This window comes from Primulina eburnea, chromosome 6 (genome assembly GCF_022965805.1).
Source record: "Primulina eburnea isolate SZY01 chromosome 6, ASM2296580v1, whole genome shotgun sequence".
NCBI classification, from domain to species: domain Eukaryota; kingdom Viridiplantae; phylum Streptophyta; class Magnoliopsida; order Lamiales; family Gesneriaceae; genus Primulina; species Primulina eburnea.
Window position 1 is genome coordinate 38,506,079 of NC_133106.1, and position 132,347 is coordinate 38,638,425.

The following is a 132,347-nucleotide window of genomic DNA, read 5'->3' on the forward strand; positions in this document are numbered from 1 at the left end:
TTTTTTTTTTTTTTACAATTTTGGTCCGTGTCTAGTTGTGACGGCTACCAAATAATATTTAGGACAATATGTTCACCATCTCAACATCACATCAGCTAAAAAAACTAAAATTATCAAAAACTGAAAATATATAACTAACACCGAAATTAAAAATGAACAAACAAACATACAGATGATATAATTTGATATAGTATGTAAATTTAAATAAAAAGCGAGTATTTGTTGTCGAAAATCTTGGCTGCTTTAAAACTAAGAGTGAGTCTTATGTGAGACCATTTCGCGGATCATAATATGTGAGACAAGTCAACTCTACCTATATTCACAATAAAAAGTAATACTCTTAGTATAAAAAGTAATATTTTTTCATGGGTGACCCAAATAAGATATCCGTCTCACAAATACAATTCCTGAGACCGTCTCACACAAATTTTTGTCTAAAATTAATATATTGTATGTAAATTTATTTATTTGGAACAATCCGTACAGTTATAGATGATGTAATTTGATATAGTTTTTAGATTGTTGACACTTATGCTACATCTAGTTAATGTTTTAAAACGTTCATGTAAAGTGAGAAATGTTGATTTTAGTGAAAATGGCATTTTATCATATATGTTTGTGAATTTGTGATTTAAATTATTATATGATCTAATTTTTGTTTACGTTGGGTATCTTTGTGTTTTGTTTGTAATTTTTAATATTTTTTGACATGACACTGATGTGTATGATAATAACGTGTGTTGTATCATATCTAACGTTCAAAAAAAAAAATACTAAGATTGTCAAAATAGAAAAAATATAAGATTAAAACTTAAATTTGATGATACAGATAACTAAAATCGAAAAAGAACAAATATACAAGACAAAAATTGTAATTTTGCCTATTGGACTTTTATGTATTCCGATATCGAAAGCCATGCATTTAGCTTAAGACCATTTTATGCCAAAAATAAATTAATTCATAATTTCCAAACTAGAGATTTTTAAAAAGGATTTAAGGGGAGTGAAAAATTCGTGAATATACAACACATAAAAATTGATGAATCAATATAAATATTTAAATCTTAACTAATAAAAATGTAGCTGGAGCATATAAATTTTCTTGGCTCGGCAGTTTCACAATCCCTTAATTGCGAATGCATATTTGACTGACTACATTAAATAAGATCACACCAAATCAAATTGATAAAACAAAAACATAGCAATTAATGATCAGAACAAAATCCACGAAACATTTTTGCAAATCCATTCCGTGCATGGATATATAATAAATACAATACGATCGTACGTCCAATAAAATAAGATAATTTAATGGAAAAGTGTATTGAACAAAGATTGACAGAGACGAAGAAGACAAGTCTATCAATATGTTTGGTAAAATGGTGAAGTAGTAATATTCAAAATTCAAATTACCAGTGTGATCATTTAATTCTTAATTTATATATGCATATCATTGTTTCTTGATAGATTTAGTTTATTTATTGTTTGATTTATTTCACATTATATTCTCTGCATGCTTTTACATGAAATTTTGTATTTTATAATTGTTAATAGAGACAAGTAAAGAGTAGTTGTTTATCTACTATAGGAAAAATAAACAAAATACTCAATAAAATATGGATCACGAGCAACGTAATTTTTATGTTGCTATACGTAGTAGATCTCGGTAGATGAGATCCTATCTATCTGGGTATTACTCTCACTTCATTTCAACTAGTAAGATCTTGCTACACATACAATTTCAAAAAAAAAAAAGTGGTCTTATATATGTATGAACAAATCTTGGCCATCCATCTTATCACGGAGACAATACCCACATGGATATGATGAAATAAACCATAGATCTCTTGCATTTTTTTCAGGATACAACGGGTAAAGATATGATCTAACTAATTAAACATCTCATATGGCCGGTGAGATATAAACGTAAACTTTTGATTTGCAAAGCTACGATCTATAGGTCGGATAAACATCCAAGGAAGAAAAAAAGTGTCGAAAAACGTCACTTATGCTGCATATTTAGTGTTTTGGCTTGAGAAGATGGAAATAATCAAACACCATAGTAAGATCAGTCGATCGAACGGGGAATGAGCAAAACATATCTCGAGAAAACGGGAAGATGGCGAAGATTAGAGATGATGGATGGCTGGAGATGGAGATGGAGATGAAGAGAAAGAGGTGTGGTTGATTGAGATTAATAATCCCATGGAAATTTTGGAGTTACGGTTGAAGGCATTGAGTTTAGGGCCATGGGAAAATGGTTTAATATTTTTTTTCCTTTCTTACGATTTGGATTAAATATATATTGTAATGATAGTTGTAAACTTTAATTAATATGCACTATATATCTTGGATTCTCAAGGCTAATCAAAGCGTAACATTTTGATCGTTTTCAATACTTTATACGAAATAGGAGCTATACCCATTTTCTAACCTAATTGAGTTTGCCTACTCGTGTTGTGATCAAGCTCAAATATATTCAAGTTACATTCAATTTTGATGATATCAATATTTTATTTTGGGTTTGTTTTAGAGAATGAGCCTTCAAATCTTCGCAGTTGAGTGGATTCGGTCGGCGTTATGAGGTCGGCACATACATAAATATGGTTAGGGAGCGTCAGAGAGTTTTTCGACTTGACATCTCTTGTACTTAAGCTAGTTTGGAGAGCAAAATTAAGAGTTATGATATTAGTAAGTGAGCAAAGATAATTTGAGTGAATAAAATCGTAAGATAATACCTGATATTTATAGAGACAAGATGAGTTAAATACTTATGGAAGTAGAATTCTTGTTAAGATAAAACTTTCATCTTAGAAAAGAGTCATCATGCAATGAGATTCAGTAACACTTTGTGACCACAACAACTATGACTCCTGATGATGACTGTCACTCTTGTCTTATCTCGAAAAGATTTGATTGATCCCATATTTATCGGAGTTTCTCATTTATCGACGAAGACGTCTCCATATTTTCTAACTATGTTAGAGCTCGGACTTCTCAGCCCCATTACTGGTCTCAGACCTCTAGTAAACGGTGCTAAGAAGATCGACGTTATTAGATATTCATGAGCTCGAACTTCTAGGCTAGCGTTACTATATTGTTGGGTTCGATAGCAAGATCCTTGATCAACAATGAAACATGAGCCAATTTTAAAATGAATTTGGATATGTCCAGATTTGTCAATTTTAAAGATATCAAATTATATATTATTTGATTAATTAATTCTAATAAGATAGCATTAAATAAATAAATAAATAAATAATAAATAAATAAATAAATATAGTTCAATTACGAACACAAATGCTCCATGATAATCAACCTTATATATAATGTTGCATGTTTAAATTACAAGTTACAGCGGAATTAATATTTAATGGCCACCACCAAAACCTCCACCACCACCGAAGCCGCCTCCACCTCCTACTCCTCCGCCACCACCAAAGCCGCCGCCACCTCCTAAACCTCCGCCGCCTCCACCACCGAAACCACCCCCACCTCCTAGACCTCCACCCCCACCGGCACCACCTCCGAATCCACCGCCACCGCCTAAACCACCCCCTCCACCCAAACCGCCACCTGATCCACCTCCTAGTCCACCACCAGCACTGCCACCGAGACCTCCACCACCACCAGTACCACCACCGAGACCTCCACCTAATCCACCTCCAGCGCCACCACCAAGTCCACCGCCTTGACCCATCCCACCACCTAAACCTCCACCACCACCTAGTCCACCACCGTGACCGATTCCACCACCGGCACCTCCACCTAACCCGCCGCCATGGCCAATCCCACCACCAGCTCCACCTCCTAGACCAGCACCTCCACCTAGCCCACCGCCATGACCAATTCCACCACCTATACCGCCGCCATGTCCTAGTCCACCTCCTAAACCAGCACCACCACCTAGCCCCCCTCCGTGACCAATTCCACCACCTAGACCACCACCGTGTCCTAGTCCACCACCAGCTCCTCCTCCTAGACCAGCACCTCCACCCAGTCCCCCTCCATGACCCATTCCACCACCTAGGCCACCGCCTTGTCCTAGTCCACCACCAGCTCCTCCTCCTAGACCAGCACCTCCACCCAGTCCCCCTCCATGACCAATTCCACCACCGTGTCCTAGTCCACCACCAGCTCCTCCTCCTAGACCAGCACCTCCACCCAGTCCCCCTCCATGACCAATTCCACCACCTAGGCCACCGCCATGTCCTAGTCCACCACCAGCTCCTCCGCCTAGACCAGCACCTCCACCCAGTCCCCCTCCATGACCAATTCCACCACCTAGGCCACCGCCGTGTCCTAGTCCACCACCAGCTCCTCCTCCTAGACCAGCACCTCCACCCAGTCCCCCTCCATTACCAATTCCACCACCCAGGCCACTGCCCCCACCCAGACCACCACCGCCACCGAACCCTCCACCGCCACCGAACCCACCACCACCACCTAGACCACCCCCAACCCCTATAGGAATAGGTTTTCGCAACAATGGCGGCTTTAAGAAAGGCCTGGGCAGAAAAGGCCTTGGCAAGAAAGGCATAGGCAACAACTTTTCATCATCATAACCTCCATTGACATCACCAAAAACAACACTATCAGAAACCAAAACCAGCAAACAGAAACCCACAAATGTACGAGAAAATCCACTCATCATTTGTTACCAACCGAAACCTGATCTCCACACAAATACACGATCATCCATTTAAGGGGGAGTTTTTATACTGAAAATACATGCATCAAACCACATGGTAGGTCCTCTGCAACTCCACTGCCCAACTTTAATGCAGTAAATGTATGCTGCTATGTGATCGGGCAAGAGACTTAATATTTTCCAACCGTCACCTGTTCAGACTCGCGAATATTGGCACAAGTATAATTACTTTTAGCATTATTAACTATGCATTCTTGATCTCCGTAATTAATTAGTCGCCTTCATTAATTAACTACTCATCGTTATCCACATTTTTATTCTCGTTATTTATTTTTCAAAAGCTGATCATTTTCAGTGAAATTAAATGCTCACAAATAATCGTATTCCGCCAATCATAAATACTTGAACCAAATGATGTCATTTGAACTGCGAGGCATTTATTTCCTTCAGCTTCTTTCAGTGGCTCACAGATCAGACGCGTGATCAATAAATAACACTTGACTTTCTGTGCTCAAGATTACATGAAAATCGTTCTGTTCTTGGGGGAACTTGTAAAATAATCTTTGTTAATCAAGGTTAAAAAAAATACGGTGATGTTATTCCTATCAGCTTCCAACTCCTCTCTTTCTTCTTTTTTTAAAGCTTTATGGGTACTGCACTCACCGATCTTGCATTGTATTGTTTGATATTATTTTTTATTTCTGTAGTTTTTTTATAGGATGTTTACTAAAATCTCTATAATCTTGGTGCCATTAAATTTTATTAATTTAAAGAGGATTAATTGAGAAATTAATAATGTATTATTTTAAAGAATATTTTATCTATTCAGCAAACATAAATTTGATAATGTAAAAAATTCACAGTGTTTCACTAATGCATGCATGATATTCCTTGAATTAATATTAAAATGAAGTTCATTGAACACATATATTTATACAAGGAAGTGATATTTATTGTTTTTAATCATTGATTAACTAAATAACATTGATGATTTAACATATAAATACATTTGGAATCTTTTATAGGAAAGAAAGCTCTATAGCTACAACTAATCTTCATAATTTCTTGTTGTAATTCGATAACACAACACCAAATCTTTCGGATGCAGTGCAAAATGTTGGAGATGAAATCTAAATAAATTTAAAATTATAAGAAAAATAAACAATAATGAAACCATATTTTGGTAAATTGTACTTGTTATCTATATAATTTTAGATAATTATTAATGAGTGAGTCTTATGTGAGACCGTCTTGAGGTTGATCAACTCTACCGATATTAACAATAAAAAATAATGATTTTAACATAAAAAGTAATATTTTTTTATGGATGACCCAAATAAAGACCTGTCTCACAAAAACGACCCGTAAGACCGTCTCATACAAATTTTTATCATTATTAATTTATGATAATGACATGACGATAACTTGATATAAGAATCAAAATTATCATCTTATTAATTTATTGAAATTATTAATTTAATATAGAAAAAATATCATTTTAGAGACTTTTAATTAACTCTATTTAATTTGTACTCTTTTCGTAAAATTGTTTACTTTATCTCATAAAGATACGCACTCTTTTGGAATCTATACATCCCTATACTTATCATAAATGGCCTACGCAGCATATTTTTTCTTTTCCACAAAAACTACATAAATGAAATTAAAACTGAGAAATACCATCCTCCTATAGCAAAGATTTCCTCCAAAAATATAACATTTCTGCATAGCTTCAAGTACTTTATTAATCATTAGATTAACAAAAAATATATAATTAATGAGATTAGGTACACAAAATCAAATCTTATTATATTTATAATTATTAATGTCCGAGTCCAGTTTCTTCGACCTTATCGACAGCTCTAGCTTGATGGGCGGAAGACATTGACCCCCATACCCAGAATTATGATCGCAAAAGCCACAACAAAATACAGAAGACGATTATTAGTCGATTCCAGTGGCTTGTCCTTGGTAGCTGTAACAGAGCCTGAGGATGCAGCACCCGTCGCTTTCGACTTTGTTTCATGGTTTGATGGATCGACCTCTCCAACGTAGAATTCGTCTAACATCAACCTAGCCGCGCTGCCGTGGCCTACATCCTCGAATTCTTCACTCGCATCCTTACCTGAAAAATTATATGATCTTCATATTATATTTCATATCCAAAAGTTGAGATATTAATTAAGAAAAAATAAATATGTATTTGAAATTAATAATATGATTTCCAATATATCGTTGCATATATATATATATATATATATATATATATATATATATATATATATATATATATATATATATATATATATATATATATATATATACACCTGCTGATTCCAATAAGACTTCATCGCCACCAGGATGCTCGCTCAGGAAGTTCGTTACGTTGTAAACCTGTATCCACAGTAATTACGAAAGAATTTTCAAACAAATCATTTATGAATCCAATAAATTGGTTGATCAAAGAAGGTCAACGGTGGTAGAAGATCGTAGGACGAATTCTTTGACTGCTAAATCTTTTTAATCATACAACTGCTAAAACGTCACAATTATGCCCCAACATTACCTTAGAACAATTTTTACAAAATATGTTTATAAACGAAAAAAATTGTTCCACTCAACTCAATAATAGTTGACGACGATTCAATGAGAATTGTTGCGGAAGCAAGACTGAACGAAATAAATAAATTAAAATCATAAACTTCAGCCATCCATCACATAAAAAATGGGTCCAAGAATCGAAAATTCAACAAAAAATTATTGGAAAAGCGAAATAATTTATAAAGTACCTTAGAATTAATGATGACCCAGCAATCTTCAGAAGTGTTGTGAACAGAAACGTCAGAATAGCTAAGTAGTTTGCTTGCAGAAGCCATTGTCTTCCTTCTTACAATCTTATATAAATGATAGCCTCTCAATAGAAATAAAAAATTCCCGAAATTATTTGATCTTCTGAATTAGAAATCTATACTTATATATATTAAACAAATCCTTGAATGCTACAAATCTTGGAATTATTATTCGATTTATAAGTTAAACAATATTTTATATATTGTCACATAAATTATACATGGGGTGGACTCTCCAAGAAAGGGACTAATATGTAAATAACGATTTCCTTTTATTTACGAAAATACCCGTTCGAGAACTTTTGTGATGATTTTGTACAGTAGATGCTGCGTTTGATTAGGTCATGATTCACGAGACATAACATATCATGTAGACATTAATTATATTATTATAAGTACAATAATTATATGAATTTAAGATTTGAAATATATAATTTGTTGTAATCTAGATGCCTTGAGTTGTACATGTTCAGGGGATACTCTATATATATATATATATATATATATATATATATATATATATTCTGTTTGGCGGCATTTTCTTATTCAATTAGCAGTTATGGAAAACATAGAAAAATGGCATAAGGTCGGTAATATATTTTTGAGTAGGTCTCTTGTGAGACGACCTCACGAATCTTTATCTATGAGACATGTCAATTCTACTGATATTCAGAATAAAAAGTAATATTTTTAGCATAAAAAGCAATATTTTTCCATAGATGACCCAGATAAGAGATCAGTCTCACAAAATATGACCCGTGAGATCGTCTCATATAAGTTTTTACCTATATTTTTTGTACTAGCAGCTATAGTAAAATCTTTATGTTCTATAATGAATTTACTGAGAGGCTAGAAGATGATGTCATCTCCCATGATATTAAATTTTTTCTACTAATATCCAATAAATTTCTTTTACGTAAATGAATAAAGTTCACACACTAATCGAGCCACCAGTAGAAATTTGATATTTTAATTCGTTCGCTAATTTGAAATTACGAAGTAACCTAGAGTAATTACTAAGAATTATAAATATTACAGCAATGAAATAAGCAATTAAAGCCATGGCCACCACACCACATAACTGGTTTAGCTCGAAATATTCTCCAAACCCATTGAAATTTCATAGGAGTCGTTAATATTCAGCTAGCCCATATGAATGAAAGTATCATATTGAAACCCGTACGTCGAAAATAATTATATGCAGCCTATAAAATTTGGGACTAGACTTTATTTCGGTCCACTCTTGTGCCAAGCCATTCTTATGGTTCTTTCCAAATTGGTTGGCCCAAGCACAAATTATTATTAGGAACTCGAGCTCGATATTTTTCTCAACTAAAATTGAATAGATTCAGAATATAATTAAATTTAAAATATTTACACTTAAAAATTCTAATACCAAAAATTTAACACATCAAATGACCCATTTCACGGAAAACACACTATGAACATTGATTCTAAATTTGCAAACACGTGTAGACACATTATATATGATTTAAATTTTCTATGCATATAATATTTCCAATAAATGTTAAATAAAAATAATAAGCATAAAAACACCCGTATTTATAATAATAATTAATAATGTTGTCATAAAAAATAATACTTTTTCATTAGTGAATCAAATAAGATGTTCGTCTTACAAGATGACTCGTGAGACCCTCTCACAAAATTTTGTATGTTATCTTATTTATATAACTATTTTATTTAGCAAATTCACAATTGATATTTAATTTAATACATGTTTAGTAGTGGTTTTATTTTAACATTATTATGATAATTTAGTTAATTAAGATAATTTTATTTGACAATATTTTGTCTATTTTTACTCCCTTTAAGTACATCGTGATTTTGGTTTTGATAAAATTCACTATTATGTTATTTTTATTATTTTCTCATTGTGAATTATATTTAGAAGAAATTTATATTTTCTAATTTGAGAGAGTTGTCATTATGTAATAATCACGTGGATTGAAAGTGTCATATGAATAAGTGAATATATATGATTTATTTTCATAATATATTTTCATTTTTGTGTTTTATATATATTTAGATTGATAAATACTCGTAAACAATATGTTATTCGATTGTAAACATTATCTAAATCTCATTATTATATGTTTCATTATTAGTTATTTACGTGCATCGCACGTATACATTCCTAGTATATATATATATGTGTGTGTGTGTGTGTGTTTCCAGATTCAAAGTTTTTAAAGTAGAGTTCAATCTTGAGCGTTCAATTAATTAAAAATAGTCATGAAAAAGAAGGTGGCGGTAACCTGTGATACACATTAATGGAAAGAGGTGAGGTGATTTTTTCTGCGAGGTTGAAATTAATCCAAAGGCTCCTCGCCTCTCCACATGTATGTATCTTGGGAAACTGTACATGTATAAAGTCAGAACGCAAGTACTTCATTTTCAAGATAATGTAAGCTTCCTTCTTCATATATTTTCAGACAGTAGTACACAAAATATCAGTCATTTTCACACAGAAAACAAAACCCTTTTATTCATTTTTCACTTCTCTGATTTTTCCTAGTGTTTCTATGGAGGTTAATTAAGGTGTGGTTCACTCAGTTTTGTCTTTACTTCTCTTTCATATATGTGCTTGTGTAATTAATTATTTTTGTCACTATGCGCGTGGATATGTCCAAGTACCAATTATTTGATTTAAATTTCATGTTTTGTTTCTTGATCAATTGTTTTTTTACATGATTCAGGATGGTGGACCATGTCTGTAAAAAATTTGTCGAGGACTGTCTTTTTTCATGATTTGAGTTCACTAGGGTTTCGTGGGTAAAGCAAGTGGAGTTGAATATATTAATGGAGAAAGATGGAAGCTACCTGGTATGCTATATATATCTTGTTTGGTATGCTCTTACAGTATGTATGTATATTGACAAAATTAACGTATTTCATCAAATAAAAGTTGTGTTAGATTTTTGCTAACCTATTTTACTGATCTGTTTGAATATTTTGTCGCTGTTAAAGGGTGTATTTTCTGAGGTAATTAATTATATGGTCATTTGTTTTACTTTGAAGCAAATATTTGCAGGGAAACCTGCCTGGACTTGACTATTCTCTTGAAGCTCACACTCATGATCAAGAATTAATGAAGCAACAAATTGGAGAAACATCCACTAATCAAAATACGAACCAAATGGTGGATTACATGATAAATACGACACAATCGCTGCCACCACAGCCTTCTTTAGCGTCCAATTTCTGTGGTTCATCTTCATTCGACAAGTTGAGTTTTGCAGATGTGATGCAGTTCTCTGATTTTGGCCGTAAGTTGGCCTTAAATCAAGCCAAAACCTGCGAGGAAGAGAGCGGGATGGATCCTGTTTACTTCCTCAAGTTCCCTGTTCTCAACGACAAGTTGCAGGAGGATCATCATCTCTCTTTAGTGGCTCCTCAAAATTTTGGAGAAAATCAAGTAAGTTACAGAGGGTTGAGTGAAGAAAGAATAGGTCATGATCAAACTAGGGTTGATATCGAAAATAATGCTTCAGCTCAATTGAGGTTTCTGGGAGAAAATCTCGAAAAAAGACCATTAACAGAAGGCGGAAGTAAGAGCAGGAAAAAAAGGCCAAGAACTTCGAAGACAAGTGATCAAGTTGAGAGTCAAAGGATGACACATATCGCAGTTGAAAGAAACCGAAGGAAGCAAATGAACGAGCACCTTCACGTCTTAAGGTCTCTGATGCCTAGTTCTTACGTCCAAAGGGTAATAAAAACTTCACGTAATCTCCACATAAAAGCTTTATTACTTTCGTGTTAGTTGCCTTAAACACGAAGTCCAATGTAAACTTTAACCCATGTACGTATATCATGTTATTATTTCAGGGTGATCAAGCTTCGATAATTGGTGGAGCCATTGAATTTGTGAGGGAATTAGAACAACTCCTCCAATGCCTGGAATCACAGAAAAGAAGGCGACTCTATGGCGATGGCCAGAGGCCAGGAGAGACGTCTCTCGGTGTCCAAACGCCTCAACCGCCATTGATCTTTCCTCCCCTGGGTGGTCCAAATGATCATCAAGGGAAGCTTCTTGAATATGAATCTGGATTACAAGAGGAAACAGGTCAGAGTAAGTCATGCTTGGCAGATGTGGAAGTGAAAGTTTTAGGGTTTGACGCTTTAATCAAGATTTTATCAAGGAGAAGAGTTGGCCAGCTGGTAAAATTGATCGCTGCACTTGAAGATTTGCAGCTCAGTATTCTTCATACCAATATCACAACTATTGAGCAGACTGTTCTCTATTCTTACAGTGTCAAGGTACGTACTTCATCTCAACTTTTAGACACATAATCTTAGTTAAAAATCTGACGTGGCTTATGCAAAAATTTGTAGAGTCATTCTAAAAAGTTGAAATATTATATAACTATTACAGCAATTTTTCTAAACAACAGCTAGCATACATGTATTTTCAATTTACAAATAATTAATTAGTGATGTTTTGTGCATGCAGATTGGTGGAGAAGCAAGGGTTACAGCGGAAGATATAGCGAACTCGGTCCAGCAAATATTTAGTTTTATCCATGCAAATAGTGGCATATAATCATGTCATATATATTAATTATTTATTAACGATATTATTTAAACTTCATGTACTTTTATTTTAAAGGAATAATCTTTAATATTTACTGTCATTTCCTGTTTGAAACTTCTACGCGCTTAATTGGCTTCTATTTTAGATCACTATGCATGCATGATTTTAGGGCTATCCAGCGATGATAAGGAATTTGGTTAATCTGTAAGTTATCTCGCATGATGTAAATAAAACTACTGTTTTTTTTTTTCCGTAAAAAAAAATAAAATATCATAAGATTTTTTTATTAAATCATTAATTGTCTTTTTTTATATTTTAAGTCACATCATATATGGCATTAATTTACATAAATTTTATATTATACTTTTTCAAAGACAAAATTTCAAAAAATACCCTGGTTTATTATAAATCAAACATATAAAAATGTTAAACCTAAAATTTAAAAATAAATTTATACAATAACCCAAATAGTCAAAGACCATAGACATAAGTTGGCATGATATAAAACAAAGGATTGATTAATCCTCGTTTCCCATTTTCATGTACCTTTTTTAAAAAGCCTACGATAATATCATGGGCCCTTGATAAATAATTTTTTAGAAGAATAAAATATTCCTTATATTAGGTGTGATAAATTTAATTTAATGATAAAATACACTACAAATGACTTAATTGCCCTCAATTTATAAATGATTTTTACAAAACTATGTTAGTAGGTAGAAATTAAAATAAAATAAATATTTTTATTTATTTTTATATATTATATAATATGATAATTATATAAATGAATTCGAGATAATTATATAAATAATTTTTATAAATATCAATATAATCATTAGTATCACTCGATTAACCTTAAAAATTGATATTTGACTTGACTTACAAAATCGAGGGCTCGATTATCAGATTATATAATATATAAAATTAGGTAAAAATAAATAAATAATGCAAGCACTATCTGCGCATGAACAAATAAAAAATATGAACTCAAGTAACAACTTTGAAATTATAAAATTTATTATGATAAGGTTACTTTTGTCATTACAATCTAATATATAAATTTAATCACTCTTATTAAAATCATACCAAACATTAAATATAATATCCTACATCTTATTTATCCTTAACTTATTCTTATATTATATATCACGTGTTTATCCTATCATATGTACCAAACTATACCTAAATATACTAACTATGCAATTTTGATGTGATTAGTTGACTTTATAGTCACTGTCAACTTTTCTACGTCCAAACAACATATGATCGAGGTAATACATAATTACATACTTATGCCTTCATTTACGCATAAATAAGTAGATGATTTAATTTTTTTTATAATTACAAACAATTTAATGCGTAAACCCTACCATTTTTATTCTTCATATTTTTTTTTCTCTTTAAAGCTCTTCTTTTATATCTAATTTTTCAATCAATCAATCAAATCATACAAATTATTTAATTTTTAGCATAATTAAAAATATTTCTGTATTTATACTTTTTTCTTTATCATTTTTATATTTACCTGTCTTTTTTTATAATGACTTTTAAAAGGCACCTTCGTGATATGTCATATAGGCTTGGTCCTGAAATTTTTTTTAGCTAAGCCCAATCCCATGGGCTTATGTCTACAAATTTAAAATATTCAAATATAAAGCCCGTAACATAAGGGTATCCATAGCCCATTACGAAACAGGCTTTGTCCACCAACCCATATAAATCTACCGAAACCCCCCTTCTTCTCCGAGGAAGCAGAAATGGTGTCGGGTTCCGGGATTTGCGCGAAGAGGGTGGTTGTTGACGCCAGGCATCATGCTCGGCCGCCTGGCCTCCATTTTAGCCAAAGAGCTTCTCAATGGCCAGAAAGTTGTAGTTGTTCGATGCGAGGAAATATGTCTCTCTGGCGGTCCCGTGCGCCAAAAAATGAAGTACTTGCGGTTTCTGCGTAAGCGCATGAACACCAAGCCTTCTCATGGGCCTATCCATTTTCAGGCTCCGTCGAAGATTCTGTGGAGAACTATTCGTGGGTACGATGTGATGATTTATTAACATTTTATCCTTATTTTTATGTTTTTAGGATACCTCGGGTACCCGTTAAGGCGCTTTGAGCGGATTTTCTGATAGTTTATACTTTTAGCTGAAGATAATCTAAGTTGATTTATTTCTGTAAAAAAAAAAAAATCGTCTTGATGTCATTGTAAATTTAAGCATGGTTTGTGTTGAATTGTTGACCTGTTTTTGCTTGGAGTGTCATTCGAATTTCCTGTTTTGTGTTGTATATTATTCAATACAGTTTCCAATTAATTTTATGCTGAGAGGTTGGAGTATGCATTTCTATAGTTGGCTTCTAATCTGTGAAGGATATAAGCAACCTTTGGTATTTGTGCAAGTGAAGGCATTTTATGATGGTTATTTTGTATTGCTTCATATCGCAGTTTTATATTGATTTTTTATCTTGTATTTAGATAAATGTATATGTATCTTGGTTATATATTTTGCACTTCAGATGGATATATTTGTCCGGTTTTATGCAGTGGAGCTGAATGCTGATTATGCATGTGTCCTGTCCTTGATTCACATTTGTTGATATGAAGATATTTTTGTTGTGAGTTCTTTGAGCAACCATGACTTTTCTCCTTGTTATGTGTTGATTATTTGGACAGATATAATCAACAGGGGCTTATGCCATATGTCTTATCCTTGTAGGATGATCCCTCATAAGACTAAGAGAGGTGCCGCCGCACTTGCTCGTTTGAAGGTTTACGAGGGTGTACGCTCAATCTATGTACGAGAGAAAGAAACAGTTGACGAAACTGAGAGTATAAGCGGAGAAGGTTGCTGAGGGGAAGCTCGGAGCTCAACTTGATGTTCTTGTTCCCGTGACAATGATTTGATTTGGAAAATAGTTGTCGGATTGTCTGTTTCAGAGGGTTTACTCTACTCTAGTAGTTTCTTGTTAAGTTAATAACCCAAGCTTTTTAGAATCAAAATATGTGGGCGTGGGAATACATTTTGAGGGTTGTATTTAGAAACTTGTATAGGTTAACATATTGGAAAAGTAAATTTTTTCGAGATTTTTTTTCATTTTATCATGATTTAATGTTAATTTAATAAAATAAAATATTCGTTGGAAGTGGTCAATAGTAGATTGGTAATTTGGTAATACAACAAAATAGCAATAATAGCATCCATGTAGATGACATCTACTCCGAAGAGTCCATTTCTGCGGTGTAAACAATATGTATAGCGATCGGTGGTGGTTCTTTTCTTCTAAAGAAAGGCATGCAGATATAAATAGTCCCAGCCGGTATATACTAATGAATGCAATTTTAGATTTCATGGTTCAAACACTATTACCATTTTTATAGTTAAAACTGATTTTGTTGAACTTATAGTTTATTATTTTTCTTTATATAAATAATAGATAAAATACACCCCAAAGTCGTACCTCAACATGGTCCATCTTTTCTAAGAGTCATAAACCCAAAGTCGTACCTCAACTATCACGATTATGTGCATAGAAAAGAATTTATTTCCCTGTCATTTATCGGGTAGGCTTGGAATGGAGTACGCTAATATCAACAAGAATGAATAAATAAAATCCGGCCCTTGATTCCCTCTTCTTCCCCCGACTTTTTATTCAAAGAGAATCCAAGAAAAGCACGCACTATTCTTGAAAGAAATTTACGCCTATATTAGCAAGTACAGTGGAATACAGCGTTGCCAAAGCACCGCGCCTTGTTCGCCATCTTTCTTACACCGGGTTCGTTATTAGAAGGATCTACAGTTACAGATGTGTGTGTCCTATCCATGAAATTGATTTCAGGAGTTTCAAGGATGGTCTTAGACGGGGACAATGCTCGTTGCATCCCCCATATCGCAAGTGGTCTCATGTATATGAGAGATCGGAAATGCCCTCCAGTGGTCCAGCCTTCCGGAGTCTGAAATGCGTATCTGAAGCACAGAGAATGTGAATATGATCTTAAGACGGGATTGTGAATGATACTTAAATTTAAAGAAACTCAAAATTCTTGAAAACTTGAGATGTTGGAACTTACCCGAACCCTTCCTCAGACCAGCCAGCAAGGAATATACCTTCTGCAGTTGTGAAGGCCTGCTCCTCCATTCCAGCATGAATCATTGTAGCCGCCACGCCATAAGTCACACCAGTCCATATTTCACGAGATTGCATACACGTGGTGTCTATCTTACCGGTTGGATACATCCCATTTACGGCACCCATTCGGCCTCCTTTAATTTTCATAACATTAAAATCATAAATTTTCTGGAGGGTACTTCGAATCTTGAAATCTTCAAAGAGATCCGGCAAGCCAGAAGATGCTGTGTACCACTGCCCGGCGAGTTGATCGGTCTGGATAGACTTGCTGTTACTGCTAGACCCACTGTCATAGTTAAAATACGAGCCATTCCACAATTTTTCTTCAAAACTAGCTTTAGCCTCAACGAATTTCCCTTTGCATTTCTCAGCAAAGGCAACATCCCCTAGCTGTAAGGCCATTGCTGCTGCAGCTTGGAGGGAAGCTAGCCATAAGGAACCACAGTAGGCACTTATACCATGAACAGTCCAGGTGTCATAAGTTTGATCTGGGAACCCGTCGTTTTCTATCAGACCATCTCTATCTCGATCGAACTGATCCATGTATTCGACTGCGGCACATACAGCCGGCCAAACATCAGCCCCGAAAGAGAAATCTCCTGTCGCAGCAAAGTCTCGATAAACCTGAAGAATGAACTTTGGATTCAGATCTTTCCACCTACTTGTGTCGTGTATGTTATATGCGTTCATTTCATGCCAGGGATCATGGGTTCCAAGATCGTGAGGAACAGCTCCTTTCACCTTACGAATTCCCCAGTTCCCCTCTGCAAGATATTTCACTTTTCTTGTATCCTCGGCTAATACCGCTCTAGCAAATTCACGCTGAATTCCAAGCTCAATTTTTGGAAACAGCTCAAGAAGTGCAAAAGAAGCATAGAAATGCACGTCATAAGTACACCACATTATATATTCAACACCTTCCAGATATAAAAACCGTCCCACATCATGACTGCAGTTCATTGATTCCATGAACTTGCTAGAGGGCGATTGAAAGCACTTGTCTTCCATATGAGCGCTTGAATCTTGTTGATCTGCATATCTTCTAGAAGCTATATCACCTTCTATTGGATCAACTTTTAAAGAAGTTTCGTAACCGTTTTCGGTCGTGTCTTTAAGAATTTCAGCCGACCTGGGTATTACCCTTGATTCGGCTGTTTCTGCTTGCTTACTATCTGTGAGTATGGACGTGATACCAGTTGACTTGTCGTTTTGTGAGGAAGAGTCTGCATGAAAAATAATCACCGAAATGCTTAGGCAAAAAAAAAAAGAAATAGCAAAAGAGAGAACACAAAAACTAGAACTTCCAGAAAACAATGCGGTTCCCTCAAGCTTTAAGTCATAATATGTAGCAATGAAATATAGTCTAAAACAGGTTCTTGAAGGAAGAAAATAATTTTAACTACCATTTGTGATAGGCCAAAAGCAAGATGATGAACTTAAGTGGATAATAAAGAAAAAAAGAAGAATAAATATCAATTAATACCAATCCAGACTGTTCCCCCAGAAACCAGAAAATATAGCTCGTTGAACAGAGTAAACCTATACCTGCATAGCAAAGATCAATAAATATCGATTAATAGACTCAGATCAAATATGAAGTCCAGTGCTCCAAGGAAACTGAAAAGTGCTTATTTTCCACTCCTACAGAAACTAATCATATGTCGGTCAAATGATCATATGCGTAAAGAAATTCCAAAAGCAGGACTTTAATAACGAATGACAAAAAGAAGAATCGGAAAATATACCATATACGATCTTCTCATAAAAAGAATGTGTTGGAGAATAATTAGAACAGATAACTTCTTTGTCGACGAAAACATTATTGTGAGAGAAACTGTGATTGATGAAAAACAATTATATGAATTTTACCATTCAGGAAGACGGTCGTCTTTAAGAATAGGGTTCTGCCACTTTTCGATCTCTTCTTCCCATAGTTTATAATCTGATACATTTTTAGCACACGAGTAATTAAAAGTAATAAGCAAAGATTTGTTAACCATGGTAAAAAAAAGAACATCTCAAAGTCGTTATGAATGAAGAAAACTCACTTGTAAGTGCATCATGCACCAAATCTTTAGCAGCCATTTCAGAAGTGCCATAATATTTAGTGTACCTCCTGGATACCAAGAAAAGGAAAATAACAAGTTAAAATAAACAAATCATCATCAAACTCTCAAAAACCACAACCCAAATGTTACGGCGTCGACAAAATAAGTGAGAGAAGCCAAAGGAGGCTAACAGGGACGATGACAGCAATACCCTCGTGAAGATTTCTAGACCACATACATAACTAAAAGATGCACATATACACACATATCTGTGTGTATATATTTATAAACGATTTTGTTGCCCCCTAAATTTTCTTAGTTTTAGTTTTACCACCCCTGTAAGGAACCTCAAAGCTTCGCCATTGGACTTAGTAGTGAGTCGTACATTACTAAAGCCAATCTCATAAAAACAAAGTTATAGATTTACCTAGGATAGGACTTCCCCTTGCAGAATTTAACTTTAGGAGACGACCAAGAAACAGCAAATGCAACAGTGCATTTCCCATGAGGTTCGACCCATGTAGAAGCCGCAACGGCAGCACAGTACGTCTCTCCAGGTGATGATGGCATGGTGGGCCCTCTGCTGTAGTTCTCTCGATCGAAATGGCCATCCTACAGATTGTATGTGTAAGCCAATATAAGTGAAACTACCAAAAAACGAAATATTCTAAGTAACACTTCTTAGGTCAATAGAGGTGGGAATCTTCACCTGAACCATTTTAGCCCACATATCCTTTGCAGTTACACAGCTCCCTTCCGTCAGACCAAAACAAGGCAAAACTGACACACTCACATTCTGAGTTTCACATGCCGCAATGGCAAAGGTCACAGGAGGGTTATCTTTTGCTGTTCTGCAAGAAATTAATGTTGTATTACGAAATAGCACATTTGGAGCATATCTATTATGTAGCAAGAAAAAATCTCCTTTATTAGTCTATACTTTGAATTATTTCTATCCTGTAGACATGTGGTTGTGGCATTACAAGGTCAGACACGTCTTATCCGGAGATTCAACTAAAAATTTCTGTTTCTCATCTCTAGTTTGTTTTAACAGCTTAGGGCATCTCCAACCCAACTCCAAAATGGAGGATTCCTTCATTATAGAGAATGGATTCTCCTCCAACCTATCTTTATTTGTCTACTCTATTTTAGAGGAAGGAATAGTAATCCTCTAAAAATGGAGGACAACTATTCAAATGGAGGATGGATAAGAGATACAAATAATTACAGAATTGTCATTATGAAAATTGCAATATAACCCTTGTAGTTTTATCAATTTTTTTGGCCATTTTTTTAATAATTTCGAATTTTTTAATTATTTTTAATGTTAAATAATTTTTTGGCCACTTTTTTTTAATTTCGAATTTTTTAAATGTTTTAATTTTAAATATTTTTTTGTCCATTTTATATTTTATATTTTGAATTATATAATTTTGAATAATTTATTTTAATTGTTTTATTTTTTTTGTATGAATTAATTATAATTTACAATTTATAATAGCCCAAAATAGAATTAATGAACAATGTAATGACAAAAAAAATACATAACATAATTTACTAGAAACATTTATTATCGATTTAACTTAACTTGATAAACATGCGATATTTATAGACATAATAAAGTAGACAATAAAGAAACACATACAACAATAAAGATAAACATATCACAAAAAAAAAACACACACACACACACACAACAATAAAGATAAACACATTCTTATTTCATTGCAATCATGAGATAACACTAGTATGGTGGAAGGTCGGACCCGAGATAAATCGGCTCACTATGCACTCTGAGATGCTCTTATTGACCATTTGTGGGAGGAGTACAGTAATTCGGAATATTAGTATTTTTAATGGTCAATTTGTGTGTTGTTCTTTAAATCATGTGTCGTTTATGTTTGTCTTGATTTATATTTTATGTCTGTTTGATTAATGTTGTCTTTTGTTTGCAATTTGATGACAAAATAAATGTATTGTTTTAAATAAACGAGTCGAATACACATGTAGTTGTGTTATGTTTAGCGAGTTAATTAAGTTTAGTTAAATAATACATTATGAAATTAATTAATTATATATATGTTTATTTGAAAATGAAATAAATTAGAGAAATATAGTATTTCCTGTGAGGTACCAAAAGAAGTGTTTAAAGATAAGTTGATATAGAGAAGTTTATATTTTGTTTTGGCTGCATAAACATGAAAAATAGAAAAAGAAAAGGGGGGAAAATAGGGAAAAAAAAGACAAACAAAAAATGACCAGGTTTAAATAAGAATGGTACAAAAATTACAAAAGATGGATGGAAACTCTTGTATCAATATCATGTAACTACTAGTGAAATGCATAAAGAAATAAAAGCACACGTCTGATGGGAATTGATTGAAGGCCGATAACAAATAAAATATAGATTCCCACTGAAAAGAAGATTAGTCCTTGATGATCACTAATGCTATTAGAGAACCAACTTAAGAAGAAAAGTGATTTCGGAATATGTTTCACAGCCAGAATTTTAGAAACAGCAAGTCATCCTTAATAATAATAAACTTGAAAATGAAGCTAATTTTTGTATGCGACACTATTTGACGCAGTCATTGTGTCACCTATAATAGGCATGCATTTTGGTTTCGACCAGCCAAAAAACCATCTAAGGCATGTATCCCAGAGTTGACCTGTTCTGCTTCATCAGAGTACCAGGGATGGTCTACTTCTCAACAATTTTGAAGAAAATAGCCTAGTCTAGGATGGGATCTGATTTTCTTTGGTATGAGAGGAACATATCAATTAATTTTACTTTTACTAAAGTGAACCGCGGCACCTAAACTAAAATTCACAAACCAACAGTCATATTACTAAGTGTAAAGTTTGATGACTTACTTGTGATGTAACAGCACGCCTGAAACTCCATCTTCACCTCTGAAAAGTTTGAGAAAAAACAACATAAACAGAAAGTGTGAAAATTTCATCAACATACAATAAAAGAACAAACTTGGAATAGATTCTCACATAAATGGTTCATTAACATGATCTCCCGACATATGTGAGATACCTCCAATGGAATTCTGCATTAATCAAAAGGTAATAACTGAAAAAACAAGAAATTTTTCCCCGTGGGAACAGCCATATTACTTCCATCAATCAGAAACAAAAAAATGGGAAAAAACTCACTGCCCATGTAAAAAGAAGGTTGACCTTTGCTCTGTCCTTTCCAGTATTTGCCAACTAAAAAATGAAAAAAAGAAATGATGTTGTGTAAGCAAAGAACAGCATCAGTACTTCCTCAACAATAATAAGGCAGTTTAAACTTAAATCCTAAGGCACAAAAATATCCTTTTACCATAACACGTGAATACTATTCACACTAAACCCTTTCATGGCATTTGTCACTCATGGAAATAGAAGACTTTGTTTTGTTATTATAGGATAAATACTAAATAAGATCATAAGAAAATAATCCAACATTTTTACATGCATATTTTCATAGTTCTATGGAGAAATTTTTATATTCCACGGGACCACATCCAAGAATGGAGAGATTTGCAAAAAACATAGCATGAGACAGAAACTTTACATACAGTGTAAATGAACACGGCTGTAGGAAGGCTGCTTTCCCGATAATTATGTGGTATAAATGGTGATATTTGCCGACAAGAAATTTTTAACTCAGGATCTGGTTCACCTATGGGCACGAAATTGTTACATAGAGATGTAATCCATATAAAAATAATAATAACAATAATAATTTAGCAAATTACCATCATATATAGTCCACGCTCTTGGAAATAACGCATGATATGTGGAGTGCTGGCCTGTCAAGTTCCATCCCCATGATGATATACCTTGATCACGAGACTTCCTGAGATGCAAATGATATATAGTTCTATAAATAGTTTCTTGTCAAGGTTTTTAAGGCAGAGAATCGATTCAAAAAAGAGGTCAGTTATGAGAAACGATGACATAAATGCAAGATGAATTATGACATGGTGTGCCTTCCCTCACAAACTAATGATAGAAGTAACCTCTAGTATTTGCATATTTTGTAAAGAAACCACATCGAATCTGATGTGACAAAAAGAAAAGTTTTTATTCAGATAGGCAGGAATTAACCGTAACACTGCATCAACCATGTGATAGCACACAGCCTCTCAATTGATAAATACGACACACAATGCATCTTGATTTTTCCCTGGAAAAAGCAATATCATTCCACTCTCCAAAATTATGTGAAGCTGAACTTTTTCTATAATGATAAAGAAAACAACACGACCACAGGAGTGAGATGTCAGGGCTGAATGTAGCCCAACAAAAAGAGATTCAATAGGCTATAACTTAACGATGGATAAGAACCTATTAGGCGAAAGGATGTTAGAAATCATTTATTTAGCCAAAAAGCACCGGAGCATCAAGAAATCACAAATTTAAGATTTTTTCATCAAGCAAATATTAAACAAAAGTTCAAGCAAAAATGAAACTTCTTATTATCCTTACCCTAAACCTTCGTGCTGGCCAGGAGCTAGAACAGATGCATACTTTTTATTTCCTCCGCCTCGAGATATGAAAATCTGTGGATTCGTAAATTGTTAGGCAGTCTTGAATTGATAGCATATGAAAAATAAAGGCAGATTCACAATCAAACTATCTTATTAACAATAACACCCAATTTCTCACTCATAACATGTATGGTACGGATTATCGAAATGGAACACCTGAATTGTCTAGAAAACATAAAAAAAGGTGTCACTATTGTTCTATATTAACTATTTTCTTTACCCACTTCCACCAACAACTAAGCGAAGCCAGATCCAAGCAGCTTAATAAAGAACAGATGAATGGTTTCAATTAGACGATCTTACAGAAAACTGGTTGACCAACATGGGAGATGTCTCACATATGCCAGGAAGTATTTGAAAATGCCTGAATTCCCCTCTGAAGCCTCTAGATATGCTACCACTTCTGCGATAACATAAGACTGACCAGTAATTAGTTCAGGTAGAAAGAAAATAAAATTTGGAAGAGCACCAATGCTGTGTACTACTTACCCCATCCCACCAAGCGGAACTCCTTGTGAAGCAGAAGGTTTGCAACTTTCTCGAGTGAAAGGATCTATCGGTGCTTTCTGTACAAAGAGCAAATTTTAAAAGGATACAACAACAATAAGATATGTGTTTGCTTTCTTTTGTAAATTAACGAGCTCTTTTTCTAATGGTGGAAAAGGGAAGAACTTTACTCTTCCATGCGACGCTTCTTCCTGTACATAATTCCACAAACGTATTCCGAGTCGAACCTATAGACATTGTTGCAAATTTCAATTAAAATTAAATCAGGAAGTGAGCGCTTCATATAATTTTTTGCTGGCGAGTTACATCGATAATGTTCATTACCATTTTCACGGCTTCCGTGAACGTGACACTGAATTCTTTGAGAATACTAGCTTGGCCATTCAATTTCCTTCTCCATGCTTGTTCGGGAGGGGAAGCACTATCAAAATCCAGCTGCACGCAATAAACTCACAGAATCAAAATGGAGTATATAATTAACTATTATTATAAATAAATGTTCCAGATATGCACTTTAGTATTTACATATAATAATGATGATGGTGATGAAAAATGGACACAAATATACGGATTCATCGGCTAACATGCATGACGTGCAGATTCCATGGTCAGGATACCAACAAAACTTACTCATGACACCTTGTCTATAAAATAACAATACTATCTTGTAGCATAAACTTAAATCGTATTAACATCAAGAAGGGAAAAAAAGAAAGAAACGGTTGAAATTCAAAGAGAGAGGCACACATGGTGAATATAAAGTATGCGCTTTTCATATTCCTTTAATTTCTCCTAAATGATAGCGTTCTCAATAAAAGAAAGAGTGCAGGCACCACAAAGAGGTTTGCACTATACAATTGCATAGTTTGCAACATAATCTCATGTTCGACTGAAAACATGACAAAAACGAAGAAGAAAACTAAATCAAATATTCCTCTTTCTGCAGAAACGATTTGCTAATGGTTCAGCAAGTTTCAAGTAAAAAAGGTAGGACGATGATTTACCTCAGACCATTAAAATTACACTTGTCAGTCCTATGCTCTACGCAAGCAAAAGAACACGCTACAATTCACCAGCAAATTTAACAGTATAGACACATCTCCAAACAGGAAATACAGAATGCACAATCCAATATTCTTCGTACAGTCAACTCAAGTTCAAGTACAAAGACAAAAAAAAAAAAAAACACACACACACACACGAAACGAAATCAAAATTTTCAGCCAAACACAGATTTCTAAAGAAAAACACAAGATATCCCGATGAAGAAGAGCTTACCAAATGCAAAGTTGTTCGATTTATATATTCTTCTGGAGGCCATGAATTCTTTCCGAAATGAAACAAGTTGCCACTCACCATCTCTTTTATGTACTAAATCTGTACATATATCTACCACCTTCAGTCGCTCAAGAATCGATTTTTATACAGACATCGAAATCCAAATCACTCAAAAAGTTCAAAACCTCTTAATACAAAAAAAAAAAAAAAGAATCCCAAAACTTAGCTTCAAACCTTCCCAAAAACCCATATTTAAATAACCCACTTTTTGGATAAATGATTAAAATTTTACTCAAAGTATCAAAGCTTCACAGCACAACCTCAAGACAAAAGGTAAAAAGGGACGAAGAAGATGAGGTCGGGTTGAAAGTAGGATCGACATTCTTCGGATTCGGATTATGTCAGGGACTTTTTTATTTTATTGAATTTTTCCTTCATTTCTTTATTTCCGTAGCTTCTTCACAGGACAGAGGATCCTCCACCTGGAAATGTTGAGTTCTGAAGAGTCGCCAGGTGGGGTTAAATGAACCAGTATATTATTATGTAATACTTGTGCCTAAAAACTAATGATAATAAAGCTATGATACCACACTTTGTCCCTCTCCACCTCCTCCAACACGATGGTTGGCACGAGCATTCATGCAATGTAAAATTTGGAAAAGTCTATATATATATTTTTTCCCCAAAATATTGTAATTGTTAAGTTAATGTTTCATGGGTTTCACATATCCTTGGATAAAACATTTTTAATGAAAACTATTTATTCTGCATACACGATGTGTGTACAATCTTTTTTATCATTATCGATAGACTAAAGTGAAATTTGATAATTATGAAGGGACTAAATTGATATTTAAATGATTGAAATAAAAAAATAAAATAAAAATATGTATTGAAATTTAAAACAAAAAACAAAAATGTAATATTAGTACTATAATGGTAAAATTGGGAAAAAAGTTGATGTCTATCTAAGTAGTTATTATCATGTTCTCACACTTAATAATACAGTATAGATAGTATAGATTAAAAAAGGATATTTTAAAAAACATATGATTTTTACCTTCTATATTATGTTAATTATCTTTGAATTAGAGCTCTTATTTTCTATTAATATAATACATATTCGAGTAAAAGACGGTCTCACAAATCAATTTTGTGATACTCATATTTTATTTGAATCATCATAAAAAATTATTGCTTTTTATGTCAAAAATTAATTATTATTATAAATATAGATAAAATATGAGATTGTTTCACAATATACCTGTTAATATTATATAGGTTATAAAATGTGGACTAGTAACTAGGATGGCCAAAGGGTACAATAATTAAGCATTATTCTTAGGCTTTTCACGATTGGTTGGCTCACCAATTTTAAGTAACATATTAATTTTTTTTTTATTGGTATTCATATCACAGAGATCAAGGGTGTCAAAATACGACACGATCCGTCAACCCGACACGACCCAACACGAAAAAAATCAGGTATGGGTTGGGGTTTTTCGGGTTGGAGTTGGATTCGGGTTGGGTGGATTCGGGTTAGTGTCATGTTAGGCGGGTTTCGGGTTGCGTCGCGGGTTGACCCGTGAACTTTTTTTTTAAATATTAGCTGTATTTTTATATATTGTATGTTTGAACAAAATTTATTATATATTTATATGATAAATTTTCATCATTTAATATTTATTTTGCATATTTTTATTTTTTTAATAATTTTTTATTTGATTTAGTAAATATACTTTTAATTTTCTACGATTAAACTTTCAAATTTAAATCGAAAATTTTGTTATTACGTGTTTGAATTAAAATATTATGAGTATTTTTTTATTTTTTTGAATTTTTTTAAAAATTTTAAAAAAAATTAATGAAATTCGGGTTAGACGGGTTGAGTCGGGTTATACGGGTTCGTGTTCGAGTTGAAGGTTTTCGGGTTGCTTCGGGTTGGGTTCGGGTTGAAAAAAAAAAAAAAAAAAAATTTTGCGGGGTGACCTGAAACCCGACCCGACCCACCCGATTGACACCCCTAAGAGAGAGTATATCTCAGAGTCATGTAAGCAAAATACTCACGACCCTTCTCTAAGTCATTCATGTGCAGGCAAGCACACAAGATGCCTACAAAAGAGATGCCATTCGCAAGAGCATTAATGGCTTCATGATCACGTCCATGAACACCAAGACTAGTGATAATCGCATTCCATGTAGCTAACACTCATATCCTCCATACTTTCAAAGACTGGTTTAGCATGCTCCAAACTACCTACCACATTTGCCATACATGTCAACCAATGCCGTCCCAAGAAAAAAAAGCCCGATCTCAAATCCATTCTTGATCGCAAAGTCGTGCACCCAACAACCCAATTCAAGGCTCCCTATTTCGGTGCTAGCCGCGAGAAGACCAACAAGTGTGTGCTCATTCGGGCTCGCATTATCACCCTGTGACAATAGTAGTCCAGGATACTAGATTTTTTCCACACATTTTATGAAACACCTTGATCCCATAATCCAAAACCCCGCACTTGAAAAACAAATCAATCAAACGTTATCCAAATACACATCTCCATAAAACCCGGTTTTAATCGCAAGCCCTTGAACCTCCTTCGCCTTTTCAACACAGGCAAAATCCGAACAAGCTTTCATTAATTACAAATGTGATCCGGAACTTGTCCAATCTCACCCCGTCACAAACCATCAAATTATACAAAAGAATAGCTCGACGTTAGTTGTCTCACATCCATCCGATAAAATATCTGAAAGTTGCATATATTAGCTGGACTATTTTTTTTAGAGTGACATAAGAATGTGTTATTGTTTCAATTCGGTTGGATAAAATCCCCGGCCTCCTAGCTTTTGAAATCTCTAATCCAACTTCCCATAAGAGGAACAAAGCCGAAGCAATCTCGTTGCAATCAATTCACAACCATAAAACCCATTTCTGATCATTCTACCATGTATCCGCCTCAGCTGTCCGAAGCTGCTGCATTTCTGCAGAAAAATAAAGGCATCTTGAGAAGTGAAACTGGGTTTGGAACTTGACTGCAAGTTTCTTGATCAGGGCAAAACATGGGGATAGCTTACTGAAAGGCATCCGACCATCATAGAGCGGTAGATGCTTGAATTGACGTCTGCTAGAGCACAAAAATGGATTTTTTGAAAGGAAGGAGAATGAGACTTAAGATCGTTAAGCTATTGTGTCGTGTGGCCCTTTACATGCTCATCTTTCTCCAATCTTAAATAGAATCATTTTGTAAAATGAACTCGATTCGGGTCCCCAACATTGGCCCATTTACCAAACCCATATCTATGTCGGGTCTCAATCATTTGACAGTAGTGAAAAATATTGTACATCAATTAAAATTTAAATTAAAACTTCATAATAAGTGTTGTCCTTACCCTGAACAAACTTTGCTAATGCTGCTTGTATTAGGATAGAAGAATTTGATTTGCAAACAGGAGTGATTGACCAAAGAAATCAACTAAATCTATATCCTTATTGTTTGAAAATACTCCAGCTTTCTGACTAGAGTTGGTAGTTACATTCCGTCTTCAAGACCCCATAAGAGTTGAAAATAGTTTCGTTTAGTACGAGATCGCTTCACACCTCGCGGCGATGCTTACACCTCTCGCTTATCGAAGTTTAGTTTAAAAACCTCGTCCAAGAACTTGCATAGAGAAGGGTTTCCCGGATTTCCCGCAACACAGTAGTTCTTCCAAACTAACTTAGATGTCTGACGCTGCTATTGGCATAACAACTGATAGACCATAAATTGGTCCAACCCAATCCTCTTGTACTAGAGTTGGCTCCTCGCAATACTCCCTTTAACATCATAAGAACTGAACTGTCTCACGGCGTTCTAAAATTAAATTCGAATCTGTCTACAAAAAATTAATTTACAACATTTTGAGAATGAAGTATAACAGGGAAATGTATTTTCTTAGTCTACTTCAGCTATCAAATACGATTTTTAGGCTCATCTTTTGACTCTACTGAATTTCTTTGGTTGGAGAGCAGTGGACATAGCACGAAGTCTGTTTGTTATTTCTGTAAAAGAAGGCCTGATAGCAGGATCATGTGTCCAGCATTCTTCCATCAAATTTCTCCATTCTTCGTCGCACCGTTCCGGGATCGGTGGCCGAAGTGTATTATTTACAATCCCACCTTCATATGTAGACCAAGATAAATACATCAGGGAAAAGATGATGATTCATTATCAAGAAACTAGATTGATGTTTTTATAAGATCTTCTCAACTGCATTGCTTGATGTAATCTGATCAGGCACATCCCAAAAATCATATTCAGAGATCAAGAAGAATACACATCAAGCTTACCAATAATAGCTCCACAATGCATGTTTGCATACGGTTCTTCGCCAGTCAAGATTTCCCACATAGCAATTCCGAACGAGAAAACATCAACCTGTGACATGTCATGAACCTTGAATCATTCCAAGTCTTTTAACGGAATCAGAAATATGTTAACTATGTTTCTTATGTTTTACTGTTTCATCACAAAAGCTTAAAGTATTTGTAACTTCGTCACTAAATCGTGCAATTCAGTTCAGATTTTTGGTTAGTTTTACATACTTTTTCAGAAACTCGACTACTACTTCCATTTAGTAGCTCGGGAGCCATCCACGGAAGCGTTCCGCGCACACCACCTGACACAAGGGTGTTCTGCTTGATTCTTGATAGTCCAAAATCGCCAACCTAATAATCAAATGTCTCTATCTGAGCTTCATTTCTCCACAAGAATGATTTCTAAAGTTATAAATTATACACAAAGATCAAGGACTCACTTTGCACACGGGTCGATGTGGATCTCCTAAGTTTACCAGCAAATTATCACATTTTAAATCAAAATGAACAATGCTTTTCAAATGCAAGTACTCCATGCCAAAGGCAGCATCCAATGCAATTATCATTTTTTACGCCGATCAAGTGCCCTATCAGTAGAATTTGAACTCTCAAAAACAAATCTTGGGAAAAGAAAGTTCGATAGCATAGCCAAAAAAACTCACCTTTCTTTCTTTAATAGGACACGCCTTAACGATCCATTAGCCATGTACTCAGTTACAGTAGCTAACGTGGTTTCAGGTCCATCAGGAACAACTCCATAGAACGCTACTACATTTGGATGGTGAAGTTTGGAAAGAATTTGAGCCTCCCTCCAAAAATCTTTAGTCTGTGAAAAGTGGAAACAATAATTAGGACAGGATTTTAGTGTGTGCTTTCCATGTCGAAGTACAAGTAAAAAGGTTACAATTTACTGTGATTGAAGGGGGACAAACCAGTCTTTCTTGTTCTGAGGATCTCCCTGCAAAACAACTCTTCTTTATTCTCTTGATGGCAACATCTGTTCCCCTCCACTTTCCATGATAAACAGTTCCAAATGTACCAGATCCCAACTCGTGTAGGTCTTCAAGATCAGCATTTTTAATGATCTGCAATATTGTACAAGACATTCATTCAAAATATCATAATGAACTGATATTCATGAGAGGAAGTTCCATTGAATTAATTACATGGAAAGTAGCTTACGCTACAACTATAAAATAAATTTAGGCGTGAACCTGCAAACCATATATGCCAGCTTCCATTTCTATTATTGCAGCATCACTTATCGATTCATCCTTATTATCTTCATCAGCACTAAAAACCTACAAGAAACCGCACAAGTAAATTTTCTGATAAAACCAATTCTTGAATGTAGAAAATATGAGTGGCTAAGAAACTAATATATACATCATAGTCAGATTCGGGGATGACACTTCCAGTTTCAGTTTCTTGTCCGGGTGATTCTATCTCATCAATCGGTTCGTCCTGTACATGAGGAATAGCCTTAGAGGAGAACGGGACATCCAGTGGCACATGATCCGTCACATCTTCAACTATTACTGGAATTTCTGGTGTGCCGATTTTGTGAGGGTTCTGTAAAGGTTGAGAATGGATTTCTGATGGATTTTCCATATAATTAGACAATGAGGCAGGATTCTCGGGCCCTTGCATTTGTGGGATAGGGGTATGTGAACCAAGGTTTGAGTCTGGGAGACATATTATTTTTGGCAAATTCCATTTGTGCTCCACAAATTTGGCATCTGGAGCATAATCGGTGGTGGTGCCGCTTTGTTTCATACCTGTAACGAAAGAAGTGTCCTTGTTTTCAACCGAAACGGTTGTATCTAGACACCATTCAATATAATCCTCATTACCATTCACATTTTCTTGAGAGAGACAATTCTTATGCGAGAAAACTTGATAATTCTCATCTGCCATCCGTTGTTGTTGTGATACTACCCTTAGTTGATATGAGCTGGAAACTTCTGAAGGCCTCTCTTCATACTGTCGCACAGTATTTTTCGAACCTCTCCTATTAAAGTTACTTGGATCACATGATGGAAGATTCTCAAATTCTTTACTTGACTTCCGAAGGTGAGAGCCCATTGTAGGACTACCTATCACTGGCACACGATAACCTGTGGCATCAGCCCATGAGGGGTGGTCGAAACCTGGGGCATCCATCACATTTGGATGAGAATATTCACAGTCATCATGATACAAAACGTCTTCATAACGTTTTATGTAAGAATTCTTTGGCTCTTTAAACCGAACGGGAGACAGAGGAGGAGACAGAATATAAGATGCGTTAAGAAATTGTGAAACAGGACTTGAAGGCCTAAATTTCAGATTTGTGGAGCTTCCTTCGCTTCTTTTCTCTTTACGATGATGTGATGATGGGGAGTCCCTCTGAATGGTAGGACTTCCATCCAGATTACTTCCCCTCTGGCTTGCCAAACTCTCCCGACTTGAGCTCCTTTGATGGCTTGGATCAAACATGCCATTTACCGCAACAACATACCGATCGGCATCACCTTTCTGTGTGGTCTTCGGGTCCAAAGAACACGAGCCTTCACCATCACTCGAAGAAACAAGAAATATTCTTAGTCTTTGAGAACTTCTCTCTAAATCATGGTACTCTTCTATCATATGATGAAGATCCTCATCTGAAGAGACGGATATAAGTGCATCCAAGTCTTCACCAGGAAGCTGGTACTTAATTGTGTGAGCTTGATTACAAATTCCACAGGTCTTTCTCATAAGCTCGACATAAGTTACGTTTTTCCGAATAGATAAAATTTTCGTCTCTCCACCGACATATCTAAGCTTCCCATCATTCGGTCTCGGAAATATTCTTCCACTGAAGCTGCACAGAAATTTCATTTTTCCCGAGAACGAACCATCTGATGTTCTTGATCCAGGATGACCTGTTAGATCCTCATACGCAAGATGGTGCTGATTCTGGGAAACATCCGAACATTGCTTATTCTTTGTATTACAATCTACCTCATTCACAAAAGGATTTCTTCTAGACATAACACGATCCCTCAAAAACTCAGGTGAAAATTCTTCACCAGTCTGAACAGAAACATTACGCTGGTATTCATTTCCATAGTTTAGATCACTTGGAGTGGCATTGGCTGAATCAGAACCTGTGTTTCGGCCATTCTCATTATAAAATTCGCTCTTCATTTTATCAATCAATGACGAATTTCACTTGGCAGAAGCATTTTTTAGTATTTCCGGCTCATCCCTTGACCTAGTCTCCATTCAAATCCGTGCATCTTGGATTTTTCCCAGCATCACACGAAAACAATTAGCAGTCCACAGCTTCTCATACGATCAAACTTCCTCTTTATCCTATCCGCTGAATAATTAGTAATTCCTTAAAGGGTGACACCTGGTTCAAACCGAGTTCTTTGAATATTCAAAAAACCATAAAGCTCCAATCAATCTGTTTCAACGAGGAAACATGAATGGAAATGTCAGATACAAGCATTTACAATCCAAAATTCGTTTGCACCGAAAAGAACATCTCAAGATGAAGAATTCATGGAAAGATTGTTTCAGTTTCTGACAGAAATTCTTTTCTTTTGGCAACTCCCTCCATTAAACCAACAAAATAACAGAAGGTTGATGAAAAATCGAATACCTGTGTGTGTCTGGAAACACCAATTTCTTGCCCTTTTCCAAGTGCCTTTCTGGCTAAAATCAGGGTGGGAATCCAAAACACAAAAGAAAGACTTTGGGTATGGTGTCCGGTTTGTGGGGCAAAGATCGATCAAGAGAAAAGGGGGCATTGCATTGATTTCGGAGGAAAAAACCAAAAGTTATACATTTCTGCAAATAAATACCAATACAAAATAACGCGCCATTCTCGCGGCTTTTAACTGAAAAACTAATTTATGAACTCAAAAAGAGAAGAGACCCGTTTTTTTTAAAGTTTATAGTTATAATATTTTGTTCTACAGTTATTACCAAAATACTACATTTAATCATTAATATTAATATATGTGACAAGTTCTAAAGTTTCTTAAGAATAATAATTCATCTTTCACATTTTTGGACCCTAATTTATATTTCGAAAGAAAGTTGAGCAAAGTGGCGTCAAAGTTGCTTCAAGAATTATTTGATACTACAAAATATCGGCTTACATGTTACTTTGGTTCCATATTTATGACAATGTCATTTTTTTAAAAAAAAATTACTAAATCTTTTTCACAATAGTAGATAAATAAATGAGTAGGCCTTTTTAAAGAGTCTCACGTATCTATATCTATGAAACGATTCGTTCCGATCTATATTTAAAGTCAAAAGTAATACCTTTTTTTATAAAACCAGCTGAGATCTATATCATAAAATTGGTGGTCTCATATGAGTTCTTATATAAAAATAAAATTTTAAAATATAGTTTAAAATGCTATTTTTTCATTTGATATATTTTATCCAAATATTTGTGGATTAAATCAAAATATTTATAATTAAAATTCACGACCTAAATATCAGAGACATTAATTAAAATACCGTTTAAAAAGATGTACATTGATCTTAATTATTTTACGTAGCAAAGCCATTTTTCTATTAAATATATTTGGCTTCCCAATATTTGGTAAATTTTGGGGAGAAAAAATATTTGATTTTATTAAGGATCAACATTGCTTGCATCAGTGATTTTATTGCATCAATCCACGCGCAACTTCATTGCATTTGAAGCTATTCATGAACTCAAAACTCACGAGCATGAATATCATCTCCGATCAAGCTCGAGCATCATTATTTTAAACTAAAACATCTAAAATTTTACTTGGAAATACTGCGCTGCACATCGCCATCGTATTGTGGTGATAAAAAAAAGAATCAGACAAAAACAAACCAAAAACAGTAGAAACACAATCAGAACATATATTTTTCTGTCTGCGGAGATGAGAGATGATAAATAGCGAAAGGCGAAGATAAATATGAAAGATTTGGTGTGTGCATAGCGTCTACGGGTATGAATCTGGGCGCTTAGGCTTGGTTTAATTTGAACAATAGCCTCGATCTTCTCCACTACCGCTGGTGTGAGCAAAGGTATGGCATTAATAGCCTTCATGTTCTCTTGAATCTGCATTGATAAGAGATTAGCGTAAGAAACAAACGACAATTGATTTTGCATGTAGAAAAATAAATTAGTTCTCCAACTGTAATGATTTTAACCAAGTAGACATGATGACCATCAATGTTAATTTTAATCAGTGTAAATATCACGAAATCAACCGCAATATTGATTTAACTGTGGTAAGAAGTACTAAAATTAATTGCCCTAAGGAGACTAAGAATAAAATGTTCCCTATCTAAAAATGCTAAAATCCTTGTTTAGAGGAAACAGGGGTGGCATTTTCTCAAGAAGCTAGTAAACCACTTTTGGCATTAAGCTGACCTGAGCCTCTTTGGTGGCACCGGTGATGACAGAAGAGATGTTGGGATTTGAAGCACACCAAGCGATTGCGAGTTGAGATATAGGTACTCCTAGTTCATCTGCAATGGGCTTCAATCCATTCACTTTTCTCAGAACATCATCTACCAATGATCTGCTGGCAAGATTCTGCAAAACATAATTTTACAGTTAGGCCTGGGTGTATAAAACACTAGACAAAAGCAAGAGAAAGGGTACGACGATGCCTCTATCGCCTCTATACCTGTAGTGACCCGTTCCAGAATCACCTACTAATCAAGAACTAAGCATGCAATTAACTTAATTAATAATAATCAGAGATAACAGCGGAAATATGGCCGACGACAATAGTTATACAACCCAATCGAAATCAGAACAACTCAAAATATATTCGATACAACCATATCGAATAGAATAGTACTGAAAACTAAACCAACCAGCTACTCACTGTCCTCCTCCTGCTCTTCCTGAGCCATCCAACCTGAGGCCTGCCCCATGGGAATGGGGTGTCCAAGATAAACAAAACCGAGGACGTGAGCGATAAGAACGCCCAGTACAAAAGCATGAGTATACAAGCCTATATGAAATGCACATGCTATGATATGATACCAGGGTAGTCAAGAAACAGGAGTAACAAAGGATCTCAAAATGCTCAGTCTAGAGGCGCCAAGTGGATAGTGCCGCGCGGTACTCCTCTGGGTCACTGCATCCACTACAAGAACAGACGTGGACCTAAAATGTCCCGGATCACCGAAGCCCTCCGGACCCGTCGGCCACTGTGTACTCTCGGTGTCCATGCGTCCACAAGACAAGACAGGGCTGAGCGGCCCCACAAGATATAGCTTATCTCGAAAGAGATACAGCTCAACAGTAAAGGCTATCTCGAAGGAGATACGGCTCAACATGAAATGCAACATGCATCATAAAACGTGACATAATAGCATGCATCATATGACATATATCAATGCACCACATAATCATGCAACACATATAAGGATGTATACTCGACCAGGATATCTCGGATAGTACTTTCGTACCTCTATCACAGCAAGCCTAGCCTTACGCAACACCGCTAATCAGGTCTAGAACAAGCCTACGCATCAAAAGCATACCCAATGAACAATACTACCATGCTCGACTAGCAAAACCAGTACTACCAAAGGTTTAGGGTTTACCTTCGTCCGTCGACAGCCCTTTGATGTCGATTGCCTCGTAACTCAGGCGTCACTACGCTACTAATCCTGGCAGCTCTTGGCTAACGCTCGACCGACAAACTAACCCTAGAAACCTTCCAAACCTCTCAAAATGAGACACAACTTCAAGAATTGACAATACAAAATGAGGAAATCCGAGCACTATTTATAGGCTATGTTCGGATCCACCGAACCCACTTCGGAACGTCCGAACTCCCACGTGTCCATCGGCTCTTGACACCTCATGATCGGATCCACCGAACCTACACTTCGGATCATCCGAACTTGCATGCAAACTGACGTGTCGATCAACTCTTGACACCTCATGATCGGATCCACCGAACCCACTTCGGATCGTCCGAACTCTTCGGTGCTACCGAACCATCTTCGGTCCGTCCGATCATGACCATGGTCAAAATTACACATTAAACCTTCTTAATCACCATTAATCCGTTAATTACCCAATTTGGAATTCGGGCTACTACATTCTCCCCCCCTTAAAAAGATTTCGTCCTCGAAATCAAGTTTATAGGATGAACAAAAACTGAAATAACAACATTGTTATTATAACTCAATTTGTTGTTGAACACAACTGATATTTGGATTACAACGGAAAAACACACACACCTCCATATTACAACCATAGTACAACTCAAAAGAGCTCTGGATGCTCCGAACGCATACGACTTTCTAACTCCCAAGTGGCTTCTTCAGTGCCTCTGCGCTGCCACTGAACTAAGACAAGAGGAATGATCTTATTCCGCAATACCTTGTCTTTGCGATCGAGAATCCGCACTGGTCGTTCCACGTAAGACAAATCCGAATTTAGTTGAACTTCAGAGGGATGCAAGATGTGAGACTCATCTGCTATGTATCGTCTCAACAAAGATACGTGGAACACATCGTGAATACTTGATAGGTACGGCGGCAATGCAAGTCTGTAAGCCAAATCTCCCACGCTTTCCAATATTTCAAATGGACCAATAAATCTCGGAGACAGCTTACCCTTGAGACCAAATCTCAAAATCCTGCGAAAAGGCGAAACTCGGAGAAACACTTTCTCACCTGGCTGAAAATAAAGAGGTCGCCGCTTGGTGTTCGCATAACTAGCCTGTCGATCCTGAGCGATCTTAATCCGTTTCTTGATTATTGCAACCTTATCAATAGCCTGCTGGACTAACTTCGGTCCCTCAACATGTCGTTCCCCAACTTCATCCCAAAATAATGGAGTACGACAACGTCGCCCATACAACGCCTCAAATGGTGCCATACCAATACTACGATGATAGCTGTTGTTGTACGCGAACTCAATCAAAGGCAAATGATCCTGCCAAGCGGTTCCGAAATCCATCACACAAGCTCGCATCATATCCTCAAGTGTACGGATAGTCCTCTCCGTCTGACCGTCGGTCTCTGGATGATAAGCTGTACTTAAACTTAGGGACGTACCCAATACCGCCTGGAAACTACCCCAAAATCGTGAGGTAAAACGAGGATCTCTGTCACTGACAATACTAACTGGCACCCCATGCAAACGTACAATCTCTTGAATGTACAATCGAGCCATACGATCGAAAGTGAAATCACGGTTATATGGCAGAAAATGAGCAGACTTGGTGAGTCGATCCACCACTACCCAAATAGCATCACTATTCCTTGAAGACAATGGTAAGTGAGTAATGAAGTCCATCGCGATATGCTCCCACTTCCATTCGGGAATAGGTAAGCTCAACAATAATCCTCCCGGTCGACGGTGCTCTGCCTTAACCTGCTGACAAACAAGACACTTGGAAACAAACTGATAAACGCTGCGCTTCATCCCTTTCCACCAAAATCGTGTCCTCAAATCTTTATACATCTTGTTGCTTCCCGGATGGACACTCAACTTGCTTCGATGAGCCTGAGCCAAGATCTCTTCCCTCAAAGTATCATCCTCTGGTACCACAACCCGATTAGACAAACACAGAAGACCATTAGACTGATAATGGAAATTGCTATCTCCACCAACCAATCGGGCTAATCTCTGAGTCTTGAGATCAGACATCTGAGCATCTCGAATCCGAGCGAACAAAGCTGGCTCAGATAAAATGGTAGCAACACGAATGCTCTCCATACCTTTCCGATGTTTGAAATTAAATCCCAACGAACAACAATCCTGGATAGTACTAATCATAGCACTGGTCTGAAGTGCAGAGACTCTCACCTTGCGACTAAGAGCATCGGCTGTGAGATTCGCAGAGCCTGGATGGTATTTGATCTCGCAGTCATAATCTTTAAGTAGATCCATCCAACGACGTTGTCTCATGTTCAACTCAGCCTGAGTGAACAGATATTTCAGACTTTTATGATCAATAAAAATTTCAAACTTAACCCCGTACAAGTAATGACGCCAGATCTTTAGCGCAAACACAATAGCAGCTAATTCTAGATCATGAATAGGGTACTTCTCCTCGTGAGGTTTTAACTGCCTGGATGCGTAAGCGATCACATGACCAAGAAATACTACACGATCAATCCAGAACTCGCACTTACTCAGCTTAGCATACAATTGCTTTTCGCGAAGAATCTGCAACACAATCCTCAAGTGCTGGATATGCTCTTCCACACTGTGAGAATAAATCAAGATATCGTCGATGAAAACCACAACAAACTGATCTAGAAAATCCCGAAAGACTCGATTCATCAGATCCATGAACACCGCTGGCGCATTCGTCAATCCAAATGGCATAACTAGAAACTCGTAATGCCCATATCGAGTACGAAATGCAGTCTTGGAAATATCATCATCTCTAACTCTCATCTGATGATAACCCGATCGCAAGTCAATCTTGGAGTAAACAGAGGTACCCTGAAGCTGATCGAACAAATCATCGATACGAGGTAATGGATACTTGTTTTTGATCGTCACACGATTCAGCTGGCGATAATCAATGCACAATCGCATAGATCCATCTTTCTTCTTGACAAACAAGACTGGAGCTCCCCAAGGTGAAACACTCGGGCGAATATAACCTTTATCAAGAAGATCCTGCAATTGCTGCTTCAATTCTCTCATCTCTGACGGAGCAAGACGATAGGGTGCACGAGAAATCGGTGCAGTCCCTGGCATTAACTCAATGCCAAATTCCACCTCTCTAACCGGAGGAAAACCAGGAATCTCATCTGGGAAAACATCAGGAAATTCACAAACCACTGGAATATCCTCTATACCAACACTACCTGTGGATGAATCAATCGCATAGATGAGGTAGCCTTCCCCGCCCGACTCTAAAGCACGACAGGCTTTCAGAGCAGATACCACTGGCATCGGAGGTCGCGCTCCCTCACCATAGAAAAACCAACTAGAGCTCTCAGTCGTACGAAACTGAACAAGCTTCTGGTAACAATCCACAGTAGCTCGGTAAGTAGTCAATAGGTCTATACCTAGAATACAATCAAAATCTTCCATCTCCAGGATTATAAGATTCGCAATCAATTCGTTACCCTCAAAATCTAAGGGACAACCCATCACTAGACGCTTTGCTAACACCGAATGACCCATCGGGGTAGAAACGGAAAGAATGACGTCTAGAGAAACATACGGTAACTTATGACGCTTAACAAATCGTCCTGGTCACCCCAACGACCTACACTTCCCTGACTACTCTCATCACCAAAGTGGTCAGCCATCGCTACAAGATAGAATGGGGAAAATGGTAAAATGGTCAACGAAAATCCCAAAACATAATCTATATCCCAAAATCGTAAGCATGCTCTGATACCATAAATGTAGTGACCCGTTCCAGAATCACCTACTAATCAAGAACTAAGCATGCAATTAACTTAATTAATAATAATCAGAGATAACAGCGGAAATATGGCCGACGACAATAGTTATACAACCCAATCGAAATCAGAACAACTCAAAATATATTCGGTACAACCATATCGAATAGAATAGTACTGAAAACTAAACCAACCAGCTACTCACTGTCCTCCTCCTGCTCTTCCTGAGCCATCCAACCTGAGGCCTGCCCCATGGGAATGGGGTGTCCAAGATAAACAAAACCGAGGACGTGAGCGATAAGAACGCCCAGTACAAAAGCATGAGTATACAAGCCTATATGAAATGCACATGCTATGATATGATACCAGGGTAGTCAAGAAACAGGAGTAACAAAGGATCTCAAAATGCTCAGTCTAGAGGCGCCAAGTGGATAGTGCCGCGCGGTACTCCTCTGGGTCACTGCATCCACTACAAGAACAGACGTGGACCTAAAATGTCCCGGATCACCGAAGCCCTCCGGACCCGTCGGCCACTGTGTACTCTCGGTGTCCATGCGTCCACAAGACAAGACAGAGCTGAGCGGCCCCACAAGATATAGCTTATCTCGAAAGAGATACAACTCAACAGTAAAGGCTATCTCGAAGGAGATACGGCTCAACATGAAATGCAACATGCATCATAAAACGTGACATAATAGCATGCATCATATGACATATATCAATGCACCACATAATCATGCAACACATATAAGGATGTATACTCGACCAGGATATCTCGGATAGTACTTTCGTACCTCTATCACAGCAAGCCTAGCCTTACGCAACACCGCTAATCAGGTCTAGAACAAGCCTACGCATCAAAAGCATACCCAATGAACAATACTACCATGCTCGACTAGCAAAACCAGTACTACCAAAGGTTTAGGGTTTACCTTCGTCCGTCGACAGCCCTTTGATGTCGATTGCCTCGTAACTCAGGCGTCACTACGCTACTAATCCTGGCAGCTCTTGGCTAACGCTCGACCGACAAACTAACCCTAGAAACCTTCCAAACCTCTCAAAATGAGACACAACTTCAAGAATTGACAATACAAAATGAGGAAATCCGAGCACTATTTATAGGCTATGTTCGGATCCACCGAACCCACTTCGGAACGTCCGAACTCCCACGTGTCCATCGGCTCTTGACACCTCATGATCGGATCCACCGAACCTACACTTCGGATCATCCGAACTTGCATGCAAACTGACGTGTCGATCAACTCTTGACACCTCATGATCGGATCCACCGAACCCACTTCGGATCGTCCGAACTCTTCGGTGCTACCGAACCATCTTCGGTCCGTCCGATCATGACCATGGTCAAAATTACACATTAAACCTTCTTAATCACCATTAATCCGTTAATTACCCAATTTGGAATTCGGGCTACTACAATACCGCACCTAAAAGATGATGTTAAACAAATCCTCAAAGTAGAGAGGTGAATTAAAGTTCATTACATCATATTGATTGGGTTTAGTACGAGTGGCACATGACTTCCAAATTATTAGAAGTAGAAATTGCAAGACCTTACAAGAAAAGCCAGGACATCGCAAGGATCAATGAAGCATATACACCAAAGGAAAAAAAATTGATAAATAGTAAATACTCAGAACTGGATGTTCTATTTCGTTTTCCCACCTTATAATTGTCCAGGGCGAACCTACTATCAGGTGGAACGTCTCCAGAGTTGTACTTTCCAGTCAGAACTCCAGATGCAAGTGGGCTCCATGTGGTAAGACCAAGACCATAGTTTGCGTACAAAGGTAGATACTCAGACTCGATCTAGAGCAGTTAAATGCATCAGGAAATCATATTTAATACAAGAAAAATGAGTAAATACATCAAAAGAAGTGACTGAAACATAAATCTCTCACGGTAAAAACCCTGCTAGGGAATCCGAGTAGAGACATCCAATTATGAAATCATGAGAGTCTTATTCCCTGTAGTCAACTATTACCAAAAACTGTCATCAAAGTAGTTTAACCACGAGAAGCAGCTTGTGATTCAATGAGGTCGAGTTTGCATTGATAAATTTAATTTGGAGTGAGTGTTTGGTCCATTTGAAATGCACCAGAATTACAATTGATATTCAAAATCAATGGTCCTCTCATGTTCATCAATCCAATCACAACCTGAGTGGATTACAATTACACTAAAAAATTGTCCCGACAAAAATTGTCGTTAAAAGAGTGACATTTGCTTCATAAGCCAACAGGCTCCAAACGGCAAACCCTGTTTCATTAAAGCTTTAGATCCACCAAGATCACTCGAGGAGCAAACTTATACTTCCTTCAACCACAACGGAGATAATCTACAAAAGATTTCGCCGAAGGAGAAAAAATTAAACAAATGATTTAAGCTCGAATCTTTCCTATCTACAACTCCCAAAAATCCCAACAAAACAAAAAAAAAAAAGACACTCCATTTGTTTTTACCTTGTGCCTGGATAAAAGATTATACTCCGGCTGCTCCACAATAGGACCCACAAGATCCAGCCGCTCAGCCACACCCCAAGCTTCTGTAATCTGCTGAGCGGGACCATTCACTGGTTCCCCAATAATACGTTATACGCCCACCCCTTGTCAATGACATGATTCATGGCCCTCACATTCTCCTCAATGGGCGTCCCGATATCTGGCCGATGGCAATAAAGCACATCGACATACTCCATATCCACTCTCTTCAAACTGTTCTTGGTCCCCTCTACTATATGCTTCCTCGACAAGCCCTTGTCATTAGGTCCGGGCCCACCCCAGAAAATCTTGGTAGATATAACGAGGTCGGTTCGCTTCCATCCAAGCTCCTTAATAGCCTGACCCATGATCTCTTCCGCGCGGCGTTGGCATAAACCTCGGCGTTGTCGAAGAAATTCACTCCATGATCGCGGCAGCATTGGAGTATAGATTTAGCTTCCTTTACATCGAGTTGATTGCCGAATGTGACCCAAGCGCCATAAGAGAGCTGGGAAACCTTCAGGCCCGATTTGCCAAGTTTATTGTACTGCATCGCCTGGTCAGGAATTTTCATCGGCGGGCAATCTCTTTTATCTCCTTATATGTAGGTTTTTATAGGATTTGAGGTGAAGGGATCGGTGAAGCAAACGTGACCACGGAGAAATGCGCGAAAAATCAGTGAGGAGCCGAGGCCGGGTGGCAACGTAAATGAGGTTCTCTCTACTCTCGATAGATAGAAATTGATATGTTTATTATCATTTTAGTTGCTTGTGCTCTTTTGAAGAAAATGACAAGATGAGATTTTTTGGAAGTCGACTCCATTGTTCAACACAAGCTACAATCTATTTATTATTCGTCAATCATTTTCATGGTCCATATATGATTGCTTTCCGCAAATAAAAAAAAATTGTTTTTACATGGAAGACAGGGTCATTGAATTATATACAACAAAAAAATATATATGAAACATAAAAAGATTATCGAATTCGAGCGACGATGAAGCAAGAAATGTGGCCGTGGAGTTGGAATGACTCGGTTGCCCTGTCACATGAACCAAATAACATTATCTAGATTTATCAAAACATATCCAATCTCTCGTGGAATGAAAAAAATTCAGAATTACGTACACAAGATCACTTGGTATTTAAAACAAACAAATAAAAGTTGGTTTTTTTTAATGCTTTTAGGGAGGAGGAAACGGATGTGAGCTTACATTCGATGTATTAAAACATAAGTGAGGCTGTCGAACGATGTAAATTTGGTCTCCATGTTTGTTTTCTTTGTAAATATCTTGGTTTCTATGCCATGTCCATAGTGCATATGTCGAGTTCACCACCTGCATAATTCATTGACACCTTCGATAGAATGCGTAGGCTAAAAGGGACATCTTAAGCAAACCTTCTGTATATACATATTTCTCATTGATTACCTCAAGAATCCCATGCCCAAAACTACTCTCTCTGTATGCACTCCACTCTGGCTGCGTATCCCAGCAAAATTGACCCTTTGCTGGGCCAGATGAGAAGTTCATATGGCATAGACCTCCAATTTCGGGTATATTGTCCTGAGCAGACGGACATTTGCCCAGTTCATCCGCATGATCAACGTCGACTTTTTCGATATTACCACCATCTCCAATCGTTATGTACACAGGCCCACAGGAATCCAATGTGTAGTTGTACACTCTATTCATTCGTTCATATGCATGCACCTGCAAGCACAACCATGAGTCACAATTCTGGTTCCGTTTCAAACCAAACTATTATATATCACTCGAGAGATTTTCAAACAAATTAAACTTGGAGTACACTTATACTTAAAAAATTCAACCATTCGTGGACTTACATGACCAGAGAAGACAATATCGACTCCATTCTGGTAGAGAAGACCTTCCATTTGAAGCCTCATGCATTCAAATTCTTGATAATGTGAGGAATAGCTATTATACCATGGCGGATGCCAGGCCGCCACCAGCCATGGAGTTTTGCTTCGGTCGACTTTCTTGAGGTCGTTTTCAAGCCAAACATACTGCGAACCTTACACACCATATATAAAATATACAGTGATGTGACGACGTAACATTAATCTGACATATCTAGTCTAATGAAGGGTATTCTTAACTTACTTCTTTGGTTGTAGTCTACATAGGCTCCCAACATGATAAAATGTATGCCAGAGGCATCAAATGAGTAGTAAAAGTTGGTGCCAGAACCAGACTCGTTTGAAGGAACAGAGAATCTAGTCAAATATGCTTGGAATGTAATGTTGGAGATTTGAGGCTCTATTTCATGATTTCCTTCTATAACCATCATTGGAATTCTTGATGTCATGGGTTGCATGAACCTGCACTTAGACCAACAGTTTGAATCATGTGAGCTGAATAAATTCAACAATTGGACACGAGAAGATTATGAAATCTGAAGAATTCATACTAAAATTTGGAATTTTGTTTTATTTAAGTGGATGGGGCCACTTTTATAGTGTCCATCCATGGTAAACTGCAATTCAGTAGTAATACTAGTTTTATAAAAATAAAAAAGAAAGAAAGAAACCAAGAAGTTTCAAGATAAGGGAGGAGTGCACTAAAAAAAAGTGATAACCTTCCCCATGCATCCCAACGAGGTTGATATGTTTCTCTAATAGGTGCATTGGGGAATGCACAGGAGTAGCAAGAAGTACCATTTCCTCCAGTTGTAAGATACTGATTTGCATAAGTTAGGTCGCCAACCATCAAAATAACCGTAGGATCGTTGGTGATGAGATGATCAATGGTGGTCGTAGAATTCATCGTAAGGCCTAAATCTCCTACTACAGCTATTCGAGGAGGATACTTGCCAGAGCCGGGCAATGGTAATGTTTCAAACACGAACTCCTCACTCATAGCTCCTAAAGAACTATCCCCACACTTGTAATGGTATTGCGTTTCAGGTTCAAGACCTACGACGAATTTTCAAAGCTCGACAACATCAGGGTAGATTCATGATATTCATTCAGGATCAAGCAAGCTTTTGTAGATTTATAAATATTTCCGGAAGTCATGCCTCATAGCACAATTCAAGAATCAAAATTTACCCTCAATTTTTACATGATGTATAATCCCAGAGGTGTAATTCCATAGCCCTTGAAATGGATATAGTTGACTATAAACCACTGAAACTCCACTTGCCTTCCGGATATCGTTGCTACTTTCTTTCCAATACTGCACCTCACTAGCCACACCTGATGGATCAATTGGAGTAACATTCACTCCAATCTGAGCATCCCCTTTTTCCATCAACATGCACAAGAACAAATCAATAAACTCATAAAAAATCAACCATACAAAATAACTAAAAGACAATTGTCACGCCCCTCAACTGCTTCAAATCATTCCTCGTTTTTTTATCAATGTTACTCAACAGATAAAGTCCATTATATCAGACTTTATAAACACTTCATACAAATTTCCTCAAACCGACTTGGTCAAAGCCTTAACACAGCCCTCTGATATGCAAGTGCTTCAAGTCTATCTTATAAATACACCTAAAAATTCTGCGTCGTCCCGCACATCATCTTTGGATTCCTTAATACTCAATTTTCGAAATTTACACACATAATCACTATAAAAGGTGTAGAAATCAAAAGACGTGTATTTAAACGGTTAGCTTTTGATATGAGACTTCATTTAACAAACTGCTAAAACTCCATCATCCCACGTACAGGAGGGATTAAACAAAAAAACCAAGAAATTATACCGGTGACCCAAGAAATCCACATTGAAGTTGGAGTCGACAAGGCGATAGCAATCTGCTCTGGGAAATTTGATGTCACGTTTCTCTTGAGCCTTGGATGATCCATCGGCAAGTCATCACTGCCACGGCGTAGCGATGGATCAAAACTCCGAGTTGTGGGCTGAAAAGGGCCTTCTATTGTTGTGGGTATACTGCTGTGACGATGAAGTAATCACCATTTCTGCAATCATCACAACTGAAATTGATAACATTTTACGGAGTTCCATTGGAATGATTTTTTTTTCTTCGTGGTACTATCCGGTAGAGGAATTGAAGCGATGAAGTACAAACAACGGAATATTCGTAGGAGATGCCGTGAATTCCTAGTGCGATTGTGGGATCAATTCTTGTCAGAATGACAAAAGGCCATGATACTTTGTTGCATCTTTCTTTCTTAAGTTTAAGATGCAATTCGTTTCTCCTTCTTGGTCACTTTGCACAAAGCACATAATTTGTTAAATAAATTTATGCAGGACATGCATGCACGTTGGCAGCCATTTTTTCTTTAAAAAAAATTATACATTAATTTTTTGACATTAGTGTGGATGATTCAGTTTGGAAAAATTAAATAATTTCAGTGTAAGCAAGCACACATTGTTATTTGTACCCCTAAAGGCCTAAACTCTTCACTTTTTTTGTTTTTGTTTTTGTTTTTGTTTTGAATGGCTTTTGGATCAAAAAGCCCAATATGACTGCCTTACTCGGATCCAGTTTAGTATGGCAGTCTGGGTGCGCTTTCTTTTAAAACCCCAAATCGGAGGCCCAAATTAGCAGAAGTTTGCTTTGGGCTTTACTTCAAAAACAGGCCCATATAACGATTTATTTGGGACAATACTAGCGTATTGGGCCTTATATTTACACACATGTGACTCACATGTTTACGTTCTTTTTAAGTTAATATTTTTCAATTTCGATGGTCAATCAATTAATTCATGGATTCTTTCGGAAATTTCTAAAAAACTAATGGAAGTCGGAAGAGAAGCAAGCGGGGGAAAAGACATATAGGGTTAATTTTTCTGGTAAACATGACTGGAGTTTAGACATCAAAGATCAACTTCCAATACTTCATGAGAATAATATTCTACAGATTGTTTCACTTCCAATCAACAACTAAGCGGAAACCAAGTCATCGGCGACTTTAAGAACTTGGATCAGTCTGAAAAATATATCCTGCTTCTGCGAAGTGTGATTTCACCAGTGCAAGAGCCCTGGAACGGTGAGAAATCTTGTTTTTCTCTTCCTTCGGCATTTCAGCATACCTATAACACACATGGGTTACCTAGATTTCACGACAGAATACAAACAACGGCATTAAGAGGGGAAATAAATCTACGTCTGATCATATCCATCGGGTTGAAAGATTGGATCCCATCCAAAGTCATTCGGTCCTCTCTGAGGAACTATCTTTCCCTGAAATTTCATTAATGTACAACTTAGAAAAGTGACACTAATATATAATTTAATCACAAGGACATTGAACTCTAAGTTAGACAACAGGATTATGGCAGAATAATACCCAAGTTTCCCCTGAAAAAGTAATTGGATCTGCATATGGTCCAAGAGCTAGAGAGAATACACAAAGAGCATATGCTGATTTATCATCATATGCCATCAATAAATTATTTAGACCTGTAAAGAGAACATAACATGATCGACTTCAATAAAGTTGGAGACAAGAGACAAGAATAAAGATGAATTTAACATTGGGAGTACAAAGAGGGAATCAAACTGGAACACCTTCATGACCAGTCTTCTGCAGAAACCACTTGCTGCAAAAATTTTCGTTTCAAACTCAGTTGAGGCCATAAAAACATGTTAAAATCAGTGACAATAATAGGGTACTGACAATATATTGAAAATTAATGCAAAATTAAGAGTTTTGGAATATTCCATAAAGAAAGTAAACAAAATTAATCACTTGAATAAAACATATCATAAAGCATGAATTCCATTATATGTTAGAAATCTGCTAAGAATCAATGAAATAACAACATCGAAGTCAAACATGAGCTGCACCTGCACTAAAGCTCAAGATCCTAGTCAAAACTCGATCATCAAAAAAGAAAGGAAAACTTTGGATTTTGTTTATATTTTCTCATGAGTATGCAATAAGTGAAAAAGTGATATAGAAACTTTGTGCATGGGGAATTGTGAAAAACGTTTTGGAGAGTACATGCAAAGAAAGAAACATAAAACAGGAAACGAGAATTAGATATAATCCAAGGGAAATCGTAAAAGTATAAATAATATACGGAATTCTTGTGATACCAAAAATGCTCCCCCGAACGCAAAAAATATATATTGTTTTATTCTGTCGCATCAGTTTCCTTACTTTCAGAGGAAAATGGGGTAGTTGAAAATGGTTGGTGTACTTGAATAAGATGGCGATCATAAGTGAGTGAGTGATGGATGATTAGCATTTTCAGAAATTTTCAAATGAAAAATTTCAACAAGTCTCTTAATTTCTTAGCTTCCAATGTTCAACTTTCTTCTGATTCTTGAGGTTTCATCTATAAAAGATCCAAGACTGGGGACTTTTCTTGTGATCTAATAATATTATCAGCAACTGATCCCTTCAGCAGAAAATATGGGTGGTCATATCCAAGTCAGAATGTCTCTTCACAATAAATAATCAAATTGATATTTTATAGATAACTGAACTCTCACAAGGGATAGCCTCTGCATTACAAGCAGAAGTATTGATAAGAACATGAAGAGCATAACCAAGCATATCTAAGCGAGCAAATAAGCTCAAACCCGTAAAGGCTCAGGAGGAAAACTGTGTGAGGTAGAGTTTTAATTTCAGTCAAGTCTGAGTTGAGATTGAGCCTGAATTTAAATAATTTTAGTTAGCTTCTTGATGAGAGTGACAATCCATTAGAAAAAAGAGTGGCAACTGTGATACAGCTATTTGTCGGTGAAAGAGTCACACTCTTATTCATTGCAGAGAGGGTGAGAAATTTGATTCTATTTCCAAGGAAACTTCACTTTGTCATTTTCACATAAACAAACTCAGCACAATTACAAAATTATACCCAGCTCTAAGAAAAGCAAGGAACAGCAGACAAAAATAAACATCTTCCATATACAAATTTCCACATTAACTTACAGCACTAGCATTGTTTCTGTATTCGTGAAGCATGATCAAAGTGCTATGTTCAGATATCAAAATTCAGTAAAGCTTTCGTAGTTTTAGGAGAGGACCACCTTCCGGAAAGAAAAGTATGAACTCGACAAACTTACATGTATGGCCCTGCAAAATTGTTAAAAGATTCCATCAATTATACACAGACAAAAAAAAAAGAATCAATAACTCAAAAAATCAATATTGGTGATTGAATCATCCAAGGAGAGGGATTTGTAGTATTGTATTTGATAAAAGGGCTAGTCAAACTTATCGTAACCATTTCTATTTCTGATCATCAACTCCTTGACACCAAACATTATCCAAATCATTTTCCGCCATAAATCAAATCTCTATCATTCATTTAAATTACCTGGTAATCCCTTGAGCGCATTGAAACAAAGACATGTGTCCTCCACCAGCACAGGTCCATTTACCTTCCATTTTTTTTTTTGAAAAAAAAATGACATTATCAAACGCATTACACACACATATAAGTAGATTTTCCTCACAAACGTTTTCACAAACAGGTCGCATGCACATCAATATGAAATGGTCACCTCTTTAGCGGCTAATCGAGCCTTCTCTTTTGAAATCTCTTCAGGTTCACCTTGCAGTTCTGGCACTGTCCAAAACAACAACAAAAAAATAAAATAGAAACAGCAGAAAATTAACACAAAACACACATTCGAGGAAAGATGTTGCTGTTAATTAACAGACATTCGAGTCTGAGGGAACGAAACGGAATAGAGTTGCCGAGGATTTCACGGACTTCTTCAAGCTTTTTCAAGTTTCCCGTCACAAAAGTCACCGGCTGTGACAGCACAACGGCCCTCCCAGCACCCGCCGCCGCCATTTTCCCGCGAATATTGCACTTGGAAGTAATAGTACGTCTGGATTACGACCTTAAAATCAATAATAATTACAATTAGTTCTAATTAAATAGCATGAATCATAAATATTAAGCAATCGTTCTTTTTTTAATTTGGAAAAAGAAAGCGAAAAAGATATTATCTAGACGTAATTTCTTTCATTTTATCTGGAAAAAAATATTAGAAAAAAATACGAGACAACGTTAATTTTTTTTAATGTAATTTTGGTTATGTATTTATCATATTATTTTACTTGTTATAAACCACCAAAATTGGCATGGCGGGAATAGAAATTGCCATTACATATAGACGATAACGTCGATGCTAGCTGTGAGGGTAGTGTTATCACAAGATATCAGTTATTAATTTTACACGGTGATTAAATTTAGACCTTTGATCACTTCATAAGGTATACGTGTTTGTAAATCTGGATATTTGATCACGACAGTGCCTCACAAAGTAAGGGTGAAATGAACCGATATAGACAGATGAATGAACCGCAAATTTTGGGCGAAAATGAAGAGTTGGTGTTTAGGTGGAGATTTGCTGAAGCTACTCGAAACCATTAAAACTTCTGAGGCAAGCTTTTTTACTACCTCTCGTCTGAATTGAATGGCAATTTTTAATATTTTGATTGCTCCTTCTGCTGTTTTTTCAAGGATTTATTGTTATTTTCTGTTAACTTTGGAGGTTTAGCTTCATACTACAGGGATTTATCGGTTAGATTTTGCTACGATCGATAAATGTGTACATTTCGAACCTAGATTGGTTCTACTCTTCCAGCTTTACGAATGTGGAAACTGAGGTGAGGCATTGTTAAAGAGTATAAGCAGCGGCTTCAATCCTAATTACTCGCAATTAATAACTGAATCCATCTTCAATATACATTTCATGGATATTCAATTCCGTTCTTTGAAGCTAGCCGCCACAGAAAGAAGATGGAACGTAGAGAATTTAGAAAACTGAGTCATTTACTGACTAATGAATCAGAAATACAATTTTGTATTCATCTACAAGTTCTAACTGTTTTTAAATGGGCATGTGTTTTTGAGCCTATTATGTAACAGACACCTGTTTTATTACCATTGTTTTAGAAAGATTATTTCATTGGAACTGTTGAATCGCACACCGAAAAGATTTTGGATTAATTTAAGTTTGTTCTCCACTTTCTGCCGTTTTTTTTTATTGGGCTATCACATGTGGAATTTTAATTTTTCAGATTGTTGAGAATCGAGTTCAACTGCTCAAGGAATTGGAGGAAGTAGATTTAAGCGAGAATACAACAGTGAATTCTGTTGTTGAGTATTTAATAGTATCCTAAACTGACAACATTATTTTATTCTGCACCATCATCTTGTAAACAAAAATTGTTTTGATGTCATGATGGGTGTGGTTATATATAGTTTTGTTTAGTACCATGGATTCTCAAAATCATTGTGAGTTTTTTTGTTTTTGTTTTCCAGTGGATTTCAGAATGTGAGTGTGCTGTTTTTCCTTCTTAAAGAAGATATTTATAGTGACTTGACACTATCCTTTTTCCCTATTAAAATCTTTAACATGTCAGGTTATGTTCCTGAAGCACGAAAGCATCATCTGCTCTCACTTTCTTACCTTAACAATTTAGCTATTTTGGGAAGACCTCACTTGTTTGGACATATCTCAGTGCACATTGAACAAAATGGTTTTACACGTGGCGGCTAAATGCTTAGAGCTGGATATATCAGGATGCCTAGAACAATTTCTTGTCCTAGGGATAAAAGTAAGTTTTTTGTCTCCCATTGCTAATATTTGGACTGGCAGATATTTTTCATTGCATACAACTTGATTCTATTAAACCGTTCTTAGGCCAACATGTGGTGCAGCAAGCATTTGAAAATGACACTAATGTCGACTGAGGATTCCCCAGCAGAAGACCACCATAATTTCTTTTTTCAGGTGTAATTTCTAGTATGTTCTGCACAACTGTCAAGTTGCCAATCATGTATTTCAATAACATCTGTCAACTCTTCTTCAGTTGCTTCTGGATTTGCTCAGCTACTCTACTGGCTGTTATTTGGCTTTGGCTAGATATCATGTTTCCCTTAGTAAGGAGCGGACAGTCAGCATCGAGAACTTCATTTCAGAACAGTTATCTCTGACCAAGGATTTGGCGTCTGAAATAAAGGTTATGTCCACGTGCATTATTCAGTCATTAGATTTCAGGTGCTCGTATGTGAGACTTATCTAACATCAATGGAGCTTCACAATCATTTATTTTTTTCACTCATTTTCCATTTTTAATATATGTACTTTATTCATCCTTTTAGTTTATTCGACATTTTCCTTAAGTTGTTGGTTCTTCCAGACAACTTACTTCTTGTTAATGCATATGTTGCTATCTTTTTCAGTTTTTCTTTGGGTCTGGTATAGGCTGGTCACTCAGTTGACGTGAAGAATTTTCTGAATCTTAATGCTCATTAGATATTTCTGTCCCATTATTCATATTCAGAGAATTCACACTCTAGGGTCAGAATTACTGAAGGCAACACTGGTGGCCATTGATGAGGCGACTCGATTATGCAGGGTATACTGCGATGGTGTAAACTGGGATATCTTCCTTGCACAAACAGAGGATGATAATGTAAGAGATTGCAAAGAGGCTGAAAAAGGAGATCATATAATCCAAATAACGAATTGCACAATTGAAAAACTATGTGAACTTGGCGTTGTTGCAGCTAATGATGCTGGCAGTCTAGTGAGCCTGCTAAATATCTCGTGGAAAGGAGTAGTTACACTCCTTCAGTTTGGCAAGGGTGCTTTAGCAGTCAAGGTGAATGTAACAAGTGTCATCGTGACCTTAATTTCACTGGCTAGGGAGTCGTTAAGATGTGCTGCTCAGACTTTGTCAGTTTTGGAGGAGGACAAAGACTCCGAAGCTGAAGCCAAAAGGATCTTCCGTCTGGCCAAGTTTTACTTAATCAATGCTGTAAGAATTAGCTCACACTACCCAATGCAAGCCCTTCCTGCTTACAAAGAGATCACACTTTGTGTTGTCGTGATATTAACCATCAGAATCTCACTCAGCCTGGTGCAACATTTAAAATCTGCAAGTGAAATATTATCAAAAATTGTGGAGCCAACATCATTTCACTTGATCAGCTCTCTACTGAATTCAACTCAACTGAAACAAGAAGACAAGTTCGAAATTTTGGACTGGCTGTTTAGTTGTGGCAGTAATGTGAGTTTGGTGGATGAAGTTGTAAGCAGTGATAACGGTCACATTTCAGTAGATGAAATATTTTCAGTGAGTTCTGATGCTATGAACTAGGATAAAATGCTTTCTCTTGGTCGGGTGTCCTTATTTCTTAATCTATTGAAAGCTGATCTAAAAGAAGATGTCCGGCTTGGTCTCTCCAGAAAGCTAGGATGGCTTTTGGATATACTCGTAGATGAAGATGTTTATTCTTTAATTCTTGTTATCCGATTTCCTGTTGTTTGTGGTTCTAGTGAAAAGCATGAACTGACTTACCGGCCTATGTTTTGTGCTGTCGTTCATGACTTGAAGACTTTCCTGATCATGGCGATCGATTCTAGTGTGACATGGAATGAAGTAGAATCATTCCTGACAGAAAATCTTTTCCACCCTCACTTTTTATGTTGGGAAATTGTTGCTGAACTTTGGTGTTTTGTCTTACGTCATGTGGGGTCTGATACGATGAGTGACATTGTTGACAAGCTTTGCTCATTATTATGGATGACGTCTCGAGAATCAGTACTATTTTCTGAAAGCGCTCTTCGAAAAACTGCAAGATTAATCTGTGTTCTTGTAGCTGATGGGCCGCAACTGATGGTTGATCGAGTTTATAGTTTAATATTTGAGAGCAACCGAACTCAGTATTCATCTAGTGTGCATACAGCACTACTCAAGGAAGGGTTCCCCTTAAATTCCCTTTCAGAAAAGAATAGAAGTACAGCCGAACAAAGAATTGTAACTCAGTATTTTGACCTCTTGGAGAGCTTTGAAGGCAAGTCTCCTGGACAGTGTGATTTTGGAGTTTATGGCGGTCCTGTTTTTGCTCTTTGTGCTGCGTTACAGTCTCTGTAAGTATATAGACTACTATGATTATCATTTTATTAAATTCTAAAAGATTTGCTTGGCAAAGGATTGAATAAAGTTTGATGTTATTAAAGCCTTTCTACGCATCTTTAGACAGGTCAGCCTATCTGATACTGAAATGAAGACTTTGAAATTCCTTGTCACTATTATTCGCACGTACAAAACTTCCACAGATGATACAAGCAGAGAGAATTATGTTCAGCTCATTGGCGAATTGCTAGGGATCATTTCTAGCATGAAACATCTATACTCGTTCGAAGAAATGGACGGAGTCATTTCAGAGCTTCAGAATCTCTTTATCTCAAAGCCAGCAGTATCAGATAGACAACTTTTTCTATGCAAACCAAATCTAGCTTGTTTCATAGCCGGTCTTGGCCATATGGAATTGGCAGATAGTGAAGATTGCTCCAGAAGTTTAGCCACTTGGGAGCTTTTCCACGTGATATTGAGGGAACGTCACTGGGCGTTTGTTCATCTTGCAATCACGGCATTTGGGTATTTTGCAGCTTGTACTTCTTGCAATCAATTATGGAGATTCGTGCCTCAAGATGCTGCCTTGTCCTTTGATGTGGAGTCTGGGAATGAAGCAGACGAGGAAAGGTTCATGTCCAAGTTAAAAGAATTCCTGGAGAAGGAAATGGCATGTCAGACGATACATCCAAGTCCTCAACGTTTAGCTATGTTTGTCAAAGAAGGTCGAATCCTGAAACAGATTGTACAAAAAAATGTGCAGAAACTTGATTCAGCCGTTATTTCATGTGACATGATGGAAATTGATAAAGAGAGACAACCCCATAAGAAGAGAAAATTTCCTGATGGTATTTGCAGAGGAGTAGAATTGCTGCAGACTGGTTTAAAGATTATGGTTGACGGTATTTCTCATTGGAAGCGGGATGGAGACGAACCGAGTGAAGCTCGTGAGTTGTTTTTGCAACATTTTTCTCGACTTGAAGATGTGATTGCGCATTTGCTCAGCATATCTGGCAGTGAATGAGTGAGTTAATGTACGTCCATACTAAACAACAATGGCTTTGAAGATGTGGAAGCTTCGACTCTCAAGCAAGGTACATAGAAATGGCATACTTGCATGTGAAAATTGTGAATGAAGGCAAAGGTTCAAAGACTTGTTGTGGAGCCGCGTCCTGAATCCATTTTTGAGAAATTGTGCGCCTATAATATTGGTCTTTTGTGTTGCTATTTCAACAATGAGTAAATCTAACAATTTCTTATACTAAGACTATTATTCCATTTTCATCAGTTTTGTTATTTAACGAAGATATGATATACAAGAAGTATGGTCTGATTTAGCATAGATTAAATTTATACTATCAACAGTGAGTTTAGATTGAACCATGCAGCCACAGGCTTGTCAAGCTTAAGTGGTACCGAACTCCCGTCGATGCGAGAGGTTTGGGTTCAAGACCTTAATAGAGCCATTGCAAGACCCATCAAAGGAGTCGTTCCCCATCCCGGAGCTACTTTACCGTATTCCGAATTCAATGGTTTTAAAATGAAACTTCTTTTCCGACTCTCATTAAATTTTGATCTCCACACGAAAAACGCTTATTTTGATTATTCTTTAATAATCCTATCTTAATCATGCTACGCCTTTCGTGCGGGTCGGAACTTACCTGACAAGGAATTTCGCTACCTTAGGACCGTTATAGTTACGGCGGCCGTTCACCGGGGCTTCGGCCCGAACCGAGGAATCCCTTAGATATGATGCAAAATGGATCTTGTTCTATCTTTGATCAGAGATTTCTCTATGAAAAATACGAATCGGAGTTTGAAGAAGGGGAGGGAGAAGGAGCCCTTGACCCGCAACAGATATATAAAAAAAATTAAATATGTAGTCGGTGATTTGTATTTCATCGAATTCTTAAATTTAGACTAGATTATTAAGAGAGTAAAAAAAAAATTGAAACATGTAGTCGATGACTTGTATTTAATCAAATTATTAAATTTGGACCAGAATAATAAGAGTGTTCAGAATTCCAAAACTTCTGTCCATATGATATGCTCTGAAAAGAGGGCTTCGGTCAATATCTGATTGACGATCAATTATCTTGAGTTTGAGACGTAATTTTAACAAAATATTTCATCTCCCAACTAATTAATTAAAAAAGAAAATAAATATTAGACTTGGACTGATATGTATTCCCAAATGAAATTATACTCTATTAATACTCATCAATTTATTGTACAAATATTTTGATAACTGTTCTTATATATCAATCCAAGAAATTTCAAAATTGACACAATTGGTACATGTTCTATAAAAATCGATCGGATTACTCGTGAAATATCATGTTTACCTCCATGTACCTTACTTACTAATCATGCTAGAAAATTGACATAATTTATGTTTAATATTCATGAGTGAATTATACTTCATTTCTTCCAACTAATTTTGGACTTGGCTGATCTCAATAGTATGAAGTACTTTATTTGCACTCTTTATGTAGTTCATTGCGTATCTTATAGATTGCAATTAAGAGTAGGTATCTTGTGAGACGGTCTCATGAATTTTTATATATGAGACGGATCAACCCTACCGATATTCACGATAAAAAGTAATACTCTTAGCATAAAAAAAATAATTTTTCATTGATGACCCAAATAAGAGACATGTCTAACAAAATACGACTTGTGAGACCGTCTCACACAAATTTTTTCCTACCATTAATATATTAAATTTAATTTATTGTGTAGCTATAAGCGTAAAAAGTAAAACTAAGGTCTCAAGATAATCTTATCATGTAATTTATTTAAATATTTGTTTTCCTCATCAGTCGATATTAATATATTTTATCCTGAACGTATACCGATTGATAAAACAAATTTTGTAAAAAATTTCAAGATTTATTTTCAAATTAATTTAAATTTGGGCATCACTTTTTAAACACCAAGAATCCAAGCAAGAGATTTCCATTATTATCCATAAATAACTCCCCTCTTAACTATCAATTTATCTATTTCATTTATTCGATGATATTTCGATCACATAAATTCCTATTTATACAGTATACTTCTTACATCGTGTTCCCTAGTCAAAATTTCCACTTAAGCTCAAACCGATCACATAAATTCCTATTTATACGTCTTTCCCTCTAAAATAAAGGATCTTAATTGTATTTCCATGTCCACAAAAAAATGAAGGAAAAAAAAAACCTTGAAAATCCTAATTAAATTATGAGAACCCACAATCTTTTACTACTCGTTATCCTTTTTCTTACATTATGCAAAACATTAACCTCAGTCAAAGAAATCACATCCTACTTGAGCACCAAAACCTATGATGTTCGTATAATCAATGGCTTCACTAGTAACTCTTCAATGCCGTTAGTCGTGTGGTGTGCGTCTCAAGAAGGGGATGACATGGGGGGCCGAGCACTCCAAGAACGCGAAGACTACGGTTGGAGCATCGACGCGGGATTATTTTCACGACCGTCTCGATTCGTTTGCACCGCAAAATGGGGTTGGAGAAGAAAGAAATTTGAGGCATTTTGGCTAAGCCGAGACAAATATAGATGTGGTGTTCGTAGAAGATGTTTTTGGCTTGTGAAAGAGGATGGGATTTATTTTGTGAAGAACAATGATAATGAAGGGAACTGGACAAGAGATTTCTCATGGATGTGAGCCGGAATTTTACAAATAAATAATAAAAAAAAAGCATATGGAATTGATGTATGAAAAAGATTGTATACACAAGTTTCTTTCATGTATATTAATGTTACGTTCCTCTATGTTATAATATGAAAAATATTGTTTAATTAACATTAATAATTAATTGCATGCACTTAAATTCAAGCGAAAGATATCCACACCCGACCATTATAGATGCTTAAAAATGTCATATAGTTTTTAAATTCTTTATTAAAAGTTTCACTTAAACCTGGAAAAAATAATGCAAAGGGAAGCACCACACCTTCAACTTGTCGTATCCTACTTTTATTGCCACTTGGGAACATGATACTATTTGGGATAACTTAGTTGTCAGTTGTTTGGGCCGTATACGTGTCTTGTGCTTTGTTCCTTTCGACACCGAATGACAAGACTGGCACACTCTCGTGCGCTACATATGAAAAGTATTAATTCCATTTCCAAAACATCTTGATTTGTAAAATATTAAAACAATTTAATCATATTTGTCGCATATGGCAAATTTCATATATACATAACACTTTTGTAAGATTATATTACAAATTTATATTCGTGACATCTTCGATTATGTTTACACTCAAAATAAAAAGTAATTTTTTTGTCATAAAATAATATTTTTGATGGATCGAGTCGAATATGATACTCATGATATCACAAAATTGACACATAAGACGATCTCGTGAGAGTTTTCGCGTGCGTGTATAGTTTTGTAAGACAGATGTCCTACTTGATCTGACTCATAAAAAATATTATCATTCATTCTAAGTATAGACCGAGTCAACCCATTTAATAGATATAAATACATAAAACCGTCTCATATGATACTTACCCTATATTGACATATAGTACACGAACTTTTGATCAAATTCATATTTGACCTAATATGACAAATAATGAACTAATATTGAACAATGAGAAAAATATGATTAATGATATATTAGCTTGACGGTATAATAATGGTGTATGTATCCGATCCCGAATTTGGCCAATGCTAGTTGCTTCATATAATTTGTAAATAATTATCAGAGAAAGTTCATTAATTTTTAAGACTCACGCCTATTTAGAGGGAAATTTCGTGTGATTCCAAACGTTAAATAGTTGAAACATTTTACCAAATTGACAGCGATGTGACAAAAAAAATGCGACGCACATTCTCGACATTGGGGCTAGATTTACTGCTTCCTTTTCCAATATTAGACCATCTCCAACCCATTACGCTATCTTAGTGTCGCACTAACTTTAAAATAGTGTAATTCTTACACCAAATATAAAATTCATCTCCAACCCATCAACTCTAAACTTTACATTAAAAGGAATATTCTCGAAATATTCTCTATTATTTTATTAACAACAAATATTAGTTTTCACAAAATATTTATAAACACAATAATTAAAATATCACTAATATCTAAAATCATTTCTATATTAAAATTCATTATATATAATAATGAATTAAAATATTAATTAAATATATTTTTATAATTACTTTAAAAAATTATAATATTTAATATTAATTTTACATACTTAAACTTATTACTTAATTAACTTTAATAAATATTACTTAATTCTAATTATATAATATTTAGAGTAGGTAAAACTACAATAAAAAAATTAAAAAATTTTAAAAAAAAAGTAAAAATACAACGCTATTGCTATAGTGTTGCACCAAATTGTAGCAATACTCTATTTTGGTGTCAAATATAGTGCTAGTTGGAGCAATTAACTTTGCACCAAAATGGTTTTTTACACCATTTTGGTGTAGGGTTGGAGTTGCTCTTATTTTACCTCTAACTTACTACTGTATGAGCGTTGACATTTTTGCTTATTAGTGAAAATCAAATCATCAATTTTCTATTCAACAAAATTTCATGTTTGCATCATTGGATAATGCGCGATCATCCAATAGTGACTAAAATCAATGCAAAAGTGACAAAGCCATTAAAATTAACCCATGACATTAGAATTAGGCAAAAATTTGTGTAAGACGGTCTCATGGGTCGTATTTGTGAGATCTCTTATTTGGATCACCCATGAAAAATTATTACTTTTTATTGTGCATATGAGTAGGATTGACCCGTCTCGCGGATTATGACCCGTGAGACGGTTTCACATGAGACTCACTCAATGAATTAAATGAAAAAATCACCTTAAATTAACATTAACCAAGAAAAGAAATTACAATTTCATTTGGACTATAATACGCAATATTCCGTGCGAAGTACAATATCATTACAATTATTGTCATGGCCTTACCTTTTGTATTTAGTCCAATATTTATTATGTTCGTGTTTGTCTCTTCTCAGGGGCAACAAATCTTCAGGAAAAATGAAGCACAATTCGGCGAAAATAAAGGTCTTTTCCCACACAAAACCCGTGTTCGCGTGTACGATAATCTTGGCGAAAATCTAGACCTAACGTTTCATTGTAAATCCAAGAACCACTGAATTTGGCATTCATTTGCTAAGAAATGGCGAGTGTTTAAATCACCTTGAAAACTAACCATCAAGTCCAGTTAGTTACACATAAACCCTAACACATGTTTCATTTAAAATAAACAAATCCTAAAACCCTATACTAAAAAAATGTAACTAAAACTACCCAAAATCTCCATCAGTCCCCCCCGCTTCTTCATCCTCATCTCCAGCACCTTCTTATGAGAATTAGAATGCACAAGACTCGAAAATGTAGGGCTACAAGCAGGTCGATACTCGGGGTGCAATCGACCCGACTTGTACCGAACGCCACAGGCATTGCACAATGTCTTTGCTCCCATCGGGACCTGTCCGCCACTGTGGTGTCTTGTCGACTAAGCAATGTTGGCACCTCCTTCCCAAAAGCCCCGAATCCTGACTGACCGGGCCACTTGAGTGGTTCGACGACAGGCAATGCCTGGCTTGGCAGAGCACCATAGCCCGCGGTTCGTCTACGTCTTTTGTTGCTCCGGATGCCCTTTGGATGGTTAATGGGCACGTTGAGATTGTCACAGCCGTCACCATTGGTTTTGATGGTGTCGAGCACGGATACAGGGCTTAAGTGGTTTGGCATTGGCATGAAGTCTGAGTCGTCGGATAACACCCCGAAGCAACTCTCCAACGTCGGGAAGGCGTCTTTGTCCATCAACCATTCCAAATCCTCAACAGGATCCTGAAAAACATATAAGCCATAAGTTGATGAAAGAGAACTTCTTGGAACTTCATTTTTCAAAACATGAACATGCGTCGAGCCGTCTCGTTATTTTTATTTTTTTTTTATCACGTACAATTTTATATTTAAACTTATGTTTTCTAAAAAATAATTTAATAATAAATTTTGATGCCTTTTGAGTAAAACAACGCTATCTCGAAAAAAGAACAAAATAATAAAAATTTGGGCAGCACCTAAATTTATAAATTTTCAAAAAGTATATCAAAACTGTTAATTGTCCCACATCGGTTGAATAAATAACTTTTGAGTGGTATATGGGATTGGACAATCCTCCCTCCTTGAGCTAGCTTTTGGGGTTGAGTTAGGTCCAAGTTCCAATCTTAACATGGTATCAGAGCCCGGGTTCCACAGTTATGTGTTGGACTACTTATAATTAGGCCACATGTTCTGCCCATAATTGGGTCATTTGTAAACTCCACGCTCCAGATGTTCATTCCTGGGTGTGAGAGGAGTGTGTTAATTGTCACACATCGGTTGGATAAATAACCTGGTAGTTGTATATATGAGCTTGGACAATCCTCCCCCTTGAGCTAGCTTTTGGGGTTGAGTTAGGTCCAAGTTCCAATCTTAAAATGGTATCAGAGCCCGGGTTTCACCGTTATGTGTTGGACTGTCTATAATTAGGCCACTCGTTCTGCCCATAATTGGGTCATTTGTAAACTCCACGCTCCAGATGTTCATTCCTGAGCGTGAGAGGGGTGTGTTAATTGTCCCACATCGGTTGAATAAATAACCTTTGAGTGGTATATATGGGATTGGACAATCCTCCCCCCTTGAGCTAGCTTTTGGGGTTGAGTTAGGTCCAAGTTCCAATCTTAAAATGGTATCAGAGCCCAGGTTTCACCGTTATGTGTTGGACTGTCTATAATTAGGCCACCCGTTCTGTCCATAATTGGGTCATTTGTAAACTCCACGCTCCAGATGTTCATTCTTGGGCGTGAGAGAGGTGTGTTAATTGTTCCACATCGGTTGAATAAATAACCTTTGAGTGGTATATATGGGATTGGACAATCCTCCCCTTTGAGCTAGCTTTTGGGGTTGAGTTAGGTCCAAGTTCCAATCTTAACAAAAACAAATAAAGAAAATTCGATATCGAACATAAAAAAATTCTTATTTATAAAATTTCCCACATATTTATTATTATTTGGAGTTATTTTTATTTTTCAGTTGAGAGCTATTTTTTGTGGTGAAGAAGACTGTTTGAGTAGATGTGGCATATTGGATTTTAAAAAGAAGAAAATAAATTTTATTTATTTATCGTTTGAATATTATTATATCAATTGAACAGCTAATTTATGTGGTGACGCACGATATACCAATAATAGTAGAGAATTGTGTTGACTTGTCCAACCAATTGCGATTCCCAATAATACCCCGCCAAATAAATATATCCCAAAGACTTGAATCCCTATCTAGGTTTCCCATGGTCAGATTCGTCAACCTAATTACAGGAACATGCGCCGGCAACTCCGACTCCAATCATTCGTCCGGTTCACAACAAAACCACTGCAGGGAAGTTATCGGACTCGGAGTAATTCCTCCGGTTTCATGCCTCGATTTCAAGCACGCGGGTTGTGAAAAAAAGTTTCCAGTTTTATTTTCAACTCTAAGCGAGAGAAACCCTAGCTAGTTCCCGAACATAACATTAATATAGGTAAGGAACTTACAGGAAATGAATCGTTCTGAGTTGCAGGTCCAAACGCCGTCGACGAAGAATCAGAAACCCCATAGTTGAAGGTAGAGCTGCTGTCAGTAAAATTAAAAAGAAAGTTGTCGTCAATCATTAAAGCCTCTTCGAATCCGTTCAAAAGCTCCATTTCTTCAGTATTTCTTTCTTTTTGGCGTGGTTTCCCTATATAATAATAAACCAATGGATAAAAATAATAATAAATGTTAAATATATTTATATTTCCAGTAGTTTCCTACGCATTTATTATTGCCTGATTTGATTCCTGTGCGGCTGATTTATTTTGCAACAACCATTCCATGCACACATAATTTATTAATAGTCGAAAGAATTAAAAATAATAATATAATTATGGCGGATTTTTTATTAAAAAAAATTATAGATCATTATCAAATCAGATAAATAGATAATAACGCAGGGTTTATTTGTCCCGTGGAATAAGTATCATTGATCATAAACGTAAAAATCCTTGAGATGAATTATTTGTGGAAAAAAAATATTAAAAGATACACTCCACATGGTATGAGATTTTGATTTTCTTTTTCTTTTTCTTTTCTTTTTGGATAAGATATGTTTTGAGATTGTTGGAAAGATAAAGGAAGGGCATAGATTCGTGAAATTGAAATAGCATAGCAGTAAAAAAATATTCAATTATTTATTTATTGGTAAAAACTTGTGTGAGACGGTCTCACATGTCGCATTTGTGAGACAGATCTCTTATTTGGGTAATCAACAAAAAAATATTATTTTTTATGCTAAGAGTATTATTTTTATTGTGAATATAAGTAAGGTTGACTCGTCTCACAGATTATGATCCGTGAGACGATATCACATGAGACTCACTCTTGTTTATTTTCTCAGTGGAAGAAATGTGATTGTTACTTTCGAACCCGATGTCTCACTTTTTGGGATCAGATGAACTACCAAACAAATAGTCGAAGTGTTTTTAACTTGTACGGAGATTCATTTTTTTATACAATTATGAAATTATCGACAGAGTAGTTTGATAAAATAAAATTACAAAATATTAGTATGAAACTATTGGGGCCATTCACGAATTAATGAAATCGTAGAGGGCCAGACAGCAAATAACATGGTTGAATTGTGTCGGTCAAATTTGGACATCCCTTGTACACCATACAGACAGAGACATTGTCGTGTTATCTTCTTTCTCTCGCATCCAATTCAGATTTTCGATATTACATAGATACTGTGACATCACAACAATGGCTGACAAAATCGAAGAAGATCCAAAAAATATCGGGGATAATTGGGCCCCACAAGCATGGGCCCACCTGAAATCCGTACGCGAAACATCTCCGCTAATCCAGTGTATCACCAACTTCGTCTCCGTGGATTTCGTCGCAAACCTTCTCATCTCCGCCGGGGCTTCTCCGGCGATGATACACTCTATCGAAGAGATCCCAGACTTCGCCCCGAAGACCCACGCGCTTTACATTAACGTCGGAACGCTCACGCCGGGTTGGCTTCCGGCGATGAAGCTTGCGGCCACGCTGGCGCATGACAGCGGTAGGCCTTGGGTGTTGGACCCAGTGGCTGCCGGAGCTTCTGGTTTCCGGTTAAGTACTTGTTTGGAGCTGTTGAAGATGAGGCCTACTGTGATCCGGGGGAATGGATCTGAGATTATGTCTCTTTTTAAAGGCTCCCTGGATGATACTTCTAAGGTATGATCAAAGTTTTTGTTTTTCAAGTCTTTGGTTTTAGATTTTGTTATTTATTTTTGCGCTAAAATAATTGTCCATTCGATCGATTTACATGAGTTCAAGCCTAAATGCATCTATACTGATCACTGAATCAAAAACAGCAAGCGGGTGCAAGAAATTTCAACTTGTAATCGAGCTTGATTTTCATGTCATTTGAGGACTAGTAGTATATAAGAGAAATAATTCAAAATTTGTAGCTTGATTGTTGCTGTTCCAGTGCTTGATACTTCTTGATTTTTTATGAACGATTGGAATTTTCATATACAAATAGGAGAAACACGTGATTTTCTACACTTCGTATGTTATATATATTTTTTTTTTTACTTTTAGTTTGATCCCGCTCCCTTAGGCTAACTGCCTAACCAACCTTTCATTTTTCTTGTTTTTTCGTAGGGCGTGGACAGCTCGCACGAATCATTAGATGCTGTGGAGGCAGCAAAATCCCTGGCTAAAAGTAGTGGAAGTATAGTTGCCATATCAGGGGTGGTTGACTTCATTACAGATGGTCATCGGGTAGTTGGTGCTAAAAACGGGGTTTCAATGTTGCAAAAGATTACGGGAACAGGGTGTTCTGTCACTGCGCTAATAGCTGCTTTTGTAGCAATCGACCCATCACGGCCATTTGAAGCCACGGCATCTGCACTTTCTGTATTTGGGGTTGCCAGTGAGATAGGCATGAATCTGGCTAAAGGTCCAGCTTCTTTACGAATGCACTTGATCGATGCATTGTATTGGCTTGACCAAGCTACATTGCTTCAACGAGTAAACATTGAAAGTATGTGAAAATCGCATATTTGGTATGTTTTTGTTCTCAAATATATCAATTGGGCATGTGTAAAATTTTCTTGACCATGGAGTTGGTTTATAGAAAAATATTATCTTCACTTTCAATGTTGAAAATATGGAAATTGATATCTGGATCACCTAAAGGATACAAGAAATAAAGAATAGGCTATGTATTTAATCGTTTCAAATCTATTACAACAGTTTGTGCATCATCCTCTGTCGTATTGTTCTCTCTATTGATCAAAAGCTCAATTCTAACAAAGTGTCGTAAAAGATTTGCATGATACATGGTAACAACACAAGAACAAAATCATGCTGTGATAGACTTGTCCGCTTCCTCCATAGCATCTTCACGACTCATGACTTTAGGTTGTCTCAAGACAGGGAAAATCAACTTCCACACTGTATGATGGTAATGATTAGTTGTAAAACCAGAGATTTCATGATCAATATATAAATGCTGAGCTGCTGGGGTGAACTGTAAATAGTGCTTAGTTTAATATGGTTTTTCATAGAAAAGCTTGAGAATATATTTTTTTATGATAAATCAAAAGTCATGGTAATAATGTCTCTTTGTCTATAGTCTTAGTAAAGTCATTTTTCATGTGTAACACTATCTTTGCTTGCTAAAATGAGAGCAAGCCCAAAGGTTTCTTCAGTTCTGTATCAGACTTTTCTAATTCCATCACCCGATGATCTTAGTACTTTTGGGTGTTTCATGGGTGCTTACAGCGTGGGTATCATGGTTTGATGAAGGAAACAAAAACTCGATTCCTGTGGCTATCATTTTGTTGTGAGTTCGATTTACATGTAAAAGGATTCGATCCCTTTTCCTTATGTTTTCTTTATAATTAAAAGAAACCCTCTGGAAATAGGCATAGCTACTCACTGTATATTGTGGCTGCAAACCATTCATTTACAATCTTCACCCATGTACTAGCCCATCCCACATCGATGCTCCATCTGAAATTACAATGAAAAATAGCAAATATTAGGTATGAAATGAGCAGAATCAGTGAGAAGTGAGTCGATTTGTCCACCTTTTTCTTTTCTTTTTTAAATCTTTAATCTATGCAAAAATACACCAATTTGTGAGCGGCTTACTTTCTTGTTAAGCTGCTTAAGTTCCAACTGATGAATAGCATCGCAAAGTACATCGCGCCCAAAGAAAATACAAGGTGAAAGAATCCGTAGTGATATCGGATATCATCTTCTTGTAACTGTACTTCATCTCTACGAAACTGAAAAAAAAGGGAACAAACTCCATAACGACGTTAAAAGAGGAAAATTTATGCATAATCTTTCAAATTTCTTCCAAACACTCATTCCCCCCCAACTTTTGTGGTAAACTACATGGTAAGGAATTTTAGTTAGTAATGTTTAGGCAATTAGACGTCACTACTTGTGAGAATATTTAGTAATGCTTTATAGAAATCACGGAGAACCAAAAAAAAAACATAAAAATATTTTCCCTCTCCTGTCTCCGTATTCTCGCTCAATTTCCTTCTCAATCTTTTCTTTCTTCCCTTCAGCTTCTGGAAGCAAATCAGTCGCTCGAGAAGGAAAGTAATCGATCCAACTATCGGATGAGAAGGAAGATCGTATCTCTATAGTAAATGTAGATGTCAACACTTGGACATGACTCAACATTTATGAGAAACTAGGTAGGATTTCGCTCATATATTTTCTTGTTAATGTACTTTTGTTGTTTGAAGCTTAAATCACCTGAAACGTTTTTGAGTCTATCCCTGTTGAAAAGGTTGCGATTACAATTGCGCATATGGCAATGACAAATCCCTGGAAGCAGCAGCAGAAACAGAGACATTTAAAATATCTTGATTGAGTATTTTGAAAGAAAAATTTCGGGGTGAAAAAGGGAATGGACTGAAGTGAACGTGAATTCTTACCACTATAGTAGACCAACCACCGTGTCCAGTTTCTTGCTTTTGATGGCTGCATTTTTCACTGGTGGGCTCGCTGTAAAAAAAAAAAGGTTAGGAGTGTAAATAGCATGGTGGTTATGGTAAATCACGAAACTTCATGCTTCTATTACCTTTAAGCATTTATAAATAAAAGCTATCCTTTTTAGCATGCATACTGATAACAATGGTTGAACGCAACACAGAGGTGGTGTGTATGTGGTGGCAGGAGTAATGGTGAGTTTCATTATGTCAGTGAGTTTATTATTGATCTGAAATTAGGAGAGTAGCTCTGGCCTTGAAAAATGCGAATTTTATGTTAGTCACCTTCTGATGGCAGTCCAGCAGAGGAACACAATATAAGACGCCATAATCCCTGAAGACAGAAGTCCTCTATTCACCTGTCTTAAACATGTCAAACAGTTGCGAGTAAGATTCGGAATACTGAGAGCTGATCAATCAGGAAGATGGGTAAAGCCAGTTGTTTTCTTTTATGAAAACTAGATTTGTAAGTTCTAAACAATATTCAAGTTTCACCTCTTTGAGGTTTACCGAGTTTGTTGTCTTAATCAAGATTGTAGAATCCAGGTTGCCCATGTGGGCTAAATTCTTGAAACATTTCGAGAATATTAGTGATCTTTGATGGTAAATTTTGAGAAAGAAATGTACCTTAGAATGCAGTGATATTACCATCATCACGATGAGAAGAACCGCAGTCCAAGAGATGAAAAATATGTTGAGAGAACAGGAAGTTTTGGAGGCATAAAATACATACATCACCACAATGCCACCAACAGAAGCAACATAGAAGATGGTTGACATGAATAGCCCAATGGAACAGCTGCAGTATTTACAATTTAAGAAAAATATCATTGAATGGCGTTCTTAATTCTTTTTTCCCTCAAAATTTCTACAAGTTTCTTCGATGTTTGGGTTCCATTGTCACTCGGTAGTGATCATTACAATATACAAATAAGTAGAAAATGTGAAAAATAACTTTATTATTATTATTATTACTATTTTATCTATATAGTAAAAGTGAAGGTGGTAGCAACCTTGATTTCTTCGTGTCATCGGACATCCAGTAATTATTCCACCAAGTAATAAACTCAATTACACTTATGAGCTGGAGAATCAGGAAAATCCTGCAACATGTCAAGGTCAATTCTATTAATTTTTTTTTTTCAAAATTTAGAGCCAATTAATTATTAATTGAATTTTCATGTTAAATAATGAGAAAGAAAAGGAACTACAATATTACCCTGCACCGACACGAGAAATTTCACCTGCAAAATACAGATCTGACCTTATTTTTATGACATTAAAACGAGTGAAAATAAAATTAAAAAAAAGTATTAATATCATAACTCCAAGCACTCTCGATCTTAATATGACGAAAACATACCGTATATTTGAATATAATCTGAGGGGATGAAAAATGGAATAACGGTAGCAATAATCAAGAGAACGGACTTAAGAGCCCACCATCCCGAATGCCAAGAATTGCGAACTTGGTTCAGTTTCTTGGTGTTACATGTTGTAACGAACATAACAAAGAAGAATATCTAAATCATATGTCAAGAAAAACATTACTTCTATCGATTTTGTTCGCATTATCACGGCGCCATTACAAAGAAGGATACGAAACATCCTAAGCTCACACGAAGCACTCCCATTGTATGGAAACAATCTTTTTCCTCTGCACCACATGCTCTGGAATCTGTATCAAATAATATTAGATATGGCATCCCCGAAAATGAAATATAGTCCATGACAGTTTAGATTTAAGTTCTTGAAATGTAAGGTCATGATGCATGTTTTTCAAGGTAGAAGAGGATCAATATGTTAGTTAGTTCTCTGTCAATACGGCCATTTTTTCTCATGGAGCGAGTATTTTTGGGGAAGTTACATGATTTGGCTGAGCAGCACAAAGCAACGTTGCATCATGTTGCACAAACATAAGTTTCATCACAAAATCTTTTAAAAAGTTTCCTTAGCAATATAGGGAGGAATAACTTACAGGGCAACATAGGCAAAATCCTTTCGCCATAGTCTCGAAAAAGCCAAGCGATGACATTCGTCAACAAAAAAATGACTCCATAGGCATAACGGGCGCGCAAAGATTTCTTCTTCATGTCTGCAAATTGCACTTTCTTCTCCATTGATGTTTGATGATAATCTACAAATTCTCTGTTATTTGATGAGATTTCTGCCATTGGTTGCTCAACATTTCCACCAATTTCACCCATCCTGAGGATAAAAACTATGTACTCTCACAAAACATTCACCTATATACATGTACACACATTCACCTATTTTTAGGAAAATTCAAAATAGTTATACGTACTCACATTCTTGTAAAAGTTCCGCTCGACTTACCAGGGACTTGAACCAACTTCTTAATAAGCTAAGTGAAACCACTTTCCATAAATCTTGAGGTGTATATTGTGTGACCAATTTTTTTTTACCTCACATAAGCATATTTGGGAAAGATTTAAACTGTCAAATCCAAGAAATTTGACGATTTGTCAACGATCCAGTTAGAGCAGTAATGTGAAAAAGAAATTGCCCAGGAAAGAAAGTCAGGTTTCCTTCATCTACCTAACCAAGTATCCAGCAAGAAAAGCATATATGTCAGAAGACAAGTTATTGTCAAGCAAAGAATAGGTTGCTTCGTCACAACAAAATCATTGGTGCAACAGTACTAATCTCAAATGAATTTTTAGAAATTTTGTACATAATATCCGAAAATCATTAATTTAAAAAGAAAACCATTTACCATGTGAAAAGAAACAAAAGAAGGATTGTAGAAAGGGAGCCTTGAAGAGTAACTTACAAGAATATTAAACCCTTTGTCAAGAGTTTCAAGAATCGACAATGTGAAATAACTTGTGCATTGTTTTTCAATGAAAAAGCAACCAACTACTATAGTCTAAATTGTTAAAGAAGAAGCACATAATTTTGTTGATTTTGAAATGGAAACTTCCCAATGGAGCATAAGAAATGCCAACTTCAAGTATATATATTAAATGATATTGCTGACCTTCTCTTTGTTAATTGGCTGCTTCAATTATACCGACTACTCTCACTGCAAATGGAAAGAAATTCACAGAGACACTCACTTAACTCAGCATGAAAAACCAGCCCTTTAATTTTGATAATTTAAATAGTATTTGCCATGATTATCGCTACAAGAAAAGATTAGAGAACTTATTTAACAACCCCTTTTGGTCACAACTTTATTTATTTTCTAAGCTTCATGAGCACGTTAAAAAAGTAATCATGGCTAGCTAATCTAAGTCACTTTTCTTGATTACCTTTTAAAAGTCTTGTTATATATAATTATAAATAATATACATAGAATTATACATGTGATGTTGCTGAAATCTGGGATGGTAGCTGGGAGGTCGGATCTTCACTGGTGGAGCTCGGATCAAACCTTTGAAAGATAGCTGGGAGGTCGGATCTTCACTTGTGGAGCTCAGATCAGACTTTCGAAATCTGGAAGCACAAACATGAGCCACCTCTAGATTCTCGGTGCTGGTGGATCGAGGGGTCAGGCCGCGACGAGGACGTCGCGTTCTGAAGGAGGGGTGATTGTGATACCCTTGTCCCACATCGAAAAAATCAAAATTTAAAATGAGTTTATAATGGCTTACAATAGACTTCTATAGCAACTTGGGTTAATCATTTTCGTAAAGCAAGGACGGATACGAAGTAGTTGCTGTAGGGGCCCATTGTGCAGTCACGCAGGCACGGGCTCGGGCTCGGGGCGTGACAAGATCAGACCTTTGAAAGATAGCTGGGAGGTCGGATTTTCACTTGTGGAGCTCAGATCAGACCTTCGAAATCTGGAAGCACAAACATGAGTGTTAGAAGAGGGTCGGATTTTCACTTGTGGAGCTCAGATCAGACCTTCGAAATCTGGAAGCACAAACATGAGTGTTAGAAGGGGGCCGGAAGGTTGTTCTGGCGTAGCCCTTCCGACGCTCAAGTCAGATAACAGAAAACTGAGAGAGTAATGTGTGTGCTGAGAGAATGTGAATATATGAATGCGTAAACAATGAACAAAACTTGGTATTTATAGGAGATAAATAGAGTCCTGATTTGGTAGATTTAGATCTTCAGAATCTTGTAAAAGATTTGGTTGATCTTAATGGGCTTTACCTTTTTGGGCTGGATTTCTGTGGGCTACCCGTCAATGTCGAGGTAAGAGCTCATGTAGGTATGAGCTCGTCCGCTTCCCCTGACCTCATGGAGGCTCGGCTCAGGAGGTCGGCCAACACATGTCCAATCGGCACACAATAACGCCATATGGGAGGTCGGCTCGGAAAATCGTGGGACCTTGGCATGGGAGCTCGGCCCCAACTTTTCTGCCTTGATTATGAGTGTTTGGGAGGTCGGTCTAGATGACCTCCCACCGTCAGGTCTTTCTCTCGTAGGTGGCCTGTCAGGAGTTCTTGAACGTTGGGCCAATATCTGGGCTACCGAGAGTGGGCCGAGCCCATCCTCGATCCGGCGGTATCAACATGTATATATAATTAGATTCTAGATTCTAAAATAAATTGAAACTAGCTAGCTCATGACTCGCCGTGGAGTTTGATAAACAAATCGAGAAATATCACATAATTATAATTTTTACTGAATTTTTTTTTGGGTAGAATTGGAAAATAATTTTAGAGTGTCTTTGAAGAATCGAAGGTTAAAGCAATATGGACAAATAAAATAAGACAAGATAGGTTGAATCGGAGCCAATTAGCTAGGTTGACCTTTATCCTTAAACAAATATGTTAATTAATTTCATGGCAATATTATATTTGATGTTTTTATAAATATCTTTCAATAAAATGCATGATTATTTCATTACTGACCGTTGGGGGATTGGGAGGTGCTCGAGGTTATTTTGCCCATTTTTTTAACGTTTGATTACTGCTTAATTAACAGCAGAAGTGGTCATTGATAATTAATTAAAATGTAATATATTTGTTTATTTTTTATGAGTTAAAGTGATAAAATTTGAGTGAACCGAACTAAAGATTTGATACAAATGAAGATGAATCACTTTTATATTTATTCATTAAGACAACAGCCAACTAACCAAAAAAATTCATTTTAAGGTGCAAATAACTTGAATTTGGAGATACTTTAAGGATCGATATAATTTTAACAAATTTCTTCAAAATATATACATGCTTCCAAAAGTAGAGGTTGGCTAATGGTTTGACCAAATTATAATGAATGGCGCCACACACTACTTTGAGCTGTTTTCCTCTAGCTGTATTTGCACCCTTGATTTTGTCTTCACACTACTTTTTTTTTTGCTAAAGCGTGAACTTTGCTAGCTAGCTAGTTCACACACACACACAGACACAGACACAGACACATATATATATATATATATATATATATATATATATATATATATATATATATATATATATATATATATATATACTAGAAGAGTGCACGTGCGTTGTACGTGGAAACGATTTTATTTGAGATAAAATTAGTTGATATAATAAATAAAATTGAAAATTATATTTTTTATAAATTCATATTAATTACATATATGAAATTTACATGTTTTCACATGTTTATTTTAAATAATTTACTTTTCGTTATGTAATTTTGTTTGTTATTTATGTGTACATGTCAAGTTTTAATAATAAGTACGGATATCGTCCGAAAAAACTTGATATATTACAAATCTACATTAAAAACAATTCTTTAATTAACTTGAACAAAAACTTGAATAAATTAATAAACTAAATTGAAATTAAAATAAAAGGATGAAACAAACACAATTTAAATAATTTAAATTAAAATAATTAATAAACGACTGTTCAAATATCGGTTAATGCACATATCAATTCTTAAGCAATGATTTTGAAGGAATTCATTATTTTATCAATATGTTATGTTAAATTATATTTAACTAATTCAACAACATACAATAACCAAATGTCCTTTTGTTATTTAATAATTGCAATTGCAACAATGAATGGTGGATTTCTCTAGCTTTCGTTTTTTAGTCTATGACTATCAGTATGTACTCAATCTCATATGTTGTTAGGACCGGCTAGATGTTTAGAGGGGGTGAATGAATACCTATTAAAACTTTCGGTATTATTGGTTTGAGCTAAGAAAATACAATCGCTTTATCTCAACTCAGTTGAGTTACAAGTCAACAAGGTAAAATATATGCGCAGAAAAAGAATTGTGTTCAAAGTTGAACCAAATAGATACTAACACGATAATCGGTAGATCCAGTTATCCCAATGCCAAAAATATTCATGATGTTCAGTAGTTTTTCGTTGATGAAAATACTGTTAAACAACCAATTCATGCTGATTTTGATAGATAAAATGGAGAAGAAATGCATCATCCTTTGGAGAATGCATAATCTGTAAAGTACAAGCAACAATCAATAATCAATCAACATATTTCAGTCAATGAGACAGAAAATGAATAAAGATCTCAACGATTTAGAAGAAGAGCAACATGGATGACAAATTATGAGGTAACTGGTAATACCCAAATTGAAGATTAATTTGTTCATTTTGCTCTATTTTCATATTGTGATCCAGTAGCTTTCGAAGAAGGTGTCAAAGAATCAAAATAGCAAAAGGCAATGGATGCTGAAATCACATCCATCGATAAAAATAAAACTTGGGAACTCATCGAGCTTCCAAATGGTCAAAAAACGATGTGTGAAGTAGATTTACAAGAGTAAATTGAAAGAAAATGGAAAGCCGACAAATTCAAGGCACCGTTGGTAGCAAAAGATTACAAACAAGAGTTTGGAGTCGGTTATAAAGAAATATTTGCTCAGTTGCAAGACATGATACGATCAGATTGGTAATTGACTTAGCAGCACAATATTCATGGTATATCTTCTATTTGGCTGTGAAATCGACGTTCTTACATGGAGACTTGGAAGAACATATATGTATCCATCAACCTCCTTGTTATATTAAGTTGGAAATGAGCATAAAGTGTATAAATTGAAAAAAACTTTGTATGGGCTAAAGCAAGTTCCACGAGCTTAGTATAGTCGAATTGAGACTTATTTTTTAAGGTATGTTTTCAAAAAAGTTCATATGAGTATAAACTTTGTACAAAATTGAATATGAAGGAAAAATCTCATTGTTTGTTTATATGTTAATGATCTTATATTATCTGAAAATGATAGTGTCATGTTTGGAAAATTTAAGAAGTCCATGATGGTTGAGTTTGATATGTAGGATCTTGACAAGATGCATCATTTTCTTGGTATGAAGTAGTTCAATCTACTTATGAGATTTTTATTTCACAAAAGAAACGTGTTCAAAAAGTTTTGTGCAGATTTAATATGAAGAAATGTAATTCTGCAAGTACTCCCGGAGACTATGGTTTGAAGCTAACAAAAATTTGTGAAGGGAAGAAGATTGACAACACATTTTACAAGCAAATTGTTAGAAGCTTAATGTATTTGACAGCAACAATGTCGGATATTATGTATTCTTTCAGTCTCATAAGCAGATACATTGAGAATCCTACAGAAATACATTTTTAAGTTGTTAAGAGGATTTTATGATGCCAACAACGAACACAAGAACTTGGTCTCTACTATAAGAAAGGAGAACAATCGGATTTGAAGGAGATCGAGATGATAGAAAAAGAACTTAAGAATATGATTTTTTTTCTTAGATCAAGCGGTTCCATAACAATCAATTGTTACTTTATCAACCATTGAAGCTAAATTTGTTGCATCAACTTCACGTGCATTTCAAGCTATTTGGTTGAGAAAAATTCTTGAAGAGCTTAAATTCAAGAATCATGATCCTTTTGCAATTTATTATGATAATAGTTCAGCCATAAAACTATCAAAGAATCTAGTCCTCCATGGAAGAAGCAAGCTCATTGATGTGAAATATCAATTTTAAGTGACCTCACAAAGAATGAAACAATTGATCTCATCTATTGCAAAAGTGAAAACCAAGTAGCTGACATGTTTACCAAGTCCCTGAAACTGCATGCATTTCATAAACTAAGGGAGCTACTTGGTATTAGCATACTACAAAACAAATTTGAGGGATGATGTTCTTATTAAGCCGATGTTTACCTTATCGGTTTAAGGGAGATATTTTTGAATTGTTAAAGGTTTGTCGAAGTACTTAGTTATCTGTCTTGTCAAATAAAGTCTGTTAGTTATTGTTTACTATTAACAAAGTATTACAGAAAATAATTATCCTAGCATATTTGTTATTTCATGGTTTAGTGGTCAAATATTGTTGCTATTTTTATGGTTTTTTTCATATATATATTTGCCTATAAAAGACTCCTTGCTGAATAAATAAAATATATAACAGAAAACAAAACTCTTCTCTTTGTTTGATTTATATTTTATTCTCTGAACCACTAACCACAAATCTATATGTTCATTTAACTTGAAGTTTAAAAAATACAGTTCGAACCATTTTTGCTTATAAAACGTATATGTTTATTTGGCTTGAAGTTTAAAAAATTAAGTTTGAACTATTTTTTGTTATGAAACATAGAAAATATACCTTTAAAAAATATTAATAATAGCCTACTTTTTCATGTGAAAAAATGCATAATAAAAAAATATGTAAGAAATATTAATAGCATTCAACTTTTTATTTGAAATAATGCATAGTTATGTATCAATTAAATAAATAAATAAACTAAATTAAATTAAAAATATATCAATTATTAACTAATAATAGGGAAAATAATGCATAATGATGTATCAATCTATCAATTAAATAAATTAACTTTATTTAACTTGAAGTTTAAAAAATTAAGTCTGAACCTCTAACTAAAAATTAATATGTTCATTTAACTTAAATTTTAAAAAATTAAAAACATACATTAATCGTATATAAATCAATCAAATGAACAAAAGTTAGAGCAATATTATATGAGTATGTTCATTTTAATAAGTCGGTGAAATCACAATACATTATTATTATTATTACAAAAAATAAAGAACTAAAATTATTCAGATCGTGATGTCCTCACAATTATTTCAAAAACAATAAAGCACCAACATATACAAATATTTATTTAAGCTAAATTTATATATCGAAACCATATGCAAATCAAATATTAGATCACTAAAAATGTATGGATCAGTGTTATAGATAAATATAAATGAGATAATGACATATTTATATATTCATTTAACTTTAAGCTAAAAAAGTTAAGTATGAATCATTTTTTGTTAAAAAATAGAAAATATATTATAGGTTTAAAAAATACTAACCACAAATTTATATGTTTATTTAACTTGAAGTTTAATAAATACATTTTAAATTATTTTTGGTTATAAAACATATATGTTTATTTAATTTGAAGTTTGAAAAATTAAGTCTGAACAGTTAACAAAAAATCTAACAAAAAATTTATATGTTCATGTAACTTAAAGTTTAAAAAATTAAGTCCTTACCATTTTGGGTTATAAAACATAGAAAATATATTAAAAAATAGAAAAATTTATTTTAGGTTTAAAAAATACTAACCATAAATTTATATATATGTTCATTTAACTTGAAGTTTAAAAAATAAAGTTTGAACTATTTTTAGGTATAAAACATATATGTTTTTTAAAAAAAAATTAAATCCGAACAGCTAACCAAAAATTTATATATTCATTTAACTTGAAGTTTAAAAAAATTAAGTTCGAATCATTTTTTATTATAAAGCTTAGAAAATATATTGATGTGAAATAATGCATAGTAAAATAAAATGTATTAATTAAACAAATTAGGTAATTAGATAAGAAAATTGAAAAGTCACCTAAATAAATAAATAAGACATTATTTAAGTAATAGTTGGAAAAGGGTAACCAAGTAAATTCACAATTCAAACTCATATATTTATAATAGTATAGATAGATAGATATAGATATAGATATAGATATATATATATATATGTTCATGATAAGATTGCATGTAGTATGGGAAATGGTTAGGTGATGTATTATTGGGTTTTTGGTGTGTTCTCTTTGAGTAAGTAAACAAACTGCATGTGGCGTAATTTGCAATGGCCGGGAAGATTATATAGATCAGGAATTGGATTTGGTGGAAGTCGGCAACATTCTTTGCAAGTTATCGACACATGCATTTATAGACTGTGTCTCTGTTGTTATTATTAGTACAAAATGATGAGTTTGTTTATTATTTTTTGGCCCAAAAGAGAGATATTATGAGAAAATTATATTTTTTAACTTGAATATTTTTTATTTTATTCATGTTGTCGATCAATTTACGATCTTAATATATTAATTTGTATTTTTTTTATTTTAATAAATTTTCGTCGTAAAATGTTAATATGACAAACGTACATTGCTGACATGCTCCAATGAACAATAAAATAAAGTTAGAAGATTAAAACTATAAATTGATTGATAAAACGACAAAATAATAAACGATGATTTTATAATTTCCCCTACAGATTTTTATCAACTCCAACTATTATAATTGGACCTCTAACATCTTGAACAAGCTCGAATAGATGTTGATTTGGATTTGGGTTAATATCTTGGACCCGATAATGATTTAGGGTGGACGTAAAATATTTGGAGGATCCTCAATTTTATTTAAATTATAATCGGGAATCAGCTTATAATTTATGATGACCACCCAAACATTTTCACATAATTTTCATCGTCACAACTAAAATAAATTCCGTCTTCACTCAATGACCAAAAACACTTGGAAGTTTCCTCACACTTGAAACTTATATAATCAGTGTCAAAAGCATTGAATCTTTGTTCCAATTCACCCCATTTCACATGGCAGAAGAAGAGGGTGGACTTGAAGAAATTGACTCTAAATCTCCAATGAAAATCGTCACCCGTATACAAATAATGTTCTCCAAGATCATCGTCTCCGGACTCGCACCGGACAACTAACTCGTCCGAATCATTTGTAAATCGTCTAATGATATGAACTTCATACTTTTGAAGAAACCCGATACTCTTCACATTTGTGGATACACCGTACACAAAGAGTTTCGCGATAAATATGGTTAAAAAACAGGTGAAATATTTGTTCATTTTGTAAAATAATTTGATGATTCAATTTAGTACAGGACGATCGACGATGATAATTAGCGGAGATGTTTTTATAGCTGAAAACTTGCCAAGAACCCACCCATAATTACCCAATTAATTTGCAAATGGTAAGTAGAGATATTTTTTCCCATTTTACCTCAACAAATGCCATTTAGTATATTTTATTATTACAGTGATACACTTAACAGAAAACCCTCTCAAAATATTAAATAAAATTGATGCCAGTATCTCGTAATTACTATTTATGCTACGAAACAAATCCTCTTGTTTTAGTACTTGTGTATTTCTGATATTTATTGACCAATTACGTTGTTATTCTCCATATATATGAATTTATATATATATTCCCAAAGAAAAAAATCATGTCACAATATTGTATTAGCATATATAAATACACATTTTTTAAATAAAAAAAATTAAAAAGCAGAGCTATAATTCATCTTACGGCACACTTATTTTTAATAATGCATTGTAAAATATCAAGATTCCCAAGCATACTTCCTTTCCAAGTCGGAAAAGATATAATTCTCTTTTTTTGTAAAATAAAACCCATCATTTTGAACTATCCAATGACACAAATTTGGTTCACCCGAGCCTTCGGCTTTGCATAAATCTTTCCATTTAGCGTTAAACACTTCAAAAGATCTCTGATATTTACCCCACCAAAAACTACAGAAGAACAGAGTCGAACTCCAATAATTCACCCGAAATTTCCATTGAATGTATTGTGAATTATAGAGCGTAAAGTGTCCAATTTCATCGTCTTTTGATGCACAATGAACTTCGAATTTTGAGGAATTTTCAGGTAGGATATAATTGAGAACATTGACATGGTACTTAGGAGACGTGAATATTGATGCATTGATCAAAGGGAGAAAGAAAAATAATTGCGCAATCAAGAGTACTAAAGGAACTAGCTCTTTGGTCATTTTTAATTCAAATTTTATTTTAATTTTCTCTGTAACTATTCCACCTTTTATAGCTTGTGTGACAATATAATCTACTTTAAGTAATTTATTTGATATGTAATGTAATGTAGATAATGTTGTAATCACTGAGAAAATCGTAGACTTCTTTTTTAGATTGTTTATTGTCACTTATGATATATTGTGCAATATATAATTGTAATTTGAAATTTGATCATTTCAAATTTTTTTTTTTTTGAAACATTTATAGGAATTTTCAATTTCATGGAAAAAAAGTCAACCTATTCCGTCATTGATTTCATTAAATTTTAACAAAATCCAAAGTGGATTTTGTTTTGTAATGTACTGAAAAATTACGAAAAAAATTAAGGTCAACAATCTGAGATTATATGATTTCTGATTTCAAAAATCTCTTTAAAATTAATTATTATTTATAAAGGTTTGATTATTAGATTTTTTAACTTTTGAGTAACAGTCGCCATGAATTATATGAATGTGAATTGACATCACAATATTCTTACAGAATATCACTATACAAAATTAATCTTTGTGGTAGAAAAATTCAAAATATTTTTAAGTAAAAAAGAAATTTTTTTTATATCGTATGAAAGTGCCACTGGACCCGTCTTTTCTAAAAATTAGTATTGTACATACCACCGCCACTTGTCTTTCAAACTCAAGAAACACAATCCAAATCCAACACTTGTCCAATTTTCATTAACAAAAATCTGCTTCTTTTTCATAATATCCCCTCGAACCTTCGGATTTTTATTTTAAAATGCCTTCTCCAAATTGAAATCTGGCCTTTCAAAACTTGTGTGAGATGATTTTATAGGTTGTATTTATGAGACGGATCTTTTATTTGGGTCATTCATGAGAAAGTATTACTTTTATGCTAAGAGTATTACTTTTTATTGTGAATATCAGTAAGATTAACTCGTCTCACATATTAGGATCCGTGAAACGATCTCACATGAGACTCACTCTTAAAAATAGTCTCAAGTGCCAAACTTGACGCCTTCATTTGGCCTTCATTTGAAACCTTTTTATATGGACATAAAACTCTTATTAATTTACAAACGTACAAGTTTATTATTAAGATTTGAAATTATATATATTGAAAATAGAATTAGAAATTTTCCATCAAAGTAAATAGCCAAATAAAAGATTGGCTGTCGTTTTTCAAAAAATAAATAATAAATTAGAACAATTCCCATTTTACAATCTGAAATAGTTAGTTCGGAATCAGACTTTATTTTTTTTCCTTTTTTTCCTTTTCAAAATTTTAAAATGAAAATAAATTATAAAAAAAATTCAATAAAAATTAATAAAATGATAAACAATAAGAAATAGTTGTGATAGGTCACTATCATCATCATTATTATTAATAAATAATTTACTATTTTATATTAAATTGACCAATGAATATCATACAATACACTAATTATTTATTAATGTGCTACTACTAATATAAATAAATATTTGTACAAATTAAAATCAAAGTGTAAAAATCTTAAACTATATGTCAATTTCATTATTATAGTAAATTTACCAATTTTTATGATTGTTAAAAAATATTGCATGTAAAAGTCCAAAAATAAAATATATAGAGTAAAAAAAATTACTAAATTTATTTATACCAAGTTGCAGTGATAAATTCAGATAGAGAAAAGCGTAAAAATAGGGGAATTTTAAGATATGTAAATAATAAAAGACTATATTATAAAATTTTAAGCAGGTGAGACTATTTTTAAAAATAAAGATTTTAAATGGGATAATAAAACTAAATTCTCTTCTTAATATCGAAGAATTCTACAAAACAGCCACACAGAACCTGCTACCATAATACAGATTCCAGATTATTTTTCTACAAAGTTCCAAAGACTAGCAATAGAAGGTGGAACATACAAGCATGGACTACGACTGATTGTCCATCAGGATGGTTTGGGGGGAGGGGGTTTCCTGTGTCGTTTTCTTTGTACCGGTGTCCAAAAAAAGAAAAGAAAAAAGGATTCACAATTCTTCCTCGGCATGCACATGGAGGAAAATTCAAGAAAACAAGCAGAAACTGGTGAAAAGTAGAGTTCTCATGGAATATCTGTTTCATCAGATCAGAGGAAAGAGAGGGCCTGTGCCATGCTGTTTATCAGCATCAGGGACACTTGTGTAGCAGTGTAAATGGTTGGATATTTCCCAGCTCCAGTCCTCTTTTCTCCTCACAGACATATGGGGCCATCTATTTACTCTTACATAGTGTTCCCTTATCCGTCCATCGTCATGTAAACCCGTGACAACAGTGTAGCAAGATTCGTGGCCTCCCCACACCGGGTCATCAGGATCCGCGGTTATGCTGCCATCAGGGTGGAAGTACCGCCGCATCATAGTTCCTGTGCCTCGCCAGTAGGGGTCGAGGTTTCGCCAGTAATCGGGAGCCTCCTGCGGGAGATGGAAAGAGACTGTCAGATAAACTCTGTAAGAACTTAATTCACCATGAATAAACTTTATTTTCAAGGAGTAGGAATTATGCCCATAATTCTAGTGTACTGTTTCAAATGGAAAAAGTTAATCTGTTATCCTCTCTTCTATTAAAAGCTTGAGGATGCCAATATTGAAAAAAAAAATCAGTGAAAGGATTCTTTCTTCCTTTAGGATGATATTTATCAAGATATTATAGCGACGTGTATCTGAAAGCGCAGCATGTTTACCCTTTTTGCACCAAATATTGAGTAGCCTATTTTCACGGCGTAAATCCTAAACCATAAAGATGCCGGGCTAACCGCAGTCATTCAGCAAATTAAGGTCGATCAGGTGTCTTTACTATGGCGAGGACAACGAAATACTCATTTTTTTCCTTGAGAGTTTGAAGATGCTCACGGAAAGTGCCCTTATCAATTATACATAAACTACTACCAATTGTGCCAATTTGAATATGACCTGTCTGAGACAACAAAATATCCACGGAAGATCAAGAAACTTAGAGCTGTACCAGTGAGTGCTACATGAGTGTAGAAAATTGATAAAACAGAGGATTTAGTTTATATTTCAAATACTCTATCCAAATATTGGCTAAACATTCTTCCCTTTGACCAATGTACGACCAATTAAGCCATCACAGCAAAGTTTTGGAAGAAAAGGAATAAAAGCAGAGGATTTCACTTATATTTCTATTAATTTATCCCAATCTTGCTTAAAAATTCATCCCATTCGATCAATATATGAACAATCAATAATGCCATCACCTCTAGGCCTTGGCCGAGAAGCAAGAAACGTGGAGGAGGGATGTCCTATATATTTCTAATGACATTGGCTAATCATTCTTCCCCTTCATCGATATATGGACCAAGTATGCCATCATCTCAAGGTGGCCTTAGCGGGAAAGCTCCATTGGTACTGTTACAAGTACTGAGAAAATTGAGCACACCGTCTATGATGGACAAGGTTGTAAATGGCGGGAGGCAGTGGCGGGCCGGTCAGTGACCGCCTGCCGCCTAGGCGGTTGAATTTTTTTGAGTAATTTTTTATAGATAATCATGCAATATAGATAATCATAAATCATAATTTTTTAATGTAAAATGTGCAATTAAATAATGTTTAAGCACAAAAAAAGCTTCATACAATATAATATCATCTAGATAATGTGCAATTAATAAAAATTCATCATCATATAAATGCTATTATGCTAACAAAGTAATATAATTACTTTTACCAAAAAACTATGTTTAAATTTCAAATTTTCAATCAATCATCAATCATTAGAACAAGTGATAGACTAAACATAACTAATATTCCAAATCATCTACATATGCACCATCTCCTACATCCACGATCCTCTCATCATCAGACTCAAAATTATTGACTATGTTTTTAAAATTATTAACTACAACTTGAAAATCTTGACTGCCCGCCTCGCCCACCTGCTCGCCCCGTCTCCCCAACGATGTATAGCTTGAGCCGCCTAAAACACCCGCCACATTCATAGGTGGTGCGATCGAGGGCCGTCTCGACCGCCATTTAGAACACTAATGATGGATAAACAGAAACAAAGAGTAGGAAACCACTTTGTATAAAGTAAGCAACATTGGGGTTTTCTGGGTCGACAATATGGTGATAATAGACAGGGAAAATGCACCAGTGTCTTCATATTTGGAGCTTTAACTGTAGCATGCAAAAGAATTTCAGAATCTCGTCTTTTTTAGCTTCAAAGTATTTTGTGAATCAAGCAACCTTTTCTACTTTGAGCTTGAGAAATTACACTAATTAGGTACCATGCAATGTTTGATCGACAAATGACCAGTAAAGGGGAAGGATTCAATCTAACATGTTCATCTCTTTCTAATATTTTTTCCCCAGCATTTTACTCCTACTGGGATTGTTCAATTTTTTTTCACTTGAACATCATGGATTCACAGTTTTGTTCAGAATCAACACAGGAAAGAACATCACCAGCTTGGAATACAGAGGTGTTGCCATACACTAAATTGTGTAAGCTTCGATTGACAATTGAAGAAAGCCAATAATAAAAGAGATTGGGAAAAGGGAATTCTGTAATTACGAATTGATTCTGAGATAGAAGTTACACATATAATTTGGTTTAAGAGCACTGAAGAGGATTCTAACTACTTATATCAGTTGAAGTGACCCTAACTTAGAAATTGAGTCAATTGCCCTTCTCACAAATGTTTCAACTAAAATATAACCAACTCAACATATATTATTCAAAGAGAATGTGTGTGTATATATTTATATCACTAATTACACAGTATTCTGTAATCCGGTTACATGACTCATCTACTTTGTTTTTTTTTTACTTAATTCCACCATAACATATAACAGTTACCATCTGATCCCTGTGTTATGAATCAAAAAGAAATTGAAATTCAGAATCCGCTCAAAATACAAACTGAAACAATGTTAATACAGATCCGGACCTCAGGGAGAAGCATTTTGGTCCTAATCAATAAATTGATAAACAGAGAAAGCAATGACACGATAAGAGATTAAGAGATGTTTCTGCAATATGGAAGTTGTTTAAAAAATTTAGGCAAGTCAAATTCCTACAGATCCTTCACCGGGTTTGCTTAGCCGTGAGAAGGAAAATAGCTAACTGAAAGGAAAAATATCATAATTTTATGGAGTTCAATACAAAAATCAGATCAGCCTTGGGAGGGGAAACCAACTCTCACGATTAGAATTTGTTGTGCTAACTGCTCAACGCATAGTTATTTCCCATGTCAATTCACGAGTTTCTGATTTTTTCTCCAACTCAAAATTATCAAGAAGTTTTTGCTTTGGTTTTCAGCCTATACAGGCTTTATACCTCAATGATTGCCGATAAACCCTGAGTTTAGGAACTATCACTCTGTCAGTGCTTCCAAAGCAACTTGTTCAAAAGTGAGCTATAGGAATCGTCTTTAATTGCCCCATAAGCTCAAGAAATGCTGATAGACACCTAGATTCTTACTATCAATGCTTCAAAAACAAAATTTGTCCAAGTGAGAAGAAAGCAGTAGAGATCCTCTTAACTTGCATATTCTAGGCTAGACTCACTAGCTCAAAAAGCGTTGATAGACCCCTAGGTTTAGTAAAACTGTCTTCCATAAGCTCCCAGCCAGAAGAAAGCGTCTGCAATCCTCTTTACTTGCTTATGCTAGACACACAAGCTCAAAAATCCATTGATGTAAAAATGAACTTCAAGATTTTTTACACTTCAAGAGAGAGAGTGCTGAATTAATTCTCTAATGTATTTTACATCCAGATATTGGAGCTCAAGAGCCAAAATCATAAAAAGTCAGTGGTTGATGATTGAAATTTGAATGGATGACGTACCTCGGTAAAATGAAATTCCCATATATGATCACATAAATCATTCCGAGTTATTCTGGTCTGATCAACAACTTATTTTATTAGAAATGGATAAGTAGATAGAAATTCTTATAAAAGTGGCTTATCTCATTAAGTTAGTGTGTGTCTGACTCTTAGTGTGTGATACATGTGATTCCATGCATATATCTAGATTTTGGGGGAGAGAGGGCTACTCACGTGTTTACTGTCCATGAGAGAAAGTGAGTAAGCTGAAAACTTTGAAAGTCCTGGAGCTTTTAATATGTCAGGTATATGTGCTTTCCCCAGCCATAACTCATTACACTGATAAACAAAAACAAAAACAAAAAAAGGCAAAACGACCGTTCATCCAACTTGATAAATTAATCCAAAACAGTAAAAGCGGTCAATTTGATAGCAAGAACTCATTTTTTCAGTGGAAAATAATAGCTAATTCGATTTGAGCTGCTAAAGCGCACTTTAATCCCTAATGCTTAATGAATTTCCCGGTTAGATCCCTATTGTCTATGATATGCCAAAATAGCCCACATCATGTTTCAAATATTCACCCGGTTTTTTTACCAATGTTAGTCTTCCGTCAAAAAACAATGGAAAATAGCATATCCTCAAATGTGTCTCCCACAAACCTCCATCTTTCCAATCCTTCAACTTACTACTTGCATCTTTCCAATCCCCAAGTTTGCATCTCTTCTTAATGTTGCCTAAAAAAATTTCTTCCTCCCTCTATTCCATCACATATTCCCATATCGTCAAAGTTTACTCGTAGGGTTGCCTTTAGAGTTGTTAAATGGGCCGGCCATCAAGCAAAAACACGAAAGCAACGCCAATAGTTGAGATTTCAAATAAAATATTAGCACCGTTACACAATATCAAGTAATCATTGTCACAATCAAACAAATTATACGAGATTTCAATGTTACCAATTATATTTGAAGTAAAAAACCACATATCCAAGCAATATGAATAACATAGAGAAATTTAATTATAAATTATAAAAAAAGTAATGTTAAAAACACCTAAAAAAAACTAGCCCCAAGTTCACAAAATGCATACTCAAAAACTAAGTGTCTTGATGTAACATTTCACAAAAATTTAATGAAAAATTAGAATTTTTTTTAAACAAATGGCGGCTGGACCCACGACCCAAACAGGCTGTCTGGTTTTGACTCATCTTCAAACGAGTTACTAATATCGTAATCCAACCCACTTATTTTCTATGGTGAGGTAGGCCGACCCAACGGACTTAGCCAGTTTTGATAGCTCTAGTTGTGTCATCCCAACAAAATATTTCCATTCCCCCAACTTACGACTTGCATCTTTCCATTCCCCCATATTTGGACAAAAGTTTTGCTTGAGTTGGGTTTTCAGTGGGTATTTCCGAGGAAGGCGGCAGATATGATTGTCATGGAGCCGGGAGGAGTTCCAAGTAGAAAATTTATGACCTTCTGGAACGTTGTGATACATTGTACGCTTTAGTCTATATGGTTGGAGAGAAATAAAAGAATATTTCAAGAAGATTCGGAGACAGCAGAGGAAGTCTGGGAGAAGCTCAAGTTCAGGGTTGCGAGTTGGACAATAAATATTAAAGACTTTCAGGATTTGTCTATTTCTGATTTGATTAGGGATTGAAAATATGTATGGACATGAAGTCAATAGGATAGTACTTTCTAAGTTGTGATAGATCTCCTCGTGCGGATTACTCATCCGCTCGTATTGTAAAACTTTATCTATTAATAAAATCTAGTTTCTTATAATAAAAAATTTATTGTAAGCCATTATAAATCATTTTAACTTCTTTTTCTAACCAATGTGAGACAAAAAGTACTTCAATAATCCTTTTGTATAATTTCATATGCGATTCAAGATGGGATTTGTGACATTTAACTGGAGCAACTTCCAATCAACATTAGCTACAACATACAAGGAGGATCAAATGGAGTTTAGTTTCGTTGTAAAAGCTCCACCTATTGCGAACTCGCTATTACTATAAAGCTACGTAAACATGGAGCTAGAAATCCTCCAGTCTTTGAGCAATTGTATTAAACAAAACAACTCAAAAATATCAAGAGCAAGAATTCTATTCTCTGCTTCTATCTTACTACTAGTATTCCACCTGTGTGATGCACTGAGTGATTTTATGTAATTAATATTAAATTAGTAACAATTAGTGTATAATTATTTAAAATTATTGATATAATATAATGAATATATTTAATTTTAAATATAATTATAAAAATTATTATATTAAATTTTTTATATCATTTGAGATACTGCTAGAATGAGGATAATAAGCTTTTGTCGTTAGATTGACGTCTTTATTTTGATTGAGTGGAACTGCAAATAATAAAACAAATATGAAAATATATTTAAAAAATGATATATTATATTGTGAATCCAAATTTTATACAATAAATAAATATTTTTCAAAAAGTCCAAAAAATTTGTCATTTATTAGATGAATTTTGACTAAAATTTTAAGTTTGTATATTTAAAAAATATTTATGTTAAAGTTCTAATTAAAATGCACAATAATAATAACAATTTACGGACAATCACTATACCAAAAATTCAAGACACTTTTTTGAAAAGTTGGAAAATATTATATTATACAAAAAAATATTATGTTATCACGATAGAGAGTCATGAGAATTGAATATATAAAGTAACACAACTCAAAACTATAATCAAAATTAAATGAAATAATATAATCAATGCAGACAATTAAATGTAGTTTATATTTTCAAGGGAACGGGATAAGTGAATACATTAATATGGATAAATATTTCCATTTATAACATATTATTTTTTGCGGGAACTTTCCAAATATGACAAAAAATCTAATTTTATATAAATATAAGTATAGATATAGATATAGATGTTATTGACAGTTAACCAATGGGTCAAATGAAGAGCAAATCGCATGAGTTGTTCAATCTCTTTGTTTGAAGCTTTGGTAGAAAGCTTCTACTTCTCGAATATTTCGTTAATCTCTTTTTAACATTTATAAAGAAGTTTTTGTTATGGCCAGTAATAAAACTTTATTAATTGATTTCGAAAGCAGTTGCTAATGTATACATCTATACATGACAATTCTAAAATCGATGTTTTCTATTCCACCAAAAGGTAGATCTAGAATCAAGCCGCTCGAAAATTTTTTGGTTCCAGTCTAGAGATTAATTGGTGTGGTTTTGATGACAATTTGAACTGTTTTATTTGGAATTAATTTTTTATAAAAAAAATTAAATCTATATTTTTTAAATGGGTTTTTTTTACTAAATGAAAACAAATACAATAATATTTTGGAACATTAATAGAGAAATTATTTCACATGCAAGGTGATGCATTAAAAAATATAGGAGACAAATTAAATTGTTTGTGTTCATATATGCTTGGGATATATAATGTCCTTTGTTTCTTTCATCTTCTTTATATTCATTCATAAATTATTTTCTTTTTAACTTTATATCTTTATAAGAATGACGAATTTGACCAACAGAACGGACATTTAAAATATATAAATATATATAAGTTTCCTTTTGTAGATATTACTTTTGGCGGGAAGTTATTATTTTTGGTAAAAACTCATATTATATAAATATATATATATATATATATATATATATATATATATATATATATATACTGACACTAATTACTTATTGGTAAAACATTCATTTTTAATTAATAAATTTCAATGTATATCAAAGAAGTATTTATACAAAGTATACACAACTTATTCTAAAAAAATCAATTATAAAATCATACAGCTGTTAACATGATAATAATCAATATTTTCTGAAATTATTTATAACACAAAATATTATGCAAGTTCCCCATCAAGTTGATTCAAAGCTCACACATGTACGAAATAACCCATTACGAATAGCATGAGTCATCATATCAGCTAGTTAATCAGCCAGTAAAGAATCATGATAATACCAGAATCTTTTTTTTTTGATAAGAAACTTAACTTTTACATAATAATTAATTCTTGTTACAAAAGAAGCGGATGAGTAGTCCGCAAATTAGAATAAGCTAACACACTGTCGTCAAGACATTAAAAACTTCCAATCACTAACAACGTCTGATAATACCAGAATCTAAGTTTATCTTCACTGTAATTTCAACAAGCTCAAAATGCTTTCAATCGTGTTGCACTAAATCATCGCAATCTCATAACTAGGGAGTTATTACACAAGAGTTTCATATGTTTTTCTTAACAAAAAAAAAAGTACTTAGAACTTCTAACCAGGTAAAGCTTTATAGTGGCATGATAAAGATCACAATATTTTTTTTATCGAAAACTATGTTATTATTATAATAATAGAGAAGATTACAAGATAGTGGATGAGCGATCCACGAGACACCACACAATTCAGGAAACTACAATAACATTAGTAACAAATAAATTTCCAATCCCTAGCTAGGTCCGATATTAGCAGGTTATTATATCTTTTGGTCAATATGGATGGAGCGCAATAGTAGAATTTTCAGGGATAAAGAGGATATGTGAGAAGAAGTATGGGAGCTGATCAAATACAGAGTGGCGACTTGGACGATCAACATACCGCAGTTTAAGCATATCAGTGTATCGGACCTAGTTAGGGATTGGAATTTTATTTCCTGCTAGTGATTTTTTGATTAACAGAGAGCTGTTATTTATTGTGGATCGCTCATCCACTAACTTTGTGATCTTCACTATCTTTATATAATATTCTAGTTTCCGATCAAAAAAAAGATATTAGCAGGTTCCTGAGACTTGATCGCCCAAGTCGCAAATCTGAATTTAATATTCTCCCATACTTCATCCAACGACTCCAATATATCAGTGAATATTCTAGTGTTACGCTCTAACCAAATCGACCAAAAGCTACAACGAACTACGAAGCACCAAAAGTTCCTAAGGGCTTTCCCGGTAAGAAATCTCGGATCCATGAGAAACATGTCTTGTGATCTGCTCGGAAAAGTCCATTCAAAACCCAACTCTTGCATAACTTTAATCCAAATACGAGTCGTGAAAGAACAATGCAATAATAAATGGTCTTGATTATCCTCATGTTCCTTGCATAAGCTACACCATTGTGGGCATAAAACAAAGCCGGGCCAGCGTTTTTGCAAAGCATCACAAGTCTGCAATTTCCCCAAAGCCACGGTCCACAAGAAAACTTGAACCTTACGTGGGATTGGTACTTCCCAATGTATTCCGTTGAGTTGTGGTGTCTTTCGTGGTGTTGTTTGATGTCTGGTTCCGTTCTTTTTGCATATTTCATCAAAGGTTCCAATGTATTCTCCTCCATTATCCGTTCAAATAAAATTGAGTTTAATGCATGTTTGCCGTTCAACCAAGTTCAGAAAATTGTTGAATGTTTCCGCAACTTGGTCCTTGGTTTTGAGTGTCCACACCCAAATTTTTTTCGAGAATGATCATCGATAAAAGTTACCCAGTACCTCGCTCCTCCGAGCGACAATGGCATTGGACCACATAGATCTGAGTGCACCAGATCTAGTATTTTATCGGCTCTGCTAGGAGGTGAACTTTTGAATGATATCCTGTTTTGTTTTCCTGCTAAGCAGTTTGTGCATTGTTTCATATGAACCTGCTTTATACGGGGCAAAACTTTCTTGCTCACAAGACGTGTAAGATTCTTTTCACTTATGTGACCAAGATGTCGGTGCCACAACTTTGTTGAGTTTTCTTCCTCTGCGTAGTTCACACCTCCAGAATGATTTTCCTGAACTACATGCAGCTTTGACATCTTTAATCCTTTTGCCACCACAAGTGATCCTTTTGAAATTTTACATATCCCATTTCCGAAGATTGTGCAGAAACCTTCTTCATCGAGTCTTTCGACCGATATCAGACTCAGGCGCATATCTGGTACATGCCTGACGTCTTTCAGGATCAGTGTAGAGCCATCCACGATAGTCAAGCTCACATCTCCATTTCCCACAATTCTGGATAAGTCATTATTCCACATCCTTGCAACACCAGAGTCCCCTTGTGTGTAGGATGTAAAGCATTCTCTTCGAGATGTGACGTGGACTGTTGCTCCACTATCGATCACCTAACTAGTTACTTGAGTTGCCAAATTTACGGACTCCTGTTATAACTCGTGAACAACATTGAATTCATCAATGGCGTTTGTTTGCTCATTGTCGGTTTCATGTTTTTTTTTCGGTTGCCGACAATATTTTTTTAATATGTCTGTTTTCTCCACAGCGATAACACTTTATGTTGGCATATCTCCCTGAGGACTTGCTTCTTCTTGGCTTCTGATCTGTGTTTTTCTTGATCTTGCTTCTCCTCTTGACTCAGCAGCCAAAACATCTGAATGTGAGGTAGAGGATCCTTGAGATCTCCGCCTCATCTCTTCATTCAAGATGCCACTCTTGATGAAGTCCATACTCACGACTCCTCCTGGTGCTGTGTTCGTGAGTGATATTTTCAGAGTCTCCCAAGACTCTGGCTATGAAGCTAGCACAATCAGAGCTATCACCTCGTCATCAAGTTTTATGCTCATACTTGATAACTGCTCCACGAATCCTTGAATCTCGTTCAGATGATCTGCAACCAAAGTTCCTTCTTTGTATCGAAACTGGACAAGCTTACTCAAATAGAACAATTTGTTGTTGCTACTTTTGGAGGCATATAGTGTCTCCATCTTCGTTCAAAGTGTACGAGCATGTGTCTCGTTACAAATATAATTTTCGGATGTACCCACAGACTTGCTCGTGCTCTAAGTTTCATTCGGCATCTGATTTATCATCTGGTTTAGACTCGCTGAACACCGGTAGATGCATCTTGGTGACGAATAAAAGATCTTTCATCTTACTTTTCCAAAGTTGATAATTAGAGCCATTAAGGCTAATCATCTTGCTTGTGCGTACCTCCATCTTTTGTGACTGCTACCAACAAATTAATCGTCAAAGCCTGAACACAAAAGAGCCAATTCCCTAATACTGTCTAGAAAGCCTTTTCTGATGTGCACGTTCAGACTAAGCTGCAACCACAGAGCATACGAGGACTGCCTATAGTATTTGAGAATCTAGCTCTGATTCAGTTGTTGAGAGATCAGGGAAATTAACGAGGTACCATCGCAGCGGAACATCATAAGTGATATCAACAATGAATAAGATGAACACCAATATTTATAGTGGTTCACCCCAAGATTGGGCTACGTCCACTTAAATCCTCTCAGGAGATCACTTCTTTATTAATAACAAAGAAGACAAGAGAATTGAGAATACAAAGTATTTCACTCAGAATACTCTGATTTTAATACTCATTTTCTCTCTACTAATCATATTTCTTCCAAAGATAAACACTACTTGAGAATTCTCACACTAAATCATTTCTACACTTATGATTGTAGATGAGAGGATTTTATTTTGGTGTAATTTTGAAATGAAGAATGGACGGATATTTATAGATGAAATTTAGGGGAAAAAACAAAAATTAAAACATCATTGTTTATATAATCAAACCAATCATTTTTGACTAATTTAAACCATATGTTAATTGTGTTGTTGAATTCCAAAATGGTGTTCTTTGAATCCAAATTTAGGTGGTTTTGAATTCAAATTTAGATGGCTTGATTACTTAGCACTTCCCGCCTAACAGATATTAGTTAACGTCTAAATCACAGAAGAGGAGAGGAGGAAACGAAACAGCTAAGTTAATTAAAACTGAACAAATCAATTGCCAAATAATCAACGAGAATCAATAAGAAGGAAACGAACATATTAAAGTGATAGAAAGGAACCTTAGGATCCCAAATTATGTCACTAGAAGCAACTTTCAGCCATTCCCGAGAAACCAACCGAGATCGTGCCACGCTGCGTGCGTCAAGTTTGTTCAGTATCATCATCATGATTCCCGAACCAAAAATCATCAAAGGGTCCAACTCTGCCTCCGCCTCATCTCCGCCATCTCCTGAAGCCTTCTCTCCCCATACATTTTCAGCAAAATTCTCAAATCCTACACCAGGGACGTGCCCAAATACATTCAATAAATACCAGGGAGAACGCAAACTAGACGGCCCATCTCCTAATTCCCCAGTCTTGGGCTTCTTCCTTCCATATTTCTCCCGTTCACGAATTGGATCGGACATCGAACTAGAGGAAGAAACAAAAGCAAGAGAAGAAAATGAACGACTGTTGACCCCACCACCTCCCCCACGAAACAGCAGAAAACCAGAAAGACGCTGTCTTTCAGGTTCCGTGCGCTTCCCCTTCAAACGGGGAAAAATTCATAGGGAGTACCAATAAGCAGAAGACCCAAAAAATAACAAGTACAGCACGTCAAGCTCATCTCGAGTAGCTCGAAAGATATGGTCGTTGAGACTGCGGATTGATCAGGAGCTAGTGTGGTGGAAGAAATGGCACCGAGCTTCCGGAACTGACGTATATGCTACGAAATCGCTTTTGCTGCGGCTGATAATTTTAGTACAAATCCGATAATGACATAATCAGGAAGATTTAGATATAATCATCTTCTCTTAAATACCATATTTGCCCTTTTATAAATTATTATTTAAAATAATAATTTAACTAATATACAATTAAACGGTTTTTTATGGCGCCTTTTCTACTAAAAAATATCAAAAGTTTTATCTGCTTCTTTCTTCTCTTTCTCGGTGTCCCAAGAATCACAGCGAGCTTCTCTTTATTTCTCGTTCTCTCTTTCTGTTCTCAAGAATTACAGCCCGTAGAGAAAGTTTGCGTGCAAGATTGACTGCTGCAGCAGTAGTGGAGAATACCAGAGCAGTCCTCCAGTTGCCGATGAGCACCCATTAGGTGTTTTTGGTATATGATACTTCATTGTCTATTTTGGTTAGTTTGATTAGAACGAAACAAAAAAAATTTCTCCGAAATAGTAGAGGCTAGAGATGGGTTTTGGGAGAAAATCAAATTCGGAGTCTATGGTTGGAGACAAAGTTGGCGGAGTGTAACTGTCTCTTTATCTCGGACAGGTACCGAGGGATTAAAAATTTCTATGGACGAAAGTGCGGTAGTTTTCGTTCTTTGTGCTTTGTTTGCGGATTTCTCAAGGCTTACTTGTATTTTGTTTTCATATTTGAAAAAAAATTCGTTTATAATAAAAATAAAAGATATATATTCTGTGCTAATTTTATTTAGGGGTAAATGCTCGTCGGAATGTTGGCTTGTTGAACCAGGACATTTTGAGATAGGTTTCTTGGCAAAGTCGCAATTATTCAGTAGGCCTTTTCTATGTTTTGGGGCATTTAGAATCAGAAATTTTGTTTATATTAAAGGGAGATTTTGTAGCATTTGCGAGACTTATGCGGGGGTATTAATTGTACAAGTAAGTGGGGCGTTACGTATTCTAAGAAATTCTTGTGACAACAGTAATCTTGTTACGTTATAGAACAGCCATAGTTACATAAGAGTTGTAAAGATGCCTTAGACTTTTGGTATGAAATGTCATGGAATGAATTTAGCTGATTCGTCCGTTTATTTCATATTAATTTTCTTCAATTTATTTCGTAAAAAATCATTCGCTATTATGAACTGATATCTGCCTCGTGATCGGGTATTTTGCTTGCTAGGTAGTTTTCTTTACAAAAATTATTTCAAGAGAAAACTTTACTCTTTGATTATTTCAGACGCAAGAATAAAAAGCTCACCTCTTGATGTGAACGACCTTGACTCACACACTACTGAATGATAATTAAATTAAATTGAGTTACTCGCTATCTGGTGAAACACGGGTAATTAGTCCAAGCAAACATCATGTTGATTCTGAATTTGCTTGTTATGCTCGTGAGTTTGTGTACCAATCTGGTGATAGCAGCTCCAGATTCCCCCTTTCCATGGAGTCCGGGTAAATAATTGAAACTCAAATATTTACAACTAAATGTCCACTTAATGTTAGTCTCCCCCTCCTTTTCTTGAAATCTGCTATTTGTCAGCCAAAAAAGCAAAAATAAAAATAAAAACTTGCGAAACTAAGCTATCTTCCATAACCTCGAGTAAAAAATTTAGAAGACAAATCTAACCTTTTAGTCGGAGGCATATGCTGAATGCAGAAAAAAAACTTGTATTTTACAAAGGGTACATAGCCATCAATAGTAGCATCATGGAACCACAATGGTAGTTCTTTTTTCACTGGGACATAAAAAATGATCAAGCAGTACACGCTTCCTTCATGACAGCAACAGGGCAGTGACAGCTTTCCTAAAGGATATCTCATCAAGTAGTTGCTAAAAGTAATTATATATAACTTGATCTAAAGTAGGGAAATAGACTGCTCCAGCTATTATAGATCAAACGTATGGATTTTTACTGATCTACCTACGTAATTATACATTCAGGGCGATGATGAGATAGAACAAGAAAAGTAATCTGAAAAGAAAATCGAGGAGGTGAATATACATTGTGGTGTTAAATGGATAAGAAACACGAAGCTAAATCTAAGCCAAGTCCCTGTTATTGCAAAAATTCAAAAGCTGGATTTTCAAGAAGCTCTGCTGCAGGTTTTACACCTCTGAAGTCTGATTGTTGGAGAGAATTACAGATATCATCTATGGAGAAGGGGATGCTGCACAATTAGAGAAGGTTAATCGATCATGAGCTTTTATTGTTTTTATGTTTTGGGCTAAATATCTGTCTTGTCATGGTACCTCGAATTTTCATCCAACAAAATGGAGTCACTATTGGCTTCACTAAAATCCTTTGTCATTTGTATCTTTATACCAGATACTACCTAATAAGATAAATATAAAGTTGAGAGAGTGTCAGTATACTGTAAAATAGTTAATATTTTCGAAATCATGGTCCACCATTATTATATAACTGAAATGAAATTGAAAGTATATTGAGGAAGAAAAATGAAAAAAGAAACTAACTTCTGGAGACACATTACACGTGTCATAATCGTCATCCCAGTAGAGTGTACAAATTCTATGAAGTTGTTGAATGCTCAATATCTGCAAACAAATCATAAATAGTGGTCATAATGTTACTTTTGCTATGGATCAGAATACAAATCACATGCTCAAATATATTAAGATATCTTGGATTAAAAATCTTCTTGTAATTTCGTTCTCTTCTCTCTCTAATAGCTTTTTCAGTACTAGTAAAAAGACAAACACATCAGGGCCGTCTTACAGGGCACAAGTCAGTTGTAAGATCTTCATATGTTATTCGAGACTTCTGGTGTATTACCTGCATCAAAAGATGCTTAATTACTCTTAGAAATACATCAGTCAGGGGATATTATAACAATGTCATTCTATATAAATATAAGGTTAAATGGTTGTAGAGATTTTAGATAAGTACGATGCCATAATTAATTCGACCACAAATATCCCAAAAACTGGATTTATTATAGAATTGTTTTACAAACAGGTTTGACAGGCAAAGGACAAGAGAAACATACCAAGAATCCTACAGCCTGACGTACATGTTTTAATTCATCCCATGATGAGCCTGCATACTGTAAAATGACACTAATTATACAACCTCCATATGATGGCAATAACTGTTCAAAGTATGTTCTGGAAGCATGCTGGTAAAGTAACACTCAGTTTTCCTGCTATATTCAATGGCAAACGCCAGGCTCACTAAGTATTCTTGGATCATATATATTACATTTAGACCTCATACGATCCAACATTACTAATGCTCCCTACTATATATTACCAAATGTGGCATTGGATCCTTCTTATCCTGTACAACTTGCATTATAATAATGAAAAATGCATAAATTAATTCGCAACAACCATAGCTACCTCTTCTTGTGCATGTCGACACCAAAGTTCTAATTCATCTAATCCTGATTTTATGTGCTCCCCATTGCTAAATGTGCAATACTCTTTGCGAAGGAGAAGGCTGCAGAAAAATGAAACATTTCAAATGAAGAGTAAATTTCTGTGGTATTAGCAACAGAAACACCACCGAAAATGTTTTAAGCACTACCTATTAAAAAGCTGTACGTTTATATAAGAGAAAATTTGGGTGAAGATTTTCTGAACCAGGACTGGAGGAACCTGAAACAACAATTTCATTAAGTTATGTTGCAGAATCATATAACAAGTTTATGGTAGGTTTACATACAAAGTTATCTTTCATAGTGGTTAGAATCCCATTTAGGCTCTCAGTGATCCTTTTCCAATGATTTCTTGGAGAACTACAGCTGAATGATCCGCCAGAAGATTGAGGTGCCTGAAGTACTCGTCAAAATTGAAATTCCAATCAGCTGAAATCATTAGCAAAGCAAATTCAACAAGAACAACACCACGCAATCCTTTATCCCACTAAGTCTAGTCGGCTATATGGATCCTCTTACATCATTGTACTCTATCTCCTATTACATTTTCATCTATATTATACATACCATGCTTATTCATGATATTCCAAGTCTTTTTTGGTCGCCTTATTCGACTGTCTATTAATAAGGATACTTTTTTTTTTTTGATAAGAAACAAATTTTATTAATTTAGAGATTAGTTACATCATATGTGCGGATGAGTAATCCGCAACATTCCTACATTACAACATAGTTTTGAACCTTTGTAATCGATTAATAAGGATACTAGTCATGGTCTCGCATCTCCTAATAGGAGCTTCTATTGGTTAGCAAGAAACTGTGGCAAATAAATAATTCTTTGGATAGATGCATGGACAGAGGTCTTTGTAACGTCATGTTAACTTTCTTATTCAACCAGCTTTTCTAAATGGGGTTTGTGTTCTCTTAAAACCTCAAAGAAATAAATGTAGAGTCATAGCTATGGACATGTTTTCATTCTCTTGCAAGTGCAATCTCATGAACTAAATTGATTATATAATCCTCATTAAAAAGAGAAGCAAATTAGTAAAAGAGTCATTGCACAAGCATTCTAGGACTGATTCATACCATGACTCTTACTGTCTTATTGAACTGGTTTTTTCAAATAGGATTTTATTTTCTGTGATCTCATGAACATATTGATTGTGTAATCCTAATTAGGTAAATTGAGACTCATGAAAAATAAGAGGTAACTTTAAAAAAAAAAACTAAAATATCCGTAGATGGTTATCCCGAACAAAACCAAATAAAATAGGAAAACTAAATTTCCCAAATGGGAAAATCCGACCTCGATACACAAAGAAACGAGTGACGACAATTCTTTTTTTGAGTTTTCCCGAATGATTCCGTAGATCTTTTCAACATAAGCAGTCAATTGCTCCTTGAAAAGCAAAGCCGGATACTTGGCCTCAACTTGGCAAATCCCGTCAAGTCCACCTATTGAAAGGTGAGCAGAAGAAGGCGAGGAGCGAAAGCCCTGAAAAATTGCTAAAAATCATATTGCTTACTGCCTCTTTTGGTGTGCTCAACGAATTGCTATTAAGAACGTCCAAATCTAGTCACCTTGCAGTGAAATATTTCTGGATGGGTTTAATGGAGCCAGAAATATGTTCAGCTCGGTCTAAAATTTTAAACTATATAATTTTTTAATATATTAAATTGATCTTATTCGGACTAATATTATATTATTTTAAAATTATATAAAATTTACATATAATTTAAAAAAAACTACCCGGGCATACAGGAGCCTTTGGCTCCGCCCCTGGGTTTAATTATATGTATGTTGAAACATGGTCTCCGTACCTGGGAAATCCTTCCAAAAAATGAAGTAGGTTGGGGAGGTTTTTTTGGAGTTGAACTTGTAGCTTTTAGAGTTTGCTGAAGTAAAAACAGTAGTGTGGATGTGTTTGAAAGCCAATAAGCTATATTATTGGTGTTTGCTTCTTCCTGCAACAAGATACAAAGAAACGGTATTAATTAGGCCAGCTGTGAAATACAAGATGTTGAACTACTTCAACCCAGAATGAAAAGGTTAATGACTCAATTGGCCACAACCGACACTCAAACCTTTAGTCAAGACAAAATTCACTTGGTCATTTTGGTTCTTTGGTTCCTTAACTAGACATAGATATGTGTTAAAACCAGCAGTGCCAGCTCCTATGTTTTTTCAAGATTTCATATTTTCCATCAATTGAAAGTAAACATGAGCTTAAATAAGTGTACTGGACATCTCCGAGCTTAATAAAATTTATCGAGTAGTCCATAAAAAAAGTAAAGAGATTATCAGTTTATTTAGATTCCTCAACAAATACTTTTAATCTATCTCCAAATCAGTAGAGGTAAAAAACTCGGAGAAAAGTTAAAATTTCACTAACAAATTAGCGGTGTGTGGTGGTGATTTCCGTAAGCATAGGAATACATAATGACTAATTTATCCAGATCACGTACCTCTATTGTAGAACCTACGCTCTGAATAATACGATCAAATATGCTAGTTCTATCAGCTTCAAAGGATTTCCATTGAATAAGGCATTTGTAAATGGTAAATGCACAAACTGGTTTTCCTTCACTGAACCCAAGGTTTTCCGTAATGCACCTGATTAGAGCATCTATATTCTCCTGTGGAAAAAAAACATGACTAATTAAATTTTATTTCATTCAAAAAGTTCATATGTTGAACAGAAATTCAGTTTCTCGACAAGGAAAGACAGAAAGATGTGACTAAGAAGTATTGAACCGATACTAGCAGCAAAACATGACAACATTACTCAGTTTTAGTTCTTTTTCTTTCTCCTAAATTACTTCCTTTTTCATAGCAGGCACATCAAACAGGTTTCAACCACTGGGAACACAAAGGCCAGCTGTAACCTTCTTTTTGAAGCACAGTATGATTCATACGTTTTGCCTGGAAATTCATCAATAACCCAAAAATGGTCCAAAGACTCAAAACAGAAAGTTATGCTTTGTGGAAGCCCTTTATTTATAGAATTGATAATATACCAGTATTTGCTCATTAGCCTAAGAAGGCCAAAAATAGCATTAAAAACAAAGTTTAAATAGCTCAAAGGAGCATACTCTTTGTCTTTCGATGTTAGATCTTCGCATCTTGTTATCAAATTCAGTGCCAAATTTTTTGGAAGGTGCTGCATGTAGGGATTCCTGAATCAATAACTTTTAGAAATCACCAGCGAGCACCAATGTGGCTTTCATATGTTTCAACAGGACATGCAAATCTCTTAAAACTATTGTCTGTATAATCCACTTACAAAATTGCCATTCTCCAAGGGCTGCAAAAGGAAAACAGAGGGCCTAAGAACCACCAGAGTAAATTCAAAAGTACAACTGAGATTTTTGATGGAATCCTAACCATTGGTTTTTGAACTAAATGTCCAGAAATTTTCCCAGCGGGAGAATTTAACGAAGCTTGCTGACGGAGAATATGGTCCTCTGATTCCATATCTGAAAGTTTCTCTTCAAGCCTATGATATAAACAATGGAACAATATCACAAGCCCCAGTAAATAGTATATTTTAGCTTTCTTAATTTCACGTGAGAGTAAAAATGAAACAGATTCAAGAAACATGATTAATTAATTCCATGATATGAGTTCACAGTTTTCTGATGAATGGTTCATGAGATAAGGTTATATTAAAGTAACAACCTTTGCATTGTAGTCTTCAACTGAATTATCATTGACTCTGCCTCCAAAGTTTGCTTTAATCGGTATTCGCTGACCTTACTTGTTTCGTCAAGCTTTTTCTCCATTTCAGCTATCTTATTTTCCAGTGACCTAACTAAAGTCTAAATGAACAATCAAGAGTATCCAATCATCATTAGAAGCCTCAAATATGATCTCGCGAAGGAAGAAATGAAAATGATATTTTAAACTCACACCTTCAGCTTCTCATTTTCAGCTGTTAGGTTTTTGACCAGTTCATAATCAAAAGCAGGGACCTCTTCTAGAATAGGGACTTTCTCGGAAACCATATTTGACGGTTCACTTTCGTTTATCAATATTTCTTTACTATTTTGAAACTGCAGCTGCATTTCCTCCAGAGCAGATTGCAGTTCTGCAATTTCCTGATTTTTAGCTCCCTCGATATCAGCCTAAGAAGAATAAATCCAGCAATTAGGGGAATGCCATGAAAGATTCCTGTTTTGCTCTTTCGTACAAAGTAAAAGAAATGATATTACACTAGATAAAACAAACTTCCTCATAAATTATAAGGTTTATGGAAAATGCAAATGTAAATTTAACCAACAAATCACCCTCATGCGTTTCTCCAACTGCAGTTGCCAAGTTAATTCTTCAACATACTTTTCCAACTTGTTTTTGGCTTCTTGGAGTGCACCAGTTTCCTTTGCTGCCTGATTGAAATCCAAGAAAAAGTTACTGGATAAAGTCACCTTTTCAAAACTAATTTGCGGGCTTTAAACATAACTTGAACAATTGAGAAATCATGAAGCACCCAGATTTCACAATCAACATCCTATTTACATGTTGGCCTAGTCTGAGAGCGAAAAAAAACTCGGATTAACAGAAGAAACAAAAAAGAAGCTGGAAAACTTATTTCTACAGAAAGAAACCAAACATAAACATAACTTAATGCAAATGTCGTCTAAAAGCTAAATCTGAGACTTGTTTGCTTCAGTTTTCGAAGTGCTCCATCATTTGCAAGATAGATTGTTTCCCATGGTGAATCACATATAATCGTAAGAGTTGAAACAAAAACATTACTTATGTTTCAATCTTCTCTTTGAATTAACAATCTGACACAAAGGCTAACATAAGTTCTCTCACCGTTTTAAGTTTTTGCAGTTCCCTTCTGGCCATTCTTGATCTCCAGGCACATTGAGTGGCAATTGCAGCTACCTTCAACCATAAATACTGATTGACGGCATAGAATCCTCGCCAATGACTCTAAATAGCATGAGAGAGGAACCATCAAATATAAAATATTCACTGTCATATATCTAAATTAATAAACTAACTTTCTGACCTGCAGAAGTCTATGGTACGTAATAAATAAATGGATAAGAAATTATACTTGTGTTACGAGGAACTTAGATGATAATTACTCAATTTACAAGAACTTATTAGACAAGCACCATATGTTAGAAAATCCCAGATAGTTTGCAAGACTCGAGCTGATTTCAGCATGAAAGAAAACAATGAACAGAAAATGTACATAACCAAATACTGCCTTCAAATATTATGACTGAAAATAAATAATGGAATATGTCCCTGATAATTAATCGAAATGCAGAAGAATTCATTTTTCTTCAAAAATGACTGTTAGTTACAACATTAAATAACTATCAATTCATTTCATTAACGCACTACCTGGTTTTTTCCTGGAACGGTTCCATATGGTTAAGTTTAGTGGGTTATTTAGTTGAACACAGCATTACATCAAACACAATTAAAAATTGTCTCACATCGAAGATGTGCAGGCACAATTATGAATAATACAATAACAAGTTGATATGACATTATTTATAAAATTTCAGACATCTAGTGGTTTAAATTTATTTTCCTTTTCAAATAAAAAACTTTTTTGTTCGTGGCATGATAATTTCATAACAGCAGTATTGAAACCATAAATCCTCGATAGGAAAAGCTGGGTTAGCCTCAGTAAGACAATAAGTATATTTTAATTAATTCTGCATTTTTTTGTAAGTGAACATTACCTGAATGATGATAGCTGCTCTATTCTGCTTTCTTAACCGAAGCTCATCACGTGCAATTGTCCCCCGGATCACGGCTTGAACGAGAACAGCAGAAGAGCACAACAATGCATAAGACTTTCTAGCCTTACACATTCGTGCACCTTTCTGGATCTTCAAAGCAGCAGTCTCTCTCTTCCTGTGCTCATAATGTTGGCGTGCTATTTGTCCTGGCATCACATGTAAAATAAATGTACATGCTAAAGAAACGTGTATGATAACATTGGTTAATAGAGCAGGGAGAAAGGGTAGTCACCCCCTGGATTGAAAAAAATTTAAATTTTCTTATGTAATTTGTCCTAAAATCTGGGCTTCAGCCCCCCGATGTATTGATCTGCTCCCCACCCTCCCTTGCCCCAAAGTGTAGGTCTACCACTACAGTAGAAGAAATAGATGTTGATAATTAACTAAGAATGAAACACAAAAGGCATCAAATACCAGTCATTACCTCTGCAAAGAGCTTGGATTTGAACAGCAGCTTTACATAATGAGATAAAGCTCTTACGTGCCAAATATGAACGGTATTTCCTCTGAATAATACTTGCAGATCTTCCAAGGACCTGACTCCGGAGATAATCAATTTCAGCCATCTGACCAGCTCTGAGAAAAACTTTTGTTTTACCAATCTGTAAAACCAGATGAGATTCAACACATAATTCAGATTATAGTTATATGACACAAAGAAATGATGATTTCAACCTCCTATGAAGGCAGGAAAAAAGGTCAGGAATTTAATTTGATATTCTGCAGAGTCCAAATTATTCAAACAAGCAGTCTTCATGCAATATCACAATGAACAAATATCTTCTAAAGCCCATTAACATGCAATTGGATGATTTCACAATACACAACCAAAAACCACAAAATTCATGTACAAGCTCCAAGACGTAAGGTAACAGCCTAATGTATAAGAGAAGTTAGGCAGAATATATATTACCAAAAGTACCTGATAACCTTTAATCCCAGTCTTCTTCAGAAGTCTTTGACACGCTGTGAACTCATTACAACTATCACAGAGCAAGGAATTAGAAAAATAAGTCTGGATACAGTCCTGAGAAATTTAGTAGAAGCATTATTGAAGGAATCTAAGAAAGTTGAGAAATCTAGAGCATATGATGGAAAGTAGCATTAAATTGACTCTTAACTGAATGAAAGTAGAGGAGCACTCGAGGATTTGAGCCAAAGCAGATTTAAGCGAAAAAAGTGCGAGGCAAATAGCTGATTCCTTACAACATGTTGTTTTTCGATTACCAAAAAAATAAGGCATGAACAACATAACATCTTCAATGCAAATTCATCTATAAACATTCAAAGAAGACAACTTTCAGAAAAGCTCTTTCAAATTATGGTTATCCTGAATAAACCTCTCATAAGACAATCTAACAAGACAATAAATAAATTTAGATCAAAGAAGAGATAAAATGAATGTGTGATAATGGCAATGGTACAGAAACGTAGTTGTGTTGAAGGATCATCAATAAGTTGAAATGCATTTTTTTTATAAAAATTTGCAGCCTAAGTTACCATGCAAATTGTAACTGTAATGGTAAAACGTCAAGAATGAAGTTCTATAGTTGATCTCGATTTTTATCTAGATCCACATCAACTAAACAATAAAAAATGCTGTGTGTTTGAAAATTGACATTTTTTAGTACTTTAAAAGAAAACCTTTTATTCAGCCCTGCATTTGTGTAAAAGCTATTTTCCATGATATGAACCGGACGCTCATTAATGTCAATGTCAACAATGGCTGCTGAAAGTACCTTCCATCTAAAACACATGGCTCGAGGATTTTGAATCTATTCAGGAATTCATCAAAAGGTTTTCGACTAGGATATCCAGCACAGCTAATTCTGATTGCCTCCATTACACCCTGGAGACAAATTTCTCTTAATTTCAGAATGCTCACAAAAGCAAGAACTCCAGTAGAGATACAAATGAAAAGAAATACAGAATCTCACCCCACAACGAAGTTGCTGAAGTACATTAGGATTCTCAAAGATAGAAGGCTTCAGAAGATTATTAGGCTTCACACAACGAACATAGTGTGGCTCTGTAGCACTGAGTGTCTCGAGCAAAGCTTGAAGTTGTTGCTGTAAATTATGCGACAATGATGAACTGGAAGAGTAAAATCAAGATAGTATCTAATGTTCAAAATATATGGTAAAACATGAACCTTAAATCGAGAACCGATAGAAGAGAATTTTGATGATTTTGATGATTCCTCGGGTAAAGGTGGGAAGAGATTAGACACAAAGGAGCAGCTTGAAGCACGAAGGAGAGCCTGATGCTCAGGAACTACATAGTCTTTGTTCTTATCCAAAAACAGTTCTGTCTGATAAGTGACCTGAAATGGTGCACAAAATATGAAAATAAAACCTCAGAAGCATCTTTTTTTAGCGAAGTACTCCAATGTTTCTTCTGTTGCTAATGCATATAAAATGTGCATACATCACCGGCATAATGGCAAATGGTGAAGTCAGTCCGTGAGAACTTAGGCTTGCTAAAGCGCTTATGATCCTTAAATGTCTGGTATAGCTTTTCCACAAAAGTCTCATGTGTAGATTTTGGAAACATGCTGCATGAAATACACAATTTAAAAGGTGTATGCACGGTAATGCAGATTATGATATCAGTTAAGATATGTAAATAAAAGTGCATACATACCAAGCCTCATCAAGAAGAGCAATAATGCCTCCAGGTTTCTAAGAAAATAGATGAGATCGGAAATTAATTCATGACGTAAAAAAGAGTGATACAACATAAGACTAAAATGACCTAATCAAAAAAATATGCCAACCACCAATGCCTTTACTTTACTTCTTCATTGTTAGATGCTTCCTGGAAAAGTTTACTTATTATAGACAGGCATCACTTTGTGTAACTTCAATACTATGAAGATACCACAGATAGTTAAGGTCATAGAACATGCAAATAACTTCAATACTAATAAAAATACCACATAAAGTTAAGATCATATAACATGCAAAAGAACGCCTATTACTTTTGGAGACAAGGCTAACAGTAATAGTTAGGCAATAGTTCCGTCAATAAATGAGTCAGTGAAACACAAGTTTGCTCAGCAAGGTAGGGAGGAACATTATAAAGCATAATGTATCGCCAGGTAAACTCCCATCATAAATGTCATGTATAGCCACATCGTAAATCTGTGGATAATTTTCTTTGAAGTGTCATACACTCTAAAATATATCCTATATATAATGAATGATAATGGATCTAACATCAGAAAAATAATGAACAAGTAAGCATACTATTTAGTTACAGAGCACATAGTATTTGATGTTCGCACCTTTTCAATAAGATCAAGAATATCTTGATTATCAATGAACTCTATGTAACTCCAATCAATTTCTTCTTTTGTATACTCTTCTTGCTCCATTTTGAAAACATGCTGCCAAAAAATGAGTGTGATCTTGGACTCAACTTTTGCTTTATTTGAACTTATTTACTAGTAGAATTTATATTATTGTCAACCTCTGACAAATGATAAGAGAATAGTATGTCTAACATATGTGCACCTGATTGAAATGTTGCTGCAGTTTTTCATTGGTCAAATTGATACAAAATTGCTCAAAGCTGCAGCAACATGTTAACGATAAAAAATTAGCAATCTAAAGAATTTGATATCAGAGTCGAGAATGAAAATTATTGCATAACATTCGTGCAGATGTCACGTAGATTTACTTTCAAAAGTGAGTTATTACAAACAACGGCAATCACCATACACAGGATGGCACAAGTAAAACGCTCCTGTATCCTTCTCTTTTGTCATGTTCAATATTGCATAACAAATCAAGAAAAAAATATAGGACTGCATTCACCGAGACAGGAGAACAATAGCAAATTGCTGGGGAAAAGGCAAAAAAAAAGGCTGGAAACCAAACATTCAAGTCCATAGGCACCATCACAATTAACAGGGCTCTTATGCAGTATTTTGCAGTATATTAACCATCATAAATGACGAATATTAAGCATACCAGTTAAGCACCTGTTTGTCTTGAAACTCTCAAATCCATAAATATCCAGCACCCCAATTAAGGATTTTGAATCAGGATCTTGGCCTATGGAACTGTTGATCTTGTCAACAAGCCTGACAGAGAAAGCAAACATGGCTGAGTAAAGCATGCACTATAATGAAGATTCTAACAAGTGGTATACATTTTTTGACCAACCAGTCAAATAATCTTGAGTAGAGAATTTTAGCAAAAGCATCTCTACTGACAGCTGCAGCATCTGGATCAAGGTTTTTTGTTATGGCCTCACCACGAGTAACAATGACCCGTTTGCACAAGGAATCTTCAAGGGACTTTTCATCACACCTATACAAAGACTTTAGATGAAGTGTTTTTTGCCCCACAGAAAAATTCCATAGCATCAACCAGAGTGAATCAAGAATTATTCTCAGAGAACAAAATTTATTACATTAAAAGCTTAGCTGTTGTTTTCAGATGAAACAGAGACTGATCGTCCTTTGGCTGTGAAGCATCACTTTCACTAGCCTTCGCAAACTCAATATTACCCAAATGAAGAATTGCCGCAATAGCCCGGAAAATTGCATCCTGTAAATTAAAATCTTAGTAAAGAATTTGAAGCAGCCGATATAAACACGATGTTCAAATTCTTGTACCTGTTCATCGGAGCTGATCCCAACAACATCCATAGCCCTCCTTGTACAAAGGTACTCTTTAGAATCATCAACTCCATCCAATTCGTAGCAATTTGACTGGTTCAAATAATGAAACATCTTGGGATTTCCCACTTTAAATTTTTCAATATCCTATTATCAAGTATGAGAAAGAATGAGAAAATTGGCTTTAAAGAACGGAACTCAAAAGGCTAAAATCATAATAAAATGATAAAGATTAAGGCAAATATAGTTAATTATTTTGTAAAATCTTGACAGGAACATAGAAGAAATCGACTTGAATAGCATAACATTATTTCCATCCACCCCAAAGGTCATGCATGTTGATTTTTCAGCAAAAGTAGATTGAAAAGTTTCATTATATCTATAGATTTGCATATGATCTTTCCAATAGAAGGTGGTGTATCTTAAAATCAGGGTCTATATAAAAGGAAACTAAAATAATGACATCACATGCTACTCTAAATTTAAGATAATATATTAAAGCCAATATTAAAGAAAGGCGTATTAGGACCTCCACAGATCATGTGCAAATAAGCTTCGGCTGAGCTAGTAGACGATATGAATAAAAAATAATTTAACCCACATCAACTACATTTTACCTCAGCTGGTGCAGCACAAAGCATATAAAAACAATGATAGTTTCTTTCGGGATCAGATACTTGGCAAACCCGTGATCTTTCCAGTAAATAAGTTCTTATTGCAGCACCAGATATCCTACCACTATTGTTAAACTGAATCTCCACAAATTTTCCAAATCGACTGCAATGAGGATTTCGTAAGCAAAAATGGAGTTAATATCAACCATAACGAGGATGCAGGAGGTATTCTGAGTCAGAATTGACTGACCTTGAATTATTGTTTCTCAGAGTCTTTGCATTACCAAATGCTTCCAGAACAGGATTTGACTGTGAACAAAATGAAATGTCAGAAATAGTTTAATGGAATCCACTTCTGGATGGAGGCAATGAGGAATGTGGTCAAGACAGCAATAGAAAAGCTAGTGTAAATTCTATAGGCAATAAAAAAGATAATATTTGTCAAGATGCAGACCTCAAGAACTTGCTGCTCCACAGTCCGCCCCTCAGCTCGAGCTCTTCCTCCCATATGTGCAAGATATCTCATTAGCATCTTTGTGCTTTCTGTTTTACCAGCTCCACTTTCTCCACTAACCAAAATTGACTGGCTTATACCCTCCTTAATCATTTGTCTGCATCCAAAAGGGACATTTTTTTGAAAAGAACATCAATTACACTGATCAATACTAAGCATTTTGAATAATCCAAAATGTTGCCTGTAAGCTGCGTCTGCAATAGCAAAAGGGTGTGGACTCAGCTCTCCAAGAGCAATTCCTTTGTACCGTTCCATCGTCTCAGTACTGTATAAGTGAGGTAACCGTTGAAAGGGATTCACAGCTATCAATATGTTACCTGTAAAGGTCTGCAAAAAACCATGTTATTTAGGCTTACATAAAACAGTACCAAACAAAAGTTAGAAAGATTCAGTAGTGAAGAACAAAATTACAGTTACATCACTCGTATTAAAAAAAAAACCTTGTGTAAATTAATGTTGCTATGCTGCAAAATGTATTGTTCTAAGGAGAAAAATTAATGAGAAAAAAATTCAAGGAAAATACATGCAGCAGTCCTTCAGTCTTGAAGAAGTAGTAAATTGTATTACGCTGAACATACTCACATATATTTCATCCATATCATATCGACTTCTCAAATTCTGTAGAACACCTGGTTCATGCAGATAAGTAAGCTTTGTCATATCATCCACACCACATGAAGGAGCCTCAGGATCTTTTGGATATACATTGGCGACATTGGCTACAACCTACAAATAAAGATGAAAAAAATATATTTACCTTGAAAAGATTTTAAATGGTAATAAGGAACAAAAACTAAAAATTTATTCTGAAGGTATTAACAAGGAAGTTCCCAAAGGAAATACTAACCGTCTGTCCTGATGAACAAATCACTTTAATCTCTTCACCTTCAACTTCCATAACTTCCCCATCTATCCAAGCTAACTCAGGATCCTCCACCCATACATGAGATCCAGCAGCCATACTGGCTAAAGCAGCCTGTAAGACAAGTGGAACTCATTTTTTAAATACTTACTAAACCAATTTAAACAGCGATGCAATATGCACATATTTACAAATTGTTTTCTAACTGGAATTTGATTATGCAGTCTGTGGCGGCCAGCTTTAATTTGAATACTTGTTCAAACAGTTCACAGCTCATAGTATAGATATGGAAGTCGCAAAAAAGGCTTTTAATTTGGTAATACAGAAGTCGATGACAAGACCAATGATTTTTAACTTCTTCAACTCAAAATTCCAGTAACCTCTTGAATGTAGGTAACTAAATATAGACTATATTGCTTCAAGCTAAAAATTATGGATAAAAATCTCATGCAATACGCGATCCGGTCATCTATAAATCATTGAAGTAAGCTCCAAAATTACAAATAATTCAGAGACAATAAATGCAAAAACCAAAGTGCGTACCATTTCTGAGATCGGAAGCAGTCAAACTCCGATATTTTTCTTTCAAATGATCAATTGCAAAAAACCACCCATCTAACACTTGACCACGAAACGTGACGTACATACGAACCAAGGTACATGTACCTTAAAAACTAAGCATGCACACAAATCCTACCCTCAAAAAAAAATATTTCCTCTCACTCTCTGAGATGCATGAAGAAACGATTGTAGGAATCGATAATGAGGGTTTATAATCCCCTTAATCGTCACAAAAAATATCGATTCTCGACCTTATCAATGAAAATCTTTCCTTGTATATATATATGAATGTAGATCAAACGCAGGCTATAAGATCAAAGAAGGGATAGTAAAAGCACAAAATTAAAAAAATTCCCCCTTCGCAACGAAATTTTCGTTTCGCTGGGGAATGGAAATCTATATCTTCTCCTCTTTTCTTCCTGTCTGATCGGTTTTCCACATGCAGAGCAACTAACGTCTTGAATGTGATATGACTCTAATACCCTTGCTATTTGATGATAGATAGATATAATAAATAATAAGGCAAAAATTTATGTGAGACGATCTCACGGGTCGTATTTATGAGACAAGTCTCTTATTTGAGTCATCCATGAAAAAGTATTATTTTTTATGCTAAGAGTATTACTTTTTATGGTGAATATGGGTAGGGTTGACTCGTCTCACATATTAAGATCCGTGAGACGGTCTCACATGAGACATACTCAAATAATTATATATGTGTAGGGTAAAAAATGCCCAAAGAAAATAATTTTTTTCGATAATGGTAGTAAATATAATTATTTCATATAGAACTCCTCAAAGTCATCTTAATCGATCTACAAGTGAAGTTCGTTTAGACGAAATCATAACATTTAGTTCTTTTAGCCAAAATAAAAAACAAAATTAAAGGACAAATATATTTTTACTGATCAAAAGAGACACTATATTCCATAATTTTAATGGAAATATATTTAATAACTAAGGTGCAAAGATCTAAACTATATTATATAATAGGTAAAACTGTATTGATAATTTTAATGGATATCCAAATGTATCTTTATTGTTCTTCTGATGTATTTGTTAGGATCAAACGCTTACAATTAGGCCAAAAATCGTAGTTATTATTCAAGCACAACTTTATTTCTTATACTTGTGACACTATATAGTACATTTATTTGAGTGTTAATGGATCGGGTTGTTAAGCCTATGAATATGGAGAAGTGTGTGTCTATCTGTTAGTGATGTCTCACATCTCCTAGAGATAAGTCTTACACTTTTTTTATCAACTGTCATGTCTCAGGCAGAGACAATATTACTCGTTAAGATCTGGCGTCACTCTTGTATGACCTACATAACCAACCAAATCAAATAGAAAACATCGACAGCTTGACGCACGAGAACTTCCCAATAAGTTGTTCATCTCATTACTACTCTCACTCATGTACGCTTGACCTAACAATATTTAATAACTAAGAAACAAACAAAAAAAATTGATCACTCAAAAAGTTCTCACATTCTATTCTCAATATCTCATTATCTTAATCCTAATTACCAATATCCAATTACCTTAGCATTGATGAAAAATTTATAAATAAATTCAAATTTACAAAATAATATTTTATGTGCATACAAGACATGTGATTTGTTTACTAATATTATATTATATGCGATATCCATATATGATCATGTTATTTATATTTTATATATTTTTTATAATTTCACTGTTGCTATTTATTTAAATGATGTATACATTTGATTGAAATATATTTTATGTCCTGAAATATTTTATTATTATTTCTGTTAAGCATTTTCCGAGTTGCAACAATTTTTAAATATATATATATATATATATATATATATATATATATATATATATATGTGTGTATATATTCTCCACATTAAATTAAAATTAGTAATTTAGAATCCTACCAAACAGCACCGGAAATTTCATGATATGATATCCTTCGTTATTTGGGCCAGATTGATCCGCGTGCAAAATGCCATAGCCCAACAATCGAGTTATATTAATTATCAGGGCATTTTTTTTATTAAAAAAAGGCCTGATTTTTTAAAATAAGTAAATAATTCGTGTTTATGTTTTTTTTTTATGCAGTGGAACGTATGATTTACTTGAACATAATCTAACTAAATGTTTCATGCCTAGCTCTCTTTTTTAATGTATTTTTAATACAAATTATTTGCATTCACCTCATATACTTTATGCATTGGACATTTATATTCTGCACTCTGTGTAAAAATTATAACATACCAATATGAGAGGTGAATGTAAATTACTCGTACATATGTGAGGACTATTTTTAATACAAAACATACGGTTAAGTCCAATGTCTATAATTCCCTCAGTTTTTTATATTATAATATTACTTGAAAATAGAATATCTATATTTTTCATGCGAGTGAGAGGATGCTCCTTGAGACACACCAGTCGTTTTCATCAAACCCGGTCGGTCACAATATTTAATTTAGTATTTATTTCATCATTTTATTTTTGCTTACTTTTTATTTGGTTTTTTTTAACGTGATTGTTAATAGCATAAAAATCAAGAATACAAATACAAGAGCTCGGGCATCGATTGGTTTTGTTTTGGCTGGAGTATGTAATCTTTATACTAAATTCCAAATCACGTATGAAATCGTGGATAAATGCTACTTTCTCTATACCATTAGTGAATTTGTATAAGATTGTGTCTCATGCAGCATCAAGCGTGAAGCATAAGCAAAGTATCTATCCTCTACATAATGCAATATCGGTGTAATTGCATCGGCCTACATCCTTTCGTCCACCTTATCTTTCGAGTATCAAATTTCAAGTTCCTTACAAGTTCAAGCACATTTAATTGTAAAAATATTACAGAAACCATTAACTTAACTTTTCGAAAATCATGTATGCTTCCATTTCATAAAAACCATAATGAAGAAGAAGAAGAAGAAGAAGAAGGCATGGCCTTATAAACGGAAAAATCATCAAACAATGGTGTGGGAGGTAGGGGGATTGCTGTATTCATAGCAGTCATCGGGAATATTTTTGTAATGAAACCTAACTTCAGGGACCTCGACATAAGTAATTGCCCCGTAGAATGATGAAGAATCCTAATCATTCCTAGATAACATCCCATTATATTATGAGTGAGTCTCATGTGAGACCGTCTCACGGGTCATAATCCGTGAGACGGGTCAATCCTACCCATATTCACAATAAAAAGTAATACTCTTTGCATAAAAAGTAATACTTTTTCATGGGTGACCCAAATAAAAGATCCGTCTCACAAATACGACCCGTGAGACCGTCTCACACAAGTTTTTGCCCTATATTATATGCCCCCTTACCCCTCATGTGTGGTTGTATACCTTTCATGTCACGAACCACACGCGAAGCAGTGCTCGCAGCGGACGCAGCCTGGCAATCGCTTCATATTCATTCTCATTTCGCAAAGATGGTCCGTATAAACTGCCAAAAAAAAATCCTAGTGCATTCGTAAACAACAGCAGTAAACTGATCCTATCGGTGTGGAATAATACAACTATACTTGTTTGATGATGTCGTAAAACGTGCATTCCATTCAAACCGATAACTTTTGATCTGTCACAGGTTCTGTCCCACCAACAATCTGATAGTTAGATCTCACATTCTGACAATGTAACATGAAAGTATTATGTTAATCTACATGTACAAAATGTGCGACATCTTGATATGGCAATGGTGAAGAAAAGGTTACCTCTAGCAGTGTAATGTAGTAGAAATCCTCCATATGCTGCATGAGAGCACTTCCATCTCGAATTGATCGGAATATGCTAATCTCTGTGTTTAATATCTTCTCGACCAGTTCTTTCTCTCCTCTCATCTGTTCCACCACAAAATGAAAAAGATGCAACATTAGCATAATTCGCAGTCGAAAAAACCAACCTTCAAGGAGTACAAATGGTTAAGAAAATTTCTTTATAATCTGATAGTTTGTTACCAAGCCATTCTCCAAAAGTTGAAGTCGCTCAAAAGTGGATCAACAATAGTTTTTTTGCGAACTAAAAGCAATGACGGAAATATCAAAGGGGAAACGTGAGGATAGAGCATTGGAAGTTGGGATTTCTCGCTCTCATATACAATCCATACCAAAAGCTTTAAGTCAAGGGGCAAAGTCCAACAATAATTTTGTAAATCTATTAAGATCATGGACTTGAACCTATCTCCACCCAAACTCCAAAAGCCAACTCAAGAGAAGACCCCCAATAACTTAATCTAGCCGGTGTGTGACATCTAAACTATCCTACTAAGTTAACTTGGACAGGACAATATATGCAGTATGCACATCAATATGTTACCAAATATGTTCAAGTTCTAAAAATTATTTACACCAAAAGAAAACTTAGGAATATGTAGGGAAACCTGTAGATTTGGTCTGTGTATATAAACAAATGCTGGAGTTTGAATACTAAATAGCATCATCCTTGAATGCCGGTAGATGTATGATTACACTCCTCAAAACCATGTTCTAAAATAAAGTTAGCCAAACCTCAGAGGGTCTTCTTCTAAGTTTAACAAACCTCAGGAGCTAGCATTATAACTATTCAAACTTCAGGAGTTTTTATGTAACTAGATAAAAAAAATCAGGGTTTTACAATTTATCTTTGAATATAACCTTGATCAAGTAAAATTGACATCATTTGTGGAGAAGAATGAGCAAGTACATACAAATTCACTGAGAAGAACATCAGGTGTTGCTTCGCCAATAACATCGCCTCTGTATCCTTCTTCCAAAAGATCAACAATTTCCTGTAACATTGTATCATACACTTTATTCCTCATTTTCTTTTGTTAACAAAACCCAGAAAACTTCAAGACATGCAAATTGAAGGGTTTCCAAAATCCTTGCAAAACATTTATGTCTTGGCGCAACTACTATTGTATATTTCTTGCCGTTTCAAATCAAACTTCGAATATCTTCACAGTTCATTACTCACCAATGCGTTTCAAATCAAACTTCGAATATCTTCACAGTTCATTACTCACCAATGCATTTCTAGGAGCTCCCGCTGCCAAATATATAGGTTGAGCTACATGGCAGTAGCCCATCAAACGTGGAACTGTTGGGATTATGTCCCGGTGATTTACCACTCGCCAACTATCCTTCACTTTCTGCCATCAGAGAAACAAATTAATTCAAAAATCGTCAAGCAACTCAAAGGCTGAGGCTTGAACTTTAATGAAATGATGGATAAAAAACATGTATTACAGCGGAGCCAGCGGTCATTTTACTAAGATTCTTAAACAATTTCAAAATGGAAGGCTAGCTACATATAATATTTCAAACATGTAAATCCTGGTTGAAGTTGGTTGAAAAGCACAATTACCTCATTGTATATTTCAGCAAATCTTTTATTTCCAACTCTAGGAGACCCAAAATTATACATGGTCACGGAAATAGCTCCACGCCTAATCCATTAACAAAGAGCGTCAATAACACGTTCTGTGTTCCAAAGTTTCAAAATTAAAATAATCAACAACTAGAAATACAAACTTCTGAAAGCCTTAAAAGAGGACTGGGTGATATATAATCTATTGAGCGGAAGGAAGATAAACTAACTTGGATAATTGACTTGACGATAATTCAAGAGCCAAAAGAGTAGCCAGTGCACCCCCCAAACTATGTCCAGTCACATATATATGCCATGTGGGGAGCATCTCCAAAGAATCACCTCTAAGATATAGCACATGTAAGATGATAACCATTCAGAACAAGAGCAACATTTAAGAGGACAAGTTTTTTCCTGTACTTCCAATTCAAAGGCGCGGTCCTTAATTATGCTTTTTTGCAAGTTGCATAGGAACAACAATACGATTATTCAACAGAAATTCAGTTGGCAGATCAAGAGTTTGGGTAAGAGACCGCTCCAAATCAGAAAAACAGGATATACCGGTAGCCAATAGCCTGTTTAATAAGCGAGATCAGCCTTGTTCTGACTGAATCATAAGCACCCAAGAAGCCACTATGAACCTGCAGATTTATGAGGCAATTGTGAATAATTGCATGTCAATATCTGTGGGTCCAATAAATGCAGTTGCCAAACTGAACCTAAAAACCTGAATAGTACCTGAACTTCTTGCTTAAAATCACCACCTATCCTTTCAGGATTTAGCCTGTAGAAGCAGTAAAGAAGATCAGCAACAGTAACTTTAAGCAAGCATCTGACGATAATGCTAAAGGCATCATAATCATCAGAAATTTCTCGGGTAAGTACTTCACATTTTTTATAACAGGTTCATGATTATGGATTGAAGAGAAACATTTGACACATCAAATACGTGATTGACAGAAAAGAAAGCAGATATTTTTGTTAAATCAATGCATTACCCCGCAGGAACTAGCATCAAATCAGTCAGCAGATCCTTCCAGCGCGTCTGGATGGGAAAAATGTCAGCACATTGACAAGGAAAACATACAAAACTTGTTGCACGGTTCAGCAAAATTGCAAAACCTACTTGTTCTGTTCCCCTGAAAGCTATAACCAATCTTTTTGTTCTGGGATCTCGCCAAATTGCTACCTGCATTCCTTATAAAGTACATGATCACTAAAAAGCCTAATTTCAAATCACATAGCCATGTGACCAAATATGATGCGTTTATAAATTTGCCAGTGGGGAAAATATATTTAAAAAAGAGGTCTATGGTGAAGTGTTGGATGTCAAGCAGTGCAGTATGGTGGCAAAATAGATGAATTAAAGGCAAAGACAATTACAAAGGGTTTTTTCTCCACAGAGCAAAGCATTTAAGAGACGTAGCAGTAAAAGTCAGATAGGATATAATTACTCATCATTGATCTACCTCATAAATAAGAGTATGACAAAAGGTGCATAAAGAGCAGACTCAAACCAACCTGAGTGTCTGTAGAAGCATTATCCAAGAAACAAATTTTTTCAAATTCAGATTTAATAAACGTCTGATGTCCCAACGCATTGGCTAGCATTGCCCAGGCCTCCATGGCACTCTCAGCTGTTGAGAAAAGTTCCCTCATCTCTTCTGCTTCTTTTTTGTCCAGTACCAATCCATTTGGCTGACTTGCTAACGATTCACTCTCCTTGTCATCCACTGGCATATCTTCTTTGACATCAAACTTTCCTGTAAGATCAGCTCCTTGGCTTAATTTAGAAACTGCAGCATTTATAACCATCAATGCCCCCAAAATGGAGTCTGTTTGCCGCAATAAATCTTGTGTCACCTTCTTAATATCTGGTAAAGTCATCAGAGAATTGTTACTGGATCCAATCATAGTACCGGTACTAGCTGTCTCCAGATTAGTTGGAGTTGCAAGTCCAGACTCGATATAACCTGTCTCAGCAATTTCTAGTGACTGCAAGCCAATTTTATCCAATAACTCAAAACCATCCCACTTTAATTTCTCAGGGATCTGAAGACCAAATTTTTGTACAACATTTTGGTTGACAGAATCTGCGAGTTTCTTCCAAAAATGTTTGTCGGGATGTGAAGACTCCTGATTTGTCTCATTTGCTGGGTCCTTCATATTATTATCCAGGATTGAAGAGATGTTTCTCTTGATATTAGAGTCACCAAACAAATTTTTACTTGAAAACCAACCGTTCTGAGTATATGAATCATTAAGTGACTTAAGCTGTCCAAAGGCAAACTGCACAAATTCCCTCACTTGAACAGTTTCTGAACCCGCAATCATCTTCAGTGCAGGTTCAAGACCATTTTTCTGGAGAAATTCCATGAAAATGGGAATCTTCCACCATTTTTTTCCATCGTCAATTTCAGCAAAACTTTTGTAGTTTATCTGAAATACGTTGATAAGAACAAGTATGGTGATGTACATTACAGCACATCTAAGGACCCATATCAGCTGTTTAGTTAAAAATTTCAGTATCTCGATCGTAGTTTTATTAGTTAATTGGGGAAGAGCTTCATGCTCGCAGAGATCAGTAAAAAATGAAAAGCATTCTAACAGTTAATAGAGTTTCATTTGGTACTCAACCATTTTGCACACTGAAGAATGGTTTAGTGCATAATAATCTTGATTTGCATAGCAACTTACCTCAAGTTGTATCTTTCCACCACCGCCCATTCCTTCCAACTCGAGATTCACTTCATGTAAATTTCCTATCAAAAAAGAAGTCCAACTGATACCAAGCTAACAAATTCTGTAGCTAAACTCAATTTTTTCGAAACATCCATTTTTGCAAATGATAGAATATGCATCTTTTATTGTTAACACGAGGTTATACTTGATATTAATAGTAAAATACAGATTGTTATTCCATAAACTTTACAATTGTAGCAAACTCCACGACTACACAGCTTAAACAGAAAAATGAATACAAACCGAGTCAAACTCATCTGATCATTGGTGGAACGAAAAATATTTTATGTGTTACTGTTTTAATAACAATGAGTTAAAATGTCATGATTTTAGGTATTGTGATCAACACCGAACATGACACAGATGTGGTGTATATCGTACCATCACATATGTTTTCCAAATCAATACCAGCATTCCCCATGCGTTTGTGCGGAGTCACAAGATTCGCATCCCAAGCTGCAACCTGAATAATTAATATTAAAAAAATTAAATTATTAATAGCAGAATTATCTCAATCATTAAAAACCAGCACTGTAAAATGATCTTATATAAGTACCAATCAGGTTAACTTTTATTCTTACTGTAGGTAAAGAAGGGAAACATATAGGCTGGAAAACTGATTTTATTATATTGGAAAAATGAATAATACAAGTTAAAGAAGGGAAACATATAGGCTGGAAAACTGATTTTATTATATTGGAAAAATGAATAATACAAATTACTTATTTATATAGTCATATCTTCCTAGTCGAAGAATGAGTTTTATCTTCTACTAATACCTAATATAAAAACTTTAAAATACAAATATTAATCTATCATATCCAGCTAGTCATTCAAATAGGAAAAAGTTTCATCCTAGTTATTCGCATACGAAAAACCGTCATCCTAGTTATTCAAGTAGGAAAAACGCTTATCCAATATTCAGCACCACCCTCAAGCTGGGTCATATATATTGATCATCCCCAAATTGGAACTCGAGTCTTCAAAACACTCGTATCTCCCTAGTTGAAGAAGTAATCTTATCTTCAACTAATATTTTTATGTACTTAATACTTTCACCCTGGTAATTCACATAGGAAAAACTCTCATCCTAGTTATTCAAATAGGAAAATGTCTTATCCAATATTCAACACTTACCATACAATATTTAGTATAACGATATCCCAAGGAAAAAGATAAAAGCAAGCAACCAACATGCTGTTGATGATTTCTACCAAGGATGGATAGATTAAGTAAAAAAATTCTTCTGTCTAATCATTTTTTTTGCCTTTAAAACACTGGAATAAATTATGAGGCTTATAGATATTAGAAACAAATGAGGTTTACCCATTAGAATGTTTCGAGTATGAGCTATAATCATCAAGGCAAGGCAAACTTTCCCAACAACAAAGGATATTACATTATATTTAACGATATCTAATGAAAGTGTAACATACAAAGAAAAAAACAATGAGATGTGGGTAAAAGAGGGTGAAGGTAAAAAATGAATCTCGCATATATAACATCATTTTCTTAACATAGAAAATAGGTTTCATAAAAGTAGTAGAAAGATTTGATCATTCTCTGTGGGACGCGTAACAGCAAGTTAGTAGATGACTCCTGGGCTGGCATAATTTGTCTCCCTTTGTCTATGGGAGCAAACATATGAACACAACAATATAAGGCAGTTCCCACAAGAAATCACTGCATGAGAAGAAAATGGAAAATCGATCACAGAATTTATTTCAACCTGAAGATTGTGCATTGGTGGCTGCTTGATATTCAAAATAAACTCCTCATTCCATGTGGGTTCTTTCGTCCTGGTACATTTGTCAGAGAATAAAATAATCCATGATGGACTTTGACACCATCGGAATAACCGAATAAACAATGCAAAATTTGGAAGCTATTGATTATATAACCAGCCGAGTATCACCACCCTATGACTAAAAAGATGAAATAGTAGTAGACTGTAGACAAAACATCAACTAGGACATGGTATTCGCTCCATGTCCACAGATGATCATGCTACCAACTAGCATTTTCTATTCGGTAGAAGCAAACACATTACCTCAAAATTAATTAAATCTGAATGACTAGAAAGCCAAAAATCAACAACTTCAATGAAAACTTTTACTTGTTTTTATCCATCAGCTGAAGACAAGGTGTGTCAGAGCAGTGATAGGAGGGTACTAGCTATTTAAAAAAGGGATGCCTAAGTGTAAGAATCTTACGCCCATTTGATCTTGCTTTTGACTTCCTGACAATCCAACTGCAAGACCACATACGGATCACTAGTTCCCTGAGAAACAAAATAAAAATAATCATCACATAAAATTGAATAAAGAATCGGGGATGATTAGAAATATGAGTAAATCGTCGTAACTAGAGGAATTATGAACTGAGGAATATGACGGGTTAGAATTAGCGAAATTAGCCTACCCATGGATCCATGGCAGGAAAATTGAAACCTTTCCTTAGCTTTACGAACAATTGACCATCATAGATTTCACGTGTAAATGACCTGAATAATGTCAAGTGGGATTTTAGAAATTTGAAAGGAAGCTTATAAGAATGTGAAAGCCACAAGGTTATTGTGTAGAAAAAGAATTTGCATGTTAAAAGAGCAAAAAATCTGCATTCTGATGCACTTATGTTAAATAAAAAGAGTACGTGATAGCCGATTTTATCAGTTTTTTGGCATGCATCTTTTCATTAATCAATATGGCAATAGCACACACACATCTGTCAGAAAAATCATTCACGAAAGTTGAAGCCATGTGTTCGAAAATGTTTAATCTTTGCTAGGTTAAATACCACGTCAATGCCGGAGCCAACAATCATAGTTAGAAGAGCCTGTCCAATCTAATGATCATGTCAAAGCAAAAATCCTTGGGAAAATGAATATCAGAGCAAGGACACCCGCCAAGAGGTCCAAGACTCATATCCCAAAGAATGGTAAAAGTGTCAGAGAAAAAAGGTGACGTATAAAATTCAGTCGAACTCCCCAGTTAATTCTTTATGCTAGCAGTTACACGGAGAGTCAAACTCACCTAATGTAATTTATAAGATTTGTTTATAACTCTTATATGAATATAGAGATGTAAGGCCAAGTAGAACACGTGACACGAGACCTGATGAATAGCCTTAGCACTTCATATTATCTAAAGATGTGTTGGTTGAATTTCCAAATATGTTCCATTATAGCTATCAAGAATTAGAAAGTTATGACGCCAATGAAATTCAATGACCGCATACTCTGAAAGGAACACTGTCTGGCAATTTGCTGCATCCATCTCGCGCTTGCCCACATTTTCCTGTTAATAGAAGTAGAAAATAAGAAGAAGAATCTAAATGGACCCACCAATTAGTTTCAAATACGTGAAAGGACCAGGAAGTTAGTTGGCCTCTTCCAAGCAAATTTGACAAGAGAAAACAAGAACCTGTAAATGTTCCTCAAAAATCCTTTATGATGAAAGAAATACTAAAAAATAAACTTTACAAAAATTAACTCCAGAAGAGACTACACAATCATCAATCTCCAATATGGTGCAATTCCACCATACCCCAAAGTTAAGAACCCAGTTAAATTAATGAACTTTAGTGGAAAAACTGCATGCGTTTCTAAGATTTTAATTCTCGCTGGTCTGTCACTTTATGTCGACAAAATTCACAGCAAAATGAAGAAATATAAGGAAAACAAACATCACATGATCAGGGAAATTACAGATGGAGTGGTGTAAGCTTCAAATGCAAAACCAGCAAGTATAACCGCCAAATTAATATCAAAAGGAGGCCTCTCATCCCCACTCTCCCTGTTCCGCACACTTAAAACAGCCTCCCCATTCTCAGCATCAGCCTTTCGGTTTGCAATAGCCAATCAATCTCGATCTCAAGATCCCAATAACTTTCTTCCCGCAAAATGGTTTCTCTGAAACTACAAGCTTCTTGGAGATCGAGAGGTAATAAGAGTTTTTGAAGTTGTGCAGTTTTGTAGGGGAAGTTACTGGGCAAGAAATGGAGTTGGGATTGGAGAGTAGTGGTGGCCATGAATGGAGGATACCAACAATTAGTGAGAGGGATAAAATTGGTGGAAAGTTAAGGCCATTATCAGTGGATAATTTGATTAGATTGTAGAATTGACAGTTGAAGTAAGGCACTGGAGTGTTCGAACACTTCGAAATGGTCGAACGAATGTGCTCGAAACTTTGGAGCTGTTTGGTTTTGCATCTTTTTATATTTACATTAAAACATTTCATTAATCTAGTAATTTCAGACAGTACAACACCATACAGTTGCATACGCAAAAGGTCAACAAAAACACAAGCTAAACAAACCATTCGATCCTTGCTTAGTCGAAATTATTGGTAGATGTTGGGCAACGTCGTACCAACCTGCTACTTGGTGCATCTCCATTCTCCAATACTGGATAGAATCAATGCTTCCGAGCTCTGTAATCTGGGTTAGATAGAAGCATGATGCATGCCAGTATGGATTGGTAGTGGTATGTGTTTGATTTTCTATTTTCTTTTTTCATGTTGCACATCGATGATATTCTTCGTTGTTAGAAGCTAATGACTTATGTGAGATTTGAAAATGTTAAAATATATGTATATTTTCATTTTGTTATTTAGTTATTTACCATGGGATCTACGTTTTGGTTTGAGTTGCGTTTTCTTTTAGTTGTTATTCTCTTGATTCATGCCAAAAGAGTGTGTTGGTCATGAAAAGTTGTAGAACAACAAATTGTTATAATCCATGGCCATAAAACTTAACGGAGCGATATTCTATCAAAAAAAAAAAATTATGAAAATGAAATTGGTATTACACATTATCATTTATTTAACTAAAATGGATAGGTTTTCACACAAAAATTTATTATAAAAAAAATCCCAAAAGAATACTCTCATCTAAGCTTAGTGATGCTAAATCTTTTATTACATCTCAGCACAGATGCTTATATTAAAATCCAAAATAATAATAAAAGAAGGATAACGTCATTGACACGAGAGGACTAGGGTTGTTTTCACTTCTTGTCACCCATCCCAAGTGTGTTCTTCACACCATCAATGGCACCTTGAGCCATGTGAGCCATCTGCTCTCCAGTCTGAATTACAATAAACAAAATAACGTTACCTTGTATTTGTATGAAAATCATATATTAAAATAATAATAATAATAATAATAATAATAATAATAATAATAATAATAATAATAATAATAATAATTGATGTAACACTGATGGACGGAGGACCTGTTGAAGGAAGGTAGCATTCTCCTCTTTGCTACGTTGGGCCTGTTGTTGGGTTTGACCAGCAGCTTCGCAGGCCTTATCATGGGCCTTGCTTGCTGTATTCTTAGCAGACTCCACCCAATCCTCTGTCTTCGCCTGCCCAATATAAAATATATACACACCAGTCCCCAAAAAAGAGAGCATATTTTTAGATGATATATGGTTCTTTTAATTAACAATATAATTTTCAGCTGTGGTTAGGTTTTTACTCTCTAAATTTCGTGTTTTTACTATTTTCTATCTTAAGTATGGTCTCATCACTACTTTTAGGAATCGTCGGTTCACCTCGTTCTATTCCAATAAACTTGTACATCATAATAATATCACGGAAAAATTCGTAAAAAAACAAATATGAAATACGAAAAATGAAAATTTTCATATCAAACATAATAAAATATCGTGGTGCATGACATGCTTTTTTTATATACATATATTAAATATAGGTCATTGGCACAGTGTATTGAAATTGGTGTTACCTGAGCCTGGCCACGGGCTTGTCCTGCATTGAACTGACCACTCGACATCTTAAGTAGAACTTTTAAAAGGATTTAGAAAATCAAATTTTTTTGATTTAAATCTTCGCTGATTTTTGTTGTATATGAAGTGATTAGTTTGTTTTTAGAAGGTATTTATAGAGTTAATCGACTAGTGCGATAACGACAAGTGTCTCTTTGAGGTTGTTAATCTTTATATTATACATGACCTAGTAAATGTAAAGCATGTCCAAGGTTTTGCGCAAAAAGGGGGTATCCATATGAATCACATGATGTGTGCTTTGTTTTCGCTATTTAGTTGTTATTTTTTGTGCTGCATTTTTTAAATATGATAAATTATTTATCAAACAACAATAAAATATATTGTCAGATATATATTTTTCTCTACACACAATCAAATTGACTCATTCTTTCCTTCGGATTGTATCGTATTCTTTCTCTATATATATTCTCAAACAATAATTATCTTATTTCATATTTTATAATCAACCAGGACATTTTTTTGTTGTACAAACTTCTTTATTTGAAAGAAATGTAAATAGGGTACTTAAAAAATTTAAGGTTTAATTAACTTAAAATCATGCCACTATATACTCCAATATCATTTCATCCATTTTAGGATTCGAAACAAGAGGGATGTGAAATATAACATCCGTACCAACTTACTTTATTGCTATTTTATTATAAGAAATTACCATCAGATAACAATAACATTCAACTGTACAAAGAAAAAAGAATCTAGGAGATATATGTTTATGTAACGATGGTGAACGAATAAAATTGGGGAAAATTAATTTTTACTTGTTGTATTTTGTTTTTTTTCTCCACCAAGTATTCAATACTTAGTTTTTCTACAGTAATTTTGATTTTTTTTAGTTATGTTTTATTGGATTGCTGACGTATTACGAAAAAATATTGATATGATGTTAAAACATGATGACGTGAAATAAAAAAAAATTATATATCCAATACAATATCAGTAATTAGATTAAAATAGTCGAGAATAGTCGGGTAGAGCATGGCTTTGGACTTGAGCCTAGTTTCCTCTACTACGGTCAATCCCAGGTACCTTCAAAAGTTTCAAATCCTACTTGTAATAGATGATTGATTGATGAACTTACGATGAGGTGGACATGCATAAGTGTGACATCAGATAAAATTCAGGAGAAAAGTGAAATATTATTTACTGACGTCAGATAAAATTCAGGAGAAAAGTGAAATATTCTTTACCGAAATTAAATAACGTACGTGTTAGAATTAAGAACTTTACAATGTGTTATCGAATACAGTAACAGTTTTAGCCATATTACGTTTTTATTTTACTATATTTTATCGTCAAATTTATTTACTATGAATTCAGAATACTAAAACTGCGGACTCTCACTCAATGCATGCAAATCTCCAAGAAATCCATTGTATATCTGTTTACAATCAATTTATTTTTCATGTCGATTATCGAATTAAATGAAATAATATTCCATTCCTATATATAAATATCAATGATTAAAAAGAATAACATGGTTACAAGTAATTAGTAAGATTGAATTATAAAATAAGTTTTTTTAAAAAAATAAATAATAAAATTATAAAAGAAGAGAAGATAAGAAAAGGACAAATAAGGTTGAGTGAAAAGAGAAAATAAGAAAAGAAAAATAAAGAAAGAGAATGGAGATGGGAAAATAGAAACCAAAAAAATAAAATAAAACGGGAGAAGTCAATATATAATGATAGATATTAGATGGGGAAGTAAAACTTAAAAGGAGCGTGGACTCCCTTTATTAATTGAGTGAGTTTCATGTGAGACCATCTCACGGATCATAATCTGTGAAACGGATCAACTCTATCCATATTCACAATAAAAAATAATATTATTAACATAAAAAGTAATATTTTTTCATGGGCGACCCAAATAAGAGATCCGTCTCACAAATACGACCCGTGAGAGCGTCTCACACAAATTTTTGCCTTATTTAATTTCATCTGCGGGCTACACTTTCTGCTACAATAAACAATATATGATATGATTACCACATAATTTTTAATATTTGGTAAGTATTATGCCATATAAATATAAATGGACTTTTGAACAAAATTTCTACTATGTTGGCATCACCTAATTGTAAGGATCTAAATAAGTCAAACTATTTCTGAGCTATTCGGAGATTGGCTAGATAAAAAAAATTATTTTGAGTTCGTTTGTTAATCATATCAAGTCAAGATTGAGATCGTTTTATGTATTTTTAATTGTTATATTTTTCGTTTTGATAATTTATTAATGGATGTACACTTTTATGTCTGATTTAAAATTAGTTCATAGCCATATTTAATTTTTAACAAGTCGAATAAAGCTCAAACTCGAGCTGAATTGTTTGTTTTATGCTGGAAAACGAGCTGAGCTCGAGCTATGCTTGTCAAACAGATAAACGAGCTATTAATAAACCAAGCTCGAGCCCGGAACGATTAACATGATAAACGAATTTTTAACGAGCCGGACTCGAGCTTTTCGTGAGCTTGGTAATTTCAAGACAAATCGAATTCGAACCTGATGATAAAAGCTCGAATCGATCTCGAGCCACTGTCAATCTTAAACGAGTTAAGCTCAAATTTGATACTAGTTTGACTTATTTTGGATCACTTACATCCCTACGTAATTGTGACATAAGGGAAAATTCAGCATATGAGGACAATAAAGGAAATATTATTTACTAACACCTAAAAAATTGAATTTTATCAAAATATGTTCATGTTATAATCAGAAAATATTTAGTGCTCCAATTAATATAATTTGTTTTAAATAAAGTTTAACTTAATTAGCCTGGTAAAGGTTCATGTCAATAAACATAATTAAATTTTTATACAATACTTTTTTTTTTAAAGAAACAGATAAAGACACTCGTGCGATAAATGACATCCAACTTTAGTTTGTGCTAACTTACTCTATCGATTTAAATAATTCATACGAGTCAGTCTACTCTTCATTGAGAATAATTCTCTACATATCTCAACATTATTAGATCGTGTAGATTCCTTATATTTTAATTAAAAAAACGACAACATACATTGATTATCCGAAGACTAAATTTTCACATTCAATAGAAACTAAACACTTCAAGTGTAGCATTAAAATATCAATATGTACAGTAAGAACATACATTATTGAATAAGCAATGTTGTCCTGATTCAAAATTTCAATAATTGAAGAAAAACGAGAAAAAAAAGCTTAAATTAAAACTAGTGCAAACCAATACGACGTCGAATGTCATTGGATTCTCTCCTGGTTTAATAAATGTCACGAGATTTATTTCACTTGGTTAATGTTTCGTTCAACCGTCAGGTGACTTTAACTTTTGAGAGGATCCCACAATTTAAATTTATAATCTATTCAGCATAAATCTAAAGTTTCTTTTTGTTGACTCGCGAATTAATGTTTTGTCTTGTAAACCAAAACTTACTCGAAAAAACATTGATAAGCTAAATCCCATTAGCCAAACACTCCCGAGGACGTGAGGAATCGATCGACGCTGAGAAATATTTGTTCCAGATAATGAATGTAAACTTACATGGGATTGATTACTTGAAAGCAAATATAGTGCATGTTCACATTATCTTCAATTACAACCACTCAATAGCACGCATCATCATATGACCAAACTAGTCAGTCAAATAAAGTAGGAATTTTCAAGGAAAAAAATAATAATAACATTTCGAATCTCTAGCCTAACTTCTTTTTCACATACTAAGTTTAGGATATTTGTTTTCTTTATTTGCCATTAGATGTAGTTGGCTCTATTCTCTTCATTTGCATCCCATGTTTATGCGCATCATCATCCTCGTACACATAAGCGAATCCACCATGTCGGGTCAGATCCATACCCGCTAACTCATCCTCCTCCGAGATCCGAAGAAGCTTAAACTTATGTAGGATGTAGAACAATGGGCCCATCGTTGCACTGACCCACCCGATTATCACCAAAATCTGAATGATATGGGCACCCAAAAGCTTCCCACCCCCACCCATGAACAATCCGTATGGCCGATCCGGTTTACCCGGGTACACCTCGTTCACATATTTCTTGGTGGCAAACAAAGCCGTGAAGATAATCCCCCAAGCTCCGCAGCCTCCATGCAGCTGTGCCGCCTCCAATGGGTCGTCGTATTTCACCTTCTCAGCCAGCTTGTTGCACCCTATCAACACCCACGCCGCCACGAAGCCGCATATCACTGCCGCCCAGGGCTCGACCACAGAGCAACCAGCGGTAATCGCAGCGAATCCGCCCAGCAGCCCGTTGCATACATCTGTGACGTTCCAGTGCCCGGAAAGAAGACGTTTGCCGAACAAGGTGGTTAGCGCGGCGGTGCAGCCAGCTAGAGTGGTGGTCACCGCCGTCCGCCCGACCGCCGACCACTGCCCGTAGTAGCTTCCACTCGTGTACGCGCCCAGGATCTTGGTGAACGAACCAGGGTTAAATCCGTACCAGCCGAACCATAACAAGAACGTACCCAGCACAACCAACGTGGCGCTGTGCCCGCGTAGAGCCACGGCCCGACCCGTATGATCAAACCGTCCGATTCTAGGGCCTTCGATCAATGCTCCATATAGACCCGCAAGGCCTCCAACCATGTGAACGACGCCAGACCCGGCGAAATCAATCACTCCGGTTCCGAACAATAGGTTTCCCGTGTTACCGGCACTGGCCCACCCGTCGGTAGACCAAAACCAGTGGGAGACAACCGGATAAACGAATCCCGTGAGGAATGAAGAGTAGATCAGATAAGCCACGAACTGGGTCCTCTCGGCTATGGAGCCGCTGGTGATTCCGGCCGCGGCTATGGCGAAAGCCCATTGGTAGAGGAAGAAACTGTAATCGAATAGGGATGACGGCATCTCCTTCAAGCCGAAGAAATGGCGGCCGATGAATCCGTTAGATGGCGAGCCAAAAGCAAAGGCAAAGCCGAACACGTAATAGAAGATACCACCGGCGGCTGCGTCGAGGACGTTTGTGAGCATTATGTTCATAGTGTTCTTGGCTCGGACGGAACCGGCACAGAGCATGGCGAATCCGAGCTGCATGGAGAAGACGAGATAGGCGGAGAAGAGGAGGTACGTGGAATCCACGGCGTAGGAGGTGTCGATAAATTTGTCTGAAACAGCTGAGAATTGGTCGCAGATGTAATCAGCTACGGCTGCGGCGCCGGTAACGTTGGCACCGAATAGCGGCGCCAGTTGATCCGCTGAGCAGCTCAGGGATCCCATGGTTGGGAGTGGCAGCTAGGAGAAGACAATAGGGCAGGAAACTAGAGAGAAGATTCAGTGCAGAGATGAAGAGATGCTGTTAGATCCAGATTTATACAGGAGGAGCAAGAGACTCTCAAGGGCCCGTGAAGTTTGACTTTTCTTTGTGGTTAAAAATTACCAGCGATTGATCGCCAGTTTTTCCATTTTTATATAAAATAAAATAAATCTTACCCCAATAATAACAAGACTTCTGGGCAAAATGGTCATTTCAAAAAATGAACGACTTAAAATTTTGGCTCCTTTTTTTTTTGTGGGGGCGGGGAGGAAATTCCCCTGAAAACGGGAGTTTGTTTATTTTAATTTAGTAAAATAATAATAATTTGTGATACGGTAGATTCCTCTTGGTTGTTAGATTCTTGTGGTGATTCTACGTTCAAGTTAAAACCAATAATCTAAGATTCATACAAATAACATGTAACATGGCAACAATAATAATAATATGCAAAAAATGATGTAATATTTTGTAAGACGGATATCTTATTTGAGTTATCAATGAAAAAATATTATTTTTTATGTTAAGAGTATTACTTTTTATTGTGAATATCGGTAGGATTGACCCGTATCACAGATAAAGATTCGTAAGACCGTCTCACAAGATACCTACTCATAATAATAAAGATTCGGATCATTTTTTTTCTCCTCTTTCAAGATCCACATTCAATCGATTTTTTTAACAATTATTAAAAAACTAGTTATACATTCCAAAATATTATTTCATCACATTTAATAAGTAAATATCGTATCAATGATACTCACACGTATGTCAAAACAATATTTACATATGCGTCCATAGTTATTGTATAAAAGATCAAATAATTATTATTTATATATATATATATATATATATATATGTGTGTGTGTGTGTGTGTGTTCGTTTGAAGAAATTTTTGGAAATAGGTCTCTTGTGAGACGGTTTCACAAATTTTTGTCTATGAGACTGGTCAACTTTACCGATATTCACAATAAAAAGTTATACTCTTAATATAAAAAGTAATATTTTTTCATGGATGACCCAAATAAGAAATTTGTCTCACAAAATACGAGACCATATCATACAAGTTTTTGTAATTTTTGGACGACAAGTAAAGAAAGCATTCTAGAAGCTTTAAAGTTTGTTGAATTGACTTTCATTTACTGTGATCAATGGGAACATAAAGAAGAGACGTAGGAAAAAAAAAACATTTGAAAGAAAAAGTGAACGAAATTGCTTGGAAATTAAACCAAAAGTGCCTTTTAATTTTTAAATACTGCAATGATGGACGAGTTCGTCCTATCCCATGTATTGTTCCATTATCGATCAATCGAGTGAAGTCATAAAAATTCGTTCGTGATTTATAATTCATCTCGTACCTATATATATTTTAAATCTCGAATAATATCAGGTTCAAAACTCAATTATAACATACATAATATTTGATTGAAAACAAGAAGCATAAACTAACTAATTAAATTCCTTAGGAAAAAAATTATTTCATTGATAAATATACATAAAAAATATCACCACTCACTCATTGATTTTTATTTTGAGAAAATAAAATCAAAACGAATCAATGAGTAGTTTTAAAACCTAATAATTGGTTTCTTTGAATAATTCAATCAAATTAACTAAGACAGTGTTTGCAAAAGATGAAGATATTATAGAAAGTGATTAAATTTATAAATTACGAAGAGATGGAAAGAATCAAAATTGGATAATGTTTGAAAACAAGTGAGTAGTGTTTAATAAATAAATGATTATAATAATAACTTTTTACTAAAATTAGCAAAAGCAACGTCTCAACTACTTTTAAATTTCTAATAAATGAAACACAAGTTAATATATATTGAACGTTAGTTTAAAAAACACATAAAATTGATTTTTGTAAGCGAAATGTCACAGAATCACTTGGTAGAGATTTCATCAAAATATTTGGAATCCATAAACTTGAAATGACTAGGTTGAGAAGTGAGTATGAAATTGAAATAAAAAAAGTGCACTTAGTTAACCATAAATAATTTCAAATCCTTCATTATAATTTTGAACTACATGAATATAATAGATTTATATCAAAATCACTCAAATCCTTGTATCCAACACATCTGTTTTTTTTTTTAAAAAAAAAATTTAAAATAAATACATCATGCAAAAAACTTATAGTCTAGCTACGTGAGAAAATCGATTTGTCCTTAATATTATTTAATGTATGTGAATATCTACTGAAATTTTCTTTAAATTTAAAATCTAAAAAGAAATAATTGAGTTGAATGTTTCAAAAGATGCTGTAGCGTTCCGGAGATTTGAGGGTTTGATTCAAGTTTCTTAGAATTTGCTATTAAAAATGGATAAGTTCATTTGAAAACACAGAATTTTTTTTTTAAAAAAAAAACTATTTAATACACGGTTATGTATGTTTTATGGTTTTTACATGTAATTAAACAGTTTAACTTATTAACGATTTGTTGGCTCTTGAGTTGATAAATAATAACGAAAAATAAAAATAACATAACTATTTTTTTAAACTTTGATTATTATAAAAATTGAATTAAACGATAATAAAATAATGCTGAATCAGCTCATCTTTTGCATTAACGACGTAGATAATGGTCATTCTGAATTACGTTTATTGGACTTTAATATATTAATTTTCTCCTCTCTTTTTTGTACTTGTCCGTACGTACCCAATCACAAAAGTAATCTCCTTCCATTTTTAATCAGATTCACATTTCAAAGGTTTCCGAATCTGTCCTCCGTCGACTAATTAATTATTAAATTAAAGTTATTGCAAATGTCCAAAGTCATGTAAAATGGTTTAGATTTTTATGAGGCGAAAGTTGAAGCCGAAGCAAATGTATTCGTATTATCTTTTTATCAATTGTTTATGAAAAATATTAATATAAGACATGGAATATATGAGTTCAATCATATCTATAGATTTTGTATAAATTTGACGTGAATACTCGATACAATCACGTATAAATTTGAATATTAAATACGAAGAAGCAAATTATATTGAATTATTAGTCGAAGATACGCATGGATCATGACTTTGTATACAATTCAACACGCTTTTATTAGGTACATACGGAAATGATTGGTCCCAACATCGTTTTTTAATGTATATGTAGATGTCAATCTGTTCTTTTTAAATATTTAGTTTGACAAATATAGATTTAATGGAGGGATAAGTTATACTTTTTTAGAAGAATTATTATAAAAATTTTAGAATAGTTTTTTTTGAAAAAAAAAAATCAAATTTATCCGGAAAAATCATTCAAACTAGTTGATAGAGGCACGCACACTGTGTTAGGTAAATCGATTTTCGGAACACAAAAACTCACATGAGAACATTTCACATGTTAATTTTGTGAAAGAGATCTCTGACTTGATCTATGAAAAATATTATCATTTTTCATCGAATGTATGAACGATATCGACCCAACTAATGAAATTTCAGTTTTTAAGAGGGCTATTATATGTGAATTTAGTTTCACATCAACAGATCGATCAAATCGGTTACTACAAATAACTCGAAATTTAATAAAGTTTGTAGATTTATTATTTTATTTCCATTGAATGAACCCACATATGCTTGGTAAAAACTTGTGTTAGACGATCTCACGGGTCGTATTTGTGAGACGGATCTTTTATTTGGATCGCCCATGAAAAAATATTCTTTTATATGCTAAAAGTATTACTTTTTATTGTGAATATGAGTAAGATTGACTCGTCTCACAGATTATGATCCGTGAGACAGTCTCACACGAGACTCCCTCCATATGCTTATACTCCATTATCTGATTTTACATTGTTTAATACTCGTGAACATTTCACTTTCTTCGAATTTTTCTTGGGGAAGAAAGCGATGATTCCGCCGTACATAGCGTGTTCTTCAAAGGACGTACGTAGGTGCATTCCTTCATAGTCAACTACATTACATAAATATATAAGCAACCAAGCAAGTGGCTACGGCGAAATCAGTCTGACTTCCACCCACAATTTTCAATTAAAA

General features: G+C 35.0%; 16 protein-coding genes, 1 long non-coding RNA gene and 3 pseudogenes across 36 annotated transcripts; 7 read left to right on the forward strand and 13 right to left on the reverse strand.

Moving 5' to 3' along the window:
- Positions 1-3,307: 3,307 nt before the first annotated feature.
- On the reverse strand, positions 3,308-4,898 carry LOC140835159 (uncharacterized). Of its 4 annotated transcripts, none has more exons than XM_073200579.1 (2): positions 3,907-4,898; positions 3,308-3,828 (listed from the first exon to the last, which is right to left on the reverse strand). In XM_073200579.1, the coding sequence occupies exons 1-2, from the start codon at positions 4,652-4,654 to the stop codon at positions 3,371-3,373; spliced, it is 1,206 nt and encodes a 401-aa protein (XP_073056680.1). In that variant the 5' UTR covers positions 4,655-4,898; the 3' UTR covers positions 3,308-3,370. The 4 variants fall into 4 exon arrangements, with proteins under 4 accessions (XP_073056680.1, XP_073056679.1, XP_073056678.1 ...); XM_073200578.1 differs by having other exon boundaries at positions 3,308-3,822; positions 3,901-4,898; XM_073200577.1 differs by having other exon boundaries at positions 3,308-3,726; positions 3,769-4,898.
- Positions 4,899-6,410: 1,512 nt separating this feature from the next.
- On the reverse strand, positions 6,411-7,642 carry LOC140833620 (cytochrome b5-like). Its single transcript, XM_073197951.1, has 3 exons — positions 7,441-7,642; positions 6,979-7,045; positions 6,411-6,776 (listed from the first exon to the last, which is right to left on the reverse strand). The coding sequence occupies exons 1-3, from the start codon at positions 7,525-7,527 to the stop codon at positions 6,514-6,516; spliced, it is 417 nt and encodes a 138-aa protein (XP_073054052.1). The 5' UTR covers positions 7,528-7,642; the 3' UTR covers positions 6,411-6,513.
- Positions 7,643-9,926: 2,284 nt separating this feature from the next.
- On the forward strand, positions 9,927-12,172 carry LOC140833622 (transcription factor FAMA-like). Its single transcript, XM_073197952.1, has 5 exons — positions 9,927-10,062; positions 10,221-10,347; positions 10,556-11,230; positions 11,350-11,781; positions 11,975-12,172. The coding sequence occupies exons 2-5, from the start codon at positions 10,324-10,326 to the stop codon at positions 12,062-12,064; spliced, it is 1,221 nt and encodes a 406-aa protein (XP_073054053.1). The 5' UTR covers positions 9,927-10,062; positions 10,221-10,323; the 3' UTR covers positions 12,065-12,172.
- A 1,640-nt stretch (positions 12,173-13,812) lies between these two features.
- Positions 13,813-15,066, forward strand: LOC140833623 (large ribosomal subunit protein uL13w-like; annotated as a pseudogene).
- Positions 15,067-15,594: 528 nt separating this feature from the next.
- Positions 15,595-25,097, reverse strand: LOC140835161 (uncharacterized). 2 transcript variants are annotated; one of them, XM_073200581.1, is made up of 18 exons: positions 24,553-25,097; positions 23,599-23,709; positions 23,445-23,501; positions 23,257-23,333; positions 23,071-23,170; positions 22,706-22,779; positions 21,973-22,073; positions 21,793-21,896; positions 21,389-21,439; positions 21,224-21,279; positions 21,095-21,133; positions 18,930-19,071; positions 18,648-18,832; positions 18,221-18,288; positions 18,042-18,114; positions 17,656-17,717; positions 16,114-17,395; positions 15,595-16,009 (listed from the first exon to the last, which is right to left on the reverse strand). In XM_073200581.1, the coding sequence occupies exons 1-18, from the start codon at positions 24,631-24,633 to the stop codon at positions 15,751-15,753; spliced, it is 2,922 nt and encodes a 973-aa protein (XP_073056682.1). In that variant the 5' UTR covers positions 24,634-25,097; the 3' UTR covers positions 15,595-15,750. The 2 variants fall into 2 exon arrangements, with proteins under 2 accessions (XP_073056682.1, XP_073056681.1); XM_073200580.1 differs by having other exon boundaries at positions 15,596-16,009; positions 21,386-21,439.
- A 2,967-nt stretch (positions 25,098-28,064) lies between these two features.
- Positions 28,065-32,526, reverse strand: LOC140835162 (uncharacterized). The gene is given in 9 exon segments (XM_073200582.1): positions 28,065-28,708; positions 28,880-28,967; positions 29,135-29,257; positions 29,347-29,474; positions 29,477-29,493; positions 29,569-29,732; positions 29,839-29,991; positions 30,121-30,207; positions 30,293-32,526. Coding segments are annotated over 9 exon segments (2,733 nt in total). The 5' UTR covers positions 32,078-32,526; the 3' UTR covers positions 28,065-28,520.
- A 936-nt stretch (positions 32,527-33,462) lies between these two features.
- Positions 33,463-42,349, reverse strand: LOC140835166 (probable voltage-gated potassium channel subunit beta; annotated as a pseudogene).
- A 279-nt stretch (positions 42,350-42,628) lies between these two features.
- Positions 42,629-45,915, reverse strand: LOC140835164 (purple acid phosphatase 23-like). Its single transcript, XM_073200585.1, has 8 exons — positions 45,510-45,915; positions 44,848-45,039; positions 44,376-44,712; positions 43,901-44,118; positions 43,621-43,811; positions 43,205-43,486; positions 42,989-43,111; positions 42,629-42,816 (listed from the first exon to the last, which is right to left on the reverse strand). Exons 1-8 carry the CDS (start codon positions 45,610-45,612, stop codon positions 42,706-42,708), a joined length of 1,557 nt encoding a protein of 518 aa, XP_073056686.1. The 5' UTR covers positions 45,613-45,915; the 3' UTR covers positions 42,629-42,705.
- A 646-nt stretch (positions 45,916-46,561) lies between these two features.
- Positions 46,562-49,663, reverse strand: LOC140835167 (inosine triphosphate pyrophosphatase). Its single transcript, XM_073200589.1, has 8 exons — positions 49,390-49,663; positions 49,230-49,294; positions 49,043-49,106; positions 48,789-48,798; positions 47,283-47,314; positions 47,062-47,174; positions 46,879-46,955; positions 46,562-46,804 (listed from the first exon to the last, which is right to left on the reverse strand). The coding sequence occupies exons 1-8, from the start codon at positions 49,523-49,525 to the stop codon at positions 46,684-46,686; spliced, it is 618 nt and encodes a 205-aa protein (XP_073056690.1). The 5' UTR covers positions 49,526-49,663; the 3' UTR covers positions 46,562-46,683.
- A 343-nt stretch (positions 49,664-50,006) lies between these two features.
- LOC140835165 (uncharacterized) lies at positions 50,007-52,848 on the forward strand. 3 transcript variants are annotated; one of them, XM_073200586.1, is made up of 6 exons: positions 50,007-50,120; positions 50,761-50,853; positions 51,166-51,300; positions 51,387-51,476; positions 51,556-51,705; positions 52,030-52,848. In XM_073200586.1, the coding sequence occupies exons 1-6, from the start codon at positions 50,034-50,036 to the stop codon at positions 52,846-52,848; spliced, it is 1,374 nt and encodes a 457-aa protein (XP_073056687.1). In that variant the 5' UTR covers positions 50,007-50,033. The 3 variants fall into 3 exon arrangements, with proteins under 3 accessions (XP_073056687.1, XP_073056689.1, XP_073056688.1); XM_073200588.1 differs by having other exon boundaries at positions 51,179-51,300; XM_073200587.1 differs by lacking the exon at positions 50,007-50,120 and adding an exon at positions 50,144-50,346.
- Positions 52,849-52,854: 6 nt separating this feature from the next.
- LOC140835163 (uncharacterized) lies at positions 52,855-54,906 on the forward strand. Its single transcript, XM_073200584.1, has 2 exons — positions 52,855-53,621; positions 53,731-54,906. The coding sequence occupies exons 1-2, from the start codon at positions 52,855-52,857 to the stop codon at positions 54,629-54,631; spliced, it is 1,668 nt and encodes a 555-aa protein (XP_073056685.1). The 3' UTR covers positions 54,632-54,906.
- Positions 54,907-56,804: 1,898 nt separating this feature from the next.
- LOC140833624 (uncharacterized) lies at positions 56,805-57,329 on the forward strand. The gene has a single exon (XM_073197953.1). The coding sequence runs from the start codon at positions 56,830-56,832 to the stop codon at positions 57,274-57,276; it is 447 nt and encodes a 148-aa protein (XP_073054054.1). The 5' UTR covers positions 56,805-56,829; the 3' UTR covers positions 57,277-57,329.
- A 2,429-nt stretch (positions 57,330-59,758) lies between these two features.
- LOC140833625 (GATA transcription factor 1-like) lies at positions 59,759-62,452 on the reverse strand (annotated as a pseudogene).
- Positions 62,453-63,330: 878 nt separating this feature from the next.
- LOC140835169 (hydroxyethylthiazole kinase) lies at positions 63,331-67,267 on the forward strand. Of its 7 annotated transcripts, none has more exons than XR_012118852.1 (4): positions 63,331-63,876; positions 64,309-64,690; positions 66,234-66,365; positions 66,461-66,596. XR_012118852.1 is itself a non-coding variant. In XM_073200599.1 (3 exons), exons 1-3 carry the CDS (start codon positions 63,418-63,420, stop codon positions 66,981-66,983), a joined length of 864 nt encoding a protein of 287 aa, XP_073056700.1. In that variant the 5' UTR covers positions 63,331-63,417; the 3' UTR covers positions 66,984-67,267. The 7 variants fall into 7 exon arrangements, 5 of the variants coding, with proteins under 5 accessions (XP_073056700.1, XP_073056698.1, XP_073056701.1 ...); XR_012118853.1 differs by lacking the exon at positions 66,461-66,596 and adding an exon at positions 65,372-65,494 and having other exon boundaries at positions 66,234-66,405; XM_073200599.1 differs by lacking the exons at positions 66,234-66,365; positions 66,461-66,596 and adding an exon at positions 66,961-67,267.
- LOC140835168 (uncharacterized) lies at positions 64,848-69,913 on the reverse strand. Of its 6 annotated transcripts, none has more exons than XM_073200592.1 (14): positions 69,664-69,913; positions 68,972-69,221; positions 68,641-68,870; positions 68,264-68,340; positions 68,026-68,185; positions 67,882-67,906; positions 67,676-67,765; positions 67,290-67,461; positions 66,948-67,021; positions 66,609-66,678; positions 66,427-66,498; positions 65,806-65,942; positions 65,591-65,664; positions 64,848-65,103 (listed from the first exon to the last, which is right to left on the reverse strand). In XM_073200592.1, coding segments are annotated over exons 2-14 (1,275 nt in total). In that variant the 5' UTR covers positions 68,974-69,221; positions 69,664-69,913; the 3' UTR covers positions 64,848-65,011. The 6 variants fall into 6 exon arrangements, with proteins under 6 accessions (XP_073056693.1, XP_073056694.1, XP_073056696.1 ...); XM_073200593.1 differs by having other exon boundaries at positions 69,000-69,221; positions 69,664-69,680; XM_073200595.1 differs by having other exon boundaries at positions 68,968-69,221; positions 69,664-69,680.
- A 10,491-nt stretch (positions 69,914-80,404) lies between these two features.
- LOC140835171 (myosin-6-like) lies at positions 80,405-109,564 on the reverse strand. Its single transcript, XM_073200602.1, has 43 exons — positions 109,188-109,564; positions 108,630-108,758; positions 108,365-108,508; positions 107,964-108,109; positions 107,723-107,879; positions 107,519-107,577; positions 107,272-107,431; positions 106,652-106,801; positions 106,447-106,583; positions 106,197-106,343; positions 106,013-106,114; positions 105,543-105,600; positions 105,314-105,415; positions 104,671-104,708; positions 104,455-104,581; positions 104,180-104,350; positions 103,965-104,096; positions 103,767-103,876; positions 102,950-103,010; positions 102,452-102,629; positions 101,968-102,173; positions 101,078-101,197; positions 100,546-100,644; positions 100,171-100,383; positions 99,938-100,077; positions 99,644-99,755; positions 99,543-99,563; positions 99,352-99,435; positions 98,725-98,895; positions 98,080-98,223; positions 97,565-97,753; positions 96,546-96,653; positions 96,408-96,478; positions 96,221-96,320; positions 95,869-95,925; positions 95,598-95,654; positions 95,336-95,416; positions 95,111-95,193; positions 94,487-95,028; positions 92,231-94,385; positions 84,666-84,770; positions 84,453-84,509; positions 80,405-81,062 (listed from the first exon to the last, which is right to left on the reverse strand). The coding sequence occupies exons 1-39, from the start codon at positions 109,188-109,190 to the stop codon at positions 94,917-94,919; spliced, it is 4,479 nt and encodes a 1,492-aa protein (XP_073056703.1). The 5' UTR covers positions 109,191-109,564; the 3' UTR covers positions 80,405-81,062; positions 84,453-84,509; positions 84,666-84,770; positions 92,231-94,385; positions 94,487-94,916.
- LOC140835172 (uncharacterized) lies at positions 81,332-82,938 on the forward strand. The gene is made up of 2 exons (XR_012118854.1): positions 81,332-82,067; positions 82,664-82,938. It is a non-coding gene; the product is annotated as an uncharacterized lncRNA (long non-coding RNA).
- A 2,489-nt stretch (positions 109,565-112,053) lies between the features above and the next one.
- LOC140835173 (uncharacterized) lies at positions 112,054-121,489 on the reverse strand. 3 transcript variants are annotated; one of them, XM_073200605.1, is made up of 19 exons: positions 121,003-121,489; positions 120,534-120,592; positions 119,718-119,799; positions 119,510-119,577; positions 119,026-119,095; positions 117,678-117,759; positions 117,252-117,316; positions 116,076-116,993; positions 115,681-115,743; positions 115,553-115,599; positions 115,293-115,338; positions 115,116-115,195; positions 114,785-114,898; positions 114,552-114,633; positions 114,211-114,336; positions 113,893-113,973; positions 112,922-113,047; positions 112,733-112,834; positions 112,054-112,653 (listed from the first exon to the last, which is right to left on the reverse strand). In XM_073200605.1, exons 2-18 carry the CDS (start codon positions 120,569-120,571, stop codon positions 112,766-112,768), a joined length of 2,157 nt encoding a protein of 718 aa, XP_073056706.1. In that variant the 5' UTR covers positions 120,572-120,592; positions 121,003-121,489; the 3' UTR covers positions 112,054-112,653; positions 112,733-112,765. The 3 variants fall into 3 exon arrangements, with proteins under 3 accessions (XP_073056706.1, XP_073056705.1, XP_073056707.1); XM_073200604.1 differs by having other exon boundaries at positions 112,054-112,834; positions 121,003-121,488; XM_073200606.1 differs by lacking the exon at positions 121,003-121,489 and having other exon boundaries at positions 112,054-112,834; positions 120,410-120,537.
- A 590-nt stretch (positions 121,490-122,079) lies between these two features.
- On the reverse strand, positions 122,080-123,221 carry LOC140833626 (uncharacterized). The gene is made up of 3 exons (XM_073197955.1): positions 123,045-123,221; positions 122,530-122,664; positions 122,080-122,382 (listed from the first exon to the last, which is right to left on the reverse strand). The coding sequence occupies exons 1-3, from the start codon at positions 123,090-123,092 to the stop codon at positions 122,302-122,304; spliced, it is 264 nt and encodes an 87-aa protein (XP_073054056.1). The 5' UTR covers positions 123,093-123,221; the 3' UTR covers positions 122,080-122,301.
- Positions 123,222-126,607: 3,386 nt separating this feature from the next.
- LOC140835174 (ammonium transporter 1 member 1) lies at positions 126,608-128,453 on the reverse strand. The gene has a single exon (XM_073200607.1). It carries the CDS (start codon positions 128,314-128,316, stop codon positions 126,823-126,825), a length of 1,494 nt encoding a protein of 497 aa, XP_073056708.1. The 5' UTR covers positions 128,317-128,453; the 3' UTR covers positions 126,608-126,822.
- Between the last annotated feature and the right edge of the window lie 3,894 nt (positions 128,454-132,347).

What these genes read in the sequence shown, in the direction of transcription:
- LOC140835173 (XM_073200605.1), bottom strand. Translation starts at nt 120,571, where the DNA reads ATGGATGCAGCAAATTGCCAGACAGTGTTCCTTTCAGA. An exon ending in TTCCTGCCATGGATCCATGG is followed by an intron (nt 119,578 to 119,717) that starts GTAGGCTAATTT and finishes TTTGTTTCTCAG; the next exon opens with GGAACTAGTGATCCGTATGT. An exon ending in TTGATGCTAGTTCCTGCGGG is followed by an intron (nt 115,339 to 115,552) that starts GTAATGCATTGA and finishes CTGCTTCTACAG; the next exon opens with GCTAAATCCTGAAAGGATAG.
- LOC140835163 (XM_073200584.1), top strand. Translation starts at nt 52,855, where the DNA reads ATGCTTTCTCTTGGTCGGGTGTCCTTATTTCTTAATCTATTGAAAGCT. An exon ending in TGTGCTGCGTTACAGTCTCT is followed by an intron (nt 53,622 to 53,730) that starts GTAAGTATATAG and finishes ACGCATCTTTAG; the next exon opens with ACAGGTCAGCCTATCTGATA.
- LOC140835161 (XM_073200580.1), bottom strand. Translation starts at nt 24,633, where the DNA reads ATGGTGAGTGGCAACTTGTTTCATTTCGGAAAGAATTCATGGCCTCCA. An exon ending in TCACGGAAGCCGTGAAAATG is followed by an intron (nt 23,502 to 23,598) that starts GTAATGAACATT and finishes CAATGTCTATAG; the next exon opens with GTTCGACTCGGAATACGTTT. An exon ending in GGTGCATGATGCACTTACAA is followed by an intron (nt 18,115 to 18,220) that starts GTGAGTTTTCTT and finishes AAAATGTATCAG; the next exon opens with ATTATAAACTATGGGAAGAA.
- LOC140835171 (XM_073200602.1), bottom strand. An exon ending in GAGCAGCTATCATCATTCAG is followed by an intron (nt 101,198 to 101,967) that starts GTAATGTTCACT and finishes CATGCTATTTAG; the next exon opens with AGTCATTGGCGAGGATTCTA. An exon ending in GTCGACATGCACAAGAAGAG is followed by an intron (nt 95,926 to 96,220) that starts GTAGCTATGGTT and finishes GTCATTTTACAG; the next exon opens with TATGCAGGCTCATCATGGGA.
- LOC140835164 (XM_073200585.1), bottom strand. Translation starts at nt 45,612, where the DNA reads ATGGATCATCCAAGGCTCAAGAGAAACGTGACATCAAATTTCCCAGAG. An exon ending in ATATTGTCTTCTCTGGTCAT is followed by an intron (nt 43,487 to 43,620) that starts GTAAGTCCACGA and finishes TTGTGCTTGCAG; the next exon opens with GTGCATGCATATGAACGAAT. An exon ending in TTGGGCATGGGATTCTTGAG is followed by an intron (nt 43,112 to 43,204) that starts GTAATCAATGAG and finishes TGAATTATGCAG; the next exon opens with GTGGTGAACTCGACATATGC.
- LOC140833622 (XM_073197952.1), top strand. Translation starts at nt 10,324, where the DNA reads ATGGAGAAAGATGGAAGCTACCTG. An exon ending in AGAAAGATGGAAGCTACCTG is followed by an intron (nt 10,348 to 10,555) that starts GTATGCTATATA and finishes AAATATTTGCAG; the next exon opens with GGAAACCTGCCTGGACTTGA. An exon ending in TCTATTCTTACAGTGTCAAG is followed by an intron (nt 11,782 to 11,974) that starts GTACGTACTTCA and finishes TTGTGCATGCAG; the next exon opens with ATTGGTGGAGAAGCAAGGGT.
- LOC140835159 (XM_073200576.1), bottom strand. Translation starts at nt 4,654, where the DNA reads ATGATGAGTGGATTTTCTCGTACATTTGTGGGTTTCTGTTTGCTGGTT.
- LOC140833620 (XM_073197951.1), bottom strand. Translation starts at nt 7,527, where the DNA reads ATGGCTTCTGCAAGCAAACTACTTAGCTATTCTGACGTTTCTGTTCAC. An exon ending in GGGTCATCATTAATTCTAAG is followed by an intron (nt 7,046 to 7,440) that starts GTACTTTATAAA and finishes CTGTGGATACAG; the next exon opens with GTTTACAACGTAACGAACTT. An exon ending in AGTCTTATTGGAATCAGCAG is followed by an intron (nt 6,777 to 6,978) that starts GTGTATATATAT and finishes ATAATTTTTCAG; the next exon opens with GTAAGGATGCGAGTGAAGAA.
- LOC140835174 (XM_073200607.1), bottom strand. Translation starts at nt 128,316, where the DNA reads ATGGGATCCCTGAGCTGCTCAGCGGATCAACTGGCGCCGCTATTCGGT.
- LOC140835167 (XM_073200589.1), bottom strand. Translation starts at nt 49,525, where the DNA reads ATGGCGGCGGCGGGTGCTGGGAGGGCCGTTGTGCTGTCACAGCCGGTG. An exon ending in TCGTTCCCTCAGACTCGAAT is followed by an intron (nt 49,295 to 49,389) that starts GTCTGTTAATTA and finishes TGTTTTGGACAG; the next exon opens with TGCCAGAACTGCAAGGTGAA. An exon ending in GCAGAAGACTGGTCATGAAG is followed by an intron (nt 47,175 to 47,282) that starts GTGTTCCAGTTT and finishes TTCTCTTTACAG; the next exon opens with GTCTAAATAATTTATTGATG.
- LOC140835168 (XM_073200592.1), bottom strand. An exon ending in GATGACACGAAGAAATCAAG is followed by an intron (nt 67,462 to 67,675) that starts GTTGCTACCACC and finishes TAAATACTGCAG; the next exon opens with CTGTTCCATTGGGCTATTCA. An exon ending in TAGACTCAAAAACGTTTCAG is followed by an intron (nt 65,943 to 66,426) that starts GTGATTTAAGCT and finishes CTTTTTTTTCAG; the next exon opens with TTTCGTAGAGATGAAGTACA.
- LOC140833626 (XM_073197955.1), bottom strand. Translation starts at nt 123,092, where the DNA reads ATGTCGAGTGGTCAGTTCAATGCAGGACAAGCCCGTGGCCAGGCTCAG. An exon ending in AAGCCCGTGGCCAGGCTCAG is followed by an intron (nt 122,665 to 123,044) that starts GTAACACCAATT and finishes TATATTGGGCAG; the next exon opens with GCGAAGACAGAGGATTGGGT. An exon ending in ATGCTACCTTCCTTCAACAG is followed by an intron (nt 122,383 to 122,529) that starts GTCCTCCGTCCA and finishes ATTGTAATTCAG; the next exon opens with ACTGGAGAGCAGATGGCTCA.
- LOC140835169 (XM_073200597.1), top strand. Translation starts at nt 63,418, where the DNA reads ATGGCTGACAAAATCGAAGAAGATCCAAAAAATATCGGGGATAATTGG. An exon ending in CCCTGGATGATACTTCTAAG is followed by an intron (nt 63,877 to 64,308) that starts GTATGATCAAAG and finishes GTTTTTTCGTAG; the next exon opens with GGCGTGGACAGCTCGCACGA. An exon ending in TCAACGAGTAAACATTGAAA is followed by an intron (nt 64,691 to 66,233) that starts GTATGTGAAAAT and finishes TCTTCCCTTCAG; the next exon opens with CTTCTGGAAGCAAATCAGTC.
- LOC140835165 (XM_073200586.1), top strand. Translation starts at nt 50,034, where the DNA reads ATGAACCGCAAATTTTGGGCGAAAATGAAGAGTTGGTGTTTAGGTGGA. An exon ending in AAACCATTAAAACTTCTGAG is followed by an intron (nt 50,121 to 50,760) that starts GCAAGCTTTTTT and finishes TTAATTTTTCAG; the next exon opens with ATTGTTGAGAATCGAGTTCA. An exon ending in TTCTTGTCCTAGGGATAAAA is followed by an intron (nt 51,301 to 51,386) that starts GTAAGTTTTTTG and finishes AACCGTTCTTAG; the next exon opens with GCCAACATGTGGTGCAGCAA.
- LOC140833624 (XM_073197953.1), top strand. Translation starts at nt 56,830, where the DNA reads ATGAGAACCCACAATCTTTTACTACTCGTTATCCTTTTTCTTACATTA.